The sequence below is a fragment of the Syngnathus scovelli genome, chromosome 2 (assembly GCF_024217435.2).
Source record: "Syngnathus scovelli strain Florida chromosome 2, RoL_Ssco_1.2, whole genome shotgun sequence".
NCBI lineage: Eukaryota > Metazoa > Chordata > Actinopteri > Syngnathiformes > Syngnathidae > Syngnathus > Syngnathus scovelli.
Genome location: NC_090848.1, coordinates 23,521,902 through 23,666,080, shown reverse-complemented (window position 1 = coordinate 23,666,080; position 144,179 = coordinate 23,521,902). Strand labels below are relative to the sequence as shown.

Here is a 144,179-nt window from a genome sequence, read left to right as displayed (position 1 = left end):
CGGAAACCATGGTATCAGACATATTAAAGCAACCGGGGACGAATCGTGACACCATTAAGAATGAAAGGGGAAAAATTTGCCGGAAATTTGTGAATTTTGTTAAAACAGAAATTTTTTTGAATGAAACAAATGTGAGCAACGGTGTGATGTATATTTGGAATTAATGAAAAGTGAATCGGTTGAAGTATGTGGAACTAGTTAAGCAATGTTCATGTTGAATGTGCCACTAAGAATGAATGTGGATTTTTATGACACAAATTTACTAATTATGCAAAAAAGGTAAATGTTTAGAACGAAAAAATGATGAGCGTTAAAAATGGACGTTGCTTAATGTGATGAATATTCAAGTTGAATGTGCCGTTAATAATGAATGAGTAATTTTATTCCACAAATGTACTAATTATGCAAAAACGGTAAATGTTTAGGTAAAAATAAACTGCAGTAAGTGCCGTGTGAGTTTTTTATAAATGATGAGACGCCCATGTGGCACGTGTAAAATTCGAACCCACGCTCGTGTTGAAACTGCCATTAAGAATGAATGGGGAATTTTAAGCCACAAATTTGCTAATAACACCCATCCATCCATTTTCTGAAATGCTTAGTCCCCATGGGGGTCGCGGGCGTGCTGGAGCCTATCCCAGCCGTCATCGGGCAGTAGGCGCGGGACACCCTGAACCGGTTGCCAGCCAATCGCAGGGCACACAGAGACAAACAACAATTTGGAGTGATCAATCAGCCTACCAAGCATGTTTTTGGGATGTGGGAGGAAACCGGAGTGCCCGGAGAAAACCTACGCGGGCTCGGGGAGAACATGCAAACTCCGATGTGTTAAAATGATAAGCAGGAAAAATAAAAAGGGAAATAAATGATGAATAATGATGATGAATGAAATAAATGGGAAAAATAAGTGGGAAAAATAAAAAGGGAAATAAATAATGATAAATGATAAATCAAATAAATAGGAAAAATGATGAGTGGGAAAAATAAAAAGGGAAATAAATGATGATAAATGATGAATAAAATAAATGGGAAAATGATAAGTGGGAAAAATAAAAAGGGAAATAAATTATGAGTTACCAATGATAAACGTTAATAATAAGCGGGAAGAATAAAAAGGAAATTAAATTATTATAAAATAAATGGGAAAATGACAAAAGTTACAAATGATAAACGTTAAAAATGATAAGCGGGAAGAATATAAAGGAAATTAAATTATTATAAAATAAATGGGAAAATGACGATAGTTACAAATGATGAGCGTTAAAAATGATAAGCGGGAAGAATAAAAAGGAAAATAAATTATTATTAAAATAAATGGAAAAATGACAAGTTACAAATCATAAGCGTTAAAAATATTAAGCAGTGAATAAAAAGGAAAAAAAACAACACCCCCACTTGGGATCGAACTCACACAGGAAAGCGGCTAGAGTTAAGAAGTGCCCGCGTCACCACCTGAGCTAATTGGCTTTCTTTTTTAGAGTGGTGGAATTCGCTTAATGTGATGAATGTTCATGTTGAATGCGCCATTAAGAATGAATGCGTAATTTTACACCACAAATGTACTACTTATGCAAAAACGATAAATGTTTATGACGAAAAAAAACTGCAGCCAGTGTCGTGTGAGTTTGTGTAATGGTGAGACGCCCAATGTGACACATGTAAAATTCGAACCCACGCAGGGAAATGGCTCGTGTTGAAACTGCCATTAAGAATGAATGGGGATTTAAAAGTCACAAATTTGCTAATTACACAAAAACGGTAAATGTTATCAACAAAAAAAATGGTAGCAAGCATGACATGAATATTTGGAATGTGTGAAAGTTTGAACGGGGTGAATCGGTTGAAGCATGTAGGACTAGTTAGGTGCCAAAAAAGTGGGAGGAATAAGTTGAATAATAATAATAACTAGAATTGCAATTTCTGGAGAAATTGCGTGTGAAGGCGAAGACCTTCGCACTATTGTTATTCTACTCTTTTCGAAATGAAAGAAAGGAAAAATGAAAAAGGGAAATAAATGATGATAAATGATGAATAAAATAAATGGGAAAATGACGAGAGTTACAAATGATAAACGTTAATAATAAGCGGGAAAAATAAAAAGGAAATTAAATTATTATAAAATAAATGGGAAAATGATAAAAGTTACAAATGATAAATGATGAAAAAAATAAATGGGAATATGACGAGTTACAAATGATAAGTGTTAATAATGATAAGCGGGAAAAATAAAAAGGAAATTAAATTATTATAAAATAAATGGGAAAATGACAAAAGTTACAAATGATAAAAATGATAAGCGGGAAGAATATAAATTATTATTGTACAATAAATGGAAAAATGACGAGAGTTACAAATGATAAGCGGGAAGAATAAAAAGGAAAATAAATTATTAAAATAAATGGTAAAATGACAAGTTACAAATCATAAGCGTAAAAAATATGAAGTAGTGAATAAAAAATTAAAAAAAACGGTACCCACAGTTGGAATCGAACTCACACGGGGAAGCGGCTAGAGTTAAGAAGTGGCCGCGTTACAAACTGAGCTAATCAGTTTCCTTTTGTGAACCGGTAGAATTTGCTTAATGTGATGAATGTTCATGTTGAATGCGCCATTAAGAATGAATGCGTAATTTTATACCATAAATGTACTAATTATGCAAAAATAACAAATGTTTATAAAGAAAAAAAACTGCAGCCAGTGTCGTGTGAGTTTGTGTAATGGTGAGACACCCAATGTGACACATGTAAAATTCGAACCCACGCAGGCAAATGGCTCGTGTTGAAATTGCCATTAAGAATGAATGGGGATTTAAAAGTCACAAATTTGCTAATTACACAAAAACGGTAAATGTTATCAACAAAAAAAATGGTAGCAAGCATGACATGAATATTTGGAATGTGTGAAAGTTTGAACGGGGTGAATCGGTTGAAGCATGTAGGACTAGTTAGGTGCCAAAAAAGTGGGCGGAATAAGTTGAATAATAATAATAATAATAAAGTAGAATAACAATGTGTGAAGGCCTTCGCCTTCACACAACTAGAATTGCAATTTCTGGAGAAATTGCGTGTGAAGGCGAAGACCTTCGCACTATTGTTATTCTACTTTTTTCGAAATGAAAGAAAGGAAAAATGAAAAAGGGAAATAAATGATGATAAATGATGAATAAAATAAATGGGAAGATGACGAGAGTTACAAATGATAAACGTTAATAATAAGCGGGAAAAATAAAAAGGAAATTAAATTATTATAAAATAAATGGGAAAATGACAAAAGTTACAAATGATAAACGTTAAAAATGATAATCGGGAAGAATATAAAGGAAATTAAATTATTATAAAATAAATGGGAAAATGACAAAAGTTACAAATAATAAACGTTATAAATGATAAGCGGGAAAAATATAAAGGAAATTAAGTTATTATAAAATAAATGGGAAAATGACAAAAGTTACAAATGATAAACGTTAAAAATGATAATCGGGAAGAATATAAAGAAAATTAAATTATTATAAAATAAATGGGAAAATGACAAAAGTTACAAATGATAAACGTTATAAATGAAAAGCGGGAAAAATATAAAGGAAATTAAATTATTATAAAATAAATGGGAAAATGACGAGTTATAAATTATAAGCGTTAAAAATATTAAGTATTGAATAAAAAGGAAATAGAAATCAACAACCGCAGTTGGAATCGAACTCACACGGGAAGTGGCTAGAGTTAGTAAGTGCCCTCGTTACTAACTGAGCTAATCAGGTTCCTTTTGTGAAACGGTAGAATTTGCTTAATGTGATGAATGTTCATGTTGAATGCGCCATTAAGAATGAATGCGTAATTTTATACCACAAATGTACTAATTATGCAAAAATGACAAATGTTTATAACGAAAAAAACTGCAGCCAGTGTCGTGTGAGTTTGTGTAATGGTGAGACGCCCAATGTGACACATGTAAAATTCGAACCCACGCAGGGAAATGGCTCGTGTTGAAATTGCCATTAAGAATGAATGGGGATTTAAAAGTCACAAATTTGCTAATTACACAAAAATGGTAAATGTTATCAACAAAAAAAATGGTAGCAAGCATGACATGAATATTTGGAATGTGTAAAAGTTTGAACGGGGTGAATCGGTTGAAGCATGTAGGACTAGTTAGGTGCCAAAAAAGTGGGAGGAATAAGTTGAATAATAACTAGAATTGCAATTTCTGGAGAAATTGCGTGTGAAGGCGAAGACCTTCGCACTATTGTTATTCTACTTTTTTTCGAAATGAAAGACAGGAAAAATGAAAAAGGGAAATTAATGATGATAAATGATGATGAATAAAGTACATAGGTAAAATGTGTTAAAATGATAAGCAGGAAAAATAAAAAGGGAAATAAATGATGATAAATGATGATGAATGAAATTAATGGGAAAAATAAAAAGGGAAATAAATAATGACAAATGATGATAAATAAAATAAATAGGAAAAATGACGAGAGTTACAAATGATAAGTGTTAATAATGATAAGCGGGAAGAATAAAAAAGAAATTAAATTATTATAAAATAAATGGGAAAATGACAAATGTTACAAATGATAAATGATAAGCGGGAAGAATATAAAGGAAATTAAATTATTATAAAATAAATGGGAAAATGACAAAAGTTACAAATGATAAACGTTAAAAATGATAAGCGGGAAGAATATAAAGGAAATTAAGTTATTATAAAATAAATGGGAAAATGACAAAAGTTACTAATGATAAAAGTTAAAAATGATAAGCGGGAAGAATATAAAGGAAATTAAATTATTATAAAATAAATGGGAAAATGACAAAAGTTACAAATGATAAAAATGATAAGCAGGAAGAATATAAAGGAAATTAAATTATTATACAATAAATGGGAAAATGACGAGAGTTACAAATGATAAGCGGGAAGAATAAAAAGGAAAATAAATTATTATTAAAATACATGGTAAAATGACAAGTTACAAATCATAAACCTAAAAAATATGAAGCAGTGAATAAAAAGGAAAAAAAAAAACAGTACCCACAGTTGGAATCGAACTCACTCACGGAAGTGGCTAGAGTTAAGGTACCCACGTTACCGACTGAGCTAATTGGTTTTCTTTTTTAAAGTGGTGGTATTCGCTTAATGTGATGAATGTTCATGTTGAATGCGCCATTAAGAACGAATGCGTAATTTTATACCACAAATGTACTAATTATGCAAAAATGACAAATGTTTATAACGAAAAAAACTGCAGCCAGTGTCGTGTGAGTTTGTGTAATGGTGAGACGCCCAATGTGACACATGTAAAATTCGAACCCACGCAGGGAAATGGCTCGTGTTGAAATTGCCATTAAGAAAGAATGGGGATTTAAGTCACAAATTTGCTAATTACACAAAAACGGTAAATGTTATCAACAAAAAAAATGGTAGCAAGCATGACATGAATATTTGGAATGTGTGAAAGTTTGAACGGGGTGAATCGGTTGAAGCATGTAGGACTAGTTAGGTGCCAAAAAAGTGGGAGGAATAAGTTGAATAATAACTAGAATTGCAATTTCTGGAGAAATTGCGTGTGAAGGCGAAGACCTTCGCACTATTGTTATTCTACTTTTTTCGAAATGAAAGAAAGGAAAAATGAAAAAGGGAAATAAATGATGAATAAAATAAATGGGAAAACGATGAGAGTTACAAATGATAAACATTAATAATAAGCGGGAAGAATAAAAAGGAAATTAAATTATTATAAAATAAATGGGAAAATGACAAAAGTTACAAATGATAAACGTTAAAAATGATAATCGGGAAGAATATAAAGGAAATTAAATTATTATAAAATAAATGGGAAAATGACAAAAGTTACAAATGATAAACGTTATAAATGATAAGCGGGAAGAATAAAAAGGAAAATAAATTAATATTAAAATAAATGGTAAAATGACAAGTTACAAATCATAAGCGTAAAAAATATGAAGCAGTGAATAAAAAGGAAAAAAAACATTACCCATAGTTGGAATCGAACTCACTCGGGGATGCGGCTAGAGTTAAGAAGTGCCCGCGTTACAAACTGAGCTAATCAGTTTCCTTTTGTGGAACGGTAGAATTTGCTTAATGTGATGAATGTTCATGTTGAATGCGCCATTAAGAATGAATGCGTAATTTTATACCACAAATGTACTAATTATGCAAGAATGACAAATGTTTATAACGAAAAAAACTGCAGCCAGTGTCGTGTGAGTTTGTGTAATGGTGAGACGCCCAATGTGACACATGTAAAATTCGAACCCACGCGGGAAAATGGCTCGTGTTGAAATCCCCATTAAGAATGAATGGGGATTTAAAAGTCACAAATTTGCTAATTACACAAAAACGGTAAATGTTATCAACAAAAAAAATGGTAGCAAGCATGACATGAATATTTGGAATGTGTGAAAGTTTGAACGGGGTGAATCGGTTGAAGCATGTAGGACTAGTTAGGTGCCAAAAAATGGGGAGGAATAAGTTGAATAATAATAATAACTAGAATTGCAATTTCTGGAGAAATTGCGTGTGAAGGCGAAGACCTTCGCACTATTGTTATTCTACTCTTTTCGAAATGAAAGAAAGGAAAAATGAAAAAGGGAAATAAATGATGATAAATGATGAATAAAATAAATGGGAAAATGACGAGAGTTACAAATGATAAACGTTAATAATAAGCGGGAAAAATAAAAAGGAAATTAAATTATTATAAAATAAATGGGAAAATGATAAAAGTTACAAATGATAAATGATGAAAAAAATAAATGGGAATATGACGAGTTACAAATGATAAGTGTTAATAATGATAAGCGGGAAAAATAAAAAGGAAATTAAATTATTATAAAATAAATGGGAAAATGACAAAAGTTACAAATGATAAAAATGATAAGCGGGAAGAATATAAATTATTATTGTACAATAAATGGAAAAATGACGAGAGTTACAAATGATAAGCGGGAAGAATAAAAAGGAAAATAAATTATTAAAATAAATGGTAAAATGACAAGTTACAAATCATAAGCGTAAAAAATATGAAGTAGTGAATAAAAAATTAAAAAAAACGGTACCCACAGTTGGAATCGAACTCACACGGGGAAGCGGCTAGAGTTAAGAAGTGGCCGCGTTACAAACTGAGCTAATCAGTTTCCTTTTGTGAACCGGTAGAATTTGCTTAATGTGATGAATGTTCATGTTGAATGCGCCATTAAGAATGAATGCGTAATTTTATACCATAAATGTACTAATTATGCAAAAATAACAAATGTTTATAAAGAAAAAAAACTGCAGCCAGTGTCGTGTGAGTTTGTGTAATGGTGAGACACCCAATGTGACACATGTAAAATTCGAACCCACGCAGGCAAATGGCTCGTGTTGAAATTGCCATTAAGAATGAATGGGGATTTAAAAGTCACAAATTTGCTAATTACACAAAAACGGTAAATGTTATCAACAAAAAAAATGGTAGCAAGCATGACATGAATATTTGGAATGTGTGAAAGTTTGAACGGGGTGAATCGGTTGAAGCATGTAGGACTAGTTAGGTGCCAAAAAAGTGGGCGGAATAAGTTGAATAATAATAATAATAATAAAGTAGAATAACAATGTGTGAAGGCCTTCGCCTTCACACAACTAGAATTTGCAATTCCTGAAGAAATTGCGTGTGAAGGTGAAGAGGTTGAATAAATACTTGGGGAATGTTGCAGAATGATGTTGAAAAGAGTTGAATCGGTTGAAAAATGTAGAAATTACAAGGGAAAAAGGAAATTTGGGAAAATTGGGTGTGAATTTCAAAATTGAAAATTTGGAATTTTGGGTAAGTGGGAAGTTGTGGAATAGGTAGGAAAATGATGAACAGTTGAAAGGTGGAATGGGTTGAATAAGTTGAAAATGTAGAAATTAGAGTAGAAAAACAAAATTGTAGAGAATTTTTGGTAAGTGGGAAGTTGTGGAATAGGAAGGCAAAAGAGGAACAGTTGAAAGTTGGAACGAGTTGAATCGGTTAAAAAATGTAGAAGTTAGAGCAAATCTTGAATCCTAATAGAGAATGAATGGGAATTAAAAGAAAAAAAAATTGCACCAAAAGTTTCTGAAATTTGGAACAAAAGGAAAGAAACGGCTTCAGGAGGTTCACTTTTGGGGTTAAAATGTTGAAATGGGTTTAATCGGGCAAAATTTGCAAAAGTTAGCGCAAATGTAGGTATTTAGGGCACTTAATGTTGAAATATGGTCATTTCCGGTCTATTTGTGTCACTTCCGGTTTGATTAGAGGCACTTCTGGTCTAGCTGAGGTCACTTCCGGTTTATTTGGGGTCACTTCCGGTTTAAAGTGGTCACTTCCGGTTTAAAAAGGTCACTTCCGGTTTGATTTGGGGTCACTTCCGGTTGAAAAAGGTCACTTCCGGTTTGATTTGGGGTCACTTCCGGTTTGATTTGGGGTCACTTCCGGTTTACCTGAGGTCACTTCCGGTTCATTTGGGGTCAATTCCGGTTTGATTTGGGGCACTTCCAGTTCATTCCGGGTTCATTGGGGCACTTCAGGGTCAATCCAAGATGGCCGCCACTCTGGAAGTGGGGGTCAAGGGTTGAATTGTGGAAGTGGGGGTGAAGGGGGTGAATATGGTAAGCATAAGGTGAACAAAGTGAATAAAGTTGGAATGGGTTGAATCGGTTGAAAAATGTAGAAATTAGAAGGGAAAAACTAAATTTTGGGAAAATTTGGTGTGAATTTCAAAATTGAAAATTTGGAAATTTTGCTAAGTGGGAAGGTGTGGAATAGGTAGGCAAAAGATGAACAGTTGAAAGTTGGAACGAGTTGAATCGGTGGAAAAATGTAGAAACTAGAAGTGAAAAACTAAATTTTGTGAAATTTTGCAAAATTTTGTGCAAATTTTAAAAGTGAAAACGTGAAATTTTTGAATTTGGCAAGTTTGGGAATGTCCCCAATGTGATTTGAATGTGTTGAAATAAGTGAATTTCAAACTGGAACAACAAAAATGTGAAATGTTGAATCTGCCATTAAGAATGAATGGGGAAAAAAATGCCACAAAATCGTGAATTTTGTGAAAACGGAAAATTTTTCGAACAAAAAAAATGTAAGCAGCCGTGTCATGAATATTTGGAATAAGTGAAAAGTGGAACGGAGTGAATCGGTTGAAGTATGTGGAAGGAGTTAAGCGTCAAAAAAGTGAGCGGAATAAGTAGAATAATAATAATAACTAGAATTTGCAATTCCTGAAGAAATTGCGTGTGAAGGTGAAGAGGTTGAATAAATACTTGGGGAATGTTGCAGAATGATGTTGAAAAGAGTTGAATCGGTTGAAAAATGTAGAAATTACAAGGGAAAAAGGAAATTTGGGAAAATTGGGTGTGAATTTCAAAATTGAAAATTTGGAATTTTGGGTAAGTGGGAAGTTGTGGAATAGGTAGGAAAATGATGAACAGTTGAAAGGTGGAATGGGTTGAATAAGTTGAAAATGTAGAAATTAGAGTAGAAAAACAAAATTGTAGAGAATTTTTGGTAAGTGGGAAGTTGTGGAATAGGAAGGCAAAAGAGGAACAGTTGAAAGTTGGAACGAGTTGAATCGGTTAAAAAATGTAGAAGTTAGAGCAAATCTTGAATCCTAATAGAGAATGAATGGGAATTAAAAGAAAAAAAAATTGCACCAAAAGTTTCTGAAATTTGGAACAAAAGGAAAAAAACGGCTTCAGGAGGTTCACTTTTGGGGTTAAAATGTTGAAATGGGTTTAATCGGGCAAAATTTGCAAAAGTTAGCGCAAATGTAGGTATTTAGGGCACTTAATGTTGAAGTATGGTCATTTCCGGTTTGATTTGGGTCACTTCCGGTTTGATTAGAGGCACTTCCGGTCTAGCTGAGGTCACTTCAGGTTTATTTGGGGTCACTTCCGGTTTAAAAAGGTCACTTCCGGTTTAAAAAGGTCACTTCCGGTTTGATTTGGGGTCACTTCCGGTTTACCTGAGGTCACTTCCGGTTCATTTGGGGTCAATTCCGGTTTGATTTGGGGCACTTCCAGTTCATTCCGGGTTCATTGGGGCACTTCAGGGTCAATCCAAGATGGCCGCCACTCTGGAAGTGGGGGTCAAGGGTTGAATTGTGGAAGTGGGGGTGAAGGGGGTGAATATGGTAAGCATAAGGTGAACAAAGTGAATAAAGTTGGAATGGGTTGAATCGGTTGAAAAATGTAGAAATTAGAAGGGAAAAACTAAATTTTGGGAAAATTTGGTGTGAATTTCAAAATTGAAAATTTGGAAATTTTGCTAAGTGGGAAGGTGTGGAATAGGTAGGCAAAAGATGAACAGTTGAAAGTTGGAACGAGTTGAATCGGTGGAAAAATGTAGAAACTAGAAGTGAAAAACTAAATTTTGTGAAATTTTGCAAAATTTTGTGCAAATTTTAAAAGTGAAAACGTGAAATTTTTGAATTTGGCAAGTTTGGGAATGTCCCCAATGTGATTTGAATGTTTTGAAATAAGTGAATTTCAAACTGGAACAACAAAAATGTGAAATGTTGAATCTGCCATTAAGAATGAATGGGGAAAAAAATGCCACAAAATCGTGAATTTTGTGAAAACGGAAAATTTTTCAAACAAAAAAAATGTAAGCAGCCGTGTCATGAATATTTGGAATAAGTGAAAAGTGGAACGGAGTGAATCGGTTGAAGTATGTGGAAGGAGTTAAGCGTCAAAAAAGTGAGCGGAATAAGTAGAATAATAATAATAATAATAATAATAATAAAGGACAGCAATAACAATAGTGTGAAGGTCTTCACCTTCACACTAATAATAATAAAGGACAGCAATAACAATAGTGTGAAGGTCTTCACCTTCACACTAATAATAAAGGACAGCAATAACAATAGTGTGAAGGTCTTCACCTTCACACTAATAATAATAACTAGAATTTGCAATTCCTGAAGAAATTGCGTGTGAAGGTGAAGAGGTTGAATAAATACTTGGGGAATGTTGCAGAATGATGTTGAAAAGAGTTGAATCGGTTGAAAAATGTAGAAATTACAAGGGAAAAAGGAAATTTGGGAAAATTGGGTGTGAATTTCAAAATTGAAAATTTGGAATTTTGGGTAAGTGGGAAGTTGTGGAATAGGTAGGAAAATGATGAACAGTTGAAAGGTGGAATGGGTTGAATAAGTTGAAAATGTAGAAATTAGAGTAGAAAAACAAAATTGTAGAGAATTTTTGGTAAGTGGGAAGTTGTGGAATAGGAAGGCAAAAGAGGAACAGTTGAAAGTTGGAACGAGTTGAATCGGTTAAAAAATGTAGAAGTTAGAGTAAATCTTGAATCCTAATAGAGAATGAATGGGAATTAAAAGAAAAAAAAAATGCACCAAAAGTTTCTGAAATTTGGAACAAAAGGAAAAAAACGGCTTCAGGAGGTTCACTTTTGGGGTTAAAATGTTGAAATGGGTTTAATCGGGCAAAATTTGCAAAAGTTAGCGCAAATGTAGGTAATTAGGGCACTTAATGTTGAAATATGGTCATTTCCGGTTTGATTTGGGTCACTTCCGGTTTGATTAGAGGCACTTCCGGTCTAGCTCAGGTCACTTCCGGTTTATTTGGGGTCACTTCCGGTTGAAAAAGGTCACTTCCGGTTTAAAAAGGTCACTTCCGGTTTGATTTGGGGTCACTTCCGGTTTGATTTGGGGTCACTTCCGGTTTACCTGAGGTCACTTCCGGTTCATTTGGGGTCAATTCCGGTTTGATTTGGGGCACTTCCAGTTCATTCCGGGTTCATTGGGGCACTTCAGGGTCAATCCAAGATGGCCGCCACTCTGGAAGTGGGGGTCAAGGGTTGAATTGTGGAAGTGGGGGTGAAGGGGGTGAATATGGTAAGCATAAGGTGAACAAAGTGAATAAAGTTGGAATGGGTTGAATCGGTTGAAAAATGTAGAAATTAGAAGGGAAAAACTAAATTTTGGGAAAATTTGGTGTGAATTTCAAAATTGAAAATTTGGAAATTTTGCTAAGTGGGAAGGTGTGGAATAGGTAGGCAAAAGATGAACAGTTGAAAGTTGGAACGAGTTGAATCGGTGGAAAAATGTAGAAACTAGAAGTGAAAAACTAAATTTTGTGAAATTTTGCAAAATTTTGTGCAAATTTTAAAGGACAGCAATAACAATAGTGTGAAGGTCTTCACCTTCACACTAATAATAAAGGACAGCAATAACAATAGTGTGAAGGTCTTCACCTTCACACTAATAAAGGACAGCAATAACAATAGTGTGAAGGTCTTCACCTTCACACTAATAATAATAATAATAGAGAATGGTGTAGAATAACATATGTGTGAAGGCCATCGCCTTCACACAATAATAATAGAGAATGGTGTAGAATAACATATGTGTGAAGGCCATCGCCTTCACACAATAATAATAATAATAATAATAATAAAGGACAGCAATAACAATAGTGTGAAGGTCTTCACCTTCACACTAATAAAGGACAGCAATAACAATAGTGTGAAGGTCTTCACCTTCACACTAATAAAGGACAGCAATAACAATAGTGTGAAGGTCTTCACCTTCACACTAATAATAATAATAATAATAAAGGACAGCAATAACAATAGTGTGAAGGTCTTCACCTTCACACTAATAATAATAATAATAAAGGACAGCAATAACAATAGTGTGAAGGTCTTCACCTTCACACTAATAATAAAGGACAGCAATAACAATAGTGTGAAGGTCTTCACCTTCACACTAATAAAGGACAGCAATAACAATAGTGTGAAGGTCTTCACCTTCACACTAATAAAGGACAGCAATAACAATAGTGTGAAGGTCTTCACCTTCACACTAATAATAATAAAGGACAGCAATAACAATAGTGTGAAGGTCTTCACCTTCACACTAATAATAATAATAATAAAGGACAGCAATAACAATAGTGTGAAGGTCTTCACCTTCACACTAATAATAATAAAGGACAGCAATAACAATAGTGTGAAGGTCTTCACCTTCACACTAATAAAGGACAGCAATAACAATAGTGTGAAGGTCTTCACCTTCACACTAATAAAGGGCGCGGTCGGCGCTCGGAGGCAGCGTCGGGACCGGACCGGCTCCCCGTGGAGACGCTTACGGAGCGCGGCCCGGCACCTCTCGTTACGGCGAAGGTACAGGCAGAGGCCGTTTGGACCCGTGCCGGCCGGAGGGCTTCCCAAGGACAGCAATAACAATAGTGTGAACGTCTTCACCTTCACACTAATAATAATAAAGTAGAATAACAATGTGTGAAGGCCTTCGCCTTCACACAATAATAAAGTAGAATAACAATGTGTGAAGGCCTTCGCCTTCACACAATAATAGAGAATGGTGTAGAATAACATATGTGTGAAGGCCATCGCCTTCACACAATAATAGAGAATGGTGTAGAATAACATATGTGTGAAGGCCATCGCCTTCACACAATAATAGAGAATGGTGTAGAATAACATATGTGTGAAGGCCATCGCCTTCACACAATAATAGAGAATGGTGTAGAATAACATATGTGTGAAGGCCATCGCCTTCACACAATAATAGAGAATGGTGTAGAATAACATATGTGTGAAGGCCATCGCCTTCACACAATAATAATAATAATAATAATAATAATAGAGAATGGTGTAGAATAACATATGTGTGAAGGCCATCGCCTTCACACAATAATAGAGAATGGTGTAGAATAACATGTGTGAAGGCCATCGCCTTCACACAATAATAATAGAGAATGGTGTAGAATAACATATGTGTGAAGGCCATCGCCTTCACACAATAATAATAATAGAGAATGGTGTAGAATAACATATGTGTGAAGGCCATCGCCTTCACATAATAATAATAATAGAGAATGGTGTAGAATAACATATGTGTGAAGGCCATCGCCTTCACACAATAATAATAATAGAGAATGGTGTAGAATAACATATGTGTGAAGGCCATCGCCTTCACACAATAATAGAGAATGGTGTAGAATAACATGTGTGAAGGCCATCGCCTTCACACAATAATAATAATAATAGAGAATGGTGTAGAATAACATATGTGTGAAGGCCATCGCCTTCACACAATAATAATAATAATAGAGAATGGTGTATGTTAGGTTCAGATTCAGCAAAAGGATCAGCAGACAAAACCAGTGAGACAGAATGTTGATCTTTTCTCGCGAGGAGTGCATCCAGACTTACAGCAATCCAAAATACACTAAAGGTCTTGTTTACACTCCTCTCTTTTTATTTAGGAATGCCCAACCTACAATGTGAGACTAGCCCCTGATAGGTGGGGGGGAAAGCGTGGGCTTTGTCTCATGAGTGAAGAAACGAGATTCTATGTGAAACTAGAAGTCGCGGACAGGATCCCATGAGAAACGAAAAGTGAATTGTTGGGTTGACAACATTTATCTGAAATCAATCTCGGAGACGGTAGGTCTTTCTTGGCTTAGCGTTTTCTCCTGCGCAGAAGGGCGCATCCCGGACACAGCAAGTGTGGCTGAGATTCGCACTCTGCTCTGAGATTTGCCGTGCTTTTATTGAGAGAGAAACAAAGGGGCAAGTGTACATGGTCGAATAGGTTTCCAGACAGAAAGAACAACATTCCACAGTTATATCCCATTACCACAGAACACAGGGAGTACTCTTTATGGAGTGGGCAGTATGGACGTCTCATGACCATTAGCTCAACAAAGATGTAGTCTTTAGTGCCTCTGGGAATACATTGCTGTGCTGTACTCATGACCTTTGTCCGCTTCAGCCGTCCCATGACAATCTCATGATCTGCACGTCTAGCTAACTGTGGGGCTTATTGTATAGCGCGGCTAATGACTGCCATATGCCCCCAAGTCATTTTCACGAGGCCAGATTCTGCGGAGAATCTTGCACACAAAAGTAGTTACATAGAATCCAATGATAAAAAGTATATCATTTCCATCATGAATGTTATGGGAAACAAAGTAGTCATGTGAAAAGAGTGCATAGACAAAATGACATGTGCAGACATCAACAACTTTCTTGGATTCCCAGATGTGTAGAAGGTCAGGAAGCTCCAGACAGCATCGTTTGACTTGTTGTGGACTGGGTGATGTCTGCAAGAAGAAACAGCAAGCATTCTGCGCAATAACTTTATTAATAAGTACTCATTAGGGAACGCATGATAACATATATATACAATTTATCTAACAATTCCCCCCTGTTTTATCATAAGTTCCCGGAGAACAACCCATCACCCATATGGCCACTTCAAAAAGATTTTTAGCCACGGGATCACATTTCGCAAGAACTAACTTACACTCAGGAGGAAACTGAGTCATAATCGGCAAAGCTAGGGTCAAGAAACAAACCGGACAGGTCTACCACAATAGAGTCGCCGACCGGGTCGTCACTAGAGAAGGAACCCGCGTCGATCGAAAGGTCATCCCTTTGGAGCAACGGGAAAGTCTCAGCTGGTGGAGAGATAGCAGTTGTAATTAGTCTGTTAATTAGGGATCGGAGACAAGGGATGCAACAACATCCACACAAGGTCAAAATGGCAGAGAAAACGGCTATGGAGACCAGGGCAGAGGAAACCAGGGTGCGGTACTTTCCGAACACGTTCAACCAGTCGGTCCAAACCTCTGTGTTCACCCCACTGTGCTCCTTCATCTTCCCGTTCAAGGTCCGCAGGCCCTCAAGGGCCTGGGACAGGCTTCCGCCGGCTGCAGTATTATTCGGAATAAACGTGCAACATTGCTCACCGAACATGGCGCAGACACCGCCCTCCTTTGAGAGTAGCATGTCAAGGGCCATTCAATTCTGGAAAGCCATGAGGGAAGTAGCGGCCAGTTGGGAGTGGACCGCCCTGAAACCCGCCTCGGACCAGTTTCCAAGCCTCTGCACGTTGTAATGGACGTAGTTAATCCTGTCAACATTTTTGTTAATAGTACACCACCAACACAGGGCGGATTTAAAACCAGCTGCTATCTGATTCACCAGCTTATACTCATCCGGTACTCCTCTAGGAACACCAATGGCGTCAATGTAAGTCGGATTAGCCGCGCCCCGCCATTCGGCGTTTCGTTTCGTTCTCGGCCAGAATACGGGAACCACGGACTTAGCAAAAGATGTCAGATCATAAGAGGACATCGGTATCAAATGAACAGGTAGCAATAGGGTTACCAAAGCGCAAATTCCGGAGCTGTCGAAAGGCAACCTATCATAAAGTTTGTTACTATTACACCAAAACCAAACATCACTACGTGCAATGGGCAAAAAAGGGGCAGTGACATTGGTCATGGACCCACACCATAGAGGAGGTAGGGCGCCGAGCTTCTCACCGGTACCAGGTAATCTAAGACATGTAAAATTACCCTTAGCTACATCGGACGAAAAAAGGGGTTTATATTTTGTCATAGGGGCAACAGGGTAAACCTTATCCCATTTAAAACAATCATGAGTGGGTGAAATGGACAGGCTTAACATTAAAGTAACAGCACACTTAGGACCTATATTCGCAGGTATGATTTTCAAAAGAGGTCTTGGACCCATGCATGCAATGCAACTGGCGCCAGCCATCTTTGCGGCCTGCTCAGCCATAAGAAGCCAGTTGTTAGTATGACCGCTTATCCCTGTGGAGGCCACAAAATAGCTGTCTACATCAGTGAGGAGCGTACTTGTGATTTTTGCTCCTGCTGACAGGGTGTATTTATTTGTAACGGGACGGTCTGCGACCGACATTGTTCTATTAAGGCAAATAGCAATAGGAAAGCAAGGATCGACTCCAGAGGACCAAGCCCACAGTTGAAAACCCCAACAAGAAGTGTTAAACAAGGTGGCATTTGGAGGACGAATTTGACCATCAGGGAGTGTAAGAGTCAAAAGGAGGCTTGTGCCCCGATTTATCAAAGTCACTCGTTTAGCAAATAACACAGCCTCGTCACTGGAACCAGAGGGCCAATACCCTCGCATTTGTGTGGTGACAAGGGTGCCCCAGCCGGTGTTAACCGGGTGGCCAGTTAAATACCACCAATACCCGAGCCATTTATCTCCAGTAGTGGGGCGACCATTACGAAACCCTTTCAAACTTTTCAAAGGTAAAATAATAGAAGAAGATGTATTAGGAGCCACAGTAAACATTAATGAGTTATTATAAGCCCAAGAAAAAAGCCATGGTACACAAGTTGGAACACGGACGGCTCCTGGAACACAAACAACATGATCAAAAGGGGATTTAGTGTCGCGCTTATGTCTAGCAATTTCTCCCCATGAGCCATATCGATTAGAATTAGCGTTAGCAGTCGCCTGAGAGAAGAATGTTCGAGGCTCATGGTACTCTATCCCTCCAAATAAAATAACCCCCGAAAAAAACACAATGGTAACACAACCAGCAAAAGCAACCAAAAACACATGGCAGACTTAGCGCAGGCCACAGCCTGATTAAAGCACTCACCAAATGACTCTCTAATGCTCATGTTTTTGGATCTCCTCAGAGTCAACACCCTGAGCTTCGGGTTGGTGTCTTGGAATTTGGCTTCTGCTAGCTTTCGTGTCAACCCTGGATCTTGGCACCAGGATCAGGCACTATTACCAGACTTTGCTCACCTTCCGTACTTTAGGTTGGGTCTGCAGAGATCACCTTTTTACAATGAGATAAATGAATCCACGTGTTGCGTTCGGCTATTTTCAAAGCATTAGGTGTCGTGAGTAGTACCAAAAAAGGACCTTCCCACTTGGGTGAATGCCAATTCTTCCTCTTGATACTCTTGATCAAGACCCAGTCTCCCGGTACCACTTTGGGGTCTTCCTGCGGAGAAATGGGTTCATCATCAGTGTTATTGGTTAGATTCTTTTGACGTTCCAACATTTTTCTCATGTAATCAGCTAACGTGGCTTCCTCGGGGATCTCCCATGTGTTCTTGAACTGAGGAAGCCTGTAAGGCCTTCCAAACATTGTTTCATAGGGAGTTAGCCCTGTTGTACTTGTAATATTTATGTACATTTTGACCAGGTCTAAGCACTGAGTCCATGGTCGTTTGGTTTCTTCCATACATTTCTTTAATCTGTTTTTTATAGTCGCGTTAGATCTCTCAACAACTGATTGTGGACGATAGGAACAATGGTTCTTTAGATTTATGTGGAACATTCTCCCAATGTTATGCACTATCTGATTTACAAAATGTGGACCATTGTCGCTGTAAATTTTTTCTGGAATACCGTATCTTGGAATGATGTCTTTGCATAAGGCTTTTGCCACTGTGAGTGCATCAGCATGTTTGGTAGGAAATGTTTCTACCCATTTAGAAAATGCGTCTATTATGACCAAACAATATTCTTTCCCTTCACATTTATGTAATTGGATATAATCCATATGTATTGTCTGAAATGGATACAATGGAGTCGGGAATTTCCCTCTCTGAGGTCTTAAATTGCCTTGTGGGTTATGTTTAGCACAGATCAAACACGCTCTGCAAAATTGTTTTGAAAAAGCTGCAAAGCCGTACGTTGTATAAATAGCCTCAACTTGTTTCACCATACCCCCCGTCGAGACATGGGTGACCCCATGACTCGAAATAGCAGCCCATTTGAACAAGTTACGAGGCAAGACAGGTTTGCCCAAAGGTCACACAAAATGACCAACAGCGTTTTTAGTTGCACCCCGTTTTTCCCAAGAGAGCCGTTCCTGGGAGGGGCTCTGAGACTGCATGTCAAGCAACACATCAGGGGGGATGTGTGACATCGAATCATGAGCCGTGAGAGACGAGAGGACATGGAGCAGGCCTTCTGCAGCGGCCTTCGCGGATTTGTCAGCAAAAGCATTACCGAGAGAAACAGGATCAGAGCACGCAGTGTGAGCAGCACATTTGCAAACTGCTATCTTTAAAGGCAGCTGGACAGCGTCCAAAAGTTGAGTCAGCAATGTGGAATGGGTGACGGGCTTCCCTGCAGAAGTTATCATGCCACGGTTGCTCCACTGCTGAGCAAACACGTGTACTGTAGCAAAAGCATACTGACTATCAGTCCAGATAGTGACGGATTTGTTTGCAAACAATTTGCAGGCCCCAGTCAAAGCAATGAGCTCAGCGGCCTGTGCAGACATATTGGATGGCAGTTTAGCAGCCTCCAAAACCATGTTGGCAGTAACAATGGCATACCCAGTAAGGGTCACACCAGATTCATTTTTCTTAGAAGACCCATCAACAAAAACCACATGACCATCTGGCAGAGGCGTATCTTCCAAATCAGGCCGAACCTTAGCAACTTGTTGGGCAGCATCGACACAATCATGGAATTCGCCGTCGCCAGGAAGGGGAATGAGAGTGGCAGGATTGAGTGTCGTGCATCTTTCAACGGTCAGATGTGGCTGAGACAGCAACGTAGCCATGCAGGAAAGAAGACGTGCAGGCGACAGAAAAGTCACTCACTCACTCACTCACTCACTCACTCACTCACTCACTCACTCACTCACTCACTCACTCACTCACTCACTCACTCACTCACTCACTCGCTCACTCAATCAATCAATCAATCAATCAACCAATCAATCAATCAATCAATCAATCAACCAATCAATCACACAGGTGTTAATTAAATCGCAATTACATTGCAAGCAATTTAAACTCTAATGGAATATGTGGAAGTCCATATCCGTTTCATCAAATTCCAATCCAACTTTACCTTTGTATAAGGCACAGGTGTCAAATTGTGCTTCATATACATGTGCCATCACTCGAATCGCAAATTATCTTCACTTCTAGTAATATGTTAAATTTCAAATATTAGACCAGTTTTTACTTGTCTGATTTAAAAGCGAGGTACTCGTCAGCTTGTTCCGCAGCCCCCACAATATGAGGCGCTCACACATCTACTCGGGTATGACAGTCATACTGGCCCTCCAAAAGAAGCCATGACTAACCCGCGGCCCGCGAACAAATGAGTTTGACACCCCTGGCACAAGGGCCTTCTCATTGATCAATCGCGTATCTTAAATCATGCTTTTCCTCCTTTGAAGCGACTTTGTACTTCAAACCCAAACGGCACCATTCAAATTAGGGAAAAAATTTGTTGAATTTATTCATTTTCCACATAATACTGGTCGCAAATTTGCATGCAGAGCATTTCTGAGTTGTTGATCATAGACATCAGTTGAACACTCTTTCTGGTCTGTGTCTAAAGTCTTCAAACAACTTATCTTGTTTTTGTTTAGTTCGGCCAATGTCTGTGTAATTTGCTCTACGTTGAAATTTTATTTTTATCCTGCAATAGTTGGTCAATTTGTATTTGTAATGGCACCCCGTTATATTCCAATGGACGGCCCTGGAGATCAAAAGGACTCCAGGTGTCTTTAACGCTTGCCCAATGTTTGGTTAAGGATGCCATGAAAACCTGTTGTACTTCATCACCTCTCAAATTATAGGAAGCAATGAGTTGTTTAATTCGGGGTACAAAGACGGAAAGGATGGTTCGCTTTGCCGTGCCACAACATCTGTCTCTGTAATTTGATCATTTTTCTCATTTTCATTCATCACATTCTCAGCTGCGGGTCTTAAGCGAGCTCGCGCTGACACTGTGTCATCATCTTCCTGTCTGTGCAACAGCAAGTTCTTTTTTATCTTTTCTTCGTCTTCCTTATCTTTCAATTTCCCTCACATCTGGGAAAATGAGAATGTAATTTTGCTTTTTAATTTTTAATTTTAAGTCTTGCAAAATTTCTATATCCTTACTGCACCGAGATAAACTGTTAAACATATCTTAAAAAATAAACAAACAAAAACAATCTATGCTCTTCAAAATGGGACCCAAATGTCAGATTACAAATCAAACCTCCTCCTTCACTCTCACATTTTTTGATAGAACAGTCTACTTAGCTAGACACCGTCATATCATACTAAATAATGGCCTGGAAATTAAATATAATGTTGTTGCTGTGGTCCCTCAAAACATGTGACTAGAATTTGGACAATTACTAACCCCCATCAATCGACAAATTATCTCCTCACTAAAGTCCCAGCCTGATCTGGCTGTTAACCTATCTGCATCAAGAAGACATTTGCAATGCAGGGGATAAGAGAATAACAAGGGACACCTTAACAATAAACAAAATAAACCCAAACCACAAACAAAACCAAATAAACTAGGCCCATGACCTATGTAGACCAACAACGTGCAGAGAGGGGGACAGTACTCCAAATATTTCCCCATTAAAATTTAAGCCTTTTTGTGTAGAGCACCATTGATTTCTAATCATTGACCTAATTTTATCCTTAATTCAATCCCAATCACGAATGCCCACTACTTAATACTTTACTTGGTGTCCTTTTGATAAAAAGTGCCCCCCTTGCAATGTTGTTTTTAACTCTAAGTGATTCAAATCTTTGACTTGTCCTTACATGTGTCCTTGTATAGTTTTATGCCATAACGAATCAATAATTTAATTTTATCCAATACTACAATGTATGTTCTCTCCTACTCTCACATTTTTATGAGGGCTGGGCACTCGCCTCGTTGGACGAGTTTCTGACCACAACCCTCAGATTATTCTATCATTTCTAATTTTTACATTTAACAATGCAAATCTGATAAACCATTGTCTAGCACACCGCTTTCGTGCACCAATTTAACGCAATTCCATCCTTTATAACGAACTGATACACAAAGACAAACATACACAGAAACAAACACACGGGCCCACAACATAGACATGACAATCTTCCCAGCTGATAACAAGGGTGGGGGGAGCAACTGAAGTGCGGAGTGCTTCGCCATCGCCACGTCGCATAATGCAACCCCCTCTGTCCAAAATATGCATTTGTCAAGATATTTTACATTTTCGGGGTCAACTTCTTCCATCAATTTCCAATCTTTGCATTTTAATTCATGTCGGGGCAGCGGCTTTTGCTTGCTATTTGCTGTCCCCATGGTTTATTTGTTTAGTTTACGGAGTTGGCAATTTGAATGGCACCTACAGTGTCCTAAAGCCAACTTAATTCACAGGACAGTGGTAAAATATTCAGTGGTAAGTCTCCTGTCCTCTGCTTCCACACAAAGCCACTGTTTACATAAAGGAGAGCTCAAATGAGATCACTCTCAGTCAAACCATACACACACAATGCGCATTCTTATCGTCCCACAGGCAAGCAGGGGAGTCCGCCCTCCTGTGGATCTTTACAAAATCTAAACTCTTTAACCTTCCTATTGTGTAAGAAAAACTTATTTTTTCCTTTTTCTCAAAGTAGTGGATAAAGAAGCCAAACCAGCTAAACAAGAGTTAAAAAACACCACAGATGGCAGCAGAAAGCCAACACATTAGGAAGGTTAATTAGGAGGCCCACGACACCTCAGCGGAATTTAACTGCTCCAAATTACCTGTACTTCTTTAGAAAACAGATGGGTCCGCACTCCCATGGAATTTAACTGACTCATCAGTCAGGGGACTCCATCATCCCAGCGGAATTTACTGTTTCTAATTGCACTTGATAGGGTCTAGAATTGTCAAGGTTTTAAGTGACCTCTTGTCACTGCACTTTCATTACTTCAACAGAATCAAGATTCGTACTCACAGTCTGCTGGGCCTTCTCCTCGGATGATCTCGTCAACCACTCCGGCGTCCAACCGACTGATCGAGACAGCCCCGTGAAAAGGGTTTCTCTATCTATATGCCTTGGCCAAGGACTTGTCCTGCGTCGAAAAGTCGGCCGGAACCCCAAAATAGGTCTTTTGAGATCCCGGACGAGCCCCCAAAAATCTGTTAGGTTCAGATTCAGCAAAAGGATCAGCAGACAAAACCAGTGAGACAGAATGTTGATCTTTTCTCGCGAGGAGTGCATCCAGACTTACAGCAATCCAAAATACACTAAAGGTCTTGTTTACACTCCTCTCTTTTTATTTAGGAATGCCCTACCTACAATGTGAGACTAGCCCCTGATAGGTGGGGGGGAAAGCGTGGGCTTTGTCTCATGAGTGAAGAAACGAGATTCTATGTGAAACTAGAAGTCGCGGACAGGATCCCATGAGAAACGAAAAGTGAATGTTATGGGAAACAAAGTAGTCATGTGAAAAGAGTGCATAGACAAAATGACATGTGCAGACATCAACAACTTTCTTGGATTCCCAGATGTGTAGAAGGTCAGGAAGCTCCAGACAGCATCGTTTGACTTGTTGTGGACTGGGTGATGTCTGCAAGAAGAAACAGCAAGCATTCTGCGCAATAACTTTATTAATAAGTACTCATTAGGGAACGCATGATAACATATATATACAATTTATCTAACAGTGTAGAATAACATATGTGTGAAGGCCATCGCCTTCACACAATAATAGAGAATGGTGTAGAATAACATATGTGTGAAGGCCATCGCCTTCACACAATAATAATAATAGAGAATGGTGTAGAATAACATATGTGTGAAGGCCATCGCCTTCACACAATAATAGAGAATGGTGTAGAATAACATATGTGTGAAGGCCATCGCCTTCACACAATAATAGAGAATGGTGTAGAATAACATATGTGTGAAGGCCATCGCCTTCACACAATAATAATAATAGAGAATGGTGTAGAATAACATATGTGTGAAGGCCATCGCCTTCACACAATAATAATAGAGAATGGTGTAGAATAACATATGTGTGAAAGCCATCGCCTTCACACAATAATAATAATAGAGAATGGTGTAGAATAACATATGTGTGAAGGACATCGCCTTCACACAATAATAATAATAATAGAGAATGGTGTAGAATAACATATGTGTGAAGGCCATCGCCTTCACACAATAATAGAGAATGGTGTAGAATAACATATGTGTGAAGGCCATCGCCTTCACACAATAATAGAGAATGGTGTAGAATAACATATGTGTGAAGGCCATCGCCTTCACACAATAATAATAATAGAGAATGGTGTAGAATAACATATGTGTGAAGGCCATCGCCTTCACACAATAATAGAGAATTGTGTAGAATAACATATGTGTGAAGGCCATCACCTTCACACAATAATAATAATAATAATAATAATAATAATAATAATAATAATAATAATAAAGTAGAATAACAATGTGTGAAGGCCTTCGCCTTCACACAATAATAAAGGACAGCAATAACAATAGTGTGAAGGTCTTCACCTTCACACTAATAATAGAGAATGGTGTAGAATAACATATGTGTGAAGGCCATCGCCTTCACACAATAATAGAGAATGGTGTAGAATAACATATGTGTGAAGGCCATCGCCTTCACACAATAATAATAATAATGGAGAATGGTGTAGAATAACATATGTGTGAAGGCCATCGCCTTCACACAATAATAATAGAGAATGGTGTAGAATAACTTATGTGTGAAGGCCATCGCCTTCACACAATAATAGAGAATGGTGTAGAATAACATATGTGTGAAGGCCATCGCCTTCACACAATAATAATAATAATAGAGAATGGTGTAGAATAACATATGTGTGAAGGCCATCGCCTTCACACAATAATAATAGAGAATGGTGTAGAATAACATATGTGTGAAGGCCATCGCCTTCACCCAATAATAAAGGACAGCAATAACAATAGTGTGAAGGTCTTCACCTTCACACTAACTAGAAAATGCAATTTCTGGAGAAATTGCGTGTGAAGGCGAAGACTTTGAATCACTTCTTGGGGAATGATGCCGAATGATGTTGAAATGAGTTGAATTTCTTGAGAAATGTGGAAAATAGAAGTGTAATACTAAATTTTGGAGAATTTGGTTGAATTTGTAATGTGAATTTTGGAATTTTTGGTAAGTGGGAGGTTGTGGAATAGGTAGGCAAAAGATGAACAGTTGAAAGTTGGAACGGGTTGAAACGGTTAAAAAATGTAGAAGTTAGAGCAAATCTTGAATCCCCATACAGAATGAATGGGAATTAAAAGAAAAAGCAATTGCGCCAAAAATTTTTGAAATTTGGAACAAAAGGAAAAAAACGGCTTTAGGAGGTTCACTTTTTTCTAAACATTATTTTTAGTATAATTATTTTTTAGGAGGGTCAGTAATGCTTATGAGGAGATGAATGAAGCTCTATAAATTTTTGGAGGGATGAATTTAAACTGAAAGCAAAATGGAACTTCAGTGGAAGAAATATGGGAAGGTGGAAATATTGAAGTTACAGCTCAACACAAAGTGTCAAATAGTCTAAGTGTGAGATATGAGCAAACTAAATGGGGAGTTAAATCATGTTCCAGCATTATGCATATTGACAAACGATGAGAGGACAGGAGACCAGACAATTAGATATTTATTTTGGATTTAAAATAAAAATAGGGACATTTTAATTGAGGAGAAAATTTTGCGTAGGGAGGGTTCCTTTTACAATTTAATATTGTATGTTTTTATGTGTGTGTTGTGAAATGACAACTTGTCTGTAATGGTGTATGAATGTCAAGTTTGTACTTGTGGTGTGGTGTTTGTGTATTGTGAATGGTTAACATGATTCAAGGTTGGGGTGATGTGATCACAGCAGAGGATAACATTCCTCTCACCTGAAAAATACAACGATACTACAGATTTGAAAAAGCAAGGTTGATCAGGGCTAATTTTGGACTAAATATGGGTTTAGGATTACTCTGGGGCACCATTGACAACAAAAGACTTCAATGGAGAAGGCCCATGTCAAGATTATGACTAGACGTGTCTATACAAGCATTGACAATCAAGACTCTGAGCCAAGACAGTGTATGACAACAACTCTGGACTTACCTGAACGTGTGACAAAATGTATGTGACGGAATTTGTGATGACTTGCTTTGTTTTGATGTTTTACCTAATTGTATTGCAGCCTCTAACAGCAACGCAGGGAGCAGATTGTGCTCTATTTGTTAAACTCGTGTTTACTTTGCAGGTTGTCAACTGCAGTCTTGGAGAATTTTGTGTCATGTCTGTGAACACGCATTAACAACTAACCCCTTACTTTTCATAATGAGTTTGTAAATGTGATCATTTTCAGGACAGGCTCGGCAGGTTCCAGTTTTCGATTTCATACGTTTGACATGCGCCCAGGTGTGGATTATTTTTTGTTTATCATTATGAATTTTATTTTTATTTTTTGGTATTATGGATGTTTATTGTGCGGAGAGCTGCATGCACAGCTACAGGAGGGTGATGGCTTTTGTTCATACAGCCATTTGAGATGCTGCCAGTCGAGTTTCAGGGACTGAAAATTGGTGATTCCAGGCCAGGATGGCATCTGGAGATACACCGAAGTCCAGCTGGCGATGGGTATGTTACCATGGGCATTGTTATTTTTACTTTTTAACCATAGTGACACATTTTTTAAAATGTGTCAAAAGGGGGAGGGGGAAAAAAGTGAGGAATTGTGAGATTTTAAGTGTTTTCAGATTTGATGGTTTTTAAGTCTTCAACATGCTAGACGGAGGAGAAGAAGCAGCTCGGCAGAAATGAAGTGAATGGGAGACAACATCGTGAAATGGAGCCAAAGCCTGGTAACAAGTGTGGAGAGTTTTAAAATAGCTTATAATAAATTGTAGACCTTTACAAAATAGGATCAAATAGGTGGGAGAGTATTAAATGTAAAAAAAAAATTGGAGCAATAACATACAGACTAGAAACGAATTAGGAACAGGTGGATAATTTATTTATAATTTATTATTTATCGTTTCCATATCTTTCTGTCCTGTCACACCAACCATCTGCATGTCCAGCAACATCTTCATCTCTGCCACACTCTCCATTATTTTGGCCAGTAGAGATTTCCAAGCCTCACTTCAAATATTCTTTCCCATAACTTCATGCTTTGCTTAATCAACATAACAACACCTCTGTAGCTACTACAGTTCTGCGCATCGCCGTGGCCTGAAATAAAAAATAGGAGTCAGCACCTTTGCAGGAATCTTCTCGCTTTTTAAGAATCTCCCCTGCCACCTCTCCTTGATAGTTCCATGCTGTCACTGGAATATCGTCTAGTCTAATATTTCCTGTTGGGTTGACAACATTTATCTGAAATCAATCTCAGAAGCGGTAGGTCTTTTTGGCTTAGCGTTTTCTTCTGCACAGAAGGGCGCACCCCATACACACACACAGCAAGTGTGGCTGAGATCCGCGCTCTTCTCGAATTTAGCCGTGCCATTTATTGAGAAAGAAACAATTGGGCAAGTGTACATGATCGGGTAGGTTCCCAGGCAGGAAGTACATTCCATAGTTATATCTCATTACCACAGAACAAAGGGAATACTCTTATGGACGGAGCAGTATGGACGTCTCATGACTATTAGCTTAACAAAGACGTAGTCTTAGTGGCCCTGGGACTTCAACTTAAATAAGACCTCTGTCTGCTTCAGCCATTCCATGACAATCTCATGATCTGAACATGTCTAGCTAACTGTGGGGCTTATTGTATAGCGCGGCTAATGACTCCAGTCATTAGCCGGCCATATGCCCCCAAGTCATTTTCACGAGGCTAGATGGTCACATACTGCGGAGAATCTTGCACACAAAAGTAGTTACATAGAATCCAATGATAAAAAGTATATCATTTCTAACATTCCCTCCTGTTTTAACATTGGAATTCATGGGAAAAAAAGATCACCTAATAACTACATATGTTTATAAATGAGCATATGCCTACATATTATAGTATAGTACCATCAAAAAGCATGAAAGTTTACATTCCAGAGTTTATCAGAACTACAGCCCTTCATCCGGCTTTGGCTATGTTCCTTATAATGAAATGTATTTTGTTCTGGATCGTCAAGAAAAATTAGACAGGTAGGCAATTTACGCAAAGCGGTCCCACTCATCTTGTTCACGCTGGGCCAACATGATATTCTGGACAGCAGACGCTGATGTCAACCTTTTAGTCATGTGACAAATTAAAATAATGCCGCATGTGGTCATTTGATAAAGTAATGAAGGACATAATATTGACACAATATCACAGCATACTGCGAAGTTGAAATGCTCTTAGTTTTGCCCCCCTTGCATATGTATGTGTCTGTCGATGCAAAGTCCAGTCCACTGAATGTTCAGTAGTTCACCATCTTCGCTGGAGACTTCAATCATGCCAACCTGAAGTCTGTTTTCCCGAGGCTTCACCAGCATGTTCCCTTTCCGACACGTGGAGACAGCTTCCTGGACCTAGTCTACTCGGCGCAAAAGGGAGCTTTCAAAGCCACCCCCCTCCCCCATCTGGGGCTTTCTGACCATCTCACCGTTTTGCTTTTGCCCGCATACAGACAATTGGTAAAGGCATCCAGGCCGGTTCGGAGGCAGGTTCGAGTGTGGCCTGAGGGTGCCTCCGATGCACTTCGGGACTGCTTCGACACCACTGACTGGGACTTGTTTAAGCAGGCAGCCACCTACAACGATTGGACGGACATAGAGGAGTATACAGACTCTGTTACCTCTTACATCACGAAGTGCATCGATGATGTGACTTGCTCGAAATCCGTCGTCACTCGCGCGAACTGGAAGCCGTGGCTGACGGGGGCTGTCCTCAGACTGTTGAGGGCCAGGGACAAGGCTTTCAGAGCGGGGGATGAGGCTGGCTTGAGGACAGCGAGGGCCGACCTGTCCCGAGGCATCAAAGAAGCGAAGAAGGCGTTCTCGTGCAAGGTCTCCACCCACTTCAAGGACAGCAAGGACGCACGCAGCCTTTGGCGGGGCATTCAGACCATCACGGACTACAAGCCCGCGCCGAGGAGCTGTGAGGGCGACGTCCGTCTGCTGAACGATCTGAACCGCTTCTTTGCTCGCTTCGACGCCCAGAACAGCACTTGCCCGCTGAAGTCCACTCCCCCACCACACGAGCAGCCCCTGCGCCTCTCTGCCGACGGTGTGAGGAGGGCGCTTGCCGCTATTGACACCCGTAAGGCGGCGGGCCCTGACAACATCCCGGGTCGAGCGCTGAAGGACTGCGCTGGGGAGCTGTCGGGTGTCTTCACGGACATCTTTAACGTTTCCCTGCAGCAGGCCATCGTCCCCTCGTGTTTCAAGGCTGCCACCATCGTTCCTGTGCCGAAGAAACCTGCACCGTCCTGCTTCAATGACTACCGCCCTGTGGCACTGACGCCCATCATCATGAAGTGCTTTGAGCGGCTGGTCATGGAGCACATCAAGTCCGTTCTCCCCCCCACCATTGACCCTTTCCAGTTTGCGTACCGTGCCAAGCGGTCCTCTGAGGATGCCATCTGCTCTGCCCTCCACTCGGCCCTCACCCACCTGGAGAGAAAGGACTCATATGTGAGGTTGCTGTTTGTGGACTTCAGCTCTGCCTTCAACACCATTGTGCCGCAGCGACTCATCCGCAAACTCGACGAGCTGGGCCTCAGTACCTCCCTCTGCAACTGGATACTGGACTTCCTCTGTCAGAGGCCTCAGGTGGTGCGTGTTGGCGACAAAATCTCCGCCAGCATCACGCTGAGCACGGGGGCCCCCCAGGGCTGCGTGCTCAGTCCATTGCTCTTCACCCTGCTGACGCATGACTGCACTGCGACCTACAGCGACAACCGCATAGTGAAGTTTGCTGACGACACGACTCTGGTGGGTCTCATCACGAATGGCGACGAGACTCGGTACAGGTCGGAAGTTGACCTTCTGACCACGTGGTGCAGGGACAACAACCTCCTGCTGAACGTCAAGAAGACCAAGGAAATCATTGTTGACTTCCGGAAGGGTCACACAACACACCTGCCGCTGATCATTGACGGTGCTGTGGTGGAGAGGGTGAGCTGCACCAAGTTCCTGGGGGTGCACATCAGTGAGGACCTCTCCTGGTCCGCAAACACCTCGTCACTGGCAAAGAAAGCTCAGCGCCGCCTGTACTTCCTGCGGAAGCTCAGGCGTGCATGTGCTCCTCAGGCAGTCCTGTCTACATTCTACCGTGGGACCATTGAGAGCGTCCTCACCAGTTGCATCGCTGTGTGGGGTGGTAACTGCACTGAACAGAACTTGAAGGCCCTGCAGCGCATAGTGAATACGGCTGGTAAGATTATTGGTGCTTCGCTCCCCTCCCTGAAAGACATTTACACCTCCCATCTCACCCGCAAGGCAACCTCGATTGCCAGAGATGTGAGTCACCCGGCTCACTCTTTGTTTGACCTTCTGCCCTCTGGGAAGAGGTACAGGAGCCTGCGCTCCCGCACCACCAGACTCGCCAACAGCTTCTTTCTCCAGGCTGTTAGGGCCCTGAACTCGCTACCCCCTTCTGCGTAGCGTGCGGCACTGTTGCGCTATTTTCGGGAATGTCTGCTGTACGCGCACTTGCTCCTTTTTTTTTTTCTGCTCCTCTTATTTATTTATTTATTGTTGTGTTATTTATTCATTATTTATTCAGCACACTTTTGTTATACTTGTTTACTTGTTTGTCTGTTGTGAGCCATGTCTTGTCACCGTGGGATAGGGGGGAACGAAATTTCGGTTTCTTTGTGTGTCTTTGGCATGTGGAGAAATTGACAATAAAGCTGACTTTGACTTTGACTATAACTTTGAATGTTTACAGGAAGGTCACTTGGAGATAAAACCAGCAGCTGCCAGAGGGAGACAGCCCAGCCAAAGATGATCGTCAAGGCTGAAAGACGGAAAGGAAAACAACAGCCCCCACATATCAAATCGCCCATAATCAGCACCCAACCCCACGGAACCAGCTCTCACCGAACCAGCACCCACTCCCATGGAATCAAACTCTCCTGCGAACTTGCCCCGCCCCAAAGACTCATCACCCATCAAACTCGGCCCACACTGGCATGTGCAACTGAATATAAGCTGACCAAAGAACCTTGAACGTTGCCTTTTTTTTGAACGGAGACTTTCTGCTCTTAAGCATTGTCGCCAAAAAGGCCCAGCGCTTTATTGTACTTTCCTGAAAACAGAGCTTTCTGAACAAGAATTGTGATTGAACTCAACCAACCTGTGTAAGTCTAATTTCTGCTTCAGTGTCTTAGCATTTTCCTAAATCTGAAGAAATCAAACGAGCATGCAGTGAGTAAATTGGATAACAGGTGTTTGGCAATGGCTTTTGCCGTGAGGCGCAGATAGCGCGCTCCCTAAATTGTGGACACAATCCAACAGTTGTAAAGAGTGTGAAAAAGAGGGAAAAACAAAAGCATTGACTACAAGAGGAACTTTATCCAGGGTCCTGAAAAAGAAAGACCTCTCAAAACGCAGAGACTGAGGCCTACAGGAATCTGTTTTTGACACAGATATATTGTCTTTTAATCATCGTCTGCACACATGTCCCTCAACTAACTCAGCCCTGTATTACATAATGTAATCCCAGGTGACTCTTCACTAAATTGTGTGTGGACAAGTGTCCATGTACCACTTTAACCGCAGCTCTATTAGAGCACTGATTTTTGTAAACTTTCATCAGAAATGTTGACAAATCTAACATTTGCTACTGAAGGAATGGGGTTGAAATCTATTTATTTATTTAAAAAATCCAACACTACCTTTGCAAGTACTCGTCGCTCAGTGAACTGCCTTTCCGTTTACCAACTGAGACAGACTGACAGCCTCTTGCCAGATCATGAAGGGATGTTTTCGTTGTACAATTTATTTCCTGACAAATAAAAAAGTGACATAGAACCAGACACCAGGTACCTCTACTGCAGGGACTAAGAGCCACATTTTTTACTGTGTTACCGCATAGAGCCACATCATACACATGAGCACACATGAACATCACCACCCCCCCCACACACACACTCACACACACTCACACACATACACACGCACACGCATGCACACACACGCACACGCATGCACACACACATGCACACACACACACACACACACACACACGCAGACCTCTGCTCAGCCAAATTTATTGTGTGACATTATCATGTCACGCACCAACATGATAATGACAGAAATTGACTCCTACAGTACTAAGACCACAGGCCAGTCATTTTCAACAATGAACATTGTGTGCACTGTCTCACACACTGTTGGAAAAATTCAAGTGAAGTCTTGGCCTGCCAGACCTGGAGGCCTCGTCTTTACGAGTTTATGACTTTTCTTTTATCTAGGTTCTTCCTCTTTAGTGACAGGGATGTCTTTTGATCCCTGTCAGCCATATGTATGCTTCCTATCCTTATGTTGTCTGTGTGTTTTGTTCCTGTAAGAGGCCTTCACTAACAATGAGCAGAGCTTATTTGCATCGGCAAAATGTTCTTTGTTTGGTTCAAAGGAACTTCATTCCTTTTAATTAACTGTAGGTTTGGTTCATAGATTGTTGTTGATCAGAACTGTTTTTCTTTGTTAAGTGTTATATACGGTTTGAAGTAGTTGCATATAAGTTATCGCATATTTACTCAATGTTTGTTTAAGGAACTGCATACCAGTTACCTCACACATTTACTTAATGTGTGTTGAAGTGTTTAGGACAAGTTACTTATTATTATTGTGAGTTAATTTACCAAGAAGATAAAGTTAGCAAATGTTTAGTTGCATTGTTCCACAGGAAAGCGGCAATCAACGTGATTCAAGTTATCTGATCATAGTCGAGGACGAGTCAGCCAGCCAGGGGAAGACAGCTGGTTGAGGAAAGAGGACAGACTCTGCGGGGGTCACAGGCCGACAATGAAGTGCTAATTCAAACCACACTACATTTCTTAGCTAATCAGCGTTGCTGCAGCCACAATCTCCCCTCCCTTTAGTGTAGCAACGCCTCTGTAACCAGGGCAACCAAAACATTGCACGTGGAGTAAGGACTCAGAATTGATGGAGATTGTAACTGAGGTTCCTTTCTCTATCGTTCTCCTCGCGAGTAAACCTGTTCTGGTTGTCTTCTCCTCTTCGTTCCAGCGTGTGATTTAATGTCTGATCGTACTTAGACCTGACACACACACAAACTCTCAGTTCAACAAAGTCCACAAACAAAAACATAACAATACAATAGCATTTTTTCACTTACTATGCATGTTGCTTAGAAGTCTCCCTGAGGGAATCAAAGGATCTGGGTCTACAAACGGCCAGCAAGGGGGCACCCAGATTTGAACTGGTGATCTCTTGACCGGCAGTCAATTGCCCTACCACTGAGATATACCCCCTGTCTTTGTACAGTTGATTTCCTGACATATAAAAAAAGTGACTTAGAACCAGACCGAGTACCTCTGGCTCTACTGTAAAAGAAGTCCACCCTGAGGAGGAAAAGGACCAGGGTCTACATATAGCCAGAAAGGGGGCACCCAGATTTGAACTGGGGACCTCTTGATCTGCCGTCAAATGATCTACCACAGAGCTATACCCACTGTCTTTGTCGAATTTATTTCCTGACAAATAAAAAAGTGACTTAGAATGCTCTACCACTACCGACTGTTGTTGTACAATTTATATTTCCTGACAAATAACAAAGTGACTTAGAAGCAGACCGTGTACCTCTGGCCCTGCTGTAAATGAAACATCCCATAAGGAGGAAATAGACCTGGGTCTACATATTGCCAGAAATGGGGCACCCAGATTTGAACTGGGTACCTCTTGACCTGGAGTCAAATGCGCTACCACGGAGCTATACCCACTGTCTTTGTGAGTTTGATTTGATGACAAATAAAAAAGTCACTTAGAATGCTCTACCACCCATTTCCTGACAAATAAAAATGTGACATAGAACCAGACACCGGGTACCTCTCGCTCTGCTGTAAAAGAAGTCTCCCTGAAGGAATCAAAGGTTCGGGGTTCGATAAGCAGCCAGCAAGGGGGCATCCAGACTTGAACTGCAGTCAACTTCCCTACCACTGAGCTATACTTCCTTGATTCCCTGATGAATGAAAATGTGACTTAGAACCAGACCAGGTACCTGTGCCTCTGCTGTAAAAGAAGTCCCCCCTGAGGAGGAAAAGGACTTGGGTCTACATATAGCCAGAAAGGGGCACCCAGATTTGAACTGGGGACCTCTTGATCTTTAGTCAAATGCTGTATCAACAAGCTATACCCCCTGACTTTGTGTTATTGAGTTAATGACAACTGAATCAATAACTAAGAACGAGAGCCATAAGTGGGCACCTGAACTGGGGACTTCTTGATCTGCAGCATCTGCAATGCTCTACCACTGAGCTATACTCCGTGGCTTTGTACCTCTGTCTTTTTTCTGTGGTTTTGTTTCTGCCTTTGTTCCTATATGCACTTTCATTCTCTCCCCTTTTGTGTCTGCATGTGGGTACATGTGTGTGCCTGCCCCTGTTCACACCTCCATCATCGTTATCACCTATTCTCTCTCTTTCAGAAGCACTTCAGACCCGCGAGGAGGAAGTGTGTCAGATGTTCAAGAGACAAAAGGGCAGGAAGGCACCAGGCCCAGACAGCGTGTCCCCCTCCTGCCTGAAAGTCTGTGCTGAACAGCTGGCACCGACCTTTGCACGGATCTTCAACCGTTCCCTGAAGCTGTGTGAGGTGCCCTCGTGTTTCAAAAGCTCCACCATCGTACCGGTGGCCAAGAAGCTCGCCATCACAGGTCTGAATGATTACAGACCTGTCGCCCTGACATCTGTGGTCATGAAATATGGTGTGGTCATGTACCTGTTCAACCTGAGCCTGAATAAAGTTCCAGCCCTGTGGAAAACCTCCTGCGTGGTCCCCGTACCAAAGGTGCCACGCCCCAAGGAGCCTAACCACTTCCGGCCTATTGCCTTGACATCCCACCTGATGAAGTCTATGGAGAGGATCATCCTGGGTCACCTACGACCACTGGAGGACCCCCTGCAGTTTGCTTATTGGCCTGGTGTTGGGGTGGACGATGCAATAATTATTTGCTACACAGATCACTGCTTCACCTGGAGGACAGTGGGAGCACTGGGAGGATCATGTTCTTCGATTTCTCCAGCGCTATTAATACCATCCAGTCGTCACTGCTCAGGGTGGAGATGGAGAAGGCAGGAGTGGACCAACACCTGGCTGCATGTACTACAGGCCACAGTACGTGAGGTTACATTACTGTGAGTCTGACGTGGTGATCTGCAGCACAGGTGTCCCCCAGGTTACGGTGCTCTCTCCTTTCCTTTTCACCCTGTACACATCGGATTTCACCCACAACACCACGTACTGCCACATCCAGAAGTTCTCCGACGACACAGCCATTGTTGGATATCTTTCTGAGGGGAACGATCTGGAATACAGGACAGTCGTCAAGGCCTTTGTCAGCTGGTGTGAGCTCAACCAGTTTCAGCTGAACACCAGCAAGTCAAATGAGACGATTATGAACTTCAAGAGGAAAGCACCCCACCTCACTCCGGTGAACATCCAGGGATCAGACATTGAAATAGTGGAGAACTACAAATTCCTGGGTGTTCACCTCAACCACAAACTGGACTGGACTGACCACACTCACGCCGTACAAGAAGGGCCAGAGTCGCCTCTACCTGCTGAGGAGACTGAGGTCTTTGGTGTGTGCAGGGTTCTCCTCAGGACTTTCTATGACTCTGTGGTAGCCTCAGCGATCCTCTACACTGTGGTCTGCTGGAGAGGGGGCAGTACGGACCGGGACAGAGGGAGACTAAATAAACTGGTCAGGAGAGCGAGCTCTGTCCTGGACTATCCCCTGGACTCCATAGAGGTTGTGGGTGAGAGGAGGATGTTAGTTAAGTTGACATCCATCCTGGACATCACCTCTCACCCCCTCCATGACATTATGGGGTCCCTGAGAAGCTCCTTCAGCAGCAGACTGTTAGACCCACGGTGTTAGAAGGAAAGGTGCCGCAGGTCCTTCATTACAGCGAGGAGGCCCGTGTCGGCTGGCCTGCCGCCCAGCAATGAGGCTCTCTGCTGACCACAGGCAGCGTTTGCCGGCCCGTGTGCGTCAATTTCAGAGGAGGTTGGCTTGTTGCAAAGATTCGGATCACCTAACTACGAGCAAGGGGTCCGACCCTTCAGCTGAAGGTGGTCACTTAAGGCGCCTTCTTTTCGGATAGGCGACTCAGGGGGAATATCCATATGTGGATTTCAGAGGAAATCTAAGTCAGATTTCAGTTGAATATGTAACCACGTATGAACAATTCAACTTCCAAAAAGCCTCTTTGGACAGCATTGTGCTTTTCGTATGTTGGTGACTTATGGAGATAGAAAAAAAAAAAGAAAAACCACATACCGATGTGACAAAAAACAGGCATTTTGATGCAGGCGGCCGCTCATTTTTTGTTCTTTTAAGTTGGACAGCCGTGGAAAGGCAAAATGTTTTGAAGTTTTAAGAAGTTAAAATGGCCTAAATTGAGATGCCAACAAACATTTGATTTTATATATTATATACGTATATTGATATTATTAGCGACCGCTGTGTAATGATTTCCAATAAAAAAAACTGTGATCGTGTGGGATTTTTTTTTTTTTTTTAAGGTGTGGGTCTGTCCTAGTGGCCCTCCAAAGTGGCCAGGAACTAATAACACCTCCAAGCCAGGGGATACAACCCTTTGTTTTCTCTCCTTAGCTAGGCACCAGAAGGTCTATATGCAAACCAGTTTATTTATCAGACTGTAACTTAAAGTTTACTAACTATTCTCTCTCTCTCTCTTCTTCAGCTTGTCCCGCTGTAGGACGTTGCCTCTTGAAACAGCACTCTGTCTTCTGCTATTCTGCCAGCTTCTGTTGTTGTCGTCCCCAACCAGTCCTGTATGTCTTGCTCCCATCTTCTTGTTGGTCTTCCTCTTCCTCTTTTACCCTCCATCTTTGTTTTCAGAATGTGTTTTTCAAGTGACTCATGGCGTTTGATATGCCCAAAATATTGCAGTTTCAATTTTTTCACAGTCTGCAGCAGTACTGGTGATGCAACTCCCATTCGTGTTAACACCTCGCCATTTGATATCCTATCAATCCACGATATCCGCAGAATCCTTCTGTAGCATTTCATTTCGAAGGCGGTGATCTTTTTGCTGTCAGTACTGTTGATGGTCCACGCCTCACAACCGTAAGTTGCAATTGGAAATATTGTACTTTTTAGAATTCTCATTTTTGTGTCTATACACTGTCCTTTCCAGAGCTTCTCCATCTTGTTCACTTTGGCAAATGCCATTGCCAGTCTTCTCCGTATTTCTGGGGTAGTTTTTCCATTTGCTTCTATTCTGGCTCCAAGATACTCAAAATGACTGACCCTTTCTATTTCTTCATCACCAATCATTATTACCGCCTTCTCTTCACACTTGCCCGTGTCCATAATTTTCGTTTTCTTCACATTCAGATATAGGTCTTTCTCTTCGCTTTGTTTGACCGCCCTGATGAGATTTTCCAGCCCTCTTGGAGTAGTGGCCAGCAGCGCAGTGTCGTCGGCATACCTTAGGTCTCTGATGGTCAGCCCCTGCATTCTTGCTTCGTTGTATTCACATCTCCTATGGTCGTATTCCACTTCCTTCATGATTCCTTCAGTGTAAAGACTAAATAGGTGTGGTGAAAGTATGCACCCTTGTCTCACTCCCTTTTTTACTGGGAACCATTCTGTTGTTCCACATTTGAGTTGTACAGCTGATTGTTGGCCCTTGTAGAGTGATTTAATCAAGTTAATCAGATGTGGATGGAAGTTCATTTCCTGGAGAGTTTGCCAGAGCTTTTTATGATTGACACAGTCAAAGGCTTTTGAGTAGTCTATGAAGCATGTATGAAGATTTACATTCACTTCCCGATGTTTCTGAATCATCATTCGTAGATTGAAAATGTGGTCTCTCGTTCCTCTGTTTTTTCTAAATCCTGCTTGTGTTTTGCTAACTTCCTCTTCCAGTTTACTTTCCAGTCTTTTCATGATAACTTTGAGTAGTACTAACTATTGCAATGTCAAAATATATATACGTGTACAGTGGAGCCTCGGTTTTCGACCACAATCCGTTCCAGAATTATGGAAAAAGATTTAATCCGTTCCAAAAGAAAAAAAAAACGCCCTTTTTAAGCATTTTTTCATTTGCACATTTTTGTCCGATAGCGCAACTGCAGCGCACCGCCGAACGCGCAACCGTAGCGCGTCGCCGACCGCGCAACTACATCGAGCTGGTCGCATTATTGTGACAGAGCCGTCGCTGAAATTTAGAAAATATTTTTAATGTCCTGGTGTACTTTCCAAAATTTAAGTGGACTTCAGCGCGCAAGGAGCTTAATTTGGTCCGATCGCGCAACCGCAGCGCGCCGGGTGCTCACTGTCGCATGGCTTAAGAGCGTCTTTGTGTTTTAGGATGGCTTTACTGCTCCCACTTGCTTCCTTTGGAGGCATGTTTAGAGTTGATGCAATCCTCAGAGTAACGAGAATGTAATGACGAACGGAGTCAGTTGGCATGCGGGTCCTCTCGGCTCATTTTGCGAGGTTCGACATGTAGGGAGGGGAGGTGGTGTGGCCATATTCCTCAATAAAAGTGGCCATTTCTGAGGGCATTGGGTGTTTCGTTTTCCCTCCAAAATTAAATGAAAAATGAAATAGAAAATCACTTTAATCATTTCCCTATCAATAAATACACAAACTGAGCTTGTTTATGGAAAAAAAATGGATCATGGTTTTTGTGTCTCTTTAAAGTTTATCTTAAAACAGCTTACTTTACCTGTAATGCGGCATCTTTGGCCAAAGGTGCATTTCCAGTGGTTTAAAGTTCACTTTGTTGATGTTATTGTTCAAAGTGAAAATAAAATGCTGCAAGTTCTGCTTCTCGAGGAAGAGAGAAGACGACTGCACTGAAGAAAAAAATCGAAGAAGTAGGCGCAAGATACCTTCATGGGTATACGCTCAACCTTTGTTTTGCACAACAAGTGTTTAAAATTGCATTAATCTACCAGGATTTGGCTGAAATGCACCGCGGGATTCTAGTTAATGTGCACCATTTTAACATAAAAATATAGCTTGAATGTAATGTTACATTACATCATACTCGTACACTACTGGGGACAGAACACTCTTCTCTCACAGCTCTCGCAGCTCGTTTCCCTTCTTCATTTTACAATTTAAAAGTTGAATTTATTAAGCGTAACAAATATTTAGAGGGAAGGGAACTGTTTGGAAGCTGCAGGGGCCCCGCAACATAGTAATAGAGGCGTAAATCCCCCAGGAAAATGTCAACCTCTACTTTGCGGATTTCGCTTATTGCGGGCAGATGCGCCCCTCTGTTGATAAAATAACCTGATTTTATCCCAACAGATATGTTAAAGTAAATATACACACTGAATGTGGTCTGCTCTATGTCCCCTACCTGACCATAAGTGCTGGCCTTTTCGCTTGTTCGGTCCGTGATACTGACAAGTTTGACATCACACACAGGGTGAGTCAGGACTGCCAGATGTTTGCAATCATGTCCATTTTCGAGTCAGGGACACAGGGCCCCTAGGGCCTAAGCTCTTCACCACCCCCAGCAGCCTCCTAGCCCCCTAGTCCCACTGAGATCCAGCACAGCTGTATTAGTTACAGATGTTGTCATCTTTTTTCTCTGAGCACGGAAGATAAAGCTGCGATGTTGCAATCTTTTGTTCTGCGAGGAGAGTAAGACACAGCTGCACTGAGTGATGAAAACATGCATTTCTATACAAGATCAAAGTCAAAGTCAAAGTCAAAGTCAGCTTTATTGTCAATTTCTCCACATGCCAAAGACACACAAAGAAACAGAAATTTCGTTCCCCCCTATCCCACGGTGACAAGACATGGCGCACAACAGACAAACAGTAAACAAGTATAACAAAAGCGTGCTGAATAAATAATGAATAAATAACACAACAATAAATAAATAAATAAATACGAGGAGCAGAAAAAAAAAAGGAGCAAGTGCGCGTACAGCAGACATTCCCGAAAGTAGCGCAACAGTGCCGCACGCTACGCAGAAGGGGGTAGCGAGTTCAGGGCCCTAACAGCCTGGAGAAAGAAGCTGTTGGCGAGTCTGGTGGTGCGGGAGCGCAGGCTCCTGTACCTCTTCCCAGAGGGCAGAAGGTCAAACAAAGAGTGAGCCGGGTGACTCACATCTCTGGCAATCGAGGTTGCCTTGCGGGCGACATGGGAGGTGTAAATGTCCTTCAGGGAGGGTAGCGAAGCACCAATAATCTTACCAGCCGTATTCACTATGCGCTGCAGGGCCTTCAAGTTCTGTTCAGTGCAGTTACCACCCCAGACAGCGATGCAACTGGTGAGGACGCTCTCAATGGTGCCACGGTAAAATGTAGACAGGACTGCCTGAGGAGCACATGCACGCCTGAGCTTCCGCAGGAAGTACAAGCGGCGCTGAGCTTTCTTTGCCAGTGACGAGGTGTTTTCGGACCAGGAGAGGTCCTCACTGATGTGCACCCCCAGGAACTTGGTGCAGCTCACCCTCTCCACCACAGCACCGTCGATGATCAGCGGCAGGTGTGTTGTGTGACCCTTCCGGAAGTCAACAATCATTTCCTTGGTCTTATTGACGTTCAGCAGGAGGTTGTTGTCCCTGCACCACGTGGTCAGAAGGTCAACTTCCGACCTGTACCGAGTCTCGTCGCCCTTCGTGATGAGACCCACCAGAGTCGTGTCGTCAGCAAACTTCACTATGCGGTTGTCGCTGTAGGTCGCAGTGCAGTCATGCGTCAGCAGGGTGAAGAGCAATGGACTGAGCACGCAGCCCTGGGGGGCTCCCGCGCTCAGCGTGATGCTGGCGGAGATTTTGTCGCCAACACGCACCACCTGAGGCCTCTGACAGAGGAAGTCCAGTATCCAGTTGCAGAGGGAGGTACTGAGGCCCAGCTCGTCGAGTTTGCAGATGAGTCGCTGCGGCACAATGGTGTTGAAGGCAGAGCTGAAGTCCACAAACAGCAACCTCACATATGAGTCCTTTCTCTCCAGGTGGGTGAGGGCCGAGTGGAGGGCAGAGCAGATAGCATCCTCAGAGGACCGCTTGGCACGGTACGCAAACTGGAAAGGGTCAATGGTGGGGGGGAGAACGGACTTGATGTGCTCCATGACCAGCCGCTCAAAGCACTTCATGATGATGGGCGTCAGTGCCACAGGGCGGTAGTCATTGAAGCAGGACGGTGCAGGTTTCTTTGGCACAGGAACGATGGTGGCAGCCTTGAAACACGAGGGGACGATGGCCTGCTGCAGGGAAACGTTAAAGATGTCCGTGAAGACACCCGACAGCTCCCCAGCACAGTCCTTCAGCGCTCGACCAGGGATGTTGTCAGGGCCCGCCGCCTTACGGGTGTCAATAGCGGCAAGCGCCCTCCTCACACCGTCGGCAGAGAGGCGCAGGGGCTGCTCGTGCGGGGGGGGAGTGGACTTCAGTGGGCAAGTGCTGTTCTGGGCGTCGAAGCGAGCAAAGAAGCGGTTCAGATCGTTCAGCAGACGGACGTCGCCCTCACAGCTCCTCGGCGCGGGCTTGTAGTCCGTGATGGTCTGAATGCCCCGCCAAAGGCTACGTGCGTCCTTGCTGTCCTTGAAGTGGGTGGAGACCTTGCACGAGAACGCCTTCTTCGCTTCTTTGATGCCTCGGGACAGGTCGGCCCTCGCTGTCCTCAAGCCAGCCTCATCCCCCGCTCTGAAAGCCTTGTCCCTGGCCCTCAACAGTCTGAGGACAGCCCCCGTCAGCCACGGCTTCCAGTTCGCGCGAGTGACGACGGATTTTGAGCAAGTCACATCATCGATGCACTTTGTGATGTAAGAGGTAACAGAGTCAGTATACTCCTCTATGTCCGTCCAATCGTTGTAGGTGGCTGCCTGCTTAAATAAGCATAATAAGATAATAATAAGCATCACCAAACCTGTTGGTTGCATCATCGGCTATGGAAAGCTATAGAAATATTGACCCATATGCAGAATAGTGCTCTTGAAAGTGTAACAATGTGATACCGTGGTATTACAGTCGCTTTGGATGAGCCCTGATCTAAATCTTCTCATCTGCAGAAAGAGTTGGAACATGACATTTGGAGAAAGCAGCCTTCAAACCTGGGACAAAATACCTGCTCAAAGCCGGTCAAGTTTTACTGAGAGTTACAGAAATCGAACGTAGAATGTTGATTGCTGATGGATCATCATTACAGAAGATTGCGTTGTCTTAAGACGCCGCGCTTTCGCCATCTTCCGGTCAGTATGAGAAATGCTCTTAGTGGCAACTTCCGGGAATCCAAAATAAATATCAGCCGTTTAGCGCACGCGCAGAAGCGTGTTTGTGTTCGCGTGAGCGTGCGTGTTATATCCCATTTTCGTTTTACAAATAAACATTGTAAATCAACCTGTTAGACTTTTCATTACTCTATTCACATAACTAACAAGAAAATCTGTTTTTCTGTTTTCAAACAAAATCAAATGATTCGTTTTTCTATTTTTAATAATAATACATCTATGTTAAGAAAGCCTTTCCTGGAAATGTACGCGCCTTATCAATGCACCGCCCTTTTTTCTATTTCTCTGGAAGTTGACTCAGTACACCCACAGTGGCGGAATACATAGTCTACTCACACAAGTCCACCTTGTCAAACCCGAACCTTTCCTCTTTGGTGAGGGAGGGTGGGCGACGTCACGAAGTGCGCAGAGTCCAACAATACTTGAAGTAACGTTGGCCGACGAGCACGCTACGCGTCTGTTACGGGACTGCAGGAAGCGAGTTGCTTCAACAGGGAAGTCGAAAGAAACTACGATCGTCTCCTATTAAAGTGCATGAAGACAAAGAAGTTGAATAATAAACAAAGCGGACATGTTGGGTAGCTTTTCACGCAGCAGCCTGCGAGGAGACTAAAGAAACTGAAAATTCTCAAACAAACTTAGAACGGTAAGCGAAAATGTCGCTCGACAGTAGTTGCATGAATGGTCTTGGTCAATATGACGACATAGTTATTAGTGTTTACCTTTTAACTATATTCTCATACTTGTCATGCGTACTTTCAGTTTGTTTTACGTGAGCACGAGCAGCAATGCCATGGTATTGTTTGACATTCACTAAAAATGTAAGTCTTGACGAGAGATAAAGACAATTTATTTCAAGTTCGTCCCTCCCATCCCTATACATGGGCATCACTCCCTTTGCGTTGCTGTCAGCTCTCTTGCTATAATGCTATAAAACCAATCTAGTGCATGTATGCCGCGTAGTTGATTGTGTAGAGCACAGTGTCAAACTCAAGGCCCGGGGGGCAGATACGGCCGCCACATCATTTTATGTGGCCCGCGAGGACAAATTGTGTATCAAATCCACATGTCAATATTAAAATGACTAATATGTTAACAGTTTTTCTTAGTCTATGTTTTGAAAACTAGTTATTCATCTGGTCATTCACTAGTTTGTTGAGTACCGTACCCTATATATAATTTGAGACATTCAGACAATTATTTGGGTTGGCAGTTTCAATGGCCCTTCGAAGGAAACCATGACTATGATGCGGCCAGCGACAAAAATAAGTTTGACACCCCTGGTGTAGAGGAAAAACACTCTTAAAGTTTTGGATCCAAATGGTTTTGGAGAGAAATATACTCCGAACGTCAAACAAAACCTGGAATTCAAACAATCAGCTTTCCAGGCATGAGCAAAGCTTGTGAGACTCAGTGGACGGACGGACGGACGGACTAATGGATGGATGATACTGAGCAATAACAGTGTGGATGGGGCAATATTACATAATACATATTAAACAATATAAAACGTTCATTTGACCCGGGCTGGCTCTTTCCACCATTAATTGAAATTAGAGCAACCTTGCTGCAGTCTTTAATTATTTTTCATAATGTATCATATTTAAATCTTATTGAATTACTTGTGCTTTTTCTGTTGCAGTTGTTTGTAAAAAAAAAAATGGTGTTCTCTGGGAAAATGCAGGATTGTATTTGTCAGTAATTGGCATATTTAAATGATGTCAAGATGACTATGGCAGCAATGCAATATCTCTCTGGATGTTTTTGCTGCGTGTGGATTGGAAGATATCTGATACCACATTTTGATCCGCATTTGAAAGAGGCCTGATTCTGATCTGATGCTGTCTGGTGACCTTGGTTATTAGCTCTGTCTTTACACTGTAATATAATTCTGACACTTTCAAAGCACAAGTATGGCAAATGTGTCACTTGACCCTCACAGTGTGAATTCAAACTAAAGAATTTGCTCCACAACTGTGTTATTTTACTTTCTTGTGACATCACTACATACACTTACACACAGTAATCTTATCAAACAGCTTACTTAGTTTTCATGTCGCTTAAAGCGTAGTGGCTTATTACATGGAACTGAGTACAGGAGCATGCTGGCAAACTCTTTCTTCATTATTTATTCATTATTATGTCTTTGAAGGGTGATCAGTTCTACTTTAGTTTGTTTTACAATGCTCGTAGGAATAAACAAGTATTGGAACCACAGCTCACATATGAGGCAGGGAGTTGGATTCTGTCATTTCCTGTGCCTAATAGCTCACTGATGGGCTTCCTCCCACCTACTTAGTAGTGAAAACCATCATAGAGCACTTCTTCATGGCTGCTCACACTTCAAAAACACAATTAAATTTTGTACTCTTACCATAGTTTTACAGATCTTGCATTTGTTTACTTCACTTCGTACATGGTCCGGCAAAATAACCTGACACATTTTTGGGTTAAAAAAACACACAAATAAAGTAAAGAAACATACAATTTTTTTTTTGAAAAGTACATGTAATGCCATTTTGTTTCATTTGGTTTTAAAAATCAAATCAGTCAAATGGGAGCCGTTATTGTCCACACACTGTCGAAGGCGTTCATGAAAGTTGTTCATAACGCGGCGGATCATTTCATGGGGAATGGCAGCAATTTCTTGACGAATGGCATCTTTAACTTGTTCAATAGATCAAGGGCGATTAATGTATACCTTTGACTTGAGGTATCCGCAGAGAAAAAAAATCACAAGGATTTAAATCAGGTGATCAGGCGGGCCAACCGATGTCACCACGCAATGAGATTAAATGACCAGGAAACATCTCCCTCAAACTCCCCATTGCACGTCGAGAAGTGTGGGCTGTTGCCCCATCCTATTGAAACCAAACATTTTCTATATCGTGGAGCGTATTCAATTTGTGTCTGAGAAAAGTCTCTAGCATCTTACAATATCGATCAGAGTTCACAGTCACTGTGACGTTGTCTTCTTCGAAGAAGTACCTCATTTACCGAATTCATGTTAGCAACTGAAACGAAACAAAATAACATTATTCGAAAACGAAACAAAACAAAATAAAATGGCGTTATATGTACTTTTCGAAAATAAAAAAAAACTTTTTTGTTTCTTTAATTTATTTGCATTTTATCAAGCCTACAATTGTGTCAGATCATTTTGCCGGACCCTGTATATGTAATCACCAACAGTAGTCGCGATGAGTTGACTCAGATGTAAATCGAGGCATATCACACCTATCCTGGCAGACCAGACCAATGCTACAGTCTGGGGGGGAGCTCGCATCGATGCGCATTTCTGAGAAGGGGCAAATGTAAACAAACAGTTCGAATGAACCAATCAGCGAAGAGTAGACGTGACGTAGAGGGAAAAAAATATCCATGTCATCTTTTGAAATAAATGATTCCACTGCTGTCTGCTGCGAGGGTTTTAATGACTGTGTGTCATAGCTATTTGATTTGATTTGATTTGTTTATTTTGGCAAGTACATAATCAACATTCACTACAATTTCATTTTACATTATGTTGTACAGGCGGCTCGGTTGGCACTGGTTAGCACGTCCGCCTCACAGTTGGGAGGGTGCGGGTTCGATTCCACCTCCGACCCTCCCTGTGTGGAGTTCCCATGTTCTCCCTGTGCCCGCGTGGGTTTCCTCCCAAAACATGCTTGATAGGCCGATTCAACACTCCAAATTGCCCCTCGGTGTGAGTGCGGATGTTTGTTTGTCTCTGTGTGCCCTCCAATCAGCTGGCAACCGGTTCAGGTTGTCCCCCGCCTACTGCTCCATGATGGCTGGGATAGGCTCCAGCACGCCCGGGACCCCCGTGGGGACAAAGCGGTATAGAAAATAGATGGATGTTAGTTGGTCTCGCTGCAATGCCGCTGCCATACATAAACAATGCACTAGGATTGAAAGACATGTTTTGATTATGCTATAACTAATCATATCACATGTCACTGGCCATGTTTAAAATTGAGGAATTATTGATTTGCCCTTTCCGCTTCAAAGGCCCTCCCCGTGTGGAGTTTGCATGTTCTCCCTGTGCCTGCGTGGGTTTTCTCCGGGCACTCTGGTTTCCTCCCACATCCCAAAAACATCCAAATTGCCCCTGGGTGAGAGTGCGAGTGGGGATGGTTGTTTGTCTCTGTGTGCCCTACGATTGGCTGCCAACCGGTTCAGGGTGTCCCCCCACCTACTGCCCGATAACCGCTGGGATAGGCTCCAGCACGCCCGCGACCCCCGTGGGGACAAAGCGGTAAAGATATTGGATGGATGGATTATGTTGTACATGACTTGTTGAAAAGGGAGGCGGGTTGAAGGAATTCTGCTTATCTAGTCCTGCCCCAATTTCAACCAAGGGTTTACACTGCCAGACACAGTCTACATCTCGACAGTATTACCTAAGTACCACCATAACAAAACAAAAAAAAGAGGAAGAAACAAAGAATCTGAAAAATTACACAAGATAACATTTGATTTGAATACAGCAATGACAAGTTAACTAAGTTATAACATCCATCCATCCATTTTCTATACCGCTTGTCGCCACGGGTGTGCTGGAGCCTATCCCAGCAGATTATGACAATTTGATTTGAATAAAACAATCAATTTAGAGAGAGTTGGAGTCACAATCTTGGCGGCATCCCGAGTACCACCCCCAGCACCAGGCGGCACCTGCACCGATTGATCACAAGCAGTCATCTCCCATGCTGGCCTCCTGCACCTTGACCATTTTCCCATTAAGTTCAGACATCTCGTGATAGAGCCTTGTCTTCATCTCTCTGGTCTCTCAGCCCTCAGGCGGTTTTCCAAAGCTGGAAGTCCCTCATTTCCAAGGATGCCAGACTTCATTTCCTTCAGCTTTTGGTACAAATGCAGCACTATGAGGGTCAGAGACAGCCAGCAGATGATTATCAAAATGTACACATCTTCCCCATCTTCCGTGACGTGCCACTTGCTCCTGCTGTCCATTGTGTATCCTGCAAGAGAGGTACAGTGGGGGCCAGTTTTCCTAGTTTCTGGACGTCGAGCGGCGATGGTCAGGTCGACGGTTTGCGCTGAAGGCTCAGCTTAGGAGATCCATTGCATATGATGCAGTGAGTGAAGTGCCTGTTTCTGTCGCCTGAAAACCTGCCCCCCGTATGCCCTCAAGTTTGCAACTACATGTGTTTCAAGATCAACATTCAACATTTCACAACATTGTTTATGAGTTTCAATGTCAAAATTAAACAACAGTGTTGACAAGTTTTGATATCAATATTTGCACACATCAAGTACACGTAAGATTTCAAAGCACAAGTCACACTAGATTTCATATGGAATACGTCTCATATGACGCATTGTATTTTTGCATCAGTAAATAGTTTTTTTTTTAAGGTCTTTAGGTATCTTGATTTCTGCGTTTAATTTATTCCAATATTTAACTCACGCCACTGATAGGGTGTGGCTTCTTAATGTTGTGTTTATTTGCAGGTGCTCAAATATCTACAGTCTTATGAGCCCCAGGTTATTTTGTCTCAGTCTGAATAGTTTTTTTTTTTCTTTTGTAAAAGGCATGTCAAATCTTGAGACTTTATACATGTTAGCTAATGAAGTGTATATTATAATATCTCGCAGCTTGAGTATTTCATCTTTAAGACACAATTAATTTGTGTGGGAAGTGTAGGATTTGGAGTGAATGGTCCGTATTGCTCATTTTTGAAGTTTATTGAGAGGTTCTAGTGAAATAAGGTAGGTGTGGCCCCAAACCTTGGCGCCATAGAACAAGTGTGGTTCTACCATTGCCGAATATACTATTCTTAGAGTTGACTGGTTCACTTTGTTTTGTAACCTGCATAGTACAGATATGCTTTTTGCTAGTTTGTTTTGGAGGTATGTATTTCAAATATGGTTTCCATCCCAAGAGGTTATCAATTGTGATGCCCAACATATTATTTTCATTAACATTTTTGATGGGTGAATCATTTATCCAGAACGATTTATACTGGTGTCATCCACAAACATTACTAATTTAAGTTGATCACATACATTGATTATGTCATTTATACAAGTATAAACACTTTAGGCCCCCAAACCAACACAAGCGATACTCAGACAAGTTGACCTAGTATTACCGTATTTTCTGGACTATAAGTCGCTCCGGAATACAAGTCGCACCAGCCAAAAAATGCATAATAAAGAAGAAAAAACATATATACGTAAGTTGCACCGAAGTATAAGCCTCATTTTTGGGGGCACTTTATTTGACAAAATACAACACCAAGAACAGACATGAATAGGCAACTACAGGCTAAACCATACAGTATGGTAACGTTACATAAACACAAACGAGTAACTGAGAGCGTGCCTGACGTAAATATTAACAGTTATTCAAATAACTATAACATAAATAACAAGTTCATCAAACCATCCGTGTCACTCCAAATCATTAAATCCATCGAAATCTTCGTCCTCTGTGTTACTTATAAACAACTCCGCTGACTCCAAAAGTATATGCGGCGCTGACGTTAGACTTGTCAGTTGCAGTTCCAATTATTCCACAGGCCTAGAGCGCCCCCATGCGGTTTAGTTTGAAAATAACATGTGAAGTGATATACTAGTAAGTAAGTAATGTGTCATTGATCAAGTAATAATGTTTTTATAATTTCACATATAAATCGCAAGCTATGAAATAAACTGTGATTTATTCTCCGAAACATACGGTACTTTTTTGTACAAACTGTTGTCTATTATTTTGATAGCTTTTGATCCATTTTAGTGATTTACCCTGTAGTCCATATACCTATTCAGCCTTTCAAATAGGATGTTGTGACTTATGGTGTCAAAGGCTTTTCTTAGGTCCAAAAATATTCCAATACTATCTAGTCTGTTGTCCAGGGCCACGTTTCTGTTTTTGGTGAAGTCGGTGAGTGCATGAGCAGTTGATTTATTTTTGCGAATGCCATATTGGTTATCACATTGTTGTCTTCTATAATTTTCTCCACCATTTGAATAAACAGTTTCTCTATAATTCTAGAATACTGGGATAGAATTGAAATAGGGTGGTAGTTATTGAGATCATGCTTATTTACTTGTTTATAAATGGGGAAGACTTTTGTTATTTTCAGTTTTTCAGGAAATACCCAACTTTCAAAAGATAGATTGTTGTAGGCTGTTGTCTTTTCTATGGCTTTTATCAGTTTCATGTCTGACTCATTGGTGTCAATAGAGGTTTTGCTCGTATACTTTGTTAGAATTGAGCATAGTATTTCTTCTTCTGTAATTGGTTCAAGCACAAATGTGTTTTTGGAAATGTCAGTTTCTTTCAAAGTAGTTCCAGTGTAGTTGTTGTTTTGGGAATGTCTTTGCAAGATTTTCTCCCATTGTAACGAATAATTCATTGAAGCTTACAGCTATCATTTGCTTGCTCTCTATCTGCTTGTTTTGTAAATTGAAGTAAGTGGGGAAGTCAGGATGTCTTTTTCCGCGGCCTGTTATCATGTTGATAACAGCCCATAGATTATTTGTGAATTGTGTGCTTGTTCGCAATAGTTGGTCATGAAATCTTTTCTTTCAACTCTCAGTTGGTTACTTACCTTATTTCTGTAAGCCTTAAGTAACATTTCAGTTCTTTCCTTTAAATATTGATTATATAGTTCATTATTTCTTAACTTGTTTTTCCAAAGAATCAGAAAATGTTTAGAATTTGGGACATAAAAGTGCAAAGGTGCAAAGCCCAAATAAATTACTTAAACATCAACAAAAAACATTCTCATGAAGAGTAATTTGTGGTTCATTAAGAGCACTACAACTTCTCCTACAATTCCTGAATGATCTCATAGGATGATACCTTATTGTTGCCGGTTGACAAGAAACGGCGAGTGGGGCTGCTCGTCGCGCGACTGAGTCAATATCGACTAAAATGTAACTGCGCATTCTTCGCTCCTCCAAGCACAGGTTGCATTTTGATGATATACGTGCTGTGCGACTGTTTGTGGCCGGGATTGTCAAATTGGTTTTCCCCGTCTAAGCCTTGTTCACTGTGTGTTTAGTGGGGTTTTAAGTCTAAGAAGAGAAAACCTGGCACTCAAACGAAAATGAACTGCCCTTCAAACATTTTCTTCATCATCACGTCGTGTTTCGGCGGGGCTGTTTCATATTTGTAATTAGAAGAATAGAAAATCCACATAAATTTCATGTAAATGCAAGTACAGTTTCCACAATAGTTTTTATTATCTGTTATTAATTTTAAGGGGAAATTTCATGTATCAAAAGTATGAGCGGTAACGGTAATTGGTATTGGTATCGGTGATTACTCGAAGAATTGAGAAAAAGTGGTCTCAAACAGCTCTAGTTTTTGTGATAATAATATATCAAAATAAAGTATTTAAGCCTGAAAACCAAAAAATGCACTCAATGGCCATTGTCTGTAGCAGTAGCTCAAAAATTTGGACTCCCACGATTGGACCAGCATTGCAGGTGAGTGATTGCCAGCCAGCGCAGCACAGCGGCCACTGGCCTTCAGCCCACTGGTAATGTCGAACTTTTCTGCGAGTCAACAACCGCTTTCTATTCGGATTGTTCTTTTGATTTTTTCCATGTGCAATGCAGCACATCTTGACCATGGCCCAGTGGAGTCGCATCAGCCAGCTGATACAGTACCTGCCTGACCAGACCATCTACGACTTCTACCCCTCCGCCACATTTGCTATTGAAGTACGGCACTTTTTGTCTGAATGGATTGAAAACCAAAGATGGTAAGGCCCAGACATCACACACACACTATCACACACAGTACGCTATGCTTATTGTGCACAATAGAAACATGTCATACTTAAGTTACTTATTACATACTTGAGTTGTCAATGTGTGTTTTCTCAGGGAGGAATTTGCTCTGGAGAAAGTGGAGCAGGAAGATAACGCCCGCGCTCTATTGGACGAGATCATCATGCTGCTGCAGTCGTTTTCTCAGCATAATGCTAATGTAGTGGATAAAATGAAGCTTATGCAGATTAGCAGGAACATGGTAAGGAGTCGAGCAAAATCCTCAACAACTCAGCTGATATTGGGGAATTTGTTGATTGGTTCAAGTACAGTGGAGCCTCGGTTTTCGAACGTCCCGGATCTCAAACAAATCAATATTTTTTTCCTTCGGATGTCGGACGAAATTCGGTTGTCGAACCTCGCGAGATGAGCTGAGAGGACCCGCATGCCAACTGACTCAGTTCGTTATTACGTTCTCGTTACTCTGAAGATTGCATCAACTCTAACCATGCCACCAAAGGAAGCAAGTGGGAGCAGTAAAGTCATCCTAAAATACAAAGACGCTCCTAAAGCAATGCGACACTGAGCGCCCGGCACGCTGCGGTTGCGCGATCGAACCAAATTAAGCTCCCTGCGCACTGAGGTCCATTTAAATTTTGGAAAGTACATTAGGACTTTAAAAATATTATCTAAAATTTAGCGACCGCTCTGTCACAATAATGCGACCAGCGCGGTGCAGTTGCGCAGTCGGCGACACACTACGGTTGCGCGTTTGGCGGTGCGCTACAGTTGCGCAATTGGACAAAAATGCGCAAATAGAAAAATGCTTAAAAAAGGCTTTGGGTTTTTTTGGGCTTGGAATGGATTATTTTTTTCCTCATTATTTGTAATGGGAAAATATGATTCGGAATTCTAACGATGCACTTCTCGAACAGCTTTCTGGAACGGATTGTGTTCGAAAACCGAGGCTCTGCTGTATTTGACATTTAATTTGAATATACAATTTCAGGTTTGACGGTTTACGGGGGTTTTAAAAAGTCATCATTTCTTCTGTCACCTCTTTGAAGTTAATTCAGCACCAGTAGCTTTTTTTCTCCCTTCCTTCATGGCGAGCAGTTACACATGGGGTAAGGAGGGGACCAAGAGAGCTTAGACAAAAAAGACAGTTACCTTTGCAATTTTTTCCCCAGAGCTGTATTACCATCACAGAGCCATCACACACAAAACGGGTGATCTGAAATAACAACTAGCACAAAACCACTAACTTCAATACTGTTGCATTTATTAATGACAGAAATTTGGCTACACCCTCAGATTCCGCACGCACCAGTACATGACGCGAGCTGCAGCAGCTTTAGCAGGGAACTTCCCTCTTTCCAACCACTTCTTCTAGTTCATCCCAGAGGATCTCAAGGCATTCCCAACACAGCCGGAAGACTAGATATGCACCGATCCGACTTTTTCAGTTTCGATACCGATACCGTGGCTTTGCGTATCGGTCGATACCCGATACCGTTCCGATATTATGGTTGACTTAACAAGCTACATACCTCTACATGTGGAATAATAAAATATAGCATCGGGACAAGAGAATAAACAAGTCAAATACAATAATCAAGCAATGTAAACATGTCTCTACATAGTGCAATCGCACCATTCATCGCCTGGTGCTCTGAAACTTGTGCACTCTCACCCCCTCATTAATGCTCACTTAAGCAGCAATGAAAAATTATTTGTCAGGAAGACAAGCATTTCTGCTCTGTCTGCAGTCAGTCTGTTTCGCTTGTCATTCACAGTGTTGGAAACTGTGCTGAACAATCGCTCACCTTCCACACTGGTCACAGGGGGCACAGAGATACTTTTTGGCAGTAGCAGCGAGATCAGGTAGCCGATGTTTGTTGGCTTCCCAGTAATTGTATGGGCTGTCTGATGCAGTGATGGTTTTCTCAGCTAAATATTCATTCAGTTGAACTGCAGGGCCTGAGCTGCTTGCTGCACCTGCATCCTCACTCTCCTCCAGAATTTGCTCTAATGCTTCCATGAAACTGCTCTTGCTTGGAGCTGCTACTGCTTCTGCTGCAGTCTCCATCCGAGGGGCCTTCTCTGGTTGCTGTGAAGCCTCCGCTGCTCCTGCTGTGCTGGTCAAGCCCCTGTCTTCAACAGTGCATCTTTTGCATGCTTGGTAGAGGTCTCACTTGTAAAGTATCTGAAACAGACATAGAACAGCTTAGGTGTCTATAACTTTCATATTGCCATACTTGGTATCTGTTATATAAAAGCAATAGCTCACTTCAGACCGTGATATGTTGTGATTATATCACAGCTAATAGCTCACGGCCTGTTGAGTATGTTAGCTTAAAATATCTTACCTGTCCTTATATCTTGGGTCCAACAAAGTGGCCAGGGCGTACAGAGGCTCATCTTCTACTGAGTCAAAACATTGTTTGACAGCTTGGAACAGGGTCTTTTTCATCGTTTTAATGCCAGCATCTGCCTCGTCTTCCTTGGTCAGGATGCGCTTGAGGACAGTGATGGCTGGAATGACATCAGCAGTGGAGGCGGTGGATGAGCTTATTTTCCTGGTCAGCTCTTCAAATGGTTCCAAAACAGTGCTAGTTTTCTCCAGCAAGGCCCACTGGTTAGCAGTCAGTGTTGTGGGCAGATCATAATCCACACCTAGTACGCGCTTCTGTTCCAGCAGACTCTGTATCATGAAGTAGGTGCTGTTCCATCTTGTTCTGACGTCTTGTTGTAAGCGTTTAGGTTGCATTTGCATCTGGAGTTGGACGTCATATAGCCGTGAATAAGCAAGTGGAGAATGTTTGAAATGTTTCACCATCTGTCGGCCGTTTGCAATCGCATCGCTCACACTTCGCTGAGACAGTAGCCCCTCGTTAACAACGAGCTGTAGTGTGTGAGCAAAACAGCCCAAGCTGCACACTCCCATCTTTTCCATGGCCTTTTTTATATTGCTGGCATTGTCCCTGAGAATGACATGCACTTTGTTGAGCGAAATATTCCATTTATCAAGCATTGCCTTAATGGCAGTCGAAATTGTGTCACCATTGTGTGCTCCGGGGAAGTTTTTAGCTTGCAGCACGGCACTGCGAGGGGTGTGATTCCTGTCTAACCAGTGCACATTTAAACTCAACATAGACATGGGGCACACCTCCGAGCTCCAGATATCAGTTGTGAAGCTCATGGCATCTCTTAAGTCTTGTGACAAGTGTTCGCACACTTTCTCATACATTCTGTGCGGTCTCAGAAAAATACTTGCGCGATGGCAAATTGTACCGTGGCTCCAGGTGCTCAAGTAAACGTTGGAAGCCCTCGTTTTCAACAACACTCATCGGTTGTCCATCCAAAACCATGAATTCCAGCACTTTCTCAGTAATTCTCATAGCTTTTGCGCTATTGCCTGGGAATTTCTCCCGTCTTTGCAGTGCATCTGCTAACGTTAACTGCCGTGTAGGTCCACCTCCCGCTCCCTTAGATCTGCTCAACTGCTGGAACTCCTGGTGCTCCGTTGAGTGGTGTTTCTGGAGATGCTTAATTAAATTGGTAGTACTATAACTGGCAGTACTACCACCACCCCTGGCAACATTAGCTTTGCAGACATTACAAACTGCCGTCGAGCTAGTTGGCATGTTCAGTTTAAAGTACCTCCACACAGCTGACTCTTTCGTTGGCTCCATGTTTGCGTTTGTTTATAAAACTCTCGTGGCATGCGGCACACGTGCTGCTGACGTATGACGTAGCCCGCGTCCCAATAGATTAAGGAAAGGATCGGCTCACAGATCGGCTGCATTTTCCGATACCCGATCCATCTATTTTGTTGATATCCGATCCAGATATCGGATCGGTGCATCTCTACGGAAGACATAGTCTCTCTAACACTTACTGGGTTGTCCCCAGTCATCAAATATCATCAAACTGGACCCCCTCAACACCTTGGCAGAACATAGAAATTCTGTCCATAAAAATTAGGAACAGAAAGGGGTGACTTGGCAGAGTTAAACCTTCACTGGACACAAGTTCGACTTACTGCCGGCAATGCGAACCAAACTCTTACATTGGTGATATAGGGACCAAAGAGGCCATATGAGCAGGTTCAGTGCCCAAAGTGCCTCCCACAGAATTCCTAGAGGGACATGGCCTTCTCCAAGTCCACAAAACACATGTAGACTGGTTGGGTAACCTCAAGGACCCTGCTGAGGGTCCACTGTTGAAATTATTTATTTAAGTGGCCAAAGCAACCAATAAAAATGTATTATAAATTTTGGTGTAAATACATCTTTAATGTTTTGATCACTCTGTCTATTTAGAGCAACGCGTAATAAATAGCATATGTGTGTTGGTGGCCCCTGCTACAGTCAATTGTAAATTGTTGATATAGTTCCATTACATTCAATGCAAAAATAGTTTTGAGCCATCAATTTTTTTATTAGACTTAGACTTAGACTCAACTTTATTAATCCCTTGGGATTACTCCTTCAGGGAAATTCTGTGTCCAGTAGCAGTAAAATACAAAATACACAAGAAAAACACAAGAGATCAAGATATACAGAAGATGCAGAAATACACACAGTGCAAGAGTTAGCAATGAAATGTAAAAGAGGCAAAAAGATAAACTAGGCAAGAAAATTGAGGGAGGTAAAACACTACACAGTAGTTGCCATAATATTGCACATTGTATATTGACGTGTGAATGTGTAATTGACGTGTGAATGTGTAATTGAAGTGTGAATGTGTATTATTACAAGCATCTCCATGTCCCTGTTCATGTCCATGTCACCTCCTCCCCCCCAGTGAGGAGTTGAATAGCTTGATGGCTTGGGGGACAAAGGAGTTCTTCAGTCTGCTTGTCCTACAATTGGGGAGGAGCAGTCTCCCACTGATCCGGCTCCTCTGATTAGTGATGACAGTGTGCAGAGGGTGACTGACATTGTCTATAATGTCCAACAGTTTTTTCAGTGTCCTTGCCTCTGCCACCGTCTCCAATGAGTCCAGCTTCTTGCCGATCAGAGAGCCGGCTCGCCTGACCAGTTTGTCCAGTCTGGGGGTGTCCTTCTTGGATGTGCTGCTGCCCCAGCACACCACGGTGTAAAACAGGACACTGGCAACCACAGACTGGTAGAACATCTCCAAGAGTTTGTTGCAGATGTTAAAAGAACGTAGTCTCCTCAGGAAGTACAACCTGCTCTGTGTCTTCCTGTGAAGGTGGTTGGTGTGAGTTGACCAGTCCAGTTTTTTATCCAGCCACACCCCAAGGTACTTGTAGGAGTCCACAGCCTCCACCTCAGCCCCCTCCAACAGTACGGGCCTAGGCTTAGGCCTGTTCCTCCCAAAGTCTATGACCAGCTCCTTGGTCTTGGAGATGTTGAGCTCCAGTTGGTTGGCACGGCACCAGGTGGCGAAATCCCCCACCAGGCTCCTATACTCCTCCTCTCTATTGTCCCTGATACACCCGACAATGGCTGTGTCATCCGCGTACTTCTGTATGTGACACAGCTCAGAGTTGTAACAGAAGTCTGAGGTGTACAAGGTGAAGAGTACAGGGGCCAGCACTGTGCCCTGTGGGGCTCCAGTGCTACTGACCACAGTGTCAGAGATGGTGTCTTTTAGTCTGACGTACTGTGGCCTGTCTGTGAGGTAGCTGGAGATCCAGGTCACCATGTATGGGTCCACTCCCATCCTGCCCAGTTTGTCTCTGAGCAGGGGGGGCTGGATGGTGTTGAACGCACTGGAGAAGTCTAGGAACAGAATCCTCGCTGTGGCGCTTCCCTTATCCAGGTGGGAGTGAACTCGGTGCAGTAGGTGGAGGATGGCGTCCTCCACTCCAACATCTGACTGGTATGCAAACTGCAGGCAGTCCTGAGCATGTCGCACTTGAGGTCTGAGGAGACCGAGGAAGAGCCGCTCCAATGTCTTCATCAGGTGTGAAGTGAGTGCCACCGGCCGAAAGTCATTCAGTTCACTGGGCCGGGTCTTTTTAGGAACCGGCGTGATGCAGGATGTCTTCCATAGTGTAGGCAATATCCCCAGCTGCAGGCTGAGGTTGAAGATCCGTTGAAGTGGTTCCCCCAGTTCAGCAGCGCAGGTTTTCAGTAGTCTGGGACACACCTTGTCCGGGCCTGGTGCTTTCCTGGGTCGAAGCTTCCTCAGCTGTCCTCTGACCTGGTCTGCTGTGAAGTAAGGCAGAGCTTGTGTTGGCGTGGGGGGGCTGGAGGAGGGGAGTGGTGGTGCTGTGGTATCTGGGGTGGGGGGGCAGGAGGAGGAGGGTGGGGGTGCTGTGTCGTTTCGGGGGTGGTGTGTTGTGGAGGGAAGGAGAGATGGCTGCAGTAGAGGTGGGGGGGTCGAGGGCCGATCAAACCTATTGAAGAAGTGGTTCAGCTCGTTCGCCCTCTCCATTGTCCCTTCAACGACCCTGGTCTTGATGTCGTGGCCCGTGATAGTCCTCACACCTTCCCAGACGGCCCTCATGTTGTTTTCCTTCAGCTTCTGCTCCACCTTTGTCCTGTAGGTGTCTTTGGCTTCCCTCACACAGTGTTTCACCTCCTGCTGTGCTGCCTTCATGGCCTCCCTGTCTCTGCTCCTGAAGGCGGCTTTCTTCCTGTTCAGGACGGCTTTGACCTCCCGTGTTACCCAAGGCTTGTTATTCGGGTAGTAGCGGACTGTCTTAACAGGAGAGACCACATCCATGCAGAAGTTCAGGTAGTCCGTCAGGCAGTGTGTCAACCCCTCTATGTCCTCACGGTGCGGATCGATCAGCACATCCCAGTCTGTGGTGTTAAAACAGTCTCTCAGGACACTTTCCATCTCTGGGGTCCACTTCCTGATGGTGCGGGTTGCAACGGGCTGTTTTTTTACCAGGGGGGTGTACTCTGGTTGTAGGTGGATCAGGTTGTGGTCTGACTTCCCCAGTGGGGGGAGCGGTGTGGCCTTGTACGCATCCCTCACATTGACATACATGAGGTCTATTGTCCTGTTGTTTCTTGTGGGGCAGTCAACAGCCTGATGGAAAACGGGCAGAGTAGAGTCCAAGGTTGCATGATTAAAGTCTCCAGAGATTATTACAAAAGCATTGGGGTGCTGAGTCGTTAGCCTGGCTGTGACAGTGTGTATAGTCTCACAGGCAGTGGCTGCGTCCGCGCTCGGAGGGATGTAAACACAGATGGTAATCACGTGACTGAACTCCCTCGGCAGGTAGTATGGCCGCAAGCTAACAGCTAGCAGCTCAAGGTCCCGGCAGCACAACACAGTCTTTACAGAAACATATCCCGGGTTACACCAGCAATGGTTCACATACACGACCATTCTTTTTTTTCCATGATAAAATACAAATAAACTTTCATGTCACAGATGGTAATAATCCTGTCAAATTATTGCAGAGGGAAATTTGACTTGCTTGAATAAAAAACACACATACACAAGTTACAATAAAAAGGACCGGTCCGCCCAAAAAATTGTGAAAATCAGCATATAAATGATGACCATTATATATGCAATGGAAAAGAAAAAAACATTTTTATAAATTTTTTTGAAAAAAATACAATAAACATTTTCCACGGTAAGCAAGGGTTGTATACCACCAAACAAAAAGTTAGCCCAGTATTGTCCAACCAGACCTTTGAGATGAATGCAAAACAAGAATGAACTGTACAGAGTAATACCTGTGATGTCTTCCAGAATATATTTCAGCATCAGCCGCTGCAGTTTGCAGTGATGGTGAGGGACACGCTGCGCAAAGAGAGGGCCCTGCTTGAGGCTGTAAGGCTATTTCTTATGCTTCTTCTTTAAATTTATTTCTCATGCCCAAAGCCTGTGTTATTCATTTTCTACATACTAGCATATGTGTATCATGTGGGCTGAAGTGAGGTCGGGTGAGCTGCATTGACTGTTTGGGACAAAGAAGCAAGTCATTGAGAGCTCACCATAGTTGTTACGTTATGGAAAATGTCATGTGCCCACAGTTGCATGCACTGTTGTCGTCGCCCCTCATCATAGTAAAGGAGTGCGATTCGAGGGGGGACCTGAGGGAGTCAAGTCAAGTCAAGTTTATTTGTATAGCCCTAAATCACAAACAGTCTCAAAGGGCTTCACATAGCCAAAAATTGACAATTATTCTCCAAGCATCCCCTGATCTTAAGCTCCCAAAAGGGCAAGGAAAAACTCAAAACCCCTGCCAGGGGAAAATGAGAAACCTTGAGAAGGGACCACAGATGGAAGGATCCCCCTTTCAGGATCACCAGGTTGTAATGGATGCAGAGAGGGCACAAGTAATACATATTATGAAAATCAATGAAAAAATGGATGTCGGAGGTGCCCTCGATTGTCCTGGCATAATTTATAGGATACAATATTATGCTGAGGTGTAATTGTTAAACTTTCATAGACAAATGATACTATTTATGGTCACTGAGGAGAGTTTGGGGGGGGGGAATATTTTCTTCCTTGGGGGGTGGGGAAAAATTGAGAATCACCGGGTTAGAAAAACAAAACTTTGGAAGCTATATTTCCTAAACGTCAAGGTACTACTACTCTATGTTAAAATAACTTTATATTTCAAATCATTATAGTTGATCAAAAAATTCAAATTTAAAGTACCTATTATGCTCATTTTGATTGATAATGATGATCATATTTTTAGATAGTTTTCAGATTTGACATACGGAACCTCATGGTGGGTCAGTATCTGATTTTGGTGGTGTGTCTTGTGTACAGATGCCACAGGTAAACAAAACTCCACAGCATCAACCATATGTCACCGGTGAATCAGCATTACCTAGCACAGATGTGGATCACCTGGTCCTCAAAGTGCGGGATGTCCAGGACTTGAGACAGAAAATACACCAGGTGCAGGAAGAGCTCAATTGGGAAAGGCAGAACTATGAGTCATTGCAAGGTAATTAAAAAAAAAAAAAAGTACAGTTGTGTATATGTTAGGGCTGTCACCAACTTTTTTTTTTTTTTAAAGAATTGATTATTCTATTGTATCAAGGTATTTCATTTTTGAGGCTTGGAAGTTGAAATATGGAAGTCGGACATTCAGTGCGGTCAAATCAACAACTAATGTCCATGCAGTAAACACACGTTGTTTCCCGGTGTCGCAAATATGGGTTTAAAAAATTCCAATTACCCCATGTATAATACGTCCCCACAAAATCAACCTCAAAAAGTATCTTCTTTCTGTGTATTCATGTACTATAATCGGGTACCTTGATTTTCCGGCATCTGTTGTCATCATCTTGGTTGCATGTGTGCAAGTTTCTAATGCTCACATAACACAGTCAGACCATACAATACGGCCGGGGGGTGAAAAAACATCAACCAAGTCAACGTCATCATTTTTTTTTCTTTTTCCGAGACATTTCCGGCCTTCATTGTTACGCCAGCCACTCAAACATTTACAGTCCACATTCTGGTTTACAGTCTGTTGTACACTTACTATACCATTCATCACCATTTTTAGAGTGTATTGGCATACTTTTTGGTGGAAAGTTGACATTGCAGTCATTGACTTTTTCCAGAGAAGCACGTCATGTCAGTCTTCGAACTAGTTTTGACGACTCATCCTAATGCTTCACACTTATTTTAACACAGGCAGTGGAATTGGTTATCTTTGTGAAAGACAGTAATCTAGTTCTCTCTAGTTAGAACGTATATACCCCAGCATTGCTATATCCAAATTACTGTATGGTGTTTGTACACTAGCTATCATATTAAGATGTGTTACATTGGAAATGGTAACTAATTGCTGGTAAACGGCAAGCATGCAAAACAAACTGCGTCTGTTGTCAAAGCTCGAGGAGAGTGTGGGGTTATTTCATGCCAAATCACACCAAAAAGATCAGATTGTGTATTTGTCAAGATTCTTTGATTAGCTACACACGATTTGCAAGTGGCTGACCAGTCCTGGCGCTAACTAACCAATGGTTTGGGGATCCTGTTTATAATACGCTCTGCAATTAATATTGGACAACATACCACGGTATACACCAGCACAGTGGTTTGGAAACACCAATAGTGATGGCACAACAATTTATTTAGGTCAATCAAAGAAGTGGTATGTCCTGCCAAATTTGAATGCTTTCTGCCAAAAGGGGCATGGCCACCATACATCCTTATATCTCAGGAACAATATTATACAATAGAGACCTGCTTGGGCAGTAAAAATATTAAATAAACTAAATTATATACTGTGTACACTGAGTGTACGGCATATACTACTACACTTACACCGTTAACATACATTAATAAAAACATTCCTACATAGTACAGTCATGGAGGGTGACCGTAAAACATTTCTTTTTTGTTTTTTAACGGCAGATAGAGGAAATGTGGAGAATTCCCAATTCCCAGAAAAATCGGACAATAAATCCCAAGTATAAAATGTCTGCCCTGACATCTGGGTGTGTCCAAGTATATTCAGGGAGGGGCAGTGCCCCCGCACCCCTTCCTTCTAGCTCCGCCAGTGTATTGTTCATATCTATGAACGTTCCTAAGCTGAACATTCTTAAATTGAGGACTACATGTATATTGTATTGTTCAAGATGATTGACAACAACTTTTAAGAGTAATGTGCACAATTAGGTGCATTTGGGGATTGAACGTGTTATTTACTGGTGGCACAGGGTCCATGGATCCCATGGTGTCAGAAGTCAGCAGACTGCAAAAACACATCCAGCAGCTGGAGTACAATGTCAGCACAATGGCAACGGTGAGCATAAATTTTTCTGCTTCATGAACCTCCTAGGAGGGGCTCAAAAGTACACACACTTTTTTAGGTATATGTACTGTATATATAATGTGTGTGTAGGTGTAAGTACTCTACTGTATATACTCTGTGCGTGCATATACTACTACGTATAATGTGCGTGCGCGTATCTGTGCATCACAGCTAGTAATCTGTGAACGACCGCTAACATTTGGAAATTCCCTGAGATACCCATGCACAACTCAGGAGTGGTGGGTGAATCGATCCAAATAGCACTATTATCGATATCGTCAATATCAATATCGGATCGATTCTAGTGTGAGATCAATACCAACGTTTCATTTTTGCTCCTGTGTTTTTTCATGCATGTGTTTTTTTTAATCTAGAATCTGGAGTATAATCTAATTGTTTACAATTTTTCTCAGAAAGAGAAAAATTTTGAGAATTTTTTTTGTACTGAATTCCCTCAATACACATCGAAGTAAAAGCTTTATCTTTGTCGTGAACTGATCATCTTGGACAATTTGATCTTTTTAAGCAGAAATAAAATGGAGAAAAATCAAAGGTATACTTAATGAGCGCAGTCAGCACTGCACTGGCATAGCTGTGTCGTCAATCGCGCACCAGCATTGTAAAATTTAGGCAAAGTATTGAAATTCTGAACGGCCAGGGTGAACCAGTGCGTTCTCTAAGCGTATTGAACGCAACATTGGTTTCCTGGTTTGGTCACATGACGTTCCGCATGTATCAGAAAGAACGTGAAAGGCATTAGTGACGTTTTCCGGTCGACAACGGGACGTAAATGTCCAATGAATTATTATGTCTAACTCTTATTCCAAAAATATAATGTTAAGCAGAATAACCAAGTTTTTATTGTTGCTTATGCATACAATGAATTATTTAAAAAAAAAAAAATCCTTAGGGTAGTTCATAAAATTTCAATTATGAACGATGAAATGAACAAGTTCTTTTTAAAATTTGTGAACTGAACTTTGAACTACCGTGTTGGCCCGAATATAAGATGATTTTTGCATTGAAATAAGACTGAAAAAGTGAGGGTTGTCTTACATTTGGGGTCTAGACATTATACCCATTTTCACTTTGCTTTCACTGTGATCGTGTGCGCCTTTGACACAAAGTGAGTACCGTATTTTTCAGACTATAAGTCGCTCCGGAGTATAAGTCGCACCAGCCATAAAATGCACAATAAAGTGAAAAAAAACAAACATATATAAGTCGCACCGGAGTATAAGTCACACTTTTGGGGCAAATTTATTTGTCAAAATCCAACACCAAGAACAGACATGAACCAGCAACAACAGGCTAAAGGATACGGTATGCTAACGTGACATATACACAAACGAGGAGCTGAGAACGGGCCTGATGTAACATTCAGAATTATTCAAATAACTATTACATAAATAACACGTTTATCAAACCATCAGTGTCACTCCAATTCATGAAGCTAAGCAAAGTTACAAGCTACAACACAGCTATAAGCTACGCTACATAGCTACGCTACAAGCTACGCTACAAGCTACGCCGAAAGCTACAAGCCACAAAGCTACAGAACAGAAAACAACATCATGCCTGGAGATAGACACAAAGGTCAATCTTGGAAACGAGGAACCTCCTCACGACAATTCTATCTGTGAACATCGAAGTGTTCTCCTCTGAAAAACGAACAATCTTAGCTGCCCTGCACAGCACTGGACTTAGCAGAGTTTATTGAGAAGGGACAGAAAGTTGTTCACCTGTGGCTGAACCACATCTAGCCAAGCCTTGTAACTAACTGCCTTGTAGCCACGATAAGAAGAAGAACTCCAATTCATTAAATCCATCGATCGTCCTTTATGTAAACAATGCCGCGTATATGCCGCATATGCGGCGCGCCGCTGACATCAGACCCGTTGTAAGTTGCATTTCTAATTATTCCACAGACCCATATAACGATATATAAAGTATATTTCAAATAACTATCATATTACAACAATATTATCAAACCATCTGTCACTACAAATCATTAAATCAAATTCCTCGTCCTTTATGTCAACAACGCCGCGCGCGCGCCGCTAAGATCTCGTATGTAACTATATTGTAGCGTTAACAAAGTACTAGGAAAGACGTGGGTTTGGTAAAACGGCTCTTTATTTAACAAAACAAGAGTTCAACGAGCCAGCAATTACTGAACTGTAACGATAAAAACATATACAAGTTGCTACACGAAATAAAATATATCAAATAACTATAACATAAATAAGTTTTTCAAACCTTGTGTCACTCCAAATCATTAAATCCTTCAAACGTGGGGCCCATCGTCATCTTCGTCATCCCGTGATTGAATCCTTTGTCCTTAATGTAAACAACCGCCGCGCTGCTGACGTCACTTTCAGGTCAAATGACAGTAATCCCTTGCTACATCGCGGATTGTTTATTGCGGTTTCACTACATCGTGGATTTTTGAATTACGGTATATTCATTTCATTGTTACTATTGTCCACTGTTGTGCCGTTTGTCCGATTCCGGTTTGCTTCGTGTGCGCGCCGTTTGATTGACAGCTCCGGCGCGCTCCTTTAAGTTTCCTTCGCATCGTACAAGTAGCCGTTACGCAGCGGCACGGCGACTAACGGTCGACAGCAAATGTATTTTGTTGTCTCGATCGATGACTTATGTTTGGTGTGTTGCCGAGAGTATTTTATTTATGGTTATTTAGTATAATGGAACCATTACACGCAGTTAGTTATGTAGTGTGTGCCGCCTACTAGTGTTGTGTGACGTCAGAAGTTGAGCGTTGACTTACGTGCTGTATTTCTGTCTGTTGCAGAACCACACTCACACACACACACACACACACACACACACACACACACACACACACACACACACACACACAAACACACATCGCACATACACACACACACCCCACACACCCCACACACCCTTCACACGATTCATACAATAATCACACACACAAGACTCATATTCACACACCCAAAGACTCGCCCATGTACACGCACCTGCTCTCACATTCTTACGACCAAACGTGCCTATATCCTTTTGCCAGTTTGCCTGTATGCCCCTACTGAGTCACAGTGCCTGTTACTTTTTTGCCAATAATTCAGTAAAGCAATTAAAACTAAACCACGTCTTCCCTCCTGTGTTCTGACCGACACTCGGGGGTAATAAGAGCATAACCGTCCGAGCCAACCCCCTATACTAGGTATGGGCAAACTATGGCCCGCGGGCCACATCCGGCCCACGGGACCGTTTAATCCGGCCCGCCAACCCTAAATCCATAAATTGTATTATTAAACATTTTTTTTTCGGTCATTTTTCCTGCAATGACTGCGTTTCCCCAGTAGATGGGGAACCACTCGCCTGCGCATTTACTACCGGAAGCCATGTCAGAAAGCTCGGTGCACAATCACAAGTGCGTGTACGTACTCAGTAGTACGGAAATGGCGCACTCGTGCTCTATTTGTATCAGTGCCGAATTTAGAGCGTGGGCTGTGACGACAGCATTCTTGTAATTTGCGCACCGAGCTTTCGGATACAGTTTTACGCTAAAGCCACCCACAAACCTTCCCCTGGAATCCTTCCATTAAAATGGGTCGCCCAAGGAAAAGCAAGGTGGACGCTGAGTGCCGAGTGTTTAAAAAGAGTGGCCAATTTGGCTCGACGTACGCGACGTGACGTTCAGCCACATGAACGTCAACATCAACCCGTCACAGATCTAGGTAAATGGACCAACACCTCGGATCTCTCCTAAGAATTGCCACAACAAATTTTACTCCAGACTATGACACACTAGCAAAAAAAGGGACACCAACAACACTGTTCCCACTGAAAATGAAGGGGAGGCTTTCAAGTTTGTTGTAAAAAAATGCATTTTGAATATGATCTGTACAAATAGCAGGGATTGAAACTAGCAACCATTCTCATTTTCAAACAATGCAGGATGCTCAAGGACATTGATGCACCACCTGTTTGTGACTAATATTAACCTGTAAAGTTCTTAAGGCTTACTTTAAGGAAGTGTTTCCCGTTTCCTCACCTCTGTTACCAGGTGTTTGTGAGTTAAAAGTCTGCTCTGATTTTCAGATACCCCTCACCGTGTTGCCGTTTTGATTACTTTATTTGGATGTATGCTTTCACCGATTCTTCAAGATGATATATTTGGTCAGAATGTTTGCCGTTTGATGTGATCTCATAAGATAAACATCTTTCATTAATCTGACCTGCAGGCACTGAAGTGATGGAGACTGTTATTCATAATAACAGTGTCGTATTTTATGAGAATCACTGATAGCACTTTTTTAGGGATTTTTTTTTTTTTTTAATGCTGTTAATAAATGCATTTGTTTTCAAAAAACTTTTTTTGAATATCCATGCGTTACTACCTACTAAAGGCCAAAACCTTTTATGCAATGACCTTTACAGGTCGTTTATATTACTTCACACAAACACTACATCCATCTGCTCCTGGTTCGGCCCCCCGGTCAAAATTTAGAACCCAATTCGGCCCGCAAGTCAAAAAGTTTGCCCACCCCTGCCCTATACAGTCCTCAGGCTCCCCAACAATAGCAGTAGCAGTTTCCATTATTTTATTGCAATGTTTTTCCTTATTCAGATTTGTTTCAAGACTACAGTTACAGTTAGACTCCACTTTGATGGTTAATGCAGTTATTGCAATTTTGCTATTTTATCACGGTAGATTGGTTTATTTACATTTCAAAAACCAGGAGCCATTCATTTATAAATGTGATTGCACTTTAGTTTACATATTTAAATGTTCAGATATTAAGATGTGATAGATAGTTTTTGCATGATTTGAATGAGGCAAAATAACATGCTTTTTGTCTCGAATATATTGTTATAATCATTTGTTTCAGATGAACTGTAATTATAAAAATTAAATGTGGTGTTCAAAAAGTCTTTTTTCAAACTTGAGTCTTGAAAAAGAGGGGTCGTCTTATAATCAGCGTCGTCTTATATTCGGACAATATGGTAGTTTATGTTGAAAATTAACTTTCCCAACAATGGTGTGTTTTGGTCCATTGTCTTGCTGCATGATGAAACATCTCCTAATTCATTTTTGGTGCAATTTTCTCTAAGTTGCCAGACATTGATGATATAACTCGCGATGGTAGCAGCAGGATGAATTCTGAAGTCTAAAATACTATTTTGACTGTCAATTTACAGAAAAATGCATAAATGCATCCAAACTAATTGGGTGAACCATCATCATGCAACAAGACAATGACCCACAACACACTACCATCTCAACAGACTTTATCATGGAGGAGAAGTGAAAGGTCTCGGACTGACCAACTCAATCACCTGATTTCAATTCAAGTGTAAATATCCAAACCACGTGTCATTGTAACGTTTGATTGTTGCAGAAGCGTTTTCAGCTGCTCAGTGAGTGTGTGGACTGTCTGGACCAGTGTCAGGCCCAACTCCTCAACAGGTTGAAGGCCTGGAGGTGGGAGCAGTACAAGGCAACCATTGGACATCCTTTTCATGACAACCTCAATGTACTGCAGATGTGGTAAGATATCAGTTTATTATTGCGTACTATTGCAATCAATCTGAAGCAACAGACTTATAGTATACAAACGTTACAACCTGGACCAGCCATATTGACTCATTAATGACTAGGTCAGTATTAGTAGCATGTCGTTTTGCATTTTGGTTTACGGGCTAAAACAGCGTACCATTATTTTACCGACAGTGAGGCTGGTAGTGCTTTATTTTGCAGCAGAAAAAAATGGGAGGCTGGCTCCATCTTTTGGTAAGGATGTAACCCTAACCCTAACTTGGTGAGTTACTTTGTAACGTGTTACTCTATAGTAGTGGCCATTTTGAGTAACCACTAATTTGATGCATTACTTTTTCTGAAATGATAACTACTGTATTTAGTATTCAAAAACCTACTGTGTTATTTTGTGTCTTAAAGCTAGCAAAACAAATAGTAAAAAAAAACTTACTCCAAAATGATAACTGTAATAATTATTTTTAGGTCACCATAGAGAGCTTTCAGGCATATTAGTAGTAAGGCCTAATTTCCACTATAATATGTTTCTTTGAGAACATGAGAAACAGTGGCAGACATTTGCCACCATGGTGGAGTAATGAATACCATGAATAAAACCCAGAATAAAAACAAAATGTGTAATATTATATGATTTCTAATCATTTATAGAGAAACAAGGGATAGGGATCGTTTTCTTTCTACTCCCATTGAACATATATACTGCACTAAACAGATATGTATAGATATATTTTTTATTTTGTTTTTGTATTTTATGTTATGTTTACATTTTCAAATCAACTGATCTAACAATCAAATCAGTGTTCTGACCAATGCGCCAGCTTGTTTACTCATTGTTTCAGTCTGGTTGCAAAGGTCTGCCATTGTCTCTCATGAAAGGAGTATGTTATAAATATGTCTTATGATTACATATACCTTATGGCTAATTACCTGACTAGGCTCACTGTAGAGACCTAAAATATATTATTGCGATTATCATTTTTGAATAAATAATTCATTGTGAAACCATAGATTAAACACAAAGTACAGTGGAGCCTCGGAGTTCGACCACAATCCGTTCCAGAAGGCTTTTCGAGAAGTGAATCGTTCGAATTCCGAATCATGTTTTCCCACTACAAATAATGGAAGAAAATGTAATCCATTCCAAGCCAAAAAAAAACGCTTTTTTAAAGCATATTTTCATTATTTTACACCATAAACTGCATAAATAAGTGAGTAGGTAATGTATAAATCAGTGCTTCCCATGTGCCATGAGAGATGTTCAGCTGTGCCGTGGGAAATTGTTCAACATTAAATAAATAAATAATAAAGTCCCAATGGTCGTCACACACACATCTGGGTGTGGTGAAATTTGTCCTCTGCATTTAACCCATCCCTGTGTGATTTTGATCCATCCCCTGGGGGAGAGGAGAGCAGTGAGCAGCAGCGGTGCCGCGCTCGGGAATCATTTGGTGATCTAACCCCCCAATTCCAACCCTTAATGCTGAGTGCCAAGCAGGGAGGCAATGGGTCCCATTTTTATAGTCTTTGGTATGACCCGGACCTTCCAGTCTTAGGGCGGACACTCTACCACTAGGCCACTGAGCTGGTTAACATTAATTACGGAGCGCATTGTAAACAGGATCGCCAAACCACTGGTCAGCGCAAGGCCTGGTCAGCCACCTGCTAATCGTGCATGCGTGGCAAATCGGAGAATCTTGAGATTTCATGTTGTGGCATCGGCACATACTCAGTTAATGTGTGTCTTGCTGTGTGCTTTTACTAACAGTGATACTATGACGGCTGTGGTGCGTTTTCAGTCCGATGGAAATCAGAGCATGTAGTTCAACGGGAGAACCTGTATTGTTCATTTTTCATCAACATAAAATACACAGTCAAGTCGAGACACCTCGACTGTGATAGCCACTCAGCCGCTGTCAGAACAGCAGAGCGTCTTTAAAAGTGACTTTATTCTTATTGTCACAATATTTATAGAGCTAGTCTAAAACAGTAAACAAAGTCATATTGATTCTTTTGGATTTTAATCACAATCACTTTCAATAGTTTATCCTTACACCGTCTAAAACCTTTTTTCAAAAACTCACACTTTTATTTACAAAAGAAATACAATTTAAAGAATATGTAATATTTATTTTTATTCAACTATTCGACTCTCCATACATATATAGGAATAGAACTTAACGTCTTTTGTTGTAATACAACTGATTTTAAGATAGAAGCTGGTGTAACACTTAACAGATTTTTGTTGGTGGTGTGCCTCGAGATTTTTTCCAATGAAAAGGTGTGCCGTGAATGAAAAAAGGTTGGGAAACACTGGTATAAATAAATAATATAAATAACAAACTGAATTAATAGAGTAGGCTAGGCTGGGGAATGTATTGCCGTATGTGTAGCAACTCGCTTGTGTGTTGCATTCTAATAGTAAAAGATATCTTTTTAAATTGTGAGGGGAAAAAAAGCACATCAAAACATTTTTTTTATTTTTACCAATGAAAGACAACATTTCAAAGATCTTGTGAAAGAAAACAGCAAAAACGTTTTCCTAATTTCAAAAACAAAAACAAAAAAAATGCAGAAATTCTAATGAAAGATAACATACAGTATACGTACGTATAATTTGATGCACGAACTGCATCAAAGTTCGTGAGCAGCAAAAACAGCAAAAACATTTTCTTTCTTAATTTCAAAAAACAAAAAAAACTGCAGAAATTCTAATGAAAGATAACATACAATATACGTACTGTATCAAAGTTCGTGTGGATCGAGCTTATTGTCGATTTTGCCATGCAGAACTCCCGCGCCAACTCTGACACACGCACACCGGACGCATATTTTGCGACTAAATCTTTTTTAAATTCAACCGTTTTGCGCACTACTTTCCTCTTTTCGCCATGATCAACTTTACTGCTCCCACTTGCTTCCTTTTGGAGGCATGATCAGAGTTGATACAATCCTCAGAGTAACGAGAATGTAATAATGAACGGAGTCAGTTGGCATGCGGGTCCTCTCGGCTCATCTCGCGAGGTTCGACAACCGAATTTTCGTCCGACATCCGAAGCAAAGAAATCTCGAATTTTTTGTTCGAATACCAATTTGTTCGAGAACTGGGACGTTCGAAAACCGAGGCTCCGCTGTAATGCCTTACTTACCGGCATCACTTCTTTCGTGTAGTCTCTAGTCCGACGTCAGAGTACACGAATGTAGCACAATGATGAGCCAATACATTTGTCAAAGACAAACGTAGTGTGTCGTGGCATATTTTGAATTGCCTTGACGTGTCTTAGCCTGTGTTGCGTACATAATCAACGATTGGATGGCTGGCGTATGGGACAGATCACGACCGCTACGACGAAAGTCTGGCATGTCAGCATTTTTGTTCGTCTTGCCACAAAGTGTGACAGAACCTATGTCATCCTTCAAGTGGTTCTTGGGCATTGACCAGTAAGAATACAGTGCCCTCCTACTTATGATGAGTGATTTGACATGATGCGCGCAAACAAACCAACATAATGGCATGAAAAGGAACGGACAGTAACTCAGCTGATATCAGCATATCAGCCACAATATGGAGGATTTGAGGAACTGTGGAGGCAGCTAGTATGCATTGCCTCAATTCTTTCGGGAGAAATCCAACTAAACAACAATGCCAACTATAACATCAGTTTCCGAATATTTGTCCGAGGCAAAGATTTCCCTACATTTTGCGTCGAAAAACAAAAATGTCAACTACCGAGGCGGTCGACTTCCGGGGTCCACTTATGAGTTCTTTGATGTCCAAAGTCCTGATGAAACAAATCAAGGAGTGCTACAGCATCTTCCTTCCGCTTGGAAAGTCTCTGGCCCCTTTTCTGTGAAACAATAGGCCCATCACTTCACAGTTATAAGGGGAGTCACTTATCATCCTCTTATAACAGAAGCAATATCATTAAGTTTCTTAAGATCAATGTGCTTCATGTGATCATGTGTCAGGTGTGAGCAGCTTCTTGGGGTGAATGGGAAGCTGAGACAGGAATTAATGCTGATCGTGGAACCAATCCCAGAGTTGCAGGAAAGGCTAAGACAACTTTTGCAGCTTCTGGTTCAAAGGTAGGTTCTCATTTAGACACATTACACATACTTGCCAACTTTGGGTTGTGAAAAATAGGATTTCTTTTTCATAGGCATGAAAAAATAGGGAGATTTATTTTGAATGGCCTATCAGCCCACAATTTCTTTGGCCGCACGGGCAAAGGGGCGGGGCGTTATGCGTCAACCGGTTTCTTGCCTTATGTGATATATACATGCCAACTTTGTGTTGTGAAAAGTTGATTTATTTTTTCCCCATCAGGGTTTCGGACCCTACCATAGCGGTCTGCAACAAACAGTCCGAGGCATCAGTTACCACTTAGTAACCGGCTGTAGAACAATTCTTTAAAAAATCAGAGATAGTTTGAACACACCAATCTGACATAAAAATCGAGTTTGGCGTCAATTGCAGCATTTGAAAGCAATTGCATTATTCTGCTGAGAGGAGAAAGTATCATCTTGCGGTATGGCTAATAATGGAACATAACATCTGTCTGTAAACAGATGAGACAAAACAACTGTCTCTCTGCTGATGTGCTTTTTAATTTTAGCTCGTGATGTGCAGAAAACATGGGACAGCAGAACTTTTATATAACATTAAACACTCACAACCATCACCTGGTTCTTTTCTTCATTCTTCTGTATGTTTTTAAATGTTCCTTTTGCGTGATCTGATCATTACGTTTGCTTCAATACAGTCTTGTTTCCATTGACGTATTTATCGACACCCAGAAGTAGGGGATCCCCAACCAGCTGCTTTTCATTGCAATGATATTTTTAGAGTACTGTAATTGATGTTGACCAACATCAGCCGTTTGGGTGGAGCCCACCTGCTTGCGTCGCTGGACACACGAGCCGGGGAGTAGAGCCTTCGTGTAGAGCAGATCGCACCGAGGGAAACACTTCGGTTGGCTACGCAGCAAGGAGGAGCCGTGTTGTGTCACATTGCCCACAATTTAAACTGTTTACTTCACTGTAAAAGCAGGAGATTCGTGGGAGAAATGACAGATCGGGGGACAGGCAGTAGACAGCGTTAAAAGTCGTGAATCTCCTGCCTAAATCAGGAAAGTTGGCAAGTATGATGACAAGGTCAAAACTGAGTTACAGCTTGCTCAGTATGATGCGCTATAGTGCTACAAAGCTGCAACAACTGTCATAATGAACACTTCTGTGTATACTAAAATGTTTTGACTTCACTTTGTGTTTTTAATTATCTTGTTTAATTATCTTGTTCTCTTCTCTAAGTTCTCTTGTTGTGGACAAGCAGCCCCCTCAAGTTATCAAGACGCAGTCCAAGTTCTCCACAACTGTGCGCTACCTGCTGGGTGAGAAAATTGCACCTGGAAAGCCTGTGGTTCTAAAAGCACAAATCATTAATGAGCTCCAGGCCAGAAACCTGAACATCACACCCAGGTGAGTAACTCATGATAAATTTGAATACACCAAACCAAGAATGTAACATAACATTACGTCTTTATCCGGGTTTCTGCCGTGTATCCACCAAGTATTGAATTTGGTTTTCCAATGCTTAGAATTTCCCAATGCAATCATTAGAAACACGCATTGGAAACATGTTTTCTATAAAACCAGTTTAATTGCTAAGGTATCTTTGTCAGAATGGCTTTCAGCGTAGTCTATGCTTCTTCTGGAGTCTGGCAACTAATGAAATACATCTGGGTTGTACTCTTGAGAATGGCTTGCCTCTCTGCTTAGTGAATTCGGCCTGTGTGTGGGCATACGCATATGCTTTAAATAAAACCTTTCTGTAATCCTCTGAATAAATGAAAATAGTTCACTCATCCATTTTTTTTGCTACTACTCCTTTGATTCCCTGAGCAATCAAGTAAAAAATTTGAATTTGTTGGTGTGGATGAAAAAAAAAAAAAAAAAGAGCCCTTCAATAATTAACATTGTATTTTGGGTGTTAGATAGGGATGCTCGTTACGGTACAAACATTGGTGCATTGATTGTTTGGCTCCTTGCCTTTAAGAGCACAGTCACTTCCTGTAGCTAGCCTTTTCCTTTGCGTTTGTCATTTCTTTAAGACAGAGCTCCAGATTTTAAGAAGGAACTCCAGATTTTTGGGGCCAACCACTTTCTTTCATGCTGTACCTGCTTAATTAAAATTGTCATTTTATCAAATTAAAGAACAAAATAATAATGACATCATAGATGTTAGTTTATGCACTCAAGGGCTTTTCAGGCCAATTAAGACATGGCATGTTATTTGCAGTGAGGATGTTCAGTCAGTGATCAATAACACAGCGGTCCTGGAACATAACACGGCTACCAAGAGCACATGTGCCACCTTTAGGAATATGGTATGTTACACATCACTTTTCATCTTGCAGTTTTGAAATGACTGCACTCTGGTAACAAGTTAAAATTTGAACTTGTATGCGACAGTCCATCAAAAAGATCAAGAGAGCAGACAGAAAGGGGTCTGAGTCTGTGACAGAGGAAAAGTTTGCTCTCCTCTTTTCAACAGAGATCACCATCACAGGCTGTGACACTCCCTATAAAATCCAGGTTTGTTTTTAAATGTGCTTTACGTCATCTATTGATTCAACTCAATTGGCTATTACTGTGAAATGTGTATACCAAAGTAAACCTCAATCAACCAAGGACTAGTGTAAATATCACACGATGAATATATGTCATTCCAGATGATCTCTTTACCACTCGTCGTCATTGTTCATGGCAGCCAAGACAACAATGCGCTGGCTACCATCATTTGGGATTGTGCTTTTTCTGAACCAGTAAGTGAAACCTTTTCTCCGTGCAGTGGTACTTAAAAGTTGGACCACAACCCATTTTTTACTGATGGCCAAACTTATAAGTTTAAAACTTACATTTTCCTTTGACATCAATTATAGTCATTCCAAAATTCTAACAGTCATTATTGTAAAATATTTATTTCCTACACTTGCAAGTTTTTCATGAACATTTTAAGATTGTCATGTGACAATTATCACCCCGGACATAAATTGTAGAATCACCAGTCTCGGGGATGTTTCAGGTTTTTAAATTTGTAGTAAAACTTTCTGGCTTTAAGAAATACTAAAATGTGGTAGTCAGTAACAATTACATTTTAGACCAAGCAAAAGGAAATAAAATATGGAATCATCCTTTAAATTTCTATTGGTACAACTCAAATCGGGGCTGCCAAGATTAGTTGACCAATCACGGCGATGCAAACGATCAAAATTGTCGACAATTAATTGGAACAGTCAATGAATTGTTTATTTATAAATTTTTTACTTGCTGCTGTACTTTTTCTCTCGAAAATGGCTCTTCCCCCACTAATTAGCCATTAGTCTGTGTCTGTGACGCACATGCTCAGTACTGACTGGTAATCATCAGAGTCTGTAATATAAACAGAAGTATTTTTAGTACTTGAGTGACATAGCTAACCCGTGTTAGCAGTCTGACATTCTGTGCACATTTCACCCAAAATACCTAAATGCAAACCTGCTGTGGATAATGCCTATTAAAAAAAAAAAAAAAAGAACCCCGTTGTGAACAATGCCTGATATCATATCTGTCGTGTCAGTCGTGTCTCGACGCTAGCTGTGGTAAACATACACAGGCTACCATGTGTATCTGATGGAACGCCACACACAATGTCCTGTTCTGGTACGCTAACACATGTTGTATCATCATCCATAGATTACCGAGGCATCAGTCAGCGAACTCACGTTTATTAAAAACCAAAATACAGTTAAAAAAAAAAAAAATACAGCACCTTCGATGCAATTCATATGATACAACTACTCAAAATACACCCACAAGAACTGAAAACATAGAGCGCACAGCTCTAAAATCAGCAGAAGGACTGACGCTAATGGTATGAAAATGAGTGCATAGACACGCAATATTATTAAAGTGAAATACAGTTTATTATTTTTGTGTCATCTCAAGCTTACCACTTTACTGTGTCTGTTGTTTCCATGGATTAAAGGAACCGAACCATCAACGAAACAAAGTCTTTCGGCGAATCTTTCTCTATACCAGTGCTTCTCAATAATTTTCTGTGATGCCCCCCCCATGTTATTGACATTAAAGAAAACAAAATATAAATAAAAAATAAAGATCAACTTACAATAAAGAATAACTATTACTAACATTGTTTTTTAGTCTGTAACAGAACAGATAGTCTGTAACAGAACAGATTCAATGTGCATCACTTTGCCTGAAATTAAAAATAAATTATAATTATTTAAACTATAAACATTCTTGACCAACTGCCATTTTATGCTAGAAAACGTTCAATTAAATAATACACATACTACATCATATTAAATTAAATAACAGCAATAAATGATAATTGTACTAAGTTCATTTTGTTTTTCCTTATTTAATCACTTCACTGGTTTCTTTTATATCAAACAAATTGTTTTAGGTTATTCACCTGACATGTTTCGGCGGTTTCTTCCGCCTTCATCAGAGTGTCACAGATGTGATAGTGACGCGTCTTTATCAGCTGATGGATGAAGGCGTGGCTCACCTGTCAGATTTGACAGGTGAGCCACGCCCTCTGCTGTCCATTCACCTCTCCAGAATGCTGTTCCAGGTTGTAGAGAGCATATAGGCTCATCAACATCCCTCATCCCTGTTGATGAGCATATATGCTCTCTACAACCTGGAACAGCATTCTGGAGAGGTGAATGGACAGCAGAGGGCGTGGCTCACCTGTCAAATCTGACAGGTGAGCCACGCCTTCATCCATCAGCTGATAAAGACGCGTCACTATCACATCTGTGACACTCTGATGAAGGCGGAAGAAACCGCCGAAACATGTCAGGTGAATAACCTAAAACAATTTGTTTGATATAAAAGAAACCAGTGAAGTGAGCAATAAATGATGCTCAATTCAAAGTAACCAGCAACATTAACTCAGGAGCACAATATATAAAACGTTTTAACCTACAAAACAAAAATGAATAAAACAATTTGTGCTCAAAATGAGGCAGCATGACGGAGACCATATCCACGGCTGCAGGGAGTATCAGCTCTTCTGCAATGGTGTGTTTTTTCTTGCACTGAGCAATTTGGTACACTGTTTTATATGATGCTTACAGGTGCTTGCTGATTGACTGAAGTAGCATTCACAAAGTGGGATGATTGTTGGCAATATTCAGTCCGTTTTCGCTGAAAAACCTCAAGCATTTTATCAGCGTTATTGGGGTGCAATGACTTTATAAGTGTCGCCTTAATTTATTTGGCTTCGTACCGTCTGCTGCCAGCATTGTAAGGCACAGTAAACACACCTCTTTCCTTGTCTCCCATCGTAGCGCTACGTACGCTTCATCATATTTCCTTGTCTTAGCTTTCATGTGACTCTCAATTCTCTTATCTCCGTCTCTCTCTGCCGTTCTTTTCAACCATGTTCAATATTTTTCCATGGAGTCCCACTGGACTTTTTATTGCCTGCTCTGTGCTGTGTACAGATTGATTGATTGATTGATTGGTTGTTTGATTGGTTGATTGATTGAGCAATCCAGGGCGCTTGCGTGTGTTGGCTCATATGTTGAGCTCTTGATTTTTTAAATAAAGAGCCGGTCACCTAACCCACGTCTTGCCTGGTACTTTGGTAAAGCTACAATATAATTATATACTAGATCTGTGGAATAATTGGGGCCGTAGCTGATGACGAGGCTGACGTCAGCGGTGCATGTAGGTCTTTTTTTTTTTTTTTGACACAGAGAATGAATATTCTGGTGGATTTAATGATTTGGAGTGACACGGATGCTTTGTTAAAATTCTTGCTTATATTACATTTATTTGATATCTAGTCTGACATCAGCAGCCCACGTAGTCCAACGTCAACAGCTGTGTATTTTTCTTTAATTTTTATTTTTTATTTTTTTACACAGAGGATAAATATTCCGATGGATGGATTTAATGATTTAGAGTGTCACGGATGGTTTGTTAAAATTGTTCTTTATATTACATTTATCTGATGTATCTAGTTTGACTTCACCAGCGGACAGAGTCTTTCCGGCATCAACAGCCGTGCGTGTGTGTCTGTGTGTGTGTGTGTGTGTGTCTGTGTGTGTGTGTTTGTGTGTGTGTGTGTGTGTGCGCGTGTGGGTTTTTTTTTTTGTTTGTTTTTTTAAGTTGATGAACTTGATGACAAGATAAAGATTCCGTTGGATTTAAAGATTTGGAGTGACACGGACGGTTTGATAAAATTGTTGTTTATATTGTTATTTCATACATAGTTTATATATTGTTATATGGACCTGTGGAAAAATTTGAACTGCAACGCACTGCTGACGTCAGACTTGTTTACATAAAGGAGGACGAACTCGATCGATGGCTTTAATGATTTGGAGTGACACAGATGGTTTATAAAGGTGTTATTTATGTTATAGTCATTTGAATAAGTGTTAATGTTACATGAGGCCCGTTCTCAGCTTCTCATTTGTGTTTATGTCACGTTAGCATACCGTATCGTTAGCCTGTTGTTGGTGGTTCATGCCGGTTTTTGGTGTTGGATTTTGTCGAATAAATTTCTCCCAAAATGCGACTTATACTCTGGTGCGACATATTTTTTTTTCCTCCATATTGTGCATTTTATGGCTGATGCGACTTGTATTCCGGAGTGACTTTTAGTCGGAAAAATACGGTACTACCGCCAGAGTGTGAATGTTTGAGCACATGAATTATGTATGCATTGTAAAGCATCTTTGTATGTCAATAAAAGCACTATATAAATCTGGTGCAATATTATTGAATAAGGTTAACCACTAATGTTCTATCACACATATGAAACACACTAACTTTTGTACATAAGTGATACACATGGCAGCTAGCCAAGCAGCTATTGCAAAACGCTAATGCAGAAATCAAATGAAAAATCTTTACTCAGAGCACACTCTTGTCAAACAAACAACATAACCACAAGGTCTCAGATTCTCCCCTTGAACTCACAACTGTGATCTCAATATTCCACATTTTTTGTCAATTTATTTATTGATATGCCATAAACTAGTTTCTCATTGTGCCACTCTCTGCTGCCTTATTTCACCAGCGGGGCTGAATTAAGTTTTCTGAATCTAAACAAAATACACCACACCAATCATAGATCAAACTCCTAAAAGTACTTTGGTGGGTGAGTACCAAACTTGTTGGTGAAAACCAAACTTGTGCTCATGACTACTGGCTGAAATGAGGTCAAATGAAGTGCACTGATATGAACACCAAACATGTTTGAATATTGTGGAAAAGTTACCTTTTATTAATTGCTCATCTCCACGAAAATGTAGATAGTTGCCATTCACAGATGTCTCTGTTGATGTCAGGACAGAGTGCCGTTTGTGGTGCCGGAGCGGGTACCCTGGAAGCTCATGTGCAGCACTCTCAACAGTAAATTCACCTCAGAGGTCCAGACGCAGCACAACCTCGACCACTATAACCAACACTTCCTGGCCCAGAAGATATTTGACAAACCAGAATTCACCGATGACTTCAGCCACATGATGGTTTCCTGGCCTCAGTTCAATAAGGTACATCACACACATACACCTCATTATTTTTTACATAGAATTCTATACCAGAAGCTCCTGTCCCTAAATATATAAAATTAGTTTTGATGACAAAGTAATTCTATGGATATCGCATTCAAAACAAAGTAAATCTTGATTTTTATACACAATGTTTAGGTGAGCAATGCAAGTTGTGCCAGGAATTGGCCTGGATGTCTCCATTTTAAACACAACCTAAAGTCAGTTTGTTTGAAACAAAACATGTAATAAAATAAAGATATAGTGCAACATATATAGTGTTGCTGTCGACAACAAAAATTACAAAACAAAATATTGTTGTCAGTGAGACTATCACATGAGAGGAACCAAAATGCTGGTCACATGACAACAACACTTACTAAATCTGAAATGCCAAATTTTTGATAAATAAAACAAAATTAAGTGTGGTTCGAAAATAAAAACAATATAAAATGTTTCAGCTACTAAAATGAGATGACAAATATCACAAAATGTCATGGTCATTCCTGAAGTCGATTTTCTTAAATTCCGATCACGTTAGTACATGGACCAGAAAAAGGTGGAAGAGGTGGGGGGAGGGTCGACAGGGGTGAGGCACTGTTTGGTATTCCTGAACGGGCAGGGGATGTGGGGAGTAGCTTACGACGGCTGTGTCACAGTGAAAGATAATAGGTCAATGGGAGGGGGGGATGCTGCCATCACACGCCAAAAACTAGCAAACTAGCTAAACACAAACACAAACTAGCGATGGGGTGGGTGGGGGCATTTTGATGCTATCTTATTTAAATGGACGTGTGTACTTCCAACATTGTTGGTATACCAACTCTTTGGCTTAGTGGTAGAGTGTCCGCCCTAAGACTGGAAAGTTGTGGGTTCAAACCCCGGCCGGGTCATACCAAAGACTATAAAAATGGGACCCATTGCCTCCCTGCTTGGCACTCAGCATCAACTTGAAATTGGGGATTAGATCACCAAATGATTCCTGAGTGCGGCACTGCTGCTGCTCACTGCTCCCGTGTCCCCAAGGGGATGGATCAAAATCACACGGGGATGGGTTAAATGCAGAAGACAAATTTCACCACACCCAGATGTGTGCGTGACAACGATCATTGGGACTTTTTTTAACTTTAAAATATCTTGTAGAACATAATTCAAATAAGAACATCTTCCTTGTCTAAAATGTATGTATTCCCACTACTACAGAATTCCAAATGGATTTGGCTAAAATAGAATTGCATTACTGAAGTGTCAAAAAATACTACTACTTTACTAATACTAAAACTACATTTTTTGTGAAACTAGACTAAAATGCCATCAGTTTTCATCGGCTAAAACTCAACTAGTCTAAATTGCAGAGGTGGCAAATCCAGGTTCAGAAAGTAAAACTCTGACCCAGTTTGGCTTTAGCCACAGATGCTTAAACTCGACCAGCAGTTGAATGAGGTCATTTAACTGCTGGTTGACTAGAAGTACCTGTGGTTAAAGCCCAAGTGTGGCAGCGTTTACTTTTAGGACCTGAATTTGCTAAGATGTCATCGCTTATTTTTTACTAAGACTAGACTAAAATGTCATCAGGTTTTTTGAATAAAACTGGACAAGTCATGGACAATTCTTGTTAGAGTGGTGCCCACTCTAACTTATTTTTGCAAGAACCACACGGGAGACAGTATGCCCTTTTTAAGCACTTGCAAATGGAGAGTCATTCGTCGCTGTGCGTACAGCGATGATCGAATGAGGTGTGACTCAGGCCTCTTGCAAGAGCATTTTTATTTGAGAGAAACAGGGTGGGGGTGAGAGTGGACAGGATGGAGTTGAAGCCCTTGACCTCTGGTCAAAACATATACAGGGGGTGTTTTACGACGTTGTGTAAGACAACACAAGCTAGGTTATTTATTACAGGTTACATTCCAACATAAGCATAAAACTAATCTAGCTAGGTTATTTATTACAGGTTACATTCCAATATAAGCATAGGATCAAACTAATCTATCAACCCTAACATATATCTATCAACCCTAACATATCCCTCCTGTTTATCATATGATTATGTCACCCCAATCAACAAATACAAGCAAGAAAATATAACGAAGAAAGAAGAATAGAAAAAATAATAATAAAAAAGATTAATAAAAAAAAACAGAGATGATAGTGGACGGGTTGGGGATTGTGAAGGGTGATACATGATAAAAACAACAAACAATAACAGTAATAACTTCCAGTGAAGATGAGGTTTTTCCTCAATACGCCCAGTCCAATTTTAGTGTGTGAGTGAAAAACCTGCGGCAAGATGTTTCAATGCAGAAAAAGCCTCACACGGTCCCTTTGCCTTAGGCGACCAGAATGCTATCAATCAATAAACAAAGAAAAACAAAAACACAGAAACAGTACATCATTGTATCCATCACTTGCGAGGCATTTTCGATGGTCAAATCATCAAGTTTCTGTAAAACATGCTCAGCTAAACAGCATCTACGCAATCCACGTTTCGCAGCACATTATAGTCATCACATCCGTCACGTCTGAGAAGTTGTATATGTACTTGTGCTACGGTAGAAGACACAACCCTCGTCACAGCAGACTTCAAACATGGGATAACACAGGTCGTAAACAAGCACAACAACACTAGCACAACAAGCACAGGAGTCACAAATTTGAACAGCAGTTGCCACCAGTTGCCAGAGAATAGCCATGAAAAGAAATCCCATTGATGTGGGACTTTGTCTTTTGACATGGCCTGCTGTAAGTTCTTCAGTGAATTCATGGCGTCGTTGATGTGTGTGTTATTTTCTCCAGGTATGTATGTGCAACAGGAAGTCTCAATAATGTGGCGCACACCACCTTGTGCTGCCATCAACAAGTCCAGAACCATCCTGTTTTGCAAGACCATCAGTCTAATAGCCTGAATCTCTCTATTTTGTCCATTGTTGACTTGCAGTGAGAGATTCACAAAGGATTGAAAACGATAGTTAAGTGTCTGGATGAAGAGTGATTGTTTTGCAACTCCGATCCAAGGAAAAAGCGCATGAACAACTTTGTCCCCGACAGACCATACTTTATGGTCGTCAGGAACATTTGCACCCCAGACAGGGTCATGAGGGTCAAAGGTTGCAACAGCCCTGCGTCAACGTCCAGAAGAGTTGTGTGCTGTCGTCAGCTGATGATGTTGTATCCTGTAGGTGTGGTCTGTCACCCACACTGGTGCTCCTGTCTAGTTGGCGGGCAGCATCGGATAAACCTTGTGACCACAAAGCCACCAGCCATTCTGTATGAAGTATGTTCCGTTTGATCTTGCAGCCATGTCGGTGGGAGAGCCCTCACCACTCGAAACGGCTCTCTTATCTTGACACTCAGCAGTGATGTCCGAAGCTCCCATCCAGTTTCCTCCTGGAGAGCAGTCGTCGTTAATGCATTTGTGGGTCTCTTTACCTTGGATGTAACGTGTAATTCACTCCAGCTGGTCTCTCTGTGTAGGCCACTTGCGGCAATATCCGTCCTATAACAGTCACATTGAGATTTGTCCAGAAAAGCTGATCACAGGCACCGTCTGCAAGTCCAGGGCGGGAAGGGTCGGCATCACTGACTGTGACAGCACGGTGTTGATATCCAACTCCTCCCATCGATGCCATACATTTCGCTTCAGGGACATTCATTGCTCTGGCCTCCAAGTGAACTTGTGTGGAGGAAGGGGGGAGTTTCAAACACACATAACACCCCTCCTGTGTGTGAGCTCTCACAGTGAACTTTACATACCGGTACCAAGTGTTGGTTTCGTATGGGTTTCTGGGATCCCATGACCAGTTCTCAAAGTTCTCATTGTTTTCCACAGTCAACATTGTCACTTGGTCTGTTCAAGTGAGTCCATAGACCATAGCACGCTCCAACCACAACGCAGCAGAGGATCCACCTGGCATGTGGAGCCCCGTTGCTACTAGGATGGCAGAGACACCAGGACATACCCTCACCTAGCGAAGTGGGGATCGATGGATTCTTCACCAACATTGAGACGCCCCACCCTAAACGATGAGGCCCCTTGGTAGTCAGCCTTCCCCACCACTCCGAATTAGGGGTCCAGCACTCTCTGCAACTTGCAGTGGCTGAGGTGAATCCTGCTGGGCCGTTCAGCAATCTTTACTGCGGTGGGGGTAGTCAGCAAAACTTGGAATGGTCCCTCCCACTGTGGGCTGGCCCGGTTCTTTCTTTTGATGACCTTGATGTAGACCCAGTCTCCTGGCTTGATGGGGTTGTCGACCTGTGAGGGTGAAAGATCAGGCGGCAGTAAATTTGCATTTGACACATCTGTCAGTCTGAGCCTTCTGATCATGTAATCTGCCAAGGACTGTTCTTCATCTGCCTTTTGTAAATCTGCAGGGAACACAGGTAGTCTATATGGTCTCCCGTGGATGATTTCAAAAGGTGTTAGCCCTTCTGAAGTGGGAGTGATTCTCATATAGAGCTTCACTAAGTCTAGACACTCTGGCCAAGGTCTGCCTGTTTTTTCCATGCATTTTTTTCAACCTGCTTTTGATAGTAGAGTTCGCTCGTTCAACAAGGCCAGCACTCGAAGGATGCCAAGCGCAGTGGTTTTTTTAACGTTATCCCAAGGTGTACAGCCATGTTCTGTACAACTTGGTCCACAAAGTGTGGACCATTGTCACTGTAAATGGTCTGCGGGATGCCATGAGCCGGTATGATGGCTTTACAAATGGCTTTTGCCACTGTTAAGGCATCTGCTCGTTTAGATGGAACTATTTCCACCCATTTGGAAAATGCATCAATCATCACTATTTGTGAGGTCCACTTTATGTGAGCTTAATAAAATCCATGTGCATGATTTGAAATGGGTAAGACGGTTTCGGAAATGAGCCTCTCTTAGATCTCATGTTTCCTTGTGAATTATGTTTCACACAAACAGGACATGCTTTACAAAACTTTTTCAAGTAAGCATTTAAACCAAAGGTAGTGAATTGTTGATGTCTGATGGACCTCATCCCTCCTGTCGACACATGGCAAGGCCCATGTGTCGCAATTGCTGCTGCCTTAAAAAGTGATTTTGGTAAAACAGGTTTGTCATTGATGCAGTGGATATTATCTGTATCCACTATTGCACCTTTTGTCGTCCGCATTTGTTTTTCCACCATTGGTGCATTGCCCTGCATATCTGTCAGTATAGTTTTATCCATGAGTTGCGTGTCCTCTGAATCTATTACAAAAACTGTATGGCCATGTTTTCCTGCTGCTGCTTCTTTAGCAATTTTGTCTGCTAATCTGTTTCCATTTGAGACTTCATCTGTGCCTGTGGTGTGAGCAGCACATTTACACAAAGCCAGTTTAGCATGTAAAAGGATGGCCTGCAACAAGTCTCTTAACAAGGAGGCAACGGCTTACCGGTTGATGTTGTCATCCCTCTGCGCTCCCAGTGTTTTGCAAAATAGAACAGTGTAGAAAACGCATACTGACTGTCTGTATATACAGTGACTTCCTTATCTTCCGCTAATTGACAAGCTCTTGTTAGTGCAATTAGCTCAGCAGCCTACGCTGACCTGTTGTATGGAAGCTTTTCTGCTTCAACAATCTGGTTTGGCAATTTCACAATTGCATAACCACTTTGATTGTTCCCTTTAGGAACCTTTGAACATGATCCATCCACAAACCACTTTTCCCCTTTGTCAAGTGGTGTGTCACTTAAATCTTGTCTGGGCAGCTGTAGGTGTTCTGTAGCATCCAAACAGTTATGTGGGGTTCCATCCCCTGGCAACGGGATCAACATTACTGGGTTAAGGACTGTGTACCTCTTTATCACAATATGCGGTTGTGACAGAAGTGTAGCAGTGTAGGACAAGTGTCTGGCGGGTGACAAAAAGTTCATTTTGCTTTGCAGTAGCAACACATCTACAGCATGTGGAACTAGCAGTTCCATTTTGTGGAAGAGGACCACATCTCCGGATAGTGTCACTGCAAGCGCTGCCGCGCATACTGCTTAGACACAGTCTGGTAAGGATTGAGCCACTGGATCCAATTTTTTTTAATAAAATGCAATTGGTCTTAGCTTACTGCCATGACTCTGCAGCAACACTGAGGTCTTAAAACCATTCCTGCAGTTTGCTGTTTGCACAAAGGTTTTATTGTAGTCTGGCAAGATAAGAGTTGTAGTTTCCATCAGAGCCTGTTTCAGCACTACAAAAGCATCATCTGCTACTGGTGTCCACATTATTTTTTCTGTCATTGCCATGGGGACTCCATGCACAATATTCAGCAGCTGTTGCGTCTTTTCCGCATAATGTGGGATCCATGCTCTGCAGTAATTGCAGAGCCCCAAAAATGACATCATTTGTTTTTTTGTTTCAGGTTTCGGGGCATCTGCAATGATTTGCTTTCTGGCTTTCTGTATCTGTCTTCCAGAAGCTGTCAACGTGTGACCTAAATAGTTCACTTCCTGTATGACCCATTGTAGCTTATTCTTGCTCACTTTATTCCCTGTTTTGCAGAGACAGTGTAACAATGCTAAGGAGTCTTTTTTGCAAGCAGCTTCAGTTTCAGAGGCTACCAGGAGATCATCTACATAAACTAGAAGTTGGCTTTTGTTCGACATTTGAAAATCAGCCAAACAGGCCATGATAGCTTGAATGAAAATAGTTGAACTATCAGCAAATCCCTGTGGCAATCTGGTGCACGTATAACTTTGTCCTTTAAAGGTAAACGCAAACCAAAACTGTGAGTTGGCACTGAGAAAAATGCATTGCTAAGATCAATTACTGTGAAAAATTTCTGGTTAGGCTTCAAAGTGTTTAGAAGTGTGTGTGGGTCAGGCACATTAGGTGCTCTTGTCTGCACTGCATCATTTACTGCTCGTAAATCTTGTATCATTCGCCAATCAATTGTATTGGCCTTTTGGACTGGAAAAATAGGAGCGTTGCAAGGAGAATCCGAACACTTCTTAGTGATTCCTCCTGATGATTTATAACAGGGGCAATCCCATTTATTGCCTCATGTTTTAAAGGATATTGCTTAACTCTTGGACGCCACTCTGATCTTGGTTTGATCTGCACTGGGGGAATGGACGTTAAAAGTCCTACATCAGATGGGCCCTTTGTCCACAGTTTTTCAGGAAGCCCAGCTGCAAATGACCCGCGATCAGTGTACAAAGCAGTGATTGTTAAAGTTACTTCTGTGTCACTGAGAAAACTTTCAATATAGTCATCTTGTGGATCAGTGAGAATATTCATGGTGACATGTAATTCATTACAAGTCATTTCTGATTCAGGTCGCGTCAATTGTTTTCGAGCTTCACTCAGCAAACTGTCTGGTAGCTTGGGATTCTGTTCAGCAGAGATGTCAAGAACAGCAAACCTGCTCCCCTGCTTGTGCAGCATATGAGTCAACATCTCTCACTCTACATGCTCACATGCCATCCTTTACTGGAATTATTGCAATTCCGAATCTAGTCATCAGCAGGTTTATGGGTCATTTTGGGGATAGGACAATCGAGACTGAAGCCATGTTTCCAGTTTCATTATCTTACACTTCAACTGGATTGGAGATACTCTCCTTGTGTACCTGTCCATCGGCAGATTTCACCCAAATTGTATTTTGGGAGGCCTTCAGATTAGTTTTTATTACGGTTTTACAAGCCCCGGTATCACACAAAAACTCTACATCACTTCCTCCGACGTTTAAGGTAACGTGTTTTTTGTTTTAATGCATTCAAAATGTCCCATGCTGTATGGACATCTACTATTTCTTCCTCTGTAGGAGCACAAGAGGTCAAAGGGGAGGAATCTAGTCATGCCGAAAATTTGGCTTTTCCTCTGCCTCTTTCTCCACCCCTTGATTGGTTTTGTTTTGCCTGACGACACTCTCTTGCAAAGTGTCCTCGTTTCCCACAGTTCCAACAGGTCTCTGAATCTGGTGGGGATTTTGAATTATATGGCAGCCTGCGACCTTGTTGGCCTCTACCTCTTCCTCTGCCCCGCTGGGACCCTTGGAAGAAGACTGTTGTATCTTCATCTAGGTCATCATCATCATCGTCTAGATGAAATACATCAGAACTTTTGCCTCTTTTGATCACTGTTTCACCATGTCTGGCCCACTGCATAGTCGTTGTAACACTAGCAGTGTCCACTTCCACCAAATGTTTCCTCGCCCGGTTGCCTATTTCAGGGCAGAAATTAGTGAGGAGTGCATTTTTAAGCTGTTGCTGATAAGCACTCTCAGCTGCATCATTGAATGGGATGCCACCATGCACCCTAAATTCTTTTTCAAATCTTAAGCGAAAATCATCGGTATCTTCCCCAGGCTTCTGTTTTATTCCTGCCAAATGACCATAATTCGCTCGTCTTCGAAATATAGTTCTCACTCTTTGCACAAGATCATTCCATTGTGCTGCATACTCCCCTCCCAATTGATTTCCCTCAACGGGATAGGGAAAAGGCCCTTGGTTATTTCTACCTGTATAATTTCCTCTAACCTTTGCTCAGTCTTTTCCCAAGGAAGACATTGCAGCTTCTCCTGCTTCATGCCCATTCAGTCTACAGGAATGTATGATTCCAGCCATGTCTTCTGCCCATTTATCTGGGTCTTCTGCAACAGGGGTAACCCCTTCAACAGCTTTTCTTGCCTCTTCCAAAGCCCATGGCCGAAAAACATATGTATGTGGAGGGTAGCCTTCCCCTGCAATAAGGTTTGGCACCTGTATCATTGGGCACACATCAACATTGTCCAAATTTTGGGAAAATCTAGCAGCATTGGTCATACTTCTTGTTCGCACAGGAGTTCTAACAATGTGACCCTGACCTTTTTTTCTATTGTATGTGGGAAGGTGCAGGTCTGTTAAATTTGGATACAAGTTTTGCATAGGAGCGGAAGGCCTCTCTTGCTCCTGTGCTTGAGCTGCGCCTTGAGCTGTGCCTTGAGCAACGTCCTGAGCAACGGCCGGGACAGCACGCCTGCGCACTGTGGCCTCATTGTCTTCCGGCCTGACAAACATACTCGCGGCCTCATCACTTTTCACCTTTCTATCTTTTGTCTTTTGAATTTGTTCTCTCGTGAAGCTTTCAACCACACTCTAGCACAACTCAATTCTCTCTCTTTTCTTTCCTTTCTCAGTCCCTTTGTCTTCCTAGCCACACTCTCCTCCAAAACTTCAACCACTATCTTCCACATTTCAACTTTCAATTTCCCTTCTACTCCATACTTTTTCTTCCACTTCAGCATGTATTGCATACAATCAAGAAATTTACTCGCCATGTACTTCTCATCTCCGTCAAGAGCTAGAGATTTACCGTTTTTATTTCCCATCTTAATTTGGTATTTTAGGTTTATAAAATTTTTTCAAAAATTTTCTTTCTCTGAGGATCCTCAATGCAGGTTTAAATTGACCTTTCAACAAATTCTCTTTGTAGTCAATTTATCCTACCAGTCACACGCTCAACCATACAATTTTCATGCAAACAGCTTGGAAAAACGGACGAAAAAGAACCTACGGCCTTCTTCAATTAAGAAAAAGAAGCTCTGTTTTCTTCTAGCCCGTTTCTTCCATTGGGAGTCAAACCCAAGCTGTTCTTTGGTCGGAAAAACGTACAAAGAAAAATCTACGCTCTTCTTTGATTAACAAAAAAGAAGCTTCGTGTTTCTTAGCATGTTCCTTCCGCTGGGACACTAATAACAATAAATAAACGAAAAAGAAGCTCTGCTTTTCTTAGCCTGTTTCTTCCCCTGGGACTTAAACCCAAGCTATATCTCGTGCACCTCTACCTTTTACGCATTTCATAACAGCACAATCACACAACTTTAGGACCTTAACTTACTTGTCCCCTGGTTCGTTGCACTGCCGGATCCTGTCAATCCACCTCTGTCAGACAAAGGCAGACCTATGATGCTGGCCCAGCGAAGAATTTCCTTCCCAGGTCTTTCTTTACCAGGTCCGGCTAATGGACGCTGGCCTGTCGACGGTGTACAGCGCGTCGTCCTCCGTCGGCCAGATGGCCGGCTTTTAGTCGACTAAAACTTGACTCGACTAAAACATGACTAAAATTAATAGTAACAAAGACGATACTAAAACAGGCCACCCAAAACAACACTAAACATAAATCAAACAAATGTATTAAGACACACATTCAACTGATGATAACACAAACAAACAAACAAACTAACAAACCGGTTTGCGGGTGTGCTGGAGCCTATCCCAGCTGACTTCATCATTTACACGGGGTTGAGATATTTCTGGCGAGGGTTGTAAAATCAGTATTAAAAATTATGACAAATCAGGCCATTCTTTTCCCTCTGAAATACTGTTGGCGTACAGGATTTATTGAAACCATGTTTTTAATGTCTAATGTTCTAATGTCAGCTGTAAATCACATACATCTACTTCTAAAACTCTTCATATGCCTACACAGCCCTGCATTTGAGCTATGAATATACATACGTATATCAAATTCTAAAGACCCCAATACAAGGAAATGCAAAGTTGAAAGAAGATTTGTCAGGTGATATGGTGTGACTCCATTTTGTGACTGGTTACAAGTCAGCTCGTCAGAAGCTCCAAAATTGCATTGCGTTCAATAGACAATTTGTTCCAATGCATTCCTGGGTGCACCAGTTTAGTACATCAGCTTTTATAGTATCTGTTTGTGTTTGTGCAATCAACATTGTGCTTGTTTTTGCATGTGCAAACGTTTTTGTACTATCCCTTCCGCTTCTTTACTTTGGGCTCACACACAATGATAGGTACCACAGACATTTTTAAGAGTGACTCTGACAATCTTGCAGGAAGTGCTCCCAGGTCGACAGTTTACGTTCTGGCAGTGGTTTGAGGGAGTGATGGACCTGACCAAAAAACATCTGAGGACATACTGGAGTGATGGGTGCAAAGACTCTACTTCTTTTTGCAGTAAATATTAGCAACATGCTGTTAGTAATCAATAACAAACTCTCCTTTTCTCTCCAAGGCTCATATTTGGTTTCATTGGCAAGCAGCATCTACACCTTATTCTCAAACAAAGGCCCAATGGAACTTTTTTGCTACGCTTCAGCGACTCTGAGATTGGAGGCATCACCATCGCTTACGTCGCTGCAGCGGAGAGTAAGTACAGGCTATGATGCTGTTTCAAAACCTTTGCAAAGACAATACGTAATCTGTGTGTTTGATTGATGCTGTTAGAGAGGTATTCCTTTATTACTGTGATTCATTTTTGTTGTGTGTAACTGCACTGCATCCTCCTTCGAGGCTTATCTAATATGTTGGCAGGACTTGGCCTACTCAAGATTCAGTTTTAAGCATAAGTTAGAATGCTCAAATCGGCTCTGGGTCAGTAGAGAAAGACCAGAATCCACCTATAAAGGTAATCTGATTGCAATAAAAAGTATATAAACCCTGCATTGAAAACTAATCGATGATTAAACTATTTTCATTTTTGTAATCAATCAGAATCAGAATCAGAAACCTTTGTCATTCTACATAGTACAATTAACTGTTCAGATAACTTTTTTTTAATTTAAAATAATCTAAATTGTCAGAATTTCAGCTTCTCAGCAGAAAATATTCTGTTGATTTGATTATACTGTGTGGAGTCTGCATGTTCTTCTTCAGGTTCCTCCCACATTCCAAAAACATGCTTTATAGGCCGATTGCCCACTCGCAATTTTCTGTAGGTGTGATTGTGAGTGATTGTCTGTGTGCCGTGCGATTGACTGGCGACGAGTTCAGGGTATCCTCCTCCTACATCCTTAACTCAGCTGGGATAGGCTCCAACATGCCCACCACTCTTGTATGGATGGATGATTATACTGCACATTGTACAAGTGGACCATTGATTATAATCAAATAGCAAAGTGGTTTCATCCCATCATTCTTTATACAGGGTCTGGCAAAATGATCTGACACATTCGTAGGTTTAATAAAATGCAAATAAATTAAAGAAACAAAAACTTTTATTTTATTTTTTTTGGTTGAAAAGTACATATGCCATTTTGTTTAGTTTAGTTTGATTTCATTTTTGTTTCCTTTTTGAATAATGTTGTTTTGCTCTTACCGCTGCCACATTTTCTGGAGTTCTGGTGGTGTGAGGTTGGCCAGTTGATTTTCTTTTCAATGCTGATCTACTGGCTCTGAAGTTAGTAACCCATTGTGTCGCCATAAAGGCAGTATGTAGATGCTTTTCTTTTGATATCCTTTCCTATCATAAAGGCAGTATGTAAATGCTTTTATTTTGATATTATTTCCTGTAACTTACCTACCGCTTCCTGCTTTGTTGTCTGTTACATCCTGCCTGTTTTCCATCTGTTCAAAAAGAGTTTAAACAAACTAATTTCTGACCGTCAGGGATGCTAGAAGCAAAGTCGTGAGTAAAGTTTATTCTTAAATTGAATAATTCTTAGATTAAGTTGGGTTTAATGTTGAAAGAGAAGGTAATTAATAGTTATTAATTAATTAGTAATTAATTAATTTTATTTACCTGTATTTACGAGCTATTTGCTAAAATGCTAACGCTATATGCTATGCTAATGCTATGTGCTAAAAACAGTCAAACTTTGTTGTGTTGCAGTTTTCACTCTGCCATGTAAACAGGAATCTTCAGTAAACAACAGTAAAATGTTAACTACGACACAGACTCCTGCTTATTGCATCAGTTTAACTTGTTGGATAGCTTCAGTTGCTACACTGCAGTGAGGACAACACAGTGAAAAGACTGAGAAGTTAGCCTTCTGCATCGAGTCAAGATGGAAACTAGATCTAATAAATCAGGAAAAAGTGGAAGCAGCTGTCATTCATCTGCCCCATCAACCAATGTTTTACTTTGCGCACACGCAAAAGCAGCAGCTGCTAAAGCAAGAAGCCAAATCTAAGATAGAAAAAGTTCAAAAAGAAACTGAAATTGAAATCCTAGCCATTTGCCGTGAAGCAGCAAAAGCTGAAGCCGTAGCAGCAGTCTGGGAGTCAGCAGTTACAGAGAGCGACAACTATATCGTGCTTGACACAACAAATTCTGCAGATCAAAGTTGAACGAACAAGCGATTAGTACATCCAAACTCACTTCCATTCCACTAATTCTGTCCAACAAACAATCATGAAGGCTAGTCCGCCTCCAACTCAACAAACTACCTATGCCACTCTGTTATAGCCCGAACAACCCCTTTTTTCAAACCATCAGTTGCCTGTTTTCCCATACAACAGCACGAACAATGTGGAATTTACAGACTATGACTTAGACTATACACCACCAGTAGCAAGAGTCAGTCAGCTAGAATACATTTACCAGAGAAAGGCCCCAAGTTATTACGAAGATTCTCACCTCGCAGCTCAGTGACTTGAATATTGAGGCTCCATCCTTTAACCCCCAGCCGACAATTACGCACGTCTGCAACTGAACACGGCACAATATTTAGCTCAGCATGACCTAGTGAATACAAGTTTCTATGAGTTTGATGATAAACCTGAAAATTATCGTGCTTGGTTGTCGTCATACAAAAACTGCCTCTCAAGGACTTGGACTGACAGCTACTGAGGAAATGGACTTGATGACGCGATGGCTTGGAAAATAATCTAGCAACCACATGAAACGTCTCCATGCAGTGCACATAGCAAAACTCCAAATAGCACTCGTGAAAGCCTGGGAACGTCTTCGGGAGTGTTATGCAGCCCCAGAGGTGATTGAAAATGCCCTCTTTACCCGACTGGATGAATTTCCTAGAGTCTCAGCCAAGGAAAATCTGAAGCTACGAGAGCTGTCTGACCTGCTTATGGAAGTGCAGTGTGCTAAGGAAGATGACTACTTACCAGGGCTGTCCTACCTGGACACGACGCGCGGAATTGAACCTATAGTTACCAAGCTGCCTTATGGACTCCAGGAAAAATAGATCTCAGCTAGTTCTAACTATAAAGAAGCAAATGGAGGACGGTTTCCACCGTTCAATTACTTCACAAAATTCGTATGCTATGAGGCCAAGAAAAGAAATGACCCCAGCGTTGCCTTTTTAAATACCACCACAACATCATCTGTCAGAGCTGGGAGTGCCCTTCCTGAAACCATCAAGAAGCCCATTGCAGTTCACAAGATCAATGTCACTCACGCAGAGTCAAATGTCTCCAACAATCCAAGTAAGATCTGCCCAATACATGCAAAACCACACCCACTAAAGAAGTGCAAAACCTTTAGAGCCGGAACTCTCGACGACAGAAAGACTTTTCTGAAAGAAAACGGAATTTGCTTTAAGTGCCAATCATATGGCAAAGGATTGTACTACAATTTTGAAGTGTTTTGAGTGCGACAGCACCCAACATGTCTCAGCTATGCACCCGGGACCAGCACTGCGACCCACGACTCCTCTGACCTTGCCACAGCATGGCAGGGAGGGAGAAGAGGTAAACAACACCAGTGAGATTAACTTAAACTGCACAGCAGTATGCGGTACAGGACAAGTCGGATGGTCATGCTCCAAGATATGCCTGATGAGAGTGTACCAGAAAGACCACCCAGATGAAGCCATCAAGGCCTACATCGTGCTAGACGACCAAAGCAACCGATCGTTGGCCAAGTCCTGTTTCTTTGATAAGTTTGACATTCACACTAAGCCATATCCTTACCAACTGAAAACATGTTTTGATATCAGGAAAACCTTCGGCAGAAGGGCCTCAGATTTTATTGTGGCGTCCCTCAATGGAAAAGTCATGATTCCCTTACCACCACTCACTGAGTGTAATGACTTACCTGATAATCGGTCCGAAATTCCCACACCAAATGCTGTCCTTCATCAGCCCCACCTGTCAAAGGTAACAGAACATATCCCAGAGCTGGACCCCAGAGTTGAAATCCTCCTGCTGCTAGGGAGAGACGCAATCAGAGCACACAGAGTACGGGAACAAATAAATGGACCCGCCAATGCACCCTTTGCACAACGCCTTGACCTAGGCTTGGTGCTGGTCAGAGAAGTCTGTCTAGGGAACACACACAAGCTGAACGTCAGTTCCTTCCGGATGACCATGGTCGACTGTCATCGGCCCTGACTTTTCCAGCCATGCACGAGCCTTTTGCACATTAAACTTCACAACAGACTGCCGAGAAACAGTGCCTTACCACCCAGAGCTAAGGAAAACAGTCTGGGTCAAAATGTGTTTGACTGCATGGAACGGGACAATAAGCTAGCACCTTCAATCGAAGATGAAACTTTCTTTGAAATGATGGACAAAGAAGTTTGCAAAAACGATTCACACAGCTGGGTTGCTCCATTGCCATTCAGACAACCGAGGCAACAGCTTCCCAACAACTGCGAGCACGCACTCAAGCAATTTGAATCACTACAGCGTCAATTCAGAAGAAAGCCAGAAATGCAAGAGCAATACATGGAATTTATGGGCAAACTGCTGAAAAACAACCCTGCTGAGGTGGCACCAGAGCTTAGAGAAGAAGAGTGCCGGTATTTACCAAGCTTTGCAGTGTATCACCCACAGAAACCCGATCAAATCAGGGTAGTGTTTGATTCAAGTGCCCAACAGTCTGGGATCTCCTTGAATAACGTCCTCTTGACCGGACCAGATCTGAACAACACCCTTCTAGGAATGCTCATGCAGTTCCGAAAGGACAAGGTTGCTGTGATGGCGGATATTCAACAAATGTTCTATTGCTTCTTTATGGACAAAAAGCAAAGAAACTGTTGGGTTGACAACATTTATCTGAAAACAATCTCAGAGACGGTAGGTCTTTTTTGGCTTAGTGTTTTCTCCTGCGCAGAAGGGCGCACCCCAGACACACGCAGCGAGTGTGGCTGAGATCCGCGCTCTTCTTGAGTTTAGCCGAGCTTTTTATTGAGAAAGAAACAATTGGGCAAGTGTACATGATCGGGTAGGTTCCCAGGCAGGAAGTACATTCCATAGTTATATCTCATTACCACAGAACAAAGGGGATACTCTTATGGACGGAGCAGTATGGACGTCTCATGACTATTAGCTTAACAAAGACGTAGTCTTAGTGGCCCTGGGAATACATCCCGGTGCCGTACTCATGACTTCAACTTAAATAAGACTTCTGTCTGCTTCAGCCATCCCATGACAATCTCATGATCTGAACATGTCTAGCTAACTATGGGGCTTATTGTATAGCGCGGCTAATGACTCCAGTCATTAGCCGGCCATATGCCCCCAAGTCATTTTCACGAGGCTAGATGGTCACATACTGCAGAGAATCTTGCACACAAAAGTAGTTACATAGAATCCAATGATAAAATGTATATCATTTCCAACATTCCCTCCTGTTTTAACATTGGAATTCATGGGAAAACAAAAACATCAACTAATAACTACATATGTGTATAAATGAGTATATGCTTACACAATATAGTATAGTACCATCTAAAAGCATGAAAGTTTACATTCCAGAGTTTATCAGAACTACAGCTCTCCATTCGGGTTTGGCTGAGTTCGTCATAATGGAATGTTTTTTTCCCTTTTTTTCTTTTGGATCATCAATAGGAAGAAAAATAGACAGGTAGGTGATTTACGCAAGGTGGTCCCACTCATCTTGTTCACGCTGGACCAACATGATATTCTGGACAGCAAACGCTGATGTCAACATTTTAGTCATCATGTGACGAATACAAGGTATGATGCACGATGTAAAAATACAGAGAAATAACAGTATGGCAACTAAAACAATTGCAACGTTCAAGAGAAGTTGCCTCCAATCACCGTAAAACAGCCACCAAAAGGGATGGGCATCCTTGGCTGGAGCTTCATCTTGGGACATAGCCTTACGGAGGTTCCGAAGTCCTTGTAGCGCATATTCGATGTGGGTGTCATTTTCTCCTGGGATGTAGGTACAACAGGAAGTACCAACTATTTCACACACACCTCCTTTTTCGGCAGTCAGGAGGTCCAAAACCATTCGGGACTGTAGTGCCATTAGTCTCAGAGCCTGCAGCTCTGTCGGGTAACCTGTAAGGGCTTCAAGAGTAAAATTGGCAAAGCTCTTCAACCTGTAGTCCATGGTTTCTATTCTGAGAATAGTTTTAGCCACACCCGCCTGTGGAAAGAATGTGAGCGCCACCTTTTGTCCTGTGCTCCAAAGCTTGTATTCATCTGGTACGTCTGAGCCCCAGACACTGTCGTAGGGATGGAAGGTGGGAGCCACAGCTGCACGGGTCTTTCGTTGATGATGTTCCTGAAAATGTGTCAGACTGAGGAACACAGTGTGATCTGACACATATACGGGGGCACATGTGCCATCCCATCGTCCGGGAAGGACTGCGTAGCCTCGGCGACCACAGAGCCACCATCCCCCTTCGATGATAGAATGGGGATTTTCGCCTCCTGCTAGGATTTGTCTGATTGCTACTGTGGTATTCATCGAGGTCTCGCTAGTACCTTCTAGAAGTGCGGTGGTGATGCAGCGCTTTGTATCTCCCACCTTTATTCCATCAACACGTCTTCGTCGGAAGCACAAGGGATGTGAGATGGCTTTACTCACTTCGAGAGTCACTGGAGCGGGTGTGACAACAGAACTTTTTGCCACTATTGTGAATGGCCTGGAGATGTTGTAACAGGGATGGGTGGCCAGTTGTGCATCGCTAATTCCTGACTGTTTCAGTCTTTCGAGGGGATTAAACCCAAAAGCCCTTAGTAATGCGAAACACCATCCATTTTTCTCTGGCATCGGTCGGGCATGTAGGACGGGCTGTTGACTTGATCGTGGCATTATGGAACATACGTAACATTCAGTTTGGTTGGATGCTTTGGCCAACATTGACACATACTGGTACCACATGTTGTCTGCATGTGGTATATCTGGGTTTATCGTTATATACTTTGTCAACAGTTCGGTCGTCATTCTCTTGATTCGGGTGGGAGTTCCCCTTTCCCCTTGGGGACCCTGGACACTCCCTGTCATCGGCAAGCATGCTACAGCCACAGCACAGACAAGCACTCCTCTGAGTGCCATTTTCCGTTCAGTTCCACAGAGCCACCTGAACCCCCAGGGAGCTAAATGGTCAGGATTCTTAGATCTTCACCGGTTTGAGACTGATGTCAAACTATAATTGACACCCCCTTTGTAGCCAGACTTCGTCCTGACCGGGGCCTAGGGGCCAAGCACTCTCTGCAGATTACAGTGGCTGAGATGTATCCAGCTGGGTCTTTCTGCAATCTTGACAGCGGTGGGTGTGGCGAGTAGGACTTGGAATGGTCCCTCCCACCGGGGTGAAGACCACGTCTTTCTCTTGATTACTTTGATGAAGACCCAGTCGTCTGGTTTCGCAGAGTCATCCTGTGGGGATAAAGGAGTGGAGGGCAGTAAATTTGCATTTGAGACTTCTTTCATTTGCATGGTTTTGATCATGTAGTCAGCTAAAGTTAGCTCTTCTGTGGCTATGTCTAGATCACATATGTCAGAGTCAAGGCCCGCGGGCCACATCCGGCCCGCGAGAAGGTTTTTTACGGCCCCTGGGATGATCTTGATTTATTATTAGAACCGGCCCGCAGACCGCAGCAAGCCGGCAGCCCGCAGATCTTTTACACGCACCAATACTACATTTCCCACAATGCAACGGTGACGCACCGAGCAGTACGCTGCTTCATTTCAGTGTTTATTATTAGCAGTCAGCATAACTGTAAAATTAACTTTCAGATACCCGTCAAAAATGGCAAAAAGGAAGGTGGACACTGAGAACTGGGGGTTTCAAACAAGTGGGAGTCGGAGTATATCTTCACGGAGGTAGCTGGAAAACCTGTGTCTTCTGTGTGGAGAAACTGTGGCGGTACTGAAAGAGTATAATCTGAGACGACATTATGAAACGAAAGACGCGGATTATTTTTTTCTTTGAAGTAAATTTAACCCACTTTTGCTAAAATAGAAAGTTTAAAAGTTAAAGTTTAATATTTGTTTTCACTGCATGTTACTTCTCCTTGAGGAAAGTGTTTTTGATTAATAGATTTTTGCACTTTATTTTATTGTATTTCAATCCAATTATATTTTAAAAATATTTCAGTTGAGTGGATGAAAGAAAATTGCTATTATTTTTTTCTTTGAAGTAAATTTAGACCACTTTTGCTAAAATATAAAATATAGGTTACTGATGGTGCCTTAAACAATACAGGTTTCTTTCATTTAATGTTCATGTTGTTAGGCTACGGATTTTAGTTATTGATCTGACTCCAAATTGCGATCAACACTTAACACATGAGTTGCTATGTCCCAATCCACACACTGGCGCACCTAACAATTTTGCGAGTTTGTTCTGTCAAAGAGAAGACCAGTAGATCAATCAAACCAAATTTACCAATTGTTTATTCCTGACAAAGCGCACTAATACAGGCCTGGGTCCCGGGTCCCTCACACTAAAACTCGTGCGTTTTTGTGACCACCAAAAGACAACACATTCTTCCGGGTTGCCCAGTTTTGAAGAAACACAATATGAATATTAAAGCATGCAAAACATTGTGTGATGATTGGTTGATGGCCATCTCCTCCCCGTCTAGGTGTTATTACTGAGGTCAGGCGGTTGGGTTTTCCCCGCGAAGCCCGACCACCTGGATGTGATGTTGTTCTCGTTTCTCACCGACCTTGAGGTGTTCTCGTCCGGTACTCCCTGTCTGGGCCTATTCCACAACACTTCGAAGAAAACAAGTTCACGCAGTTTACCTGCACATTCTTCGCCACCCACCAATCCACACGAGCACTCCGATACTAGATATTATATTAATATGATTATAAGTTTAACACAACCTTAAAAAATATGTTTGCAAACTGCCGAAAGCACATTTCCCTTTAATGTTATGGGGATTCTTATATAAAGGAAATTTGTCTTTTGTGTCTGTTGAAAATTAAAGATTACTGACAGAGCCATAAGAAAATATTGCTTTATTTATCTGATCATATTGGAATATATTTGTTAGGCTTTCAGTTGGTTCAATTAGGTTCACTAGACTATATGCGTCATTTAAAAAAATTTCAATGAACATTCGATCAGTCCGGCCCTTGGCTTGTAGCAAATTTTTTTATTTGGCCCTCCGTCCATTTGACTTTGACACCCCTGGTCTAGATCATGTGAGAACAGAGGGAGCCTGTATGCTCTGCCATGAATGATCTCATAAGGGGTTAAACCCTTGCTACAGGGCGTAATCCTCATATAGAGTTTTACCAAATCTAGACATTCGGGCCATGGTCTTCCTGTTTCTGCCATGCATTTGGTTAATCTATTTTTAATTGTTCCATTGGTCCTTTCAATAAGGCCAGCGCTCGATGGATGATAGGAACAATGATTTTTTAATGTAATCTGCAAATGTTCAGCCATTTTGTTAATGACTGAATTGACAAAATGTGGCCCATTGTCGCTGTAAATGGTCTCTGGGATGCCATAGTTGGGAATGATGGTCTTGCAGATAGCCTTTGCTACTGTTATAGCATCTGCATTTTTTGCTGGGACTATTTCTGTCCACCTTGAAAAGGAATCGATTAGGACTAAACAGTATTTGTACAGTCCACACCTGTTTAGTTCTATGAAGTCCATATGCAACATTTGAAACGGGTATGTTGGTTCCGGGAATTTTCCTCTTTTTGGCCTTACGTTCCCTTGTGGATTATTTCTTATGCATACTTCACATGCTCTACAAAAAAGTTTTGAATACAAATTGAAACCATATGTTGTAAAGTGTTGTGATATTAGCTCCTGCATCCCCCCTGTCGACACATGAGTACTTCCATGTGTCGAAATCGCAGCTGCTTTAAAAAGGGATTTAGGGAGAACAGGCTTATCATTTACAACGTATATGTCTTTGTCTGTCAGTTGTGCACCTTTAGCTATCCACATTTTCTGTTCCTGTTTAGGGGCTAAATGTTGCATATCATGCAGAATCTGTGTATTTATTAGTTCCTCCTTATCTGACGGCAAGCTCAGAAATAGATCTGAGGTTCCATATTTGCCTGTAGCAGCTTCCTTTGCTATTTTATCTGCTAGGGCATTGCCCAGTGATACCAAGTCTTTCCTCCGTGTGTGTGCCTCGCATTTGCAAATTGCAAGCTTTGTGGGCAACATTACTGCCTGGAGGAGCTGGATTAGAAGTTGTGCATGTGTTATTTGTTTTCCTGTTGAAGTTATCATTCCACGCCTTTCCCATTGTTTTGCAAAATAAAAAAGTGTTGAAAATGCATACTGGCTGTCTGTGTATACAGTCAGGTCTTGTCCATCTGCTAGAGTGCATACTCTGGTCACTGCAATGATTTCAGCTGCTTGGGCTGAGAAATGTGAAGGAAGCGTTGCCGCTTCTATCACTGTATCTGAGTTTTCCACTACAGCATAACCTGTCTGCGTTTTTCCTATTGGTGTTCTTGAGCAAGATCCATCTACAAACCACGTTTTACCTGAGGTGAGTGGTGTGTCTGACAGATCTGCTCTGGGCAGCTGCAGTTGTTCAGTTTCCTCTACACAATTATGAGGTATACCATCATTTGGTGTAGGGAGTAAAGTAGCTGGATTTAATATAGTGCAGCGTTTAATGGTTATGTGTGGCTGTGACAGCAACAGAGCTGTGTAGGACAAATGCCTGGCTGGAGACAGCATATTCATTTTACTTTGAAGTAGCAACACATCAACAGCATGTGGTACAAACAGGTCTGTGGGATGGAACAAGATAACATCTGCTGACGATTCTACTGCCATTGCGGCGGCACATATAGCCTGAACACATGGTGGCAAAGCTCTAGCTACAGGGTCAAGTCTTTTGGAATAGAAAGCTATTGGTAGCCATTTCATACCATGTTGTTGAGTCAGCACTGATGTCATAAACCCATCTTTACAGTCCACTGTTTGCATAAACCTTTTGCTGTAATCAGGTAGGATCAAATTTGTTGTTTGAACCAATGCCATTTTGAATTTTGTGAATGCTTCTTCTGCTTCTGGTGTCCATGTGATTTTATCTTTGAGTGCTAATAGCTGTCCATGAGCTACCTCTATCAGTGGTTGAGCCATTTCAGCATAGAATGGAACCAATGCTCTGCAGTAATTACATAGTCCTAAGAAAGACACAAGTTGTTTCTTTGTGACAGGTCGTGGTGTGTCTAATATAGCTTGTTTCCTGCCCTGTTGTACTGCTCTTCCCTTTGCTGAGAGTGTATGACCAAGATAATTCACTTCTGGTTTTACCCATTGTAACTTATGTTTGCTGACTTTATTTCCTGTCTGGCCTAGGTGTTGCAGAAGGCGGAGGGAATCCTGTCTGCATGCTTCCTTTGTTTCTGAAGCAATTAAAATATCATCAACGTAGACCAGTACTTGGCTCTCAGATGAAGGTGTGAAACCAGCCATACAGTTCATGATAGCCTGTGTGAAAATGGTTGGGCTATCGGTAAAACCTTGTGGTAATCTGGTATAGGTGTACCCCTGACCCTTATAGGTGAATGCGAACCAATATTGAGAATCATCAGCAACAGGAATAGAGAAAAATGCATTACTTAAATCAATCACTGTAAAATGAGTCCTATTTGGCTGCAATGAATTTAGTAATGTGTGCGGATCAGGAACATTTGGTGCTCTGGTCTGCACTGCATCATTTACAGCTCTCAAATCCTGGATCATTCTCCACTTTGATGCCTCTGCTTTTTGAACTGGGAATATAGGTGTATTACATGGAGAGTCATTACATTTCCTAATTATTCCTGCTTTTAATAGGTCTTTAATGACTGGTTCAATGCCTATAGAAGCTTCAGGCTTCAGAGGATACTGTTTTACTCTGGGTCTGTAAGAAGATATTGGTTTAATTTCCACAGGTGGAATGGCTGTAATCAGACCAACATCTGTCGGGCCCGTGGCCCACACAACAGGATCTACATTCTTCAAATCTTTTTCATCTTCTTCTGAAAATGCAATTGTTGCTGTCTGTCATTCTAGGGCATGGATGTTTGGGGTAGCTGTGAATAACATGCAAAATTTATGTCTATACATGTCACAGCTTGGGCTGTACTCGCAACTTGGAGCTTCCCATCCCATTTCACAAGGCTTATAATCAGTTGCTGTGACAGCTATTTTTTGCTTCGGACCTGTGTCTTTCCACTGAATATGTTCTGGTTTCAAAAGTGACACGTGGGGCATTGACCCTCCTCTATACATGTTTTTTAGATTTGTAGGTAAGATTACTGTGGCACCTGCAAATGATCTGTGATCAGAATATATATAGTCAATGAACACTGGAACGGAGGGCTGGTTTAGGAACTCCTCACTATATTCACTATCTGTACATGGTGAAACTTTCATTGTGACATGTAATTTGGTGTACTGCATTTCATCTTGTAAATCAGAAATAGTGGTTTTTGCAAATTTGATCAGATCTGCAGTTTCTCGGTCACAGAGGGAGTGTGGGAAATCAAGTGAATAGTAAACGGCTTCATCATCCTCTGTGAGTAAGAGGTGTGGCACTCTTGCTGCTGTCATCCCATCTTTTAGTGGGAACACAGCTATGCCCAGGGCTGACATTAAGTCCCTTCCCAGGAGATTTACAGGACAGTGTGGTGAATAGACAACTGGTGCTGAAATCACGCTGCCTGTTTCTGGATCTTTAACCTTTAGTGGTAGGGTCATGTGTTCCAAGTATGTCTGACCATTAGCTGTTTTGACCCAAATTGACTGTTTTCCAGTGGTCAAGCCCTTAACTTTGTGTCTTAAAACTGATGTACAGGCGCCAGAATCACACAAAAAGGTTACTTTTTGTTCATTAACAATTAAATCTATTAATGGTTTTTCTTTTAAGTGACTCAATGATTCGACTGCTGTAAAAACATCCAAGAGATCATGCCTGTCTTCAACATTTAGTCATGTGCTCTGTTCTGGCCGCGGTCCTTTTTTCTTTTTAGGACATTCTTTGGCCCAGTGGCCTTTTTCTCCACAATGCCAGCAGGCATTGGGGTCGCCAGACCAGCGGGGAGGATTTTTGGATGCTGATCCTCTACCTCTCCCCTTGAAATTTCCTCTGCGTCCACCTCGGCCTCGATAGGGCAGGTGGTTCTGATAGAAGAATTCTGATTCTTCCACGCAGTCCGAGTCTGCCCAAAACACTCCAGCTGACCCTGTTGGAGTTTTAGGTTTCTTTACAATTTTAGCAGCATGTCTAGCCCATTGCATTACAGTGGAAACACTAGCTGTGTCTACCTCTACATTGTGTTTCCGAATCCATTCACTGATTTTGGATTCCATTCCATTTAAAAGGGCATTTTTTAATTGCTGTTGGTAGGGGCCTGCGTCTTGGTCGTCTGCGGGAATTCCACTGTGAAGTCTAAATTCTTTTTCAAATCTCACCCTAAAGTCATCAACATCCTCACCCAATTTTTGTTTTATCCCTGCCAAACGTCCATAATCAGCTCTTCTCCTAAATGTTCTTCTACATCGGTCCCATAAAGCGTTTAATTGAGCCAAATATGGACCTCTTAATTGTCCATCATTTGGGTATTGGAAAACTTCCCCTTGATTAGTTCTACCTGTGTAATCTCCCCTCACTCTTCCCCATAAACGAGGGATGGAGCACTGGAAAGCTTCTCCTGCCTCCCTACCATTTAATCTATATGAGTGTATTACTCCTTCCATGTCTCTGATCCAGGATTCTACATCCTCTTGTGGATCAGGGATTCCCTCAACAGCTTCTCTGCACTCTCTGTTTGACCAAGGTCGAAACACGTACATGTGTTGATTATTTGGTCCGTCGGCATTTGGATTAGGGACCTGAATCATGGGATTATGCCCATTATGGGGTCGTCACCTTCCTCGTCTGAGTATGTGTCGCGTGTTAGTTCAGTCATTTTGTCTGGGACAGCATGCGGCTGGACTGTCATTCGTCTTGTCTTTTGTCTAGTGTGCTGAGAAACCGGAGAATAGGGTGGGGGCACACTGGCTTCAGCTCTAGCTGCGGCCTGTAATTCAAAGTCAAAGTCAGCTTTATTGTCAATTTCTCCACATGCCAAAGACACACAAAGAAATCGAAATTTCGTTCCCCCCTATCCCACGGTGACAAGACATGGCTCACAACAGACAAACAAGTAAACAAGTATAACAAAAGCGTGCTGAATAAATAATGAATAATTAACACAACAATAAATAAATAAATAAGAGGAGCAGAAAAAAAAGGAGCAAGTGCGCGTACAGCAGACATTCCCGAAAATAGCGCAACAGTGCCGCACGCTACGCAGAAGGGGGTAGCGAGTTCAGGGCCCTAACAGCCTGGAGAAAGAAGCTGTTGGCGAGTCTGGTGGTGCGGGAGAGGGCAGAAGGTCAAACAAAGAGTGAGCCGGGTGACTCACATCTCTGGCAATCGAGGTTGCCTTGCGGGCGACATGGGAGGTGTAAATGTCCTTCAGGGAGGGGAGCGAAGCACCAATAATCTTACCAGCCGTATTCACTATGCGCTGCAGGGCCTTCAAGTTCTGTTCAGTGCAGTTACCACCCCAGACAGCGATGCAACTGGTGAGGACGCTCTCAATGGTGCCACGGTAGAATGTAGACAGGACTGCCTGAGGAGCACATGCACGCCTGAGCTTCCGCAGGAAGTACAGGCGGCGCTGAGCTTTCTTTGCCAGTGACGAGGTGTTTGCGGACCAGGAGAGGTCCTCACTGATGTGCACCCCCAGGAACTTGGTGCAGCTCACCCTCTCCACCACAGCACCGTCGATGATCAGCGGCAGGTGTGTTGTGTGACCCTTCCGGAAGTCAACAATGATTTCCTTGGTCTTATTGACGTTCAGCAGGAGGTTGTTGTCCCTGCACCACGTGGTCAGAAGGTCAACTTCCGACCTGTACCGAGTCTCGTCGCCCTTCGTGATGAGACCCACCAGAGTCGTGTCGTCAGCAAACTTTACGATGCGGTTGTCGCTGTAGGTCGCAGTGCAGTCATGCGTCAGCAGGGTGAAGAGCAATGGACTGAGCACGCAGCCCTGGGGGGCCCCCGTGCTCAGCGTGATGCTGGCGGAGATTTTGTCGCCAACACGCACCACCTGAGGCCTCTGACAGAGGAAGTCCAGTATCCAGTTGCAGAGGGAGGTACTGAGGCCCAGCTCGTCGAGTTTGCAGATGAGTCGCTGCGGCACAATGGTGTTGAAGGCAGAGCTGAAGTCCACAAACAGCAACCTCACATATGAGTCCTTTCTCTCCAGGTGGGTGAGGGCCGAGTGGAGGGCAGAGCAGATGGCATCCTCAGAGGACCGCTTGGCACGGTACGCAAACTGGAAAGGGTCAATGGTGGGGGGGAGTACGGACTTGATGTGCTCCATGACCAGCCGCTCAAAGCACTTCATGATGATGGGCGTCAGTGCCACAGGGCGGTAGTCATTGAAGCAGGACGGTGCAGGTTTCTTCGGCACAGGAACGATGGTGGCAGCCTTGAAACACGAGGGGACGATGGCCTGCTGCAGGGAAACGTTAAAGATGTCCGTGAAGACACCCGACAGCTCCCCAGCGCAGTCCTTCAGCGCTCGACCCGGGATGTTGTCAGGGCCCGCCGCCTTACGGGGGTCAATAGCGGCAAGCGCCCTCCTCACACCGTCGGCAGAGAGGCACAGGGGCTGCTCGTGTGGGGGGGGGAGTGGTCTTCAGCGGGCAAGTGCTGTTCTGGGCGTCGAAGCGAGCAAAGAAGCGGTTCAGATCGTTTAGCAGACGGATGGTCTGAATGCCCCGCCAAAGGCTACGTGCGTCCTTGCTGTCCTTGAAGTGGGTGGAGACCTTGCACGAGAACGCCTTCTTCGCTTCTTTGATGCCTCGGGACAGGTCGGCCCTCGCTGTCCTCAAGCCAGCCTCATCCCCCGCTCTGAAAGCCTTGTCCCTGGCCCTCACCAGTCTGAGGACAGCCGCCGTCAGCCACGGCTTCCAGTTCGCGCGAGTGACGACGGATTTTGAGCAAGTCACATCATCGATGCACTTCGTGATGTAAGAGGTAACAGAGTCAGTATACTCCTCTATGTCCGTCCAATCGTTGTAGGTGGCTGCCTGCTTAAACAAGTCCCAGTCAGTGGTGTCGAAGCAGTCACGAAGTGCATCGGAGGCACCCTCAGGCCACACTCGAACCTGCCTCCGAACCGGCCTGGATGCCTTTACCAATTGTCTGTATGCGGGCAAAAGCAAAACGGTGAGATGGTCAGAAAGCCCCAGATGGGGGAGGGGGGTGGCTTTGAAAGCTCCCTTTTGCGCCGAGTAGACTAGGTCCAGGAAGCTGTCTCCACGTGTCGGAAAAGGAACATGCTGGTGAAGCCTCGGGAAAACAGACTTCAGGTTGGCATGATTGAAGTCTCCAGCGAAGATGGTGAAACCGTCAGGGTGCGCTGTTTGCTGTTCACTGACAGCCTGGTACAGTTCACCAAGCGCCGCGATCCTGTCTCCTTCGATGTTGGAAGGCGGGATGTATACCGCGACTAGCAGAATCGCGGTAAATTCCCTCGGCAGATAAAAAGGACGGCACTTAATGATCACAAACTCCACAAGCGGCGAGCAGTGCTTACATACCACCACAGAGTCCCGGCACCATTCTTCTCGGATGTAGACGCATATTCCACCTCCTCGCGACTTTCCCCCTCGTACAATGGCACGGTCCGCCCGATAGCACGCTAGCCGCTCCAGATGCACTGCAGAGTCCGGAATGTTGTCACTCAACTAGGTCTCGGTGAACACGAGCACACAGCAGTTCCGCACCGTCCGGTTCGTAGACCTCAGCAGGCGAACGTAATCCATTTTGTTGTCCAGCGATCGAACAATCGCCAGAAGAATGGAGGGCACCGCCGGTCGCGCTGGGTTGGCCGCCGGCCTGGCCCGGACGCCTCCGCGCTTGCCCCTCTTCTGCCTCCTCGCACACCGTTTCCGACGGCTCCCAACCGGGGGAGGAATAGCGGGTGAGGTCGGCGACGTTTCAGGACGTAGCAGTCCGAGCGCCTTTAATGTCGACACTTCAAAGTCCAGAACACCGCAAAACCCACTTCTGCCGATGTCAAGCAGAACCTGCCTGCTGTACTTGTAGCACGGACGAGACGAACACACAAGACTGTCGGACGAACACTCATTAGACGAACAAATCACCGTACTGACGGGACAGAGAGTGGCCGCTGCGTGTGCCGCCATCTTGATCTCAAAATCCCTCGTGGGATATAGACTGGAATGCTCAGGTTGTGCTTGAACTGCTTCTCCATTCACTCCGTCAAGTCCTTGTGGTGCCACGTCATTTTGTCTCTGTCTTTGTCGTCCTTGTCCTTCATTGTCCTCTGGTTTGATAAAACAAATTGTACCAGTCATTTTATTTTGCTGTGCTTTTCGGTCCTCTCTAGCTTTTAGTCCAGCTATGCGTCGTTTTTCAGCCTCTTTTAACCATAACTTCGCACATCCCAATTCTTTTTCCTTTTCTTCTTTTTTCTTTCCTTTTTTCATAATCACACTAGCCTCAAGTTTGGCAACTACATTTTTCCACTGATCTACTTTAAGGTGACCAGTCACACCATACTTTTTGTTCCATTTTGTCAACCATTCGATACTGTCTGGAAAGTTATTTAACATATACTTTTCATCTCGTGATACCTTGTCAGTAACAACGGCCCCCCATTTTAATCAATTTGGTCCAACTGTCAAATCCTAGGGATTTCTAAAATTGGAATGTTTCTTTAGTGGGATAACGACCTTCTGTGGTAATTCCTGCTTCGACCAGTTTCCTGGTGAGGAATTCTTGCCTGTGCTTCCACAGAAACTCGTTATTTCTTCCCACTATGATACATGCAGCACAATACCGAGTGATACGTGCTACCATTCACACCACGGAATTTTCTTAACACAACGAGGTGTATTTACGTCTACAAGTACATCTGTAGTCCGAATTCCTATTATTTGGAATTCACAAGGACTCCGCCGCCCTTACCCGGGTACCCTTTTTCTGGGGACTGAAATACCCCAACCACGCGGCCAACGAAGAGATCTCACCAAGTCTCCGAGAGATTCCTCTTGAAGATTCCGTCAATCGTCACCGCCGAGAGGTGCTGAACTGGACTTCGCCGGCCTGGTGGATGAACGTCGCTCCCCAGGACTTTCTTCAGGCGTCTTTTGACCCCTGCCGTGCACGGATTCGGCGTCTTCAACACTCCTCGGATCAGCGAGCAGATTTTCAGGAAATCCCGGACGAGCCCCCAAAAATGTTGGGTTGACAACATTTATCTGAAAACAATCTCAGAAACGGTAGGTCTTTTTTGGCTTAGCGTTTTCCCCTGCGCAGAAGGGCGCACCCCAGACACACGCAACAAGTGTGGCTAAGATCCGCGCTCTTCTTGAGTTTAGCCGAGCTTTTTATTTAGAAAGAAACAATTGGGCAAGTGTACATGATCGGGTAGGTTCCCAGGCAGGAAGTACATTCCATAGTTATATCTCATTACCACAGAACAAAGGGGATACTCTTATGGACGGAGCAGTATGGACGTCTCATGACTATTAGCTTAACAAAGACGTAGTCTTAGTGGCCCTGGGAATACATCCCGGTGCCGTACTCATGACTTCAACTTAAATAAGACCTCTGTCTGCTTCAGCCATCCCATGACAATCTCATGATCTGAACATGTCTAGCTAACTATGGGGCTTATTGTATAGCGCGGCTAATGACTCCAGTCATTAGCCGGCCATATGCCCCCAAGTCATTTTCACGAGGCTAGATGGTCACATACTGCGGAGAATCTTGCACACAAAAGCAGTTACATAGAATCCAATGATAAAAAGTATATCATTTCCAACAGAAACTACCTGCGATTCTTATGGTTCAAGGACAACGACATAGCAAACAAGGTCATTGACTACAGAATGAAAGTTCATGTGTTTGGAAATAGCCCATCTCCTGCAGTGGCAATCTACGGGCTCAGAAGAGCCATCAGAGATGGCGCAGAGAAATATGGAACAGACACAGTCAACCTTGTCGAACGACACTTTTATGTTGACGATGGCCTCTGTTCTGTCCCAACTGATGCAGAGGCTATTGGGCTGATCCATAGGACTCAAGCCTCACTCGCTGAGTCTAACTTGAGGCTTCACAAATTTGCCTCAAACAGTCAGGCTGTCTTGGAAGCCTTCACAAGTGAGGACTGCGTACAAGCCATAAAGGACATAGACCTCAACAGAGATAAGTCACCCACCCAATGCAGCTTGGGGCTCCTGTGGGAAACAGCAAGTGACACCTTCACCTTCTCCGTGTCAACCGACACCAAACTATTCAGTGTTTTTGACCCTTTAGGCTTTTTGGCCCCAATTACCATCCAAGGCAGGAACCTTCTCAGAGAATTGAATTCTGAGACATCGGAGTGAGACACCCCATTGCCTGAAGATAGGTTCGGCAAGTGGGAAACTTGGAGAAACTCACTTGTAGAATTGAGGCACTTTCATATACCAAGGATGTACACAAACATCTGCTTAACCAAGGCTGAACGAGTAGAACTTCACGTGTTTAGCGATGCATCTGTGAAGGCTACTTGAAAGCCATCCAAGAAGACACAGTAGACGTCGGATTTGCCATGGCAAAGGTCAAACTTGCCTCTCAATCAGACCCGGCCATTCCCAGACTTGAGCTGTGTGCAGCAGTCTTAGTGGTAGAAATGGCTGAGCTGATACAGGATGAACTGGATCTAAAACTGGATGCCACTAAGTTTTACACTGATAGCAAAGTTGTCCTTGGATATATTTACAACCAGTCCAGACGGTTCTATGTGCACGTCCATATTCGGGTCCAGCGTATACGCCAGTCTACCATCCCTGAACAATGGCACTACGTGAACACCGAAGACAATCCGGCTGACCTGGCGTCACGGTTGGTTCCAGCAGCAAGACTCACACACTGTGGTTCAACAGACCAACCTTCCTGCGCAAGCCCTCTACTCAGCCAGACCCAGCTCAATTATTCAGCTTAGTTCCACCAGAGTCAGATGCAGAGGTCCGTCCAGTTGTGAAGACCTACATCACCGATCGACAAGGGAAAGTTCTCAGCACAGGGTACTTTGAAAGGTTCTCCACATTCGACACGCTCCAACGAGCCATCGCACTCCTGATTCATATAGCAAGATCATTCAAGACTCCGACAGGCAAGTGTAAGGGATGGCATCACTGTGACTTACCTCGCACAGTCGATAAGCTTTCCCAAACAAGAAAAGTCATCATCAAAGCTGTTCAGAGGAATACCTTTGTGAAGGAATTTGAAGCTCTGGAGAGAGAAAAGCAAGTTCCGTTATTCAGCTGCCTATGCTCTCTCAACCCAGTCTTAAAGGATGACCTCCTTTGCCTTGGAGGCAAACTGAAGAATGCGGATGTGGCCATTGAACAAAAGAACCCTGTCATTCTCCCAAAGCAACACCACGTGTCCTTGCTTCTCACCAGATACCATCATGCCCAAGTAAAGCATCAGGGCCGTCATCTAACAGAAGGCGCGATACGAGCTGCTGGGCTCTGGATCCTGGGAGGCTAGCGACTCGTTAACTCAACTATCCACAAGTGCGTCATCTGTCGCAGACTTAGAGGACGAATGCAGGTACAACAAATGGCAGATTTGCCCGCAGAGCGCCTTACAACCTGCCCTCCCTTCACATACGTGCCCTCACGTATGTGGGCCTGGATGTCTTCGGACCTTGGCACGTCTTCACCAGACGCACCAGAGAGACGCAACCTAAGAGCAAGTGCAGGGCCATACTGTTCTGCTGCATGCACTCCAAAGCAGTTCACATCGAGGTGATTCCCTCACTGGACACCTCAAGTTGCATAAACGTATTGAGGTGTTTCTTTGCCATTAGAGGACCAGCCAAACAACTGAGGTAAGACTACATCACAAATTTCATTGGAGCCTGCAAAGAACTTGGGCTGAGTGCACATCAACCAAACAGCACAGTGTAGCAGTACCTGCACCAACAAGGATCCTCCTGGGTATTTAACCTGTTTCATGCCTCACACATGGGCGGCTCATGGAAGCGACTCATTGGGGTAGCCCGACGAATCCTTGATTCAATGCTCCGTGATCACAGCACTCGCCTAACTCATGAAGTTGTGTGTACACTAATGGCAGAAGTGACAGCAATTCTGAATGTAAGACCACTAGTTCCAGTATCAAATGGTCCAGACAATCCATTCATCCTCACCATAGATGCTGTTAACACAGAAAATCGGCGTCCCACCACCTCCAGGAGACTTCACAGACCTTCTCACAAGGCAGTGGAGACAAGTACAAGCCTTATCCAATTTGTTCTGGAACCGTTGGAGATAAGTGTACCTGTCAACATTACAAAGCGGCAAGAAATGGACAGAGTCCTACCACAACCTGCAAGACAGCGACATCATCCTCAAAGACAACCAAGCTGCCCGCAACAACTGGCCTTTGGCGGTGGTCACAAAGGCTATTCCAGGAACAGATGGACGAGTCTCTAAGGTGGAATTAAAGACAGCAAACCAAGGGCGAGAAAATACTTACCTTAGACCAGTGACCGAAACTGTTTTACTCCTTCATAAGGACTGATGTTTCAATCGTAGTTCTCAGTTGAGTTTAATGTCATGTCAGTGTAGTGACCTCACAGTGGTCAGGAGTGTGTCGCCATAAAGACAGTATGTCGATGCTTTTCTTTTGATATCATTTCCTATCATAAAGGCAGTATGTAAATGCTTTTATTTTGGTATCATTTCCTGTAACTTACCTACCGCTTTCTGCTTTGTTGTCAGTTACGTCCTGCCTGTTTTGTATCTGTTCAAAAAGTTTAAACAAACTAATTTCTGACCGTGAGGGATACTAGAAGCAAAGTCGTGAGTAAGGCTCAGTGGCCTAGTGGTAGTCTCCGCCCTGAGACTGTAAGGTTGTGGGTTCAAACCCCGGCAGGGTCATACCAAAGATTATAAAAATGGGACCCATTGCCTCCCTGCTTGGCACTCAGCATTAAGTCAAAGTCAGCTTTATTGTCAATTTCTCCACATGCCAAAGACACACAAAGAAACCGAAATTTTGTTCCCCGCTATCCCACGGTGACAAGACATGGCCCACAATAGACAATCAAGTAAACAAGTAAACAAGTAAACAACAGCGTGCTGAATAAATAATGAATAAATAACACAACAAATAAATAAGAGGAGCAAAACGGAGCAAGTGAGCGTACAGCAGACATTCCAGAAAATAGTGCAACAGTGCCACACACTACGCAGAAGGGGGTAGCGAGTTCAGGGTCCTAACAGCCTGGAGAAAGAAGCTATTGGCGAGTCTGGTGGTGCGGGAGCGCAGGCTTCTGTACCTCTTCCCAGAGGGCAGAAGGTCAAACAAAGAGTGAGCTGGGTGACTCACATCACTCGCAATCGTGGTTGCCTTGCGGGCGAGATGGGAGGTGTAAATGTCCTTCAGGGAGGGGAGCGAAGCACTAATAACCTTACCAGCCGTATTCACTATGCGCTGCAGGGCGTTCAAGTTCTGTTCAGTGCAGCTATCCCCCTAGACAGTGATGCAACTGGTGAGGACGCTCTCAATGGTACCACGGTAAAATGTAGACAGGACTTAAGGGTTGGATTTGGGGGTTGGATCACCAAATGATTCCCGAGCACGGCACCGCTGCTGCTCACTGATCCCCTCTCCCCCAGGGGATGGATCAAAATCACACGGGGATGGGTTAAATGCAGAGGACAAATTTCACCACACCCAGATGTGTGTGTGACGATCATTGGGACTTTAATTTAACTTTAACTTTAAAGTTTATTCTCAAGATGAATAATTGTTAGAATAATCCATCCATCTACTTCCGCTTATCCGGGGTCGGGTCGCGGGGAGAGCAGCTTTAGGAGGGACTTCCCTCTCCCCAGCCACTTCATCCAGCTCATCCCAAGGTGTTCCCAAGCCAGCTGAAAGACATAGTATCTCCAGCGCGTCCTGGGTCGTCCCCGGGGTCTCCTACCGGTGGGACATGCCCGGAACACCTCCCCAGGGAGGCCTCCAGGAGGCATCCTGATGAGATGCCCGAGCCACCTCATCTGGCTCCTCTCAACATGGAGGAGTAGCGACTCTATTCCGAGTCTCTTATCTCTAAGGGAGCGCCCAGACACCCTCCGAAGGAAACTCATTTCGGCTGCTTGTATCCGGGATCTCGTTCTTTTGGTCACGACCCATAGTTCATGACCATAGGTGAAGGTAGGAGCGTAAATCGACCGGTAAATTGAGAGCTTTGCCTTTTGGCTCAGCTCTCTCTTCACCACGACGGACCGGTACAGAGTCCACATTACTGCAGACGCTGCACCGATCCTCCTGTCGATCACGCGCTCCATCCTCCCCTCACTCGTGAATAAGACCCCAAGATACTTGAACTCCACTTGGGGCAGGATCTCATCCCCGATCCGGAGAGGGCATTCCACCCTTTTCCGACCAACGACCATGGACTCGGATTTGGAGGTGCTGACCCTCATCCCGACCGCTTCACACACAGCTGCAAACCGCTCCAGTGAGACCTGGAGATCACGGCCTGAAGAAGACAACAGCACCACCTCGTCTGCAAAAAGCAGAGACGCAATGCTGAGGTCCCCAAACCGGAACCCCTCAACGCCTCGCCTTGGCTGCGCCTAGAAATTCTGTCCATAAAAATTATGAACAGAATCGGTGACAAAGGGCAGCCTTAGCGGAGTCCAACCCTCCACAGAACCTCTCGAGGGACACGGTCGAACGCCTGTGGACTGGTTGGGCGAACTCCCATGCACCCTCGAGGATTCTGCTGAGGGTGTAGAGCTGATCCACTGTTCCATGGCCAGGACGAAAGCCACATTGCTCCTCCTGAATCCGAGGTTCGACCTCCCGACGGACCCTCCTCTTCAGCACCCCTGAATAGACCTTACCAGGAAGACTGAGGAGTGTGATTCCCCTGTTATTGGAACACACCCTCCGGTCCCCCTTCTTAAAGAGGGGAACCACCACCCCAGTCTGCCAATCCAGAGGCACTGTCCCCGATGTCCACGCAATGTTGTAGAGGCGTGTCAGCCATGACAGCCCCACAACATCCAGAGCCTTTAAGAACTCCGGGCGAATCTCATCCACCCCTGGAGCCTTGCCACCGAGGAGTGTTTTTTTTAACTACCTCAGTGACTTCGACCCCGGAGATTAGGGAGTCCGCCTCAGAGTCTCCAGGTCCTGCTTCCACAATGGAAGGCGTGTAGGTAGAATTAAGGAGGTCTTCGAAGTATTCTCCCCACCGACTCACGACGTCCCGAGTCGAGGTCAGCAGCACGCCATCCCCACTGTAAACAGTGTTGACGTTGCACTGCTTGCCCCTCCTGAGACGCCGGATGATGGACCAGAATTTCCTCGAAGCCGTCCGGAAGTCATTCTCTATGGCCTCGCCAAACTCCTCCCACGCCCGGGTTTTTCCCTCAGCAACCGCCGAAGCCGCGTTCCGCTTGGCCATCTGGTACCTGTCAGCTGCCTCCAGAGTCCCACAGGCCAAAACAACCCAATATGACTCCTTCTTCAGCTTGACGACATCCCTTACCGCCAGTGTCCACCAGCGGGTTCGGGGATTGCCGCCATGACAGGCACCAACGACCTTACGGCCACAGCTCCAGTCGGCCGCCTCAACAATGGAGGCGCGGAACATGGTCCACTCGGACTCAATGTCCCCTGCCTTCTCCGGGAAAACTATGCCGGAGGTGGGAGTTGAAGCTCTTCCTGACAGGGGATTCTGCCAGAAGTTCCCAGTAGACCCTCTCAGAGCGTTTGGGTCTGCCAGGTCGGACCGGCATCTTCCCCCATCGGAGCCAACCCACTACCAGGTGGTGATCAGTTGACAGCTCCGCCCCTCTCTTCGCCCGAGTGTCCAAAACATGCGGCCGCAAATCCGATGACACAACTACAAAGTCGATCATCAGACTGCGGCCTAGGGTGTCCTGGTGCCAAGTGCACGCATGGACACCCTTATGTTTTAAAATGGTGTTCATTATAGAAAATCCGTGTCGAGCACAGAAGTCCAATAATAAAACACCGCTCGGGTTCAGATCGGGGGGGCCCTTCCTCCCAATCACGCCCTTCCAGGTCTCACTGCTTTTACCCACGTGAGCATTGAAGTCACCCAGGAGAATGATGGACTCCCCAGAAGGAGCGCTCTCCAGCACTTCCTCCAGGGACCCCAAGAAGGATGGGTCCTCTGAGCTGCCGTTTGGTGCATAGACACAAACAACAGTCAGGACCCGTCCCCCCCACCCGAAGGCGTGAACCCCAATGTGCAGGCGCCCAGCCGGGGGGCAATAAGTATACCCACACCTGCTCTACGCCTCTCACCGTGGGCAACTCCAGAGTGGAAGAGAGTCCAGCCCCTCTCGAGAGGGCTTGTACTGGAACCCAAACTGTGTGTTGAGGCAAGTCCGACTTTGTCTAGTCTGAACTTTTCTGCCTTGCACATCAGCTCGGGTCCTTTCCAGCCAAAGAGGTGACATTCCATGTCCCAAGAGCCAGCTTCTGCAGCCGGGGATCAGACCGCCAAGGTCCCTGCCTTTCGCCGCCGCCCAGCTTACACTGCACCCGACCCCTTTGGCCCCTCCCACAGGTTGTGAGCCCATGGGAAGGGGGACCCACGTTTCTTTTTCGGGCTGTGCCCAGCCGGGCCCCGTGGGCGAAGGCCCAGCCACCAGACGCTCGCCTTCGAGCCCCGCCTCCAGGCCTGGCTCCAGAGGGGGGCCCCGGTGACTCGCGGAAAAATGAAATCCATTCATGCTTTTCTTCACAAGGGGTTTGTGTGAGCCGTGCTTTGTCTGGGCCCTCACCGAGGACCCGTTTGCCATGGGTGACCCTACCAGGGGCATGAAGCCCCAGACAACATGGCTCCTAGGATCATAGGGGCATGCAAACCCCTCCACCACGATTAGGTGACGATTTACGGAGGGGTTGTTAGATTAAGTTCGGTTTAATGTTGAAAGAGAAGGTAATTAATAGTTATTAATTAATTAGTAATTAATTAATTTTATTTACATGCATTTTCATGCTATTTGCTAAAATGCTAACGCTATATGCTATGCTAACGCTATGTGCTAAAAACAGTCCAACCTTGTTTTGTTGGATTTTTCACTCTGCCATGTAAACAGGAATCTTCAGTAAACGACAGTAAAATGTTAACTATGGCACAAACTCCTGGTTATTGCATCAGACTTTAACTTGTTGGAGAGCTTCAGTTGCTACACTGCAGTGAGATCGTGTTTCAAGCAGGTATCATGTCGACCAAGTCTGAAGCGCAAACGGAACGCTCATTGTGTTGCATGTTAGGGTTGATAGATTTGTATGATCCTATGATTATGTTGGAATGTAACCTGTAATAATTAACCAAACTTATCCTGTCTTAACAATGTAGTAGAACAAAGTGCTAAGATCCTTTGAACTGATGGACCAGCTGCAGAGGAAGCAATCAAAGTTGTTCTGTTTACACAACATCGTAAAACACCCCCTGCTATGATTTGACCAGAGGCCAGGGGTTTCAACCCCATCCTGTCCACTCTCACCCCCACCCTGCTTTCTCTCAATAAACACTCTCTTGCAAGAATCCAAAGTCAGACTTTGTTCGAACATCGCTGCATGCACAGTGACGAACGACCTCTCCACTTGCAAGTGTTCAAAAGGCATACTGTCTCCCGTGTGGTTCTTGCAAATAAGTTAGTGAGCACCACTCTAACATTGCAGTTACAGATTTGTTCTTGCTAAACGTTTCCACAATGAAAGCACAATGCTCACCATGTTAGCAACTGAAGCGAAACAAAATAACATTATTCAAAAATGAAACGAAAATGAAATGAAACAAAACGGCATTATATGTATTTTTCGAAAATAAAAAAAGGATTTTATTTCTTTAATTTATTTGCATTTTATTAAACCTACAAATGTGTCAGATCATTTTGCCGGACACTGTATATGTCAGTTTTTATAGGTATATTGTTTGAAAGCACACAATGTTTAGATATTTTTAATTATTAACGTTAAACATGTTTCATTTTCCTTTGTCTGCATTTGGAATTTCTTATTGTGTAAGCAGTCTTTGAATTCACCTAATGTCTTGTGAGAAACATGAGTGACATCCACGCTTACATGTGCACACACCGTCCTTTTTAAAAAGCACATAGTGCATTGCCTATTTCTCAGGACTACCTTGAAAATGACTTTTCCAGATTCTGGGAAATACTTTGAGTGACTACTATTTTATGTTTTTTATTTAGCAAACTAATTAAACTCAGAGAGCAAAAATGCCACAAGCTTAATATTTTTTACTTATCGATGTCACGACTTGTCCCCGGTTATTTTATTATGTGTATGTTGTCATGGTTTCTGTTAGTGTCTCTGTGTACTCACCCCTCCCCTCCTGTGTCTGCCCATGATCAGTGTGATCACCCTCACGTGCCTCTCGTTACCTGTCTTGTATTTAAGTCCTGTCTGCCCCTCACGCCCCTGCCGGATCGTTCTTGTCTCCTGTCTTTGTCCTCTTATGTTAGTTTGTCCGTCTGTTCCCCTTCATCCTCCACTCCAGCTCCCCTTTTCCTTCAATAAACCCTGGTCCAAGCTGCATTTGGTCGCCCTGGCTCCATCCCATCCGTGACAATGGAAGCAATGAAAAATAAATGCAAACCCATCCATCATCTGTACCGCTTGTCCCCGCGGGTGTGCTACAGCCTATCCCAGCTGTCATCGGGCAGTAGGCGGGGGACACTCTGAACTGGTTGCCTGCCAATCGCAGGGCACAGAAAGAGGAATCGTCATTTCCACTCGCACTCACATCTATGGGAAATTTGGAGTGCTCAATCGGCCGACCGTGCATGTTTTTGGGAAGTGGGAGAAAACCTGAGTGCTCAGAGAAAACCCATGCAGGCACAGGGAGAACATGCAAACTCCACACAGTGAGGGCCGGAAGTGGAATCGAACCCACACCCTCCAAACTGTGAGGCGGTCGTGCTAACCAGTGCGACACCGTTCCGCCTATATGCAACATGTGGAATATTATTGTTATTGTTCTATAGGTTGACAGGTCTGACGTTTCCACAATGTGGAATTGTTTAATTGGTTTAAGAGTCTTAAGTCTATTTTTTGCTAAGATATGAATGAAGATTAGATCACATTTTATTACCAATTTACGCATAAATCCGGGTCATTCGAAAGGGTCCACATTTTTTTAATGGCAACTCAAAGTTATTATTGCTGAGATCATTTGATTTTGCTTCCCATAGTGGGTGAACACAAACAGATCATCAAGAACATCAAGCCCTTCACCAAGAAAGATCTGGACATCCGGAGCCTTGGCGACCGAATCAGAGACATCAATGAAATCACATTCCTCTACCCTGACTTTCCAAAACATGATGTTTTTAAAAAGTTCTATTCGGGTAATCTATTATTTTTAATCTTGCAAACATTGACAAATCATTAGAGTGTCTTTATTTTAATTTGACTTTGTTTTTTAGGGCCCCAAACTTCCACCAACGATGGATACATCCCTACAACACTCCAGACTAAAGTGGGAATGTAAGCAAGTGCTCAGCCTAAATGCTCACGCCACTATTGGTTGATGCGATTTTAAGATATTATCTTTGTGTTTGTTTGTCTCTTGCTTTCCTTTTTTTGGTAGGGAGACTGTTTCTGTTCCAGCTAATCAAACCAGTGTGGCACATCACACTGAAAGCCTCCACAATGCTACCAGTTATCAAGTGTAGGTCAAGTTTAATCCATACAATATGTATTACACATGTGCCCCCCAAAAAGCTGAGTCCTGGTAAAATTAACATGCACATGGAATATTTGTGGTGAAATTTCAGAATAAATCAAAAAACACACTAAAACATTGCAAGTGAAATATTTCAGTATAAATCGATCTGCAACAAGGAGCTGAATTGTTGATTAGATGTTAAGTCTTAATGATGTCAAAATATGAACAACATGACTGCTTAAATACCACTTCTAAGGGAATCAAGAAATGTGTGGTTGATTTTTTTTGATAAAACATCTGTTGAGAATTAGTCCACTGAGCAAACTCCTTGTTAGAGAACAGTAATTGGGGTAAAAGGAATTGTTGCACTTCCTTTTACCCCAATTGCCATGTGCATTCAAAAGTTTTAACAGGTCAAATTAAGTTCACCTGTAAATGGTAAAATGCATTTGATGTGCACTCTGCAATTCCACGGTAACATTGTCTTTGCCCAACTTTGGGGTAATGACGTCATGCTTTGTGTGTTGTACAGGGATGCTGGCTCAGTTGCACCATGCGTCCCTAATTTGACGCATCATGTTGAAAGCCCCCACAATTCTGTTGGATACCCTCCGTAAGTCCTGGTCACTTGTTGGCATTTTGTTGGTGTGTGTACGTGCATGCGTGTGAATGTGTACATATAGTATATATACAGTAATCCTTCGCTACATCGCAGTTCATTTAGCGCGGCTTCAGTACATCAAGGATTTACTCCCCCCCCCCCAAAAAAAAAATCATTAATTCAAACTAAATATTCTAAATTGAGGAATTATGGCACAAAAGTTGCCCGCACGCCAGCAGAAGGCATGGAGTGCCGACACAATTGTATCTACATATGTTACACACTTGTATCATATATTTTTATTATTTATACATTATTTTCTGTATGTCATTTATACTATTAATTTAGTATTTACATGTTTGAAACTATTAATGTTCTAATGATAACGTATGCACCTATATGGTTTAATATACATTTATTGATAGACAAAGAATGTATGTACCGTAATTTCCGGACTATAAGTCGCGCTTTTTTTCATAGTTTGGGTGGGGGGGCGACTTATACTCAGGAGCGACTTATATATGTTTTATTTCACAAATTTTTACTTGAGCATTAAGACATCACTTACTTACAAGTATAGTTGACCACTTCCCATGTTATTTTTAGTATAGTTGATCACTTCACATGCTTTTATATCTTTATCTTGAACATATTCAAAACATAAAAAATAGAGAAAACATCAAATAAAGCAATTAACACTTTAAAGCACCATATCCAAGTCCACTGTCTGCTGTATGTACACTTGCTCTATTTTTGCTCCTCTTATATTTATTATTATTATTTATTATTATTTGGCCCGTTCTCAGCTCTTTGTTTGTGTTTGTCACGTTAGCATACCTATCGTTTAGCCTGTTGTTGCTATTTAATGAATTGGAGTGACACCGATGGTTTTATAAACATGTTATTCATGTAATAGTTGTCCTTAATCACTATATGTTACGTCAGGCCCGTTCTCAGCTCTTTGTTTGTATTTGTCACGTTAGCATACCTATCGTTTAGCCTGTTGTTGCTATTGTTTAGGCTGTTGTTGCTCGTTCATGACTGTTTTTGGTGTGGGATTTTGTCGAATAAATTGCCCCCCAAAATGGGAATTATACTCCGGAGCGACTTATATATGTTTTTTTCACTTTTTGGGGCATTTTATGGCTGGTGCGACTTATACTCCGGAGCGACTTATAGTCCGGAAAATACGGTAAGTTAAAAATGAGAGGGTGACACTACTTCGCGGATTTTCACCTATCACGGGTGGTCTTGAAACCAATTATCCACGATAAACGAGGGATTGCTGTGTGGATGTGTGTGTGTGTGCATATATAAACACACACACACCCAGTAACAAATCGTCATATTAGGATTTGATGACGTTATCTGAGGTGACGTATTTCGAACTCCAAGACCAGTTTGAACTTTTTCAGATTTTCCATGAACATTGTGGTAGAACCGCAAACCGTCCCAACTTTTGGGGCATTGAAACTTGAATATTCATACTTCTCTAAGTGTGATGTTTTCCTTCTTTTTTCCAGGCCTCCATTCCAGCAGTTTGCACCTCAAGAGGCCATCCCACGAGAGCCAATGGAAACCTCAGATACACCCGCAGGACACTTTAATTCAAACTCTGATGACTTCAGTGATGTGTAGGTTTGATCCTTTTAGCTGCTGCTGCTGATGATGATGATGTGACACACATCTGTCTGTCTACCAGGCCCCCAGTAGACATGGACCTCATCTTGGACAGTATTCTGAGCTTTTCCTGAAGAGCTACTCCAAGGACTTCCGACTGCCTCGTCTTCCCTTTGAGTGACGTTCAGAATGTGATAAGAACAAAACAAGTACTGAGGCTGCATCCTTCTTCAGAACATTTCCTTGGTGGTTTGTTGATTTTGACTACTTCACCTATTCACTTTCGCGACACAAGTATTACTGTACGCAAATAATCTCCCTTAAAGAAATATCATGGTAATGAAATGTATTTTAAGATGTTTAAGGCATTCAGCATTTACATTTGGATGTATTACAAGTCCATCTTCTGTGGTGACTGCATATATTAGTCTTTTAAAATGATCAATATTGCTTTTGTGAATGTATTAAGTAAGTCAACTTTGACTCGCACACAATGCCAAATATTAACGCACGTTAACTTTAGCTCAGACACTGTTTGGAATGCAGACTGGCTGATCACATTAAACGTAATGTTTTGGATATATTTTTAGTATGTGGTCCTCCGTATAGTCGTGTGAAACCCTCAAATATCAACAAGTACTTATTTTTCTGTTCCAATGTAAGCAATGTCCTCGTGTCAGCGCCTGTGTACGTTAGCTGACATCTTTGAACCAAACCGTGTTAGCCAGAATCGAAAATCAAAGCGAGTAAAATCGAGATTCAGGTGTATTAGAGTAGGTATACACCTGGGGGAAAAAAAGGCTCAACATGTGCTCTTGAGGACCGGACTTTAAACAAACATGATGCCAATATATCTCGGGCAGTGAACAACATGGCACCATGTTGTCTAATTTAGCAGCAAATTGTACCATAAAAATAGATATTTAAACAAATACATATACATAAGATGTACTGACTAAATAAATTAAGAAATCTGAACTTTGATTTATAAGCACACACAAGTAGTCCCAAACGTAAGGGTGTGTAGTTTTTCTTTCATTTAAAAAAAACTCCTAATTTCAATAGTAGCGCCCCAAAAATATATTCTGAGACATTCACATGGAATTTTTTTTTTTAGAATCGTCGGTCAGTAGTTGCTAATTATATGACATTGATAATGGCACTGATGCGGGGTTGAAAATTGTACTTTGAATGAACATTCATGACAAATAAACAGCTATAAGCAAAAACATTGTGCCTCTTATTTGGAGAACTGCTAATGATTTACTGAACTACAGTTCATGTTCAGGTAGAGCACATGAATGGAAATACAAGCTCAAAGAAAACCAGACAACCTTGATAAAGCAGAAAAACAGACGGAAACAGCTCTCAGTAAAAGAAATGAGAATAACTGGGAAAAAAAACACTGAAAATATTTCTGGCATGATAAGCTATCAAATTGTTATGCTCTTTTCATCTGTCAATAAACAAAGAATGGCAGACAAGAGTTTTAGGATAATTTTGGCAAAGTGAAATCCGTGCTATCTAACTAGACTTGCCTGTACTGTGATAATAAATGAGACCATGTTGCTGTCAACTGCTGCTTTGCATTGCTTCCATCAGCCAAAGAGAACACAATTACATCACAGGAGTATATGATGATTACGGTATTATTACCATCAACAATCCTCAAAGCTTGTTATTTGAAAAAAAAAAAAAAAAGAGAGAGAGAAGGCAACTTTACACTGTATATTATAAAAAAGTTAAAGCCTGTTACTGCATCACTGAAATCTGCTCCACCAGCCACACAGGAAAGGAAACAGCAGAAGCTGGTTCCATGTCTGGTCAATGAGCTGATAACAATGTGATTAGCCTTTGTTTGTTTTCTTCAAACAAAGTGCTCCTCACTTCAAGGAACACGGACTTCAGCAGATCCGCCGCGCTGTGTTTTGTTGAGACGTGGCTTAGCGAACGAACCCCCCACCACGCCATGGAGTTAGCTGGGTTTCGGCTAACGCGTGCAGATCGCAGCGCGGAGCTCTCCGGAAAATCAAAGGGAGGTGGTCTCTGTTTCTACATTAATGAACGTTGGTGTACCGATGTCATGGTGTTGAAAGAGTTTTGCAGCCCTCTCCTAGAAACACTTTTCATAAACTGCCGGCCGTTCTATTCACCACGGGAGTTCTCCTCGATCGTCATGGCGGCTGTTTACATCCCACCACACGCACGTGCGAGTGAAGCCACGCAGATGCTGGCTGACCAGGTGACAGATATGGAGAAACTTCTACCAAATTCACTAATCATTGTTCTGGGTGATCTTAACAGGGCGAACCTCACACACGAACTCCACAGATACAGACAGCACATAACGTGTCCCACCAGAGGGGCACAGACACTGGACCACTGCTACACCGTAATTAAGGATGCATACCACTCTGTGGCTCGTGCAGCTTTAGGACTCTCGGACCACTGTCTAGTTCATCTGGTCCCTGCCTACAGACAGAAACTAAAAACTTCTAAGCCTGTGGTGAGGACTGTCAGGAAGTGGACAGTGGAGTCAAGGCAGGACCTCCAAGCCTGCTTTGACTGCACCGATTGGAGTGTTTTTGATGCTGCAAATTCAGACTTGCATGAACTCACTGACACTGTCACATCATACATCAGTTTTTGTGAGGATCTGTGTGTGCAGACTAAGACCTTCTGCACGTACAACAACGACAAACCTTGGTTTACACCGAACCTTAGGAGGCTGCGCAAAGTCAAGGAGGAGGCCTACAGGAGCGGCGACCGGGACCTGTTCAAGCAGACCAGAAACACACTGAACCGAGAGGTCAGGAAAGCCAGGAGGTGTTACGGGGAGAGCCTGGAGAGACACCTCTCTGCCAATCCTGATCCCTCAACAGTGTGGAAAGGCCTGCAGAGCATCACGGGCTTCAAGAAACGAACCCCCCGTCCTGTGGAGAGCCCAAGGCTCGCTGACCAGCTAAACAGGTTCTACTGCAGGTTTGATCGGTCCTCCCACACAACGGGACCTCCTGCAGCACAATCCACACAATCCACATACTCACCTCCCCCCACAACTGCTCTGTCCACACCTCCATCACCGTGGTCACCGACTCTCTCTCTTGCAGAGGCCGCGCCCGCACTCCAGATTCGCGAGGAGGAAGTGCGCCAGATGTTCCGGAGACAAAAGATCAGGAAGGCACCGGGCCCAGACGGCGTGTCACCTTCCTGCTTGAAAGTCTGCGCTGAGCAGCTGGCGCCCACCTTTGCACGGATCTTCAACCGTTCCCTGGAGCTGTGTGAGGTGCCCTCGTGCTTCAAGAGCTCCACCATCGTTCCAGTGGCCAAGAAGCCCGCCATCACAGGTATGAATGACTATAGACCTGTTGCACTGACATCTGTGGTCATGAAATCTTTCGAGAGGTTAGTACTGAACCACCTGAAGGATGTCACGGGCCCCCTGCTGGACCCCCTCCAGTTTGCCTACCGGGCAAACAGGTCGGTAGATGATGCGGTCAACATGGGACTGCACTACATCCTGCAACACCTGGACACCCCAGGAAAGTACGCCAGGATCCTGTTTGTGGACTTCAGCTCGGCGTTCAACACCATCGCTCCTGACATCCTCCAACAGAAGCTCATCCAGCTTGCGGTGCCTGCCTCCACCTGTCAGTGGATCACCAGCTTCCTGACCAACAGGAGACAGCGTGTGAGGCTGGGGATCATCACATCTGACACCCTGACCACCAACACTGGAGCCCCTCAGGGATGCGTCCTCTCCCCACTGCTCTTCTCCCTCTACACCAACGATTTCTCCGCAAGTGACTCTTCCGTGAAGCTCCTGAAGTATGCAGACGACACCACTCTCATCGGACTGCTCCAGAACGGTGATGAGACTGCGTACAGACAGGAGGTGGAGCGGCTGGTCCACTGGTGCAGCCAAAACCACCTGGACCTGAACCCGCTCAAGACCGTGGAGATGACAGTGGACTTCAGGCGAGGCCCTTCACCACTTTCACCCCTCACTATCCGCAGTAATACTATTCTCTCCACAGACACCTTCAAGTTCCTGGGAACCACAATCTCTCGGGACCTGAAATGGACCGGCCACATAGACTCTGTCCGGAAGAAGGCCCAGCAGAGGCTGTACTTCCTGAGACAGCTCAAGAAGTTCAACCTGCCACGGGAGCTGCTGAAGACCTTCTACACTGCCATCATCCAGTCTGTCCTCTGCACTTCCATCACTGTCTGGTTTGGATCGGCCTCCAAACAAGACAAGCACAGACTGCAACGGACAATAAGGACTGCAGAAAAGATAATTGGAATCAACCTCCCATCTATCCAAGACTTGTACCTGTCCAGGACCAGGAAACGTGCAAGTAACATCTCAACAGACCCTTCGCACCCAGGTTGCAGCCTGTTTGAACTACTCCCCTCCGGACGCCGTTATAGAGCTCTGTACACTAAAACCAGCAGACACAGAGACAGCTTCTTCCCCCAGGCTGTCGCTCTGATGAACTCACACCACTCTTAGAGTCTCAGAGTCATTACTGTGCAATAACATCCCGCTTGCCACACCTTTTTTGTCTACACTGTTTGTACTATGTGTCCTCTCTGCATCCATTGCAGCCTGGTCATCCTAGAAGAGGGACCCTCCCATCTGTGGTCTCTTCTCAAGGTTTCTCATTTCCCCTAGCTGGAGTTTTGAGTTTTTCCTTGCCCTCTTGGGAGTTTAAGATCAGGGGGTGTTTGAGAATATCTTTCGTTCTTCACATGTCCTGAGTGTTGTTGTTAGTCACCTAAATGTTGAACAGAGGCTGTGATTTACCGAAGTCAAATTCCTTGTTTGGCACGCTCAAACATGGCGAATAAAAAACTCTTGAATCTTGAATCTTGACATGTCTTTTTCAGCTGTCGTTACTATGAGGGCATGACCCACCTGTCAAATCGCCCCTTGCTGTCCTCTCGCCACTCCAAAATGCTGGTCCTGGTGTGTGAGAGCATGAATGCTCCCTCATCTCTGTTCTCTGTGGATTGTCCATGTTTTCTGATTTATTAGCCTCCATAATCCAGCGGTGGTGTCGGTTTTCTTCGCTGCAGATGACACTGGGTTTGTGCCAGTTCATGATGTGGTTTTCCCTTTACCCTCACAATGATCTCTAGCTTCACTTAAGAGTCATTACTGTCCACGTCCATTAAACAGCATGCATCTCCACATTTTTTTAAAATTATTTTCAACTGAAAAAAACTGCATTAATAGAGGTTCTTTTTCAAAAGGCTCCAATTATGACAAAGGTGCTGACTTTGCATTTTACGTACCTGTCCAATAATATTTTTTGAGTGTGATAACCAACAAAAACTAAATTTGCTTTTGGCTAGAAAGAGAAACATTTGGAGAGCCATGCTTTTCAATGTCAGGGTTTTTCAGATTATCCTTATCGTATGATTATGTTGGAATGTAACCGGTAATAAATAACCTAGCTTGTCCCATCCTACACAACGTCGTAAAACACCCCCTGATATGTTTTGACTAGACCTATTCAGCCTACTCTTACCCCCACTCTGTTTTTCTTAATAAATATGCCCTTGCTGGAGGGATAGGCAGACTTCATTCCTTCAACGCGTGAACTCTCCACCTGCAGGTGCCTAAAAGGACTTACTTGTCTCCCGTGTGGTTCTTGCAAAATAAGTTGGAGTGAGCGAATCTCTAACATTTTGGTGCCGAAACCCGGTATCCCTCATACCCGCTATCTGTCTAACGAAGAAGGACGTGTTGCATTGTCGACAAGCCAGCGTCCATTAGAAGGACCTGGAAAAGAAAGTCCTGGGAAGAGAATTCTTCGCCGGGCCAGCATCTTAGGTCTGCCTTTGTCTGACAGAGGTGGATTGAGAGGACCCGGCAGTGCAACGAACCGGGGGACAAGTAAGTTAAAGGCCTGAAGTTGTGTGATTGTGTTGTTGTTGTGAAACGCGTAAAAAGGTAGAAGTGCACAGGAAAAAGTAAGTTTTGTGGAAGGAGGGGTGTTGTAGAGTCCCCCTCTGGATGAGGTGTCTCTTTTGGAGCAGTGGTTCTCAAACTGTTTTAAAATCTCAGTACCTCCGTGGATCATTATTTGACGACCACTGTTCTAAAGAGTACAACTTCGCGTTAGCAGGGCTGGGAACAAGGACTGTTGTCTTTAGTTCCCAGGGAAGTTGGGGGGTGTTGTAGAGTCCCCTCACTGGATGAAGCACCTCCTTTTTTTTAAAAGGAGGACTTCGCGTTGGCAGGGCTGGGGACAAGGACTGTTGTCTTTAGTTCCCAGGGAAGGTGGGGGGTGTTGTAGAGTCCCCTCACTGGATGAAGCAGCTCCCTTTTTATGCATAAAGGGAGGACTTCACGTCGGCAGGGATAACTTGTGTGATTGTGTGTGTGACTGGTAGGATAAATTGACTAAATAGCAGTTCTAGCGTTGATCCATGGCAATAAAACAGGCTAGTAATCTGTTGAAAGGTCGATTTAAACCTGCATAGAGGATCCTCAAAGAAAAAAAAATTTGAAAAAAAAAAACCTTAAACTACTAAAATTAAGATGGGAAATAAGAACGGTAAATCTCTTGCTCTGCTCTTCTTTGAGATGAGAAGTTCATGGCGAGTAGATTTCTTAATTGTCAAGTCAAGTTTATTTGTATAGTCCTAAATCACAAACAGTCTCAAAGGGCTTCACATAGCCAAAATTGACAATTATTCTCAAAGCATCCCCTGATCTTAAGCTCCCAAAAGGGCAAGGAAAAACTCAAAAAAACCCTGCCAGGGGAAAATGAGAAACCTTGAGAAGGGACCACAGATGGAAGGATCCCCCTTTCAGGATCACCAGGTTGTAATGGATGCAGAGAGGGCACAAGTAATACATAATATGAAAATCAATGTAAAAATGGATGTCGGAGGTGCCCTCGATTGTCCTGGCAGTGTCTTCAAGGAGGTTGAGCTGCAGTTTCTTCATCTTGAATTGGTCCCCGAGAATCCAGCTAGCCGCTATCAGCTTTTGAGCCACCTAACCCCCTCCCCAGCCAGGGAGGGGGTGAGCAGAGAGAACAAAACAAACTCCGGCCAAATCGGCCACTACAAGTTAGTTAAAGGCCATCTCATAGAAATGTGTCTTTAAACGTGTTTTAAATGTTTCTACTGAGGTAGTAGTTCTAATATCCATAGGTAGGGCATTCCAAAGCTCTGGAGCCCGAATAGAGAATGCTCTAGACCCTGCAGACATTTTCTTGGCCCTCGGTGTAACTAAAAGACTAGCGTTTTGCGAACGAAGGTTACGAGACGGAACATAAGGAATGACTAGGTCGACGAGATACGAAGGCGCTAAGCCATGCAGTGATTTATAGGTTAGTAGAAGAACCTTGAAGTCACATCTTAAATGGACCGGGAGCCAATGTAATTTGGCTAATATTGGGGTAATGTGATCAAATTTTCTTGACCGTGAGAGCAGCCTCGCAGCGGCATTTAGCACTAACTGTAGACTTTTGATACTGGACTTAGGAAGACCAGAGAATAATACATTACAGTAGTCCAGGCGCGACGTGACGAACTCATGTATAATAGTTTCCGCATCCCCGGTCGAGAGGATAGGACGAATCTTAGCAATATTACGAAGGTGAAAAAACGCAATCCTGGTTATATTCTTAATGTGTTTTTGAAAGGAGAGCGTTTGGTCAAATATTACCCCGAGATTAGTTACCGTATCACTCTGAGTGATAGTACGGTTATCTATAGTTATAGTGGTTTCCTTGAATAAGTGTTGATAACGAGTAGGACCAATTATCAACATCTCAGTTTTATCTGGGTTAAGACGAAGGAAGTTGAGAGACATCCATTGCTTGATCTCCGCAAGGCACGCCTCAAGATTACAACAGTCCCGCGGATCTGTCATCGATAACGGCATATATAATTGGGTGTCATCCGCGTAGCATTGAAAACTAATATTATATTTACGTATTATGTCCCCAAGCGGAATCATATAAATATTAAATAAAATCGGTCCGAGTACCGATCCCTGTGGGACACCACACGTAACATTATAGAGCTCCGAGGACGTATTGCCATGGACCACTCGGTGCGTCCTGTCTGATAGATAGGAATTGAACCAGCTGAGTGCTGACCCTGAGATACCAACACAATTTTTAAGACGCCCTAATAAAATATCGAAGTCTACAGTGTCAAAGGCAGCACTAAGATCGAGTAGTAACAATACAGACGACGTATTTGAATCCATAGCTATGAGGAGATCATTAGTCACTTTAGCAAGTGCTGTCTCTGTGGAATGATTAGCTCTAAAACCAGACTGAAAAGAGTCATATCGATTATTAGCGACCATGTAATCAATAAGCTGCTGCGCTACTACTTTTTCAAGAAGTTTTGCTATGAATGGGAGGTTTGAAACTGGCCTATAATTACTGAGACAGTCCGGGTCAAGATTTGCTCGCTTAAGTAGCGGTTTAATGATAGCGGTTTTAAAGGCTGTTGGCACTATCCCAGAGGAAACAGACAGATTGATTATATTTAAGACGGACTGTCCTAAAATTGGAAATTATTCTTTAAGTAGTTTGGCTGGAAGCGGGTCGAGTAAACATGTTGTTTGTTTAGCCACACTAACCAATTTTGTAAGCATTTCAAGGGACACGCTTTTAAAATCTGAGAGGGTTATTGCATGATCCCCAGCGCTAGTAACCGGCAGAGCGATTGGAATGGTATTCTTGATCTCGTCCCTAATGGACTCAATCTTTTGAGCAAAAAATTTCATAAACTCGTCAGCTGAGTAAAAAGAGCTATCGGGGGTCGGCTGGCGCAGAGTTAGCTTTGCCACTGTATCAAATAGGTATTTAGGATTGTTTTTATTGAGATTAATGACTTGCGAAAAATAACGAGTTTTTGCTAAAATAAGCGCATCTTTATATTTCAGGAGGCTGTCCTTCCATGCCTGATGGAAAACCTCAAGTTTGGTTAAACGCCATCTGCGCTCATGGTTTCTACATAATTGTTTAAGCGTACGCGTTTCATCTGTGAACCACGGAGTTGGCCATCTCCGGCGAGTTTTCAGACGTAGCGGTGCCACAGAGTCGATGGCTTTTAATAATGTCGTATTGAATTCATTTGTAAGATTATCAATAGAGCCACTGTATGCGGGAAACATGGCGGTTGCCGGTGACAGTAACTCAGATAGCGCAGTTGCAGTCGTGGAGTTAAAATTACGGCTGCTAAAATTCTGATTGCTCTCTTGTCTTTGACAAGGAACTAAAATTTCAAATTTTATTAAGAAATGATCAGACAGAACAGTAGTGTATGGCAGTACTGCTATATTTGAGGTTGCTAGTCCCCGGGATAATACCAGATCTAAGGTATTTCCATTCTTATGCGTTGCTGCCTGTACGGCTTGCGTAAAACCAAACGTATCGATTAAAGTTTGAAATGCCGAAGTCAGTGGTTCTGACGGTGAATTCATGTGGATGTTGAAATCACCCATGATAACTATATTATCTGCATTTGTCACTAGATCAGCCACAAATTCTGAAAAGTCATCCAGGAAGCCAGAGTAAGCCCCGGGTGGACGGTAAATAACAGCAAGATAGAATGACGGTAAAGCAGTGGATCGCACAATGAGAACTTCAAATGTTTTAAATACGTGAATTGAGCGAGGCCTAACTCGAAGCTCAGAATTTGAGATGAGGTCGACACCCCCACCCTTTTTTCGAGGACGTGCCACATGCGAGCTCACAAAATTTGGAGGCGAGGCCTCGTTAAGTGGCAGCAGTTCATTAGGTTTTAACCAGGTCTCGCAAAGACCAAAAACGTTTAGATTATGTTCCGTGATAAGGTCATTAACGAGAACTGCTTTCGTATGAAGCGATCTAATATTCATAAAACCGAGTTTAAGTGTAATCGGTCAATCAGGGTGCGTATCTATCGAAGGATTTTTAAACGGGATGCGAGTAAAATTGTGTTCTCTAGGCCTAACATCACCTCTCAAAAGTTTATTAGCGCGGTGGGATGAAACGACCGTGGGAATTTGATGATGAATATTTGTTACACATGTGAAGTTATCTAAAACAGGCACCGTTTCATCAGTAAGACCGGTCGGGACGGAGTGATTGGATTTGTCTACTACCCCAGTAGAAAGTGTGTATGTGTACTGCAGCACTATTTAAACTGTCGCGCTCTAGTCTACACGAGGAGCTATGTGTATGCTGAAAGTCTAGCCTAGCGCTAGTTAACTTTAACTTAACAGACTCCAAACCCATCCTCACAGGTGGTCTAATCACCTGTGCCCTGGCCTGCTCTAAAGTGACCTGTCATGAGTGGCTCAAACAGTAATCTATATTCCTAGAAAGAGTGAAGGCGCCTTCACGGTTAGGGTGAAGGCCGTCCTTCCTCAGCAGGTCGGGGCGGCCCCAGAAGGAGGACCAGTTATCTATAAAATACAGTCCCTGCTTTTTATAGAACCCAGCCATCCATCGATTAAGGGAGACTAATCTACTAAACCTCTCATCAGTGCCTCTCCCAGGCAGGGGGCCAGAGACAAATACTCGATGCCGACTCATCTTTCTGGCAAGATCACAAGTCTTCGCTATGTTTTTCTTTGTGATCTCTGATTGTCTCATCCTAATATCATTGGAGCCGACGTGTATCACTATGTCCGAGTAGCTAGTGTTGGTGGAACTACGCTGTTGACTAGGCCTATTGCAAGTCAGCTCCCTAAGATTAGCTTCTATGTCGGGTGCTCTGCCCCCAGGAATACACATTACCGTGGCTGGATTTTTAAGCGTAATGTTTCGGAAATGGAGTCGCCTATGACCAAAGTGCGAGGGCCAGTAGACCGAGATGACTTTGGACGGCTATGCGTCTTACCTGGCTCATCGCGATTAGCAAGCCGCTTGGGGCTAATGCTAACCGGGCTAGCGGGCTGACTACAGCCCGCGTCTGTGTCCGCCGCAACTACTGTTATCGCACTATTCTGCTCTAACTGGCGGACACGTCCCTCTTGCAGCGACAACCTCTCTAAGAGAAGGGTGCAAGATGGAGTACAAGGAAATTTGAAATGTGGAAGAAGTGGTAGAAGTGCTAGAGTGTGGTTGAAATCTTCACAAAGAGATGAGAACGAATTCAAGAGACAAAAGCTAGAAAGATGAAAACTGATGAGGTCACAAGTGTTTGTCAGACCAGGAGACAATAAGGCCCCTGTGAGCAGGTGCAAGGCCGCAGCTCAAGCCGCGGCTCAACCAAGGGGCAAGAGGAGTTTCTGGTCCTATGCAAATGATGTATCGAAATTTAAAAGATCTGAAACCTCTCCCATACGACAGCAAAACATGTCATTGTCAGGTTATCAAAAATATTTTTAGATTGTTAGAGCTCCTGTCCATACAAGAAGTATGACAATGCTGTTTGTATGACCAATTACAAATGACTAGAGATCAAATTGTGTTACACAAAAGTTAAAATATGCAAATCAAGTGGTAAAGAAATGCAACTTGCTTCTAGAAGATAAATAAATAAAATTTGAATGTGCTGTCCCCGTGTGCATGGGAGGGACAAGCTCATGATCGACCACAGGAAATGGCCAGCCTGTGACGAATCATTGGTGCTGGGACCTACCTTCCGCACGCGAGAGCTGTGCATGTGTGTGCGTATGTGTTAAATTGATGACGATTGGCTAAACTTTTAGTATAAAGAAATTTGCTAGACTGTTGTCTATTCAATTTACATCGCAGAACAGAAACAATTTTGACAGATAAAAATGAGAGGAAAAGAGAGAAATCTGTTTGCGAGCACAAATTAATCCACACTAGTGCATGTTAAGTGTCGAGCCCACATGAGAAATTCGAAGAAAAAGAAAAAACGACAGAACATGCTTTCAGGAATTGGAAGAAGCTAAATTGTGAATTTAAGATTTTGCAATGCTACATTTGATAGGAATAATTGATTGGTTGTGTTATAAGATTATACAAAATTCTAAATGCAAGCTAAATCTGAGAGATTGAGTTCTTCAAATTTAAAAACAAAGAAAAAAATTCAGATTAATTTGCCAGTTGTTTGTTTTAGTTAAGTTTTTTTTGGACTGGTGGATTGTTCTACCAGGAAACCTGAGTTGAAAATGATATATGAATGTTGTGTGGTGAGCTTGGATGAATTGGGACCAATGTGATACTATGACTCCTTTTTGGAGACTGTGTGAGATGCATATGATGAGCATTGATGAATGATTGCCTGAATGAAAGGTTGAATGGTTGAAGTCGTTGGCGACTACTATAGAAAATTAGTAGAGCGACTTTGATGAAAGAGTGATTTTGAGCAGGTTGAATGCTAAAAAGAAAACGTAGCTTTTGGATTGATAATAAACTAGAGAAAAAACTGGAGAACCAGTAACACATGTAGAAGATGTGTGAACTGAGAAATTAAGAAGCGTTTTGGAAAGAAAGTCAAATTAAATGATGATGAAATCATATGTAGTAATACAACACTTTACTACATATGGATTCTCTAAATCATACAATTGAGTAAAATAAAACATACATTTTGATTTGTATTCAAATTCAAGATTCTTGTGATAAACAATGAGAAAACGATTGAAAAGGAACTAAAGAAACTACAAGAAAGTGAAAATGTCTAATCATTTGCTAACTGAGTCGCTCCCCATTCGGGGAGGCCATCCATTTACTTGCTAAGCTAGTTGTGAAAACAGTCCAATTGCCACGAAAAGTAGCTATATGCACGTGTGCAGTACACACACACACGAGACTGATAAGGTGTCAAGAGGTAACAAGCTTGCAGACAGAACCACAAAGCTGCAGCGCAAAAGACACTTCGAATTTTATACACACAAGAAGCAGATTTAATCACTGAAACATTTTTAAAGATGTGCAGCGACAAAGTCCATAGAGTGAAATTCAATTATGGACGAAAAGAGGGGCAAGATTAGAGAATGGCATCTATAAATGACCAGAAGACAGACCTATCCTACCAAAGAACCTATGCAAATGGGCAGCAATATTAATCCATGGTGCGTGTCACATGACTCAAGAGGGGGAATAGTGGGGCAGATCAGTCAGCTTTATACAACATATGGATTTGATTCATATTCAAAACATTTTCAAAACAAAACAAAAAATAAAATTTGTAGAGCTTGTTTCAATAAAAACAAAAACACTGAATGCCTTAACAGTGGCAAAAACTTCATGGAAAGAAATAATACCGAGATATGGGATTTCAGAAATTAATTCTCATGAAAGGACTGGTATAAAGTGTGAAAATGTGCTAGAAAAAAAACTGGAAGATTATGGACAAAATGTTTAGACCTGCCCCTCCGCGAGTCGTCACCTTATCGTGGTGGAGGGGTTTGCGTGCCCCTATGATCCTAGGAGCCATGTTGTCGGGGGCTTCATGCCCCTGGTAGGGTCACCCATGGCAAACGGGTCCTAGGTGAGGGGCCAGACAAAGCACGGCTCACAAGCCCCTTATGATGAGTGATATAAATGGACTTAGTTTTCCCTCGCCCGGACGCGGGTCACCGGGGCCTCCCTCTGGAGCCAGACCTGAAGGCGGGGCTCGAAGGCGAGCGTCTGGTGGCCGGGCCTTCGCCCATGGGGCCCGGCCGGGCATAGCCCGAAATGGAAACGTGGGTCCCCCTTCCCATGGGCTCACCACCTGTGGGAGGGGCCGAAGGGGTCGGGTGCAATGTGAGCTGGGCGGCAGCCAAAGGCGGGGACCTTGGCGGTCTGATCCCCGGCTGCAGAAGCTGGCTCTTGGGACATGGAATGTCACCTCTCTGGCTGGAAAGGAGCCCGAGCTGGTGTGTGAGGCAGAAAGATTCCGACTAGATATAGTCGGACTAGCCTCCACACACAGTTTGGGTTCCGGAACAAGCCCTCTCGAGAGGGGCTGGACTCTCTTCCACTCTGGAGTTGCCCACGGTGAGAGGCGTCGAGCAGGTGTGGGTATACTTATTGCCCCCCGGCTGGGCGCCTGCACATTGGGGTTCACCCCGGTGAACGAGAGGGTAGCCTCCCTCCGCCTTCGGGTGGGGGGACGGGTCCTGACTGTTGTTTGTGTCTATGCACCAAACAGCAGCTCAGAGTACCCACCCTTCTTGGGGTCCCTGGAGGAAGTGCTGGATAGCGCTCCTTCTGGGGACTCTATCGTTCTACTGGGTGACTTCAATGCTCACGTGGGCAATGACAGTGAGACCTGGAAGGGCGTGATTGGGAGGAACGGCCCCCCTGATCTGAACCCGAGCGGTGTTCTATTGTTGGACTTCTGTGCTCGACACGGATTTTCAATAATGAACACCATGTTCAAACATAAGGGTGTCCATGTGTGCACTTGGCACCAGGACACCCTAGGCCGCAGTTCGATGATCGACTTTGTAGTCGTGTCATCGGATTTGCGGCCGCATGTTTTGGACACTCGGGTGAAGAGAGGGGCGGAGCTGTCAACTGATCACCACCTGGTGGTGGGTTGGCTCCGATGGTGGGGGAAGATGCCGGTCCGACCTGGCAGACCCAAACGCTCTGTGAGGGTCTGCTGGGAACGTCTGGCAGAATCTCCTGTCAGGAAGAGCTTCAACTCCCACCTCCGGCAGAGCTTTTCCCACGTCCCGGGGGAGGCGGGGGACATTGAGTCTGAGTGGACCATGTTCCGCGCCTCCATTGTTGAGGCGGCCGACCGGAGCTGTGGCCGTAAGGTCGTTGGTGCCTGTCGTGGCGGCAACCCCCGAACCCGCTGGTGGACACCGGCGGTAAGGGATGCCGTCAAGCTGAAGAAGGAGTCCTATCGGGCCGTTTTGGCCTGCGGGACTCCGGAGACAGCTGACAGGTACCGGATGGCCAAGCGGAACGCGGCTTCGGCGGTTGCTGAGGCAAAAACCCGGGCGTGGGAGGAGTTCGGTGAGGCCATGGAGAATGACTTTCGGACGGCTTCGAGGAAATTCTGGTCCACCATCCGGCGTCTCAGGAGGGGGAAGCAGTGCAACGTCAACACTGTTTACAGTGGGGATGGCGTGCTGCTGACCTCGACTCGGGACGTCGTGAGTCGGTGGGGAGAATACTTCGAAGACCTCCTCAATTCCACCTACACGCCTTCCATTGAGGAAGCAGGGCCTAGAGACTCTGAGGCGGATTCTCCAATCTATGGGGTCGAAGTCACTGAGGTAGTTAAAAAACTCCTCGGTGGCAAGGCCCCGGGGGTGGATGAGATCCGCCCAGAGTTCTTAAAGGCTCTGGATGTTGTGGGGCTGTCATGGCTGACACGCCTCTACAACGTTGCGTGGACATCGGGGACAGTGCCTCTGGATTGGCAGACTGGGGTGGTGGTTCCCCTCTTTAAGAAGGGGGACCGGAGGGTGTGTTCCAATTACAGGGGAATCACACTCCTCAGCCTCCCTGGTAAGGTCTATTCAGGGGTGCTGGAGAGGAGGGTCCGTCGGGAGGTCGAACCTCGGATTCAGGAGGAGCAGTGTGGCTTTCGTCCTGGCCGTGGAACAGTGGACCAGCTCTACACCCTCGGCAGGATCCTCGAGGGTGCATGGGAGTTTGCCCAACCAGTCCACATGTGTTTTGTGGACTTGGAGAAGGCGTTCGACCGTGTCCCTCGGGAGGTTCTGTGGAGGGTGCTTCGGGAGTACGGGGTGCCGAGCCAACTGATAAGGGCGGTTCGGTCCCTGTATCACCGATGCCAGAGTCTGGTCCGCATTTCCGGCAGTAAGTCGGATTCGTTCCCAGTGAGGGTTGGACTCCGCCAAGGCTGCCCTTTGTCACCAATTCTGTTCATAATTTTTATGGACAGAATTTCTAGGCGCAGCCGAGGCGTTGAGGGGGTCCGGTTTGGGGACCTCAGCATCGCGTCTCTGCTTTTTGCAGATGACGTGGTGCTGTTGGCTTCTTCAGGCCGTGATCTCCAGCTCTCGCTGGAACGGTTCGCAGCCGAGTGTGAAGCGGTCGGGATGAGGGTCAGCACCTCCAAATCCGAGTCCATGGTCCTCGATCGGAAAAGGGTGGAATGCCCTCTCCGGATCGGGGATGAGATCCTGCCCCAAGTGGAGGAGTTCAAGTATCTTGGAGTCTTGTTCACGAGTGAGGGGAGGATGGAGCGTGAGATCGACAGGCGGATCGGTGCAGCGTCGGCAGTAATGCGGACCCTGTACCGGTCCGTTGTGGTGAAGAGAGAGCTGAGCCAAAAGGCAAAGCTCTCAATTTACCGGTCGATTTACGCTCCTACCCTCACCTATGGTCACGAGCTATGGGTCGTGACCGAAAGAACAAGATCTCGGATACAAGCGGCCGAAATGAGTTTTCTCCGCAGGATGTCCGGGCTCTCCCTTAGAGATAGGGTGAGAAGCTCGGTCATCCGGGAGAGACTCGGAGTAGAGTCGCTACTCCTCCACGTTGAGAGGAGCCAGATGAGGTGGCTCGGGCATCTTATCAGGATGCCTCCTGGACGCCTCCCTGGGGAGGTGTTCCGGGCATGTCCCACCGGTAGGAGACCCCGGGGACGACCCAGGACGCGCTGGAGAGACTATGTCTCTCAGCTGGCCTGGGAACGCCTTGGGATCCCCCGGGATGAGCTGGATGAAGTGGCTGGGGAGAGGGAAGTCTGGGAGTCCCTCCTGAAGCTGTTGCCCCCGCGACCCGACCCCGGATAAGCGGAAGAAGATGGATGGATGGATGGATGTTTAGACCTGGTCAAACTGTACATAAATATTACAAGTACCGTGGGTTTAACCCCGTATAAAAAAATGTTTGGGCGACAATATAGATTACCATGTTTTGAATCCAAGTGGGAAACTAAGGATGATTATTATTTGGCAGATTACAAGAGAAAAATATTTAAAAGGCAAAAGGAACAAACCACATTCTCATTAGGAGTATTGAAAACGAAACACTGGTGTTCCTCCAAGAACTTGAAGGGTTGAATCTTGATAACTACACCAACTGCCATTAAAATAGCAGAAAGGTCAGTTGAGGTGGTCCTAGCAAATTACAAAAAGGTCATTTCTTTTGAGGTAACGTTCAATCGCAGAAAGTAAGCCAAAAGAAGCCTTACCTCTTAGAGAAATGCCGGGAACAAGAAAATGGAACAATGACGTTATTGCATGTTGGGTGGCTATCTTTGTTGCCATTTTGTTACCTTCAACAATATGGTATTTGTGGGTACTAAGAGTCATAATGAATAGGGGAGAGATGAGTGGGCAACTTATATAGGTCACCCCAAAAATTATGCTGCATTGTATTGTTGGATTTTGTCCACAATTTAGGGAGCGCGTTATCTGCGCCTCACGGCAAAAGCCTTTGCCAATCACCTGTTATCCAATTTACTCACTGCGTGCTCGTTTGATTTCTTCAGATTTAGGAAAATGCAAAGACACTGAAGCAGAAATTAGACTTAGACAGATTGGTTGAGTTCAATCACAATTCTTGTTCAAAAAGCTCTGTTTTCAGGAAAGTACAATACAGCGCTGGGCCCTTCAAGAGCGGAAAGTCTCCATTCAGAAAAGGCAAAGTCCAAGGTTGTTAGATCAGTTTTATATTCAGTAGCACATTGTGGGCTGGGATTGATGGGCGATGAGTCTTCGGGGTGGGGCAAGTTCGAAGGAGAGTCTGCTTCCATGGGAGTGGTGCTGGTTATGGGCGATTCGGTGTGTTGGTGGGGGGCTGTTGGTGTGTGTGTGTGTGTGTGTGTGTGTGGAGGGGGCTGTTGTCTTCCATCCCGTCTCTCGGCCTTGGCGATCATCTTTGGCCGAGTTCTCGGGTGGCTCCTTCTGGCACCCACTGGTTTTATCTCCACGTGACCTTCCTGTGAACATTCTTCTCCAATCTTGGACATACACTGTCGTACCGCATTCAACCGTATCTTTTCTTTGTTAGACAAACTATTTCCCTCTGTGCAGAGCGTTCAGTAGTAATCAAAAACTGGCGTCTAGCATTAGTCAAAACATAAGATACAATCAAGTACTGAACGGTCAAGACGACTCTGGCCGTGTCCATGATTCAGAGAAAAAACATCAGGCATGCATTCCACAGTTCCTTAAGGGTCATTAAGCTATTTAGGCAATATATCAAAAGTCATTTGTTATTTCAAAGTCCTCAGAAATATATATATCAGATCATAAAGTTATAAAAACCTTTCTCATCACCACTTATCAAAAATGTCTAGTTATGTCTTCTTTATTGATTTGGTGTGTAGGTATAATTATATGCTTCAAATGTTTCTTTTATTTATTTAATATGTGAATATACTTGTCTGCTTATGTACTTTATTCAATGAGGTTTGAGCATATCTGTTTTTGTAGCGAGGCAGGACTTTTTGTATTTCGACCTCATTCCTTCACTATTAATGTATTATTTACATGTTTGAAATAATTATTTAATGTTCTAATGATAAAATATGCACCTAAATGGTTTTATATACATTTATTGACACACAAAATGTACAGATAAAAAAAAAAAAAGTACAGATAAGAGGGTAACCGTACTTTGTGGATTTCACTTATCGCGGGTGGTTTTTGGAACCAATTATCCGCGATAAATGAGGGATTACTGTATATACACGTATGTATTTTTGTGTGTGTGTGTGTGCGTGTGTGTGTGTACTGTACATATAATATTTACATATATTTTTATATATTTAAAAATGCAGCGGCTCACGCTGACACATGTTGTATTAAACAAACAACGAATACCAGGATATAAAATAAATACATAAATGTCAGATTAACGATTTAAGAGCTTATTGACTTGGTGTCGATGTTCTATTTAGTCATTTATTGATGTAGATACTCGTAAACGGTCCACGTGGCAGCAGAAGTGATTAGGCAGAAGTTTGCATTGTGCAGCTCAGCTCGCATAAAGCACTGGAAAATCCACAGTCAGGGACGGGACGGTGACAGCGGGCACAGGCATTGAGCATGCTGCTGACAAGTGTGGATGCTGGCGGGTTTTAAAGAATTGTGCTGACCTCACTGACACTTTTGTCTTGCTTACAAAAATGCTTGCTGGCAGCTACACTTTCTACTAGTTTCGAGGCTGACGTCAGCGGCGCACGTAGGTCCGGAATCGACAGCTGTTTTTTGTTTTAGTTTTTGTTTTTACACAGAGGACGAATATTCCAGTGGATTTAATGATTTGGAGTGACACGGATGGTTCGTTAAAATTGTTGTTATATACGTATGTAGTCTGACGTCAGCGGCGTACGTAGTTCCGGTGTCAACAGCTGTGTTTTTTTTGTTTGTTTTTTTTTGTTTTTTAAGTGACACGGAAGACGAAGATTCTGATGAATTTATTGATTTGGAGTGACACGGATGGTTTGATAAAATTCTTGTTTATATTACATTTATTTGATATATCTAGTCTGACATCCACGGCACACATTGTCTTTCCGGCGTCAACAGCTGTGTTTTTTTTTTTTTTTTCAAGTGACACGGAAGACGAAGATTCTGATGGATTTATTGATTTGGAGTGACACGGATGGTTCAATAAAATTGTTGTTTTCATTATTGTTATTTCAGACATAGTTTATATATTGTTATATGGGCCTGTAGAAAAATTTGAACTGCAACGCGCCGCTGACGTCAGACTTGTTTACATAAAGGAGAACCAACTCGATCGATGGCTTTAATGATTTGGAGTGACACAGATGGTTTGTTAAAGGTGTTATTTATGTTATAGTTATTTGAATAACTGTTATTGTTACATCAGGCCCGTTCTCAGCTTCTTGTTTGTGTTTATGTCACGTTAGCATACTGTATCGTTTAGCCTGTTGTTGCTCGTTCATGTCTGTTCTTGGTGTTGGATTTTGTCGAATAAATTCCCCCAAAATGTGACTAATACTCCGGAGCGACTTATATGTTGTTTTTTTCACTTTATTGTGCATTATATGGCTGATGCGACGTATATTCCGGAGCGACTTTTAGTCGGAAGAATACGGTACGCTGTACCTCGACGTTCTAACTCCACAAAAGTTAAACGTGGTTATTCTGAAGGGCGACAGCAGTGCTGTGCAATATCACAATAATATATGTAGAAGTGCAAGTGCTTGCCTGACCTAAATTAACGTAACAAAGAAGACCTTCGGCTGGCTAAAATCATGCCTTTCTAAAAAACAAGACTTTCTATACAACACGTTTTCGGGGTTCACGCAATTCGCAAATTCTGGACCCCAAAGCGCATAAAATGAAGATTTAGGTGTACTTTTATGCGACATAAACCTTTCCCATTCCCTTAACCATTCCCACACTGTTCTGTGCATGTATTCTACCTTTACAGTAAATAAAAGAACGAAAATTATTTTTCCCATGAATTCCTTATAAAACCCGCAAAATAGTCAAGCCACAACAGGTGAAGCGCGAAATGGTGAGGGATTACTGTATGGGTAACAGCTCGCAGCAACATATTTTTTGGATGGGGGATAGGGGGGAGCGACTATGAATTTTTCATTTTTGGAACAATGAAGTTAGTTAAAAAAAAAATTATTATTAACTATGAACTGAAAAAGCTCATTTTAATATTTGTGAGTTGAACTTTCAACTAAATTGTGTAGAAAATAAACTTTCCCAACACAGATATTCTCATTCTAAAAATAACACATATACAAGTGTTAACTGCAACATAGCATCCTAGAAAGCCGTTTCTCAAATGGCGCATTGTGAAGTGTCAGTGACACAAAAACTACCCATCTTGTAGAAAATGACACAATGTGATTTATACTTTATATGAAATATTCCAGTCTTTGAGTGTCTAAACCACTGACTTGTAATTTCCGCATGGGCAGTATCGTGAAGATTGCATGCACACTGTTGTGAGTTTGTTGGCGGTGTGCATCATTTGTGAGTAAATCTTGTCAATCTGATTCACGTGGAATCAAAAACACTGACTGAATTAGACATTGTTTTTAACCACAAGAGTTTGGTACGAGTGTTTTATGTGACTATCAAATGTACTGTAATTTCCGGACTATAAGCCGCTACTTTTTGCATAAGCGTTGAACCCTGTGGCAGTTTACCTATGGATTTTTCATTATTCTTATTGTTGGAATAATTGGATGGTCAGCCTGACCAAGGGCCTCATAATTTACGAGTTGGAGTCCCTTGCTTCAACAAAGCTCTCTCTCTAGCTCCAGAGAATTCCTTTAACTCCCTTCCTGTTTTATCTCAGTAGTTCTGTTTAGTTCAAAAGAACTTCTTTCCCATTAAGTCAACTCTGTAGCTTTTATCTATAGATTGTTGTTCATCGGGACTGTGTTATTGAAAATACTTATCTGTTGAAGTAGTTGCATATAAATTATCCCATATTTACTCATATTATTATTGAGTGAAACTTAGCAAGAAAGTCAAGTTGCATTGTTCCACAGGAAAACGGCATTCAACACACTTCGAGATATCCAATCAAGGACGAGTCAGCCAAACGGCTGCCAACCGGCTGAGGAGTAACAGGACACTGCACTGCTGGAGTCATGAATCGGCCAAGGCCTCGCACCACATAACATTCGTTGGCTAATCAGCGTTGCTACAGCTCCAGAACGCTCTCTGTTGGTTCTCCTCGCGAGTAAAATGAATACTGGTTGTCTTCTCTTTGTTTTCAGTGTGTGAATTAATGTCTGATGTTACTTAGACCTGACACTTATATTGTACAGAGATTCGTTGTGGTAATACATGTAATGGAGATAAGGACATTTTATTTAAAACACCTGTGGCTTATAGTCCAGTGAGTCTTATATCTATATGAACATCAATCAATCAAAACTATTTGTGGTCTAATAGCTGCAAGTCGGCTCGGACCCTCGTGAGGATATGTGGTGCTGATTTTGAGTTTTGATTATGTAAAATAATAAATTATGAATACAATATGAATATCAAAACTGGATCAAAACCACAGCTATTTCAGATCAATACACTATTATGGGCAAACTATACTTCAATAAAAAAAAGCTGTCAACTGAAGTGGTTTGGCCATGAAAAACCCATGTATGTCCCTGTCGTGGTTGGACAAATGATATGAGAATGTATTTTAGTCCAGTGTTTCCCAACCTTTTTTCATTCATGGCACACCTTTTCATTGGAAAAAATCTCCAGGCACACCACAGACACAGATCTGTTAAGTGTTACACCAGCTTCTATATTAAAATCTGTTAAATTACAACAAAATACGCCAAATTCTATTCCTATATACCGTATTTGCCGGTGTATTGGTCGACCTTTTTCGATCCAAAATCGACCGAAAAAAATCGACCTCGACTTATACACCGAGTCATAAAATTTAACTTCGTATTCATCGCTTCAAATGTGATGGTAACCAAGGCCGTTTCTCATGCATCTCATTGTGCGTTGCACTTAGAAAATTTGAACCGGGCGGCGTGCGCGAGTGCGCGGCCCGCTGGAAGTCCAATGAGGCGCCGCGATCTCCTGCGCGGTGCTTATAAAGTGCCGATCCGCTCGGCTTGGAGCTATTTCCGACCTCCCGTTGGTGCCGGGCGGCGTGCGCGAGCTCGCCGGCCGCGATCTCCTGCGCGGTGCTTATAAAGTGCCGATCCGCTCGGCTTGGAGCTATTTCCGACCTCCCGTTGGTGCCGGGCGGCGTGCGGGAGCTCGCCGGCCGCAATCTCCTGCGTGGTGCTTATAAAGTGCCGATCCGCTCGGCTTGGAGCTATTTCCGACCTCCCGTTGGTGCCGGGCGGCGTGCGCGAGCTCGCCGGCCGCGATCTCCTGCGCGGTGCTTATAAAGTGCCGATCCGCTCGGCTTGGAGCTATTTCCGACCTCCCGTTGGTGCCGGGCGGCGTGCGCGAGCTCGCCGGCCGCGATCTCCTCCGCGGTGCTTATAAAGTGCCGATCCGCTCGGCTTGGAGCTATTTCCGGCCTCCCGTTGGTGCCGGGCGGCGTGCGCGAGCTCGCCGGCCGCGATCTCCTCCGCGGTGCTTATAAACAGCCGCATGCGCACGGCCTCCCGGAATTTGAACACATTTCGTCAATAAATTTCGCATAGTGAATTTTGAAGTTTAATATAATGCAACAATTGAGCTCGACTTATACAAAGGATATATCATAAAATCGTAAATTTCCGTCGAATTTTAGGGGGTCGACTTATACACCGAGTCGACCTGTACACCGGCAAATACGGTATATGTATGGAGAGTCAAATAATTGAACAAAAATAAATACTAAATATCCTTTAAATTGTATTTCTTTTGTAAATAAAAGTGAGAGATTTTGAAAAAAGGTTTTAGAAAGTGTAAGGAATAAACTATTGGAAGTGATTGTGATCAAAATCCAAAAGAATCAATTTGTTTACTGTTTTAGACTAGCTCTATAAATATTGCAACAATAAGAAAAAAGTCATTTTTAAAGACACTCTGCTGTTCTGACAGCGGCTGAGCGCTATCACAGTCGAGGTGTCTCGACTTGACTGTGTATTTTATGTTGGTGAAAAATGAACAATCCAGGTTCTCCCATTGAACTACATGCTCTGATTTCCATCGGACCGAAAACGCACCACAGCCGTCATAGTGTCACTGTTAGTAAAAGCACACAGCAACACACATAAACTGAGTATGTGCCGATGCCACAACATGAAATCTCAAGATTCTCCGATTTGCTACGCATGCACAATTAGCAAGTGGCTGACCAGGCCTTGCACTGACTGACCAGTGGTTTGGCGATCCTGTTTACAATGCGCTCCGTAATTAATGTTGGACAGTTTCCCACAGCACAGCTGAACATCTCTCACGGCACACC

General features: G+C 42.9%; 1 protein-coding gene across 4 annotated transcripts; it reads left to right on the top strand.

Annotated features, from left to right (window-relative positions):
• Nucleotides 1–42,329: 42,329 nt before the first annotated feature.
• Nucleotides 42,330–120,812, top strand: stat6 (signal transducer and activator of transcription 6, interleukin-4 induced). 4 transcript variants are annotated; one of them, XM_049754641.2, is made up of 21 exons: nt 42,335–42,648; nt 50,595–50,740; nt 50,865–51,009; nt 58,437–58,517; nt 59,472–59,652; nt 61,382–61,467; nt 66,867–67,015; nt 70,988–71,104; nt 72,329–72,496; nt 73,317–73,404; nt 73,490–73,612; nt 73,750–73,842; nt 78,391–78,594; nt 89,359–89,453; nt 89,538–89,671; nt 117,748–117,903; nt 117,982–118,042; nt 118,146–118,226; nt 118,756–118,836; nt 120,348–120,458; nt 120,527–120,812. In XM_049754641.2, exons 2-21 carry the CDS (start codon nt 50,607–50,609, stop codon nt 120,576–120,578), a joined length of 2,340 nt encoding a protein of 779 aa, XP_049610598.1. In that variant the 5' UTR covers nt 42,335–42,648; nt 50,595–50,606; the 3' UTR covers nt 120,579–120,812. The 4 variants fall into 4 exon arrangements, with proteins under 4 accessions (XP_049610601.1, XP_049610599.1, XP_049610598.1 ...); XM_049754642.2 differs by lacking the exon at nt 118,146–118,226 and having other exon boundaries at nt 42,334–42,648; XM_049754643.2 differs by lacking the exons at nt 42,335–42,648; nt 50,595–50,740 and adding an exon at nt 52,544–52,631 and having other exon boundaries at nt 50,867–51,009.
• Nucleotides 120,813–144,179: the final 23,367 nt, after the last annotated feature.

Excerpts from the sequence above, each read along its gene's own strand:
- stat6 (XM_049754641.2), top strand. The coding sequence starts at position 50,607 with ATGGCCCAGTGGAGTCGCATCAGCCAGCTGATACAGTACCTGCCTGAC. Across the intron at positions 50,741-50,864 it reads TGGATTGAAAACCAAAGATG|GGAGGAATTTGCTCTGGAGA; the intron begins GTAAGGCCCAGA and ends GTGTTTTCTCAG. Across the intron at positions 118,837-120,347 it reads AATTCTGTTGGATACCCTCC|GCCTCCATTCCAGCAGTTTG; the intron begins GTAAGTCCTGGT and ends TCTTTTTTCCAG.